General features: G+C 40.0%; 5 protein-coding genes and 1 long non-coding RNA gene across 11 annotated transcripts; 5 read left to right on the top strand and 1 right to left on the bottom strand.

Annotated features, from left to right (window-relative positions):
- Positions 1–8,256: 8,256 nt before the first annotated feature.
- On the top strand, positions 8,257–13,037 carry LOC146572202 (beta-1,3-galactosyltransferase 5-like). 2 transcript variants are annotated; one of them, XM_085278613.1, is made up of 2 exons: positions 8,257–8,476; positions 11,653–13,037. In XM_085278613.1, the coding sequence occupies exons 1-2, from the start codon at positions 8,433–8,435 to the stop codon at positions 12,752–12,754; spliced, it is 1,146 nt and encodes a 381-aa protein (XP_085134739.1). In that variant the 5' UTR covers positions 8,257–8,432; the 3' UTR covers positions 12,755–13,037. The 2 variants fall into 2 exon arrangements, 1 of the variants encoding a protein (XP_085134739.1); XR_014892908.1 differs by lacking the exon at positions 8,257–8,476 and adding an exon at positions 9,487–9,665 and having other exon boundaries at positions 11,653–11,768.
- Positions 13,038–19,894: 6,857 nt separating this feature from the next.
- LOC146572201 (beta-1,3-galactosyltransferase 2-like) lies at positions 19,895–33,397 on the top strand. Its single transcript, XM_085276205.1, has 2 exons — positions 19,895–20,034; positions 31,495–33,397. The coding sequence occupies exon 2, from the start codon at positions 31,500–31,502 to the stop codon at positions 32,481–32,483; it is 984 nt and encodes a 327-aa protein (XP_085132331.1). The 5' UTR covers positions 19,895–20,034; positions 31,495–31,499; the 3' UTR covers positions 32,484–33,397.
- LOC146572200 (beta-1,3-galactosyltransferase 2-like) lies at positions 19,896–36,474 on the top strand. Its single transcript, XM_085276206.1, has 2 exons — positions 19,896–20,034; positions 34,646–36,474. Exons 1-2 carry the CDS (start codon positions 20,018–20,020, stop codon positions 35,595–35,597), a joined length of 969 nt encoding a protein of 322 aa, XP_085132332.1. The 5' UTR covers positions 19,896–20,017; the 3' UTR covers positions 35,598–36,474.
- Positions 36,475–37,866: 1,392 nt separating this feature from the next.
- LOC146572199 (UDP-GalNAc:beta-1,3-N-acetylgalactosaminyltransferase 1-like) lies at positions 37,867–41,370 on the top strand. 4 transcript variants are annotated; one of them, XR_014892667.1, is made up of 3 exons: positions 37,867–38,370; positions 38,703–38,784; positions 39,990–41,370. XR_014892667.1 is itself a non-coding variant. In XM_085276207.1 (2 exons), exons 1-2 carry the CDS (start codon positions 38,352–38,354, stop codon positions 40,448–40,450), a joined length of 480 nt encoding a protein of 159 aa, XP_085132333.1. In that variant the 5' UTR covers positions 37,965–38,351; the 3' UTR covers positions 40,451–41,370. The 4 variants fall into 4 exon arrangements, 1 of the variants encoding a protein (XP_085132333.1); XR_014892666.1 differs by having other exon boundaries at positions 38,703–41,370; XR_014892665.1 differs by having other exon boundaries at positions 37,867–38,784.
- A 3,879-nt stretch (positions 41,371–45,249) lies between these two features.
- Positions 45,250–54,410, bottom strand: LOC146572198 (uncharacterized). The gene is made up of 2 exons (XR_014892907.1): positions 54,255–54,410; positions 45,250–46,300 (listed from the first exon to the last, which is right to left on the bottom strand). It is a non-coding gene; the product is annotated as an uncharacterized LOC146572198 (long non-coding RNA).
- A 4,868-nt stretch (positions 54,411–59,278) lies between these two features.
- Positions 59,279–94,842, top strand: LOC146572197 (vasorin-like). Of its 2 annotated transcripts, XM_085276203.1 has the most exons (3): positions 59,279–59,512; positions 62,640–62,716; positions 90,254–94,842. In XM_085276203.1, exon 3 carries the CDS (start codon positions 90,275–90,277, stop codon positions 92,363–92,365), a length of 2,091 nt encoding a protein of 696 aa, XP_085132329.1. In that variant the 5' UTR covers positions 59,279–59,512; positions 62,640–62,716; positions 90,254–90,274; the 3' UTR covers positions 92,366–94,842. The 2 variants fall into 2 exon arrangements, with proteins under 2 accessions (XP_085132329.1, XP_085132328.1); XM_085276202.1 differs by lacking the exon at positions 62,640–62,716.
- The last annotated feature ends 7,349 nt before the right edge of the window (positions 94,843–102,191 follow it).

Raw genomic sequence — 102,191 nt, 5'->3', positions numbered from 1 at the left:
TCGTAGGTGAGAAAGAAAATCAGTAAATATTTGACGTGTAAATACACCTTTGTAATGAAAGCCTTAGGTTTCAGCACTTGGAGAAGTAATACAGTTGTATAAGCATTGTAAACGTGTAATCTTTCTCTGGACTGAAGACAGTGGATTGGTTGCAACAAGTTTTATACCTCCAATCCAAAACCTCATGGGGTGATGACACTCAATCTGCAAATGCTCACTTAGACCCCTAGTCCCCACCCTAACCCTAATTCTAACCTTGATTGGACAGGCATGAACTGCCAGCCTGAGGAAATAGGACATTTAAATGCTGTGGCTGTGGTATATAACATTCACACACAAACACACAAAAAGAAAGAGGAGGGAATGGAGGGATGGGATTCCAACCAATTACTGGCTTATTGTGGTTAACCACAGAAGTGTCTGATAAAAATGTCATGGGAAAATCCCCCCAGCAGGGAAAAGTTAATTGTTGATTCTAAACGACCTGTAGGTGTTAATGTGAGTGTAAATCCTTGTCTGCGCCGAGTTAACCCTCCCCATTTCTTTAATTGAATCTATGAAAAATGCCAACAATAAAACAGTTTGATAGGCATAAAAATATTATTTCTGCACCAACAGGATGATCTCCAAAGAGCCATCACCTGAAAATCTAGTGGATCTCTGCATGATGTGGAACTGTGGAGGACAAAAGAAAAAGTGGTGTTGCTTAAAAACTACCTGCAATAGATGAATAGTATCTGAAATTAAGAAATTAAAGAAATCTACCAAATACCTGAAATGAGAAGCCTCATTAGAAATGGTCTCAGAAGGTTAGCTGTCAAGGAAGGTTAACATGGAGCAAAGGCTGAGGTTGCCAAATTACAATTGTTACGCCTCTTATCAAGGAGTGAAATCAGATTTCAGAATTTTGAGTCAAACGGTCATGAACTTATGAGGCGTACAACAGTGACTGCTGCATTTCAAGCCAGTGATGTTGGGGATTTTGGCGAAATTGGATGGAACTACGAACATATACAAACAATACAATCTTATTGGTGATGGCTTTTGCTTTGGCATGACAATTGCCCCAAACACAATGCCAATTCAGTAAACATGTAGCTGTATGGGAAAACACACAGTGGAATACTATCAGTCATGGACTGGCTTCTCCAGAGCATGGAGCTCAAACTTATTGAAGCAGTGTGGAATCATCTGGACAGAGAACAGAACAAAAGGCAGCCAACACCCAAAGAAGAGCTTGGAATGTCCTTCAAGAAGCCTGGAAACTACTTAAAGAAGTTAGAAGAAAGCTACCTCATAGAGGTAATTAAAAAAAAGGGAAATAAGTTGTAATGCTAGTGATGTTTAATGCTTTATTATAGCACGTTAGCATGCTAATATTGGTGAATTACTAACAATAACACTTACAACAGAGTAGTACCTTTTGTTTTGTTATATTTTTTTTCAATATTTGAATGTTAATGTTCATAGTATAACTGAATAAAATCTTGATATGTTACGATAAAGATACTTAGTAAAATATGAAATTTAGCCTCATCTCTGCACACTGTCAGGCAATTTGTCAAAATGTTAGACAGACAGAACTTTCTATGTAGTTATCACACAATATAAAAATCATATGAAAAAAAGTGTTAAGATGTGGATTGTATTAAAATAAATATTACAGATGTCATGTAATTAATTTATCCTCAGTGCTTATTTTCTTAATATATTGTTTTATGTACTTTAATAATGAAGGTTTGTAAAGCAAGGCCACTTTTGACTCATAAACTAAGTGCTCAGCCAGACTGAAAAACAGGAAGTTAGTGTAGAGCTATACAAGTACATTAATAAATACAGGAAGCCAGACAGAAAAGAGGAACTTGTACCATATAAGGAGTCTTTGTATCAAAACTGTGTGACGTGTAAAGCAGGGTTTTAATAGTTTTGCAATTTTCATTAGTTTTTATTTTTATTTAGTTTTGACTTCAGATTTTATATCAGTTTTAATTAGTTTTTACCAATTGTTTGCTAGTTTAGTTTAGTTTTTTTTTTTTTTTGAAAAACCTTAGTTTCAGTTTAGTTTTGATTAGTTTCAGTTATAGTTTTAGTTGTGTTTGCAATAATTAAGTGTAACAAAATCCCAGTTTCATCATATCAGTCATGCTCTTCTGCTTATCCTTGGGTATGTTGCTATTCCAGCTACCATATCCTGCACCCTGGACAGGTCAGCTGTCTGTCGCAGGGCTAACACGCAGAGACAGACAACTCACATTCCCACCTATAGGTTCTTTAAATAAATAAATAAATAAATAAATAAATTAATTAATTAATTAGGGCAGATGAACAACCATTGATACCAGGCAACTATAAAATGTATATCTTGGCCCCAATGAGACTATTAACTTTTGCAGCATCGGGTGTTCGTAATTTTGGTTCAAGTGAATTGATAAACTTTTTGAAGGCAATTGACTCACACAGTTGTGTAGATATCCCCGTCCTGTTGTCTCGGGATGCATCACGCTGCCTTGCCTGGGGTTAGCTTCTGTTTTCTGGGGATGAGGGTTGAGTGTGCTCCCTTACCTTCTCAAGGTAAGCTAGGTTAGCCTTCTTGTGTGAGCTTTTCAAGTGCACTTTAAGGTTTGTGGGATTTTTTTCCCTTTAGAAATGTCCCTCATAATTTGTCGCTTTCCACTACAATTATGCTTTATCCAAAACACAGTCATATTCAAAGTAATCCCAAATTGGACTTTGGCGCTTTCTCCCGACTTTTCCTGACATGAATCTGCGTGTGGACAGAGCAGCAACACAGACGACTTGACTAATGTACTGCCACCTGCTGGCATAATGAGACACAGCAAGAAAAAAACCTGGAAACTAAACTTCATTTTCACCCTTGACTATTGTATGACACACACACATCAACGAAAACTAAACACATTTTTGCTATAAATTCAGTTAATTTTAGTTAGTTTTGTGAACACTCATTACAGTTTTAGTTAGTTTTCCTTTTTTCGCAAAGTCTCGTTTTTATTTTTATTTCTGTTAACGAAAATGTTTTTTCACTTCTAGTTTTCGTTATTTCGTTAGTTTTCGTTAACGATAATAACCTTGGTGTAAAGTACCAAAATAACACCTATATGTGAGACGTTTTTAAATTCTAATGTTAGAGTTTCTGCAACTCGCTTTTGGGGCTCTCTCTTCCGGAAGATGATTGAATAAAAAGAAATATAAATGTTTTGACCACTATGAGTCGGTTTTTTCTGTTCTATCAAGGGGATAAAAGAATTGGGTTTTAATATTTGGTGTTTCCGCCTGGTTCCCTTTGCAACAGAGAGAACAAACGTGGCCGAAGGTTGGATCTGATATGAGGCGAACATGAGATTTAAAGATTTAAAGGTAGGCACAAACCTGTTCAAAGAAAAAGCAAATCTGTGCATATTGGATGAATTCAAAAAAATTTGGGTTAGCAAACCTGGGAAAGAGAAAACTGACTGCTTAAGTGGGAAAATTGTGAAAAGAAACATATACAGAAAATGTATTAACCTTACTAACACTTACAAATACAAGAGAGCTCATGAAGATTGGACAGCATCTTGAGCATGTGAGTCTGTTTATCATCTTGTCCAAGTCACTTAGTGTGAAAGGGAAAAAGCGATTAAAGCTTAAAGTAGTTTTTAGAATACTGAATTAGAAGTGCTCTTGTACAGATTGATCAAAACAAGTGATTACTGTAGAAATAAAATAAGATAATTCAATAATGTGGTAATGTTTAAATTAGAGATGACACGATACCACTTTTTTATGTCCGATACGATATCATAAATTTGGATATCTGCCGATACCGATATGAATCTGACACAGTGTTTTTTAATCAATAAAACAGTTTTTTAAATATCTTACTGCATTTTGTATAAATTCATACTCAAGTTTAAATAGACAACACTAAAGCTATTCTGTTATACCTGTGTGTAAAAAATACACTGCACCCAAAATATTTCATAGTTCAGCAATACTGATCAATCTAATAAACTTAAACCTACTCCATCCTTCCTATTCTGGTATTTTAAAGAGTACTTAGCAGAAATATTAAGCAACCTAACTAATAGGGTTGCAAACTCCCAGCAAAAAATAAAATAAAATAGGGAACCCCCCCCTCCACCTCATGATGCTTAATCGACGTAATCAACTTTAATTTGATGCAGTGTGAAAAAAAATGCACAGAAATCAATTATTTTTCAAGAATAATTAAATAGATTCAACATCTTTCTTCAACAGAACTGCAGACTGCACGGTTGGTATCTTCCCAGAGGAAAAAGTAATATAGCTTACTAGGGTATATTAGACTTAACAGCAGACAGTAATGAACTTCTATACATTTTACATCAGATTAAAACTTTGGGTGTAAGATTCAGATAATTATTTATTAAAAGCTAGACATTTTAAATGAGAATAAGAAAGAAAAGTATGTCTTTGTGCCCCTTTTCCCTGTTAATGACCTATCGGCCCCCCTGGCTAAACTTTGCTAGATCCGCCCCTGCACAGTTACCAGCGTCAGCTACGTAGAAAAAGATCCTGGAGTAGAAAGTAATATTAAATAAATTCTAACAACAGCTGATCAAGTTTAAACGTGCTGCTGTTGTTCAGCCGCTGGTTTCCTCTTTCTGGTGCGAAGTGGGCGAAAAACAAACAAGAGAGACGGACTCGTGACAGAAAAGCCGATCAGCTGATCGTTAAGCAGTTTCACGATTGAAGTAGCAGCAAGAAGAGGGAGGGGGAGAGAAGAGGCAGTCGCTCCATATATCGGTTGTTAAGCTTAACGTGGGAATGCTTTACAAACATTCAGAGATGAACTTACACACTTGCTTTACCTCTCTCTGGGATAACTTCCTCGGAGATGAAATGCTGGTTTGGTAGCGAGGCTACAAACCAGCATTTCATACAAATACACGCAGTGCTGTATGTGATGCATACTGCTCCCACGTGCTACTTGGGTTTCCTGTCTGACTGGATGAGTGAAGCTTGCACTGAAAGAGACACTGTGACTGTGTGAGAAGAAAGGCTTGGTAACATACAGGATAATTAAATAAAGTGGTCGGGTCTGTGACTAAGTGCAGTAGTCCAAATTTGGAAAAGAAATTTAGTATTTAGGGATGATAGATTGTTATAACGTCTTTAGAAAAGGCTTAATGAGAATATCAATAGTGTGCAAACTGTGTGGCGTTTAACAAGATTTTCTGTGTATTTAGGTGAAATTATGTCAGTTGACTATGTCCACTGTGAGCGACCATCTTTGAACAGAGGCGGGGTTTACGACACCAACTCTCTGCCATCTATAATCCAGTTTTGAAATCCCTTCCCAGACGCCTTAACGCCCACTCACATCCTGGGCCATCTGACCTCAGGAATTCGCATGATAAGGTGGGGCTAGGTTTCACAATGAACACACCCGAAACTCTGGCTGATTGGGACCCACACCCAGTTTCACACCTTGGCTCAGGCGATTAGAGGATCATCAGGGGGTCCTTTTGTCTCTCTGTGGGGGGTTACTCCCACTAGGTTTATATCTGGGACTCTCCACCATGGACATGTCTACACTGAACAAAAGGCCATGTTGAATTTACTTGATTCAATAGTGGACATTGGTTGCACACAAATTTCTTGCTTTGGCAAAAACTTAAACAATTGAGTTAAATCAACACAGCTTTTTCATATGTAATAACCATGTGCATTTTGTGTTCATAAAACACGATTGAAACATGTTCAGATGATGTAAGTTGAGCTCTTGGAATATTTTAATCCTTCACAATTTTGTCATTTTATTTTAACACTATTCAATAACTTTTACCCCAGTACTACTTGGTCACTTAAATACTACATGTTGTCTTCATATTACATAATGTTCAACAAAGTCTAGAGTCTGGTTACCATAAAAATTGAATGGATCTACAATAGCTACCATCCTCCTAACCTTATTCTGGTGCAGGGGGGCTGGGAAATAACCCTGAAGTGATAGGTTACAAGGCAGGACAGCTCACAAGTCTATCACAAACCACCATTTGCACTTACATTCACAGGTAATTTAGAATCACCAATTAACCTAATTCTAACAACTGCTTGACTTTTAACTCTGGGACAAAAAACAGAATACCCTAAGAGAACCCAGTGCAAACTAGCCAGATTGTGGATTTGAACCCAGGACCTTCTTAATGTGAAGCAACAGCACTAACCACCATGCCACCAATCCAGACTTAACAAAAGTAGGAAAGCTATGATTTCAAGGCTTGATGCAGAATTCTTTTGTACGTTTTTGTCCTTGACAGGTTAAACCACAATAAATAGCAATAGCATACATGTGGTGTGTGTGTAGTTGTCTGCCTCTTATAACTCCAGTGGTTTTCCTGCAGTTTGAAATCTCGTGCGATCTTGTGAATTTCATGAGTTCAGCAACTAACCACTCTTACTAGATTGTATCAGGTCGTCTCAACAAGAACAAATTAAGTTGTTGAATTTCGTACAGATTCTTCATGATTTAATTACATTCATAGAAACATGAAATTATTGTGTTTAAATTACAAGTTAGACTTTTTTAATGCAACAACCACCCAATTTACTTAGAGGCGGCTGCTCGATTTGACTGAGATGGATGCCTTCCTGAAACCACAATCCAAAGCGTGCGAGACTGAAATCCCGTGTGGTGTCGCAGTAAGTTATTGACTTACTTCACTCGAACATGATATGAACAATTTAATCTAGCCTCTCTGCATATCATGTAGTTTCTACACTATATAATTACACTTAACTTTAAAGCACGAGGCACTTATGTTAAATACACGCAAGATGCTTACGTAAATCCAAGAGTTGGCCAATCCCTTTTTTTCAGTGTATAACGGGGCCCTTTAACATTGTGACAGTGCACTTAGAGAAAACCTGGCAGGTGATTTTGTTTTGTGCTTGGATGAGCTACTAATCGGCTCTCTTTTTCTCATTTTTGTTCTAAGAAGGCCTGCAAGATTGAATTAACAGTGCTGTAAAAAATTTACGGGAGAACAAATAGAAGGTGACCTTTTCCAGATTACAACTAGTAGTCCATGTCTGTTGCTGTAACAGTAGTTCATGTTTAGAGTAAAACATCCCAGCTCACTGATTTGATCGGGGCAATAGTGTGCCTAAAATGTTGCATAATTTTGCTGAGAGATCTTTTACTTTGTGGTAATCTTAGACGAGTAGTTTTATGGACAAAAACCACCAGGTCATTCAGTGCGTTCCCTTAGTGCTAATGTATAAGAGATGTTGGTGTAGTATAACTGAAGTAATGTTGTTAAGTCCTTAAAGTCATATTCTTTTATTGTCATGACTGTATTTTAAGGTATTTTTATTTTTGTATGATATCTGATTTATATGGAATATGGTTGAAGTAAACTAAAGTATAAAATACTTAGTCAGTCATTTGTTTAATAGTAACTTAACATTATATAATTCCCATATAAAACTATGAATTGTAATTTTAAATGGTTTAAAAGCATGTAGAATAACATATGTAGGCAAGTATATTTCTCCTTTTTTTTATTAAGAAGCAAAGACGAAAAGAAAAAAAAAGAAACAGGGCAGGGTTCGGTGGTTGAATCATCCGTCCCCAACAATGCCAAAACCAAATCTACGCCCTTGTACTGAACAAACACTAGTGTTCAAACAAATAGAACATACAAAAGAATAGTTGTGCAATTCAAAGATGCTTTGAAGTCAATGTTTATTTAGGTATTCGCGACCCGATTTTAACCTTAAGTCTTCAACACAGCCCGAGCTGTCTTAGGCAAGCTTTCTTGAAATTTCTTTATGTAGTGTTAAAGAAATTACAAGAGAGTAGTTCTCCGGGCTTCTTGGTGGCTGGGGTTAGGGTAGGAACCACAGCACCTCAGCCGTTAAAAGGCAGTTGACAGTGCCGGTGTAGAGGGTTAGGGTGTAGAGTGCTGTGCGTAAAAGTTGTCAATACTCGGCTGACTCCTTCAATATTAAAAAGAATGCGTCTCCTCCCATGCGCACAATTTTTGTGGTTAAGACCCTTCCTACTCCCATAGACATCCATTTTAATACCATAAAAGACCACATGCAGTAAATTTTCAGATTACAGTTAACTTGAGTGGAAAGATGAGCTGGTTCTAATTAGGGGAAAATGACAAACTATAATTCCCCCCCGTGTCCCGTCTCTCTCCTCCCCCTTTTCTCCCTCCCCAGTCTCCTCCTGCGCCTCCCTCCTTCTCTCACTTATCCTATATCACACACAATGAAAGGAAAAAGACAAAAAGAAGTCGCTTCATTCATTTATCTGGAAACATTAATGGATAGAACACCTTAAGTGAGCCACTTAAATAAATAATCGCTGGATTTTGTGGCTGAAGCGAAGAAGAAAGAAAGAGAACAAGGAATCACGAAAAGAAGGATCGGGGCCGATCATGGGGGATTCCGACACTGGCTCAGGTGCAAATGGAACGAAGAGGTAAGAACTTATCAAACTGCTTCCAAACCAAAACTCAGCTTTGGTTTCCTGAAAAGCAGCAGCATGTAAAGGCTCTGAATTCATCATTCTGGGACGCATTAGTCGCTATTCTTTAGCTTTCATTCATATTTGATTCCATTTTTTGTGATGAAAAAAGTGACAAGATCAGTATTAAAAAGTTTAACTGATTAAACTTAAATGTTAGCGTTCGGGGAGAAGCTGACTTATGCGATAATATAAGCTATACATTTTCTCTACTTGAATACTGGATACCTGACAGACAAAACTCATTAATTGAAGTCACTTTCAACTTATTTAAAAGCAAGAAACAGTTTCGGTGTCAATGAATGATTAGAAAACAAAACTAACAAACAAACGAAAACTAACATTTTTAAAGATGTTATTTAACGTCTTTTGTGTGTTTTATTGTTGATGGTGTGTTAACGCTATTGTTCTTCCTGGTAAGTTAGACAAAGTTGACCGTCTTGTTCTGAGCAGGAAATGATTGATGATTAATGATTGGTGACTTGCATCTAACTGATTTTTCATGGCAAGTTTGTATACACATCAGTATAACAAAACTGGCTCAAGATGACTTTATGTCATCCATAAGGGATGCATTTGACATATGTTTAACATATTATAGCCCAACAAGTTACTTATAGCACTTTAAATATGAGCAATCGCTTTTTGGCAAATACCGGAAATCAGTTTTTGGCAGACAATCACTTTTTGGCACAACACCTGTTCCGGCACCGGTTCTGACATAAACGGTAGTAACCAGACCGAAAAGCAGCGCACATTTCGGTGCTTTTTTTCCCTGAGATGTCATACACTTTGGATTCTAGCCAATCATTTTACCTTTGCAAGCGTAGTAGGCGGGCAAACTGAGCAGCCTGCAACAAGTGGTATTATGTTGATACGGTGATACTGTGCAAAGGAGGTAACGCCTCGAATCTGATGAAACACCTGGTGACGTATAGCATTTTTTTAAAAGCCGAGAAATGCGCCGTATTTGATAGCTTGCTGCAGGACCTCACACCGAGCATATCTACTGCGGGTGTGGTGCCTGTTATCGGACCCGGAGTTAGCAACATGAACCCAAAGAGGAGAGTCCTGGCCCCTAGCCCTGTCAGTGTAGCAGAAATGATGACGGATGATGATGGCAGCAGCAGCCGTTCTTCTCTGGGTCAGTAGCTTAATGTTGTTCGTGTGTAATTTACATTGATTAGGCTAACCACGTTATTACATTAATGTATGTAAGGTGAACTAGCAAACACCGTTGTAGTTACATGTGGCTGTCTTCTTGTTTGATGGCAGATACTCCCTTCACCCTGGCCAAAAAGGCTAAAATGACCAAAGAAAATGTGGGAAACAGCTAAACATGAGAGGTTTTTGGATAAAGTTTGTGTTTTTTCCATTGTTTAAGCACTGCTTCCAGCCAAGAGTGATACCATAAATCCCCTATAGCTGCAGAAAAGGCTAACATTGTTATCTTTTTACAAAAAACAGCTAAACATGAGAGGTTTTGGACAAAGTTTGTGTTCTTGATTCTTTAAGCACCGGTTCGAGCACCGTTTAAGCACTGGCACCATTTCAAAAGTACCGGATTGGGACTGGTATCGGATAAAACCTAAACGATACCCATCCCTATGCTGCACTGTGCACCAATCCAACACAGTGCTTTACTGTGAATCCAACACACCAATTCAAATTAAGCTATATATTTATATACATAATATAACTACCCACTAACATGCAACATTTGAATAACAGCTAACAGGAGTTAGCACAGCTTAGCTTTATATATAAAACATGTGATAATATACGTAATTTATCAATGTGATTGATAATGATGACATCATATGTAAGCTTTAAATTTGCAGTTAATTTGCCCTTACCTTTAAATATAACCTCTCATCTTCCTCTCCTGTTCTTTCTGTTTTCCTACATCTTTCTCCATCTCTGAGTGAAGTTAGTGCTCTCTCTTTTCTTTCCCTGGAAATACAGCAGCTGAACCTTTACCTGGCAACACACTGTGTGACAAAATGCAGACAAACAGTTTGTGTGATTGTTGATGTTTGTTTAGCTGATAGAAACATTACATTTGAAATGACCTAACACTTAAAAAATGCCACTCCTTTCATGCTTCCCCCCTTCTGTAGCACTAGATTCTGATGTATCACAAACACAACATACTTAGACCTACACTCCTTTCCCCCACTTAAATTCCCGAAGTAACAAATCTGTTAGAAAATATAAGAAGTGGAAAGCATAAATATTTATGTAAAAATGTAGAGAGTAAAGAAAAAAGTTGTCAGAAATTAAAATACTCAAATAAAGTACAGAATCCTAAAATTTCTACTAAAGTAGAATAACGTAGGTATTTGTACTTTGTAACTTTCCACCTATGGTCACCATTAGATGTCACAAAGTGTGGAGTGCAGAGATGAGAACTCAAATGCAAATTTCACAACACACATTTGATAAACAAAATATGAAGCCCTACAGGTAATAACAAGTTCAATAGCTCAGAGAGAAAACCTCAGAAAAAGTTTCACACAAGGTGACAGAAAATAATCTAAACAGGCATCCGTGACTCAGTTTCAGTGCTATCATTACAAAAAAAAAATGTGGAAAATCTTTATAGACCCTTTGATAAAACCTGCGCAAACAATCGTTTTCCAACAAAGGTCAAAGTGACTTCTGATGAAACAAAGAAATGGCCTGTTTTTCAAGTGTTATCATGACTGTATTATCTGCCTCCAGGAATTTGTTGCCATTTGTGAGTCCTTATATTGATGCTATAAATATTGTTCCCTATACTGAGGTAATGATTGTTAATCTTTCACTGATAAATTCAAAAAAGTAGCTGGAAACATTCAACAGAAATTGGCAGTACTAAAGAGGCTGAACACAATAGCTGTGGGCTGTGTTCACCTGGATTGTACTTACATCATTAAGGAGGTGCATATCAAGTTGTTCCATAGGTTATAGCGCAGGATTTCAGAGGAGTGTTGATATGAGGCAGATTTCCCACTGAAGCATAAATCTTCAGTATCAGTGAGCTTAGAGATTTTCAGCTCTAACTCAAATGTTGTGAAGCTGTGCACTTTGTTAACAATGGCAAAGAAAGATGATATAACTCACCACTTTTATCTTTCTTGTCTTTTTAGGGAACTTGTCCAGAGCATCTTTCCACAGAAGAAGATCTTATTTCTTTCCTCGTTTCAGCTCCTGCTTCTATTTTGTGTTTTGGCCTTAGGCTTGTGTTACACCCTGTCCAGCCGCCCGCTGTCACTATGGCAGAGCTTCCCACTGCAGGAACAATACCAGTGGTTTTTAAACCAGAACAGTAGGGTTAATGCACCTGCTTACCGCATTCATCCCAAAAACAAAGTTATATTAAACAAAACCACTGAACCTTCGACTGTGCGATCTACCTCCCTCCAGTACCACCAAGCCTATCCACGCAACTACCATTTTCTTATGGATAACACAGAGGTTTGCAAGAACAAGATCCCATTCCTGGTTCTCATGGTTCCAGTGGAACCAAAAAATGTGGCAGCTCGGGACGCGATCCGCCAGACATGGGGCAAAGAAAACATAGTTCAGGGTGAGGTGGTACTCACTTTATTTATGTTGGGTGTCTCTAGAGAAGATGATGTTGAGAAGCTCAAACAGGAAAATTTGCAGCACCATGATCTGATCCAGAGTGACTTCACAGACAGTTATCTAAACCTAACAATCAAAACCATGGTGATCATGGACTGGCTAAGTACACACTGCCCTGCAGCAGCCTATGCCATGAAGATTGACTCTGACATGTTTCTGAATGTTGACAATCTAGTAATCATGCTAAAACAGCCGGGCATCCCCAAGACCAACTACCTGACAGGGATGCTTATGTGGAACAGACCAGTCATTCGTTCCAAGAACTCCAAGTGGTATGTGCCTGAGGAATTGTATCCAGAGCCTGAATACCCGACCTACACACTGGGTATGGGATATGTCTTTTCTAATGATCTTCCAGAGAAATATGTGGAAATGTCAAAGTCAGTCAAACCCTTTAACATTGAGGATGCTTATATTGGGATGTGCATGAAAAAGCTTGGACTTGCCCTCACAGCACCACCAACACCCTCCCAGTTCAAGGCCTATAACTATGCATATAATCGCTGTGAATTTTCCAAGGTCATTACATACATTCTTGGTTCTTCTAAACAGCTGCTGGATTATTGGACAGACCTGAAAAAGCCTGGGCCACCTTGTCCTTAACACCTTAGCTTTATGCTAGAGTTTGAATGTATTTATAGATTGTTATAAACTACCGAAGTTATTTATTTTTTTAAATGTGATTTAGAGTTACTTGTTTGGAAAGGTGAAGGTGAACAATTGCTTGAAGGTTTTATAGGTTTACCAGGTCTCATTGGGGTGCACTTTTACATGTGTGATTATTATGTGAGAATGCTGAAGTTACTTAAATGCGTTTACAAATAATACAGCTGGGGTTAAACATTAAATTGACTGCTAATGAAAGGTGTAAATATTTTAAAAGATTATAAGGTTTATTTTACATATTAAAGTACATTTAATTAAATGGACTGTTCTTATTCATTTGAATGTAATGAATATGTTTTTCCAAAACCTCAACCTTTCAGTGTTCTCTTGAATGTTGTGAGAAACGCCATTCACATACTAGAGTCTATGATAATACCACAGTAGAGCACTGTCCTGTTTTGTTTTCTATCACTGGCAAATCTGGGATCCTTAAAAGCCCTTAGAGGACAGTTTCTGACATACAGAAAGATACTAGTTACAGAATCCATATTTCTCTATAGTGCCTCAGATTGTTTTAATCTGCAAAGCAATTTCAATTCTTTTAGACTATTTCTTTATTTCAATTGTATTCATCTCTCATTGCATACATCTGTTATGTTCCCATTGTGTCCTTATCTCTCCCACCAGAAATAAGACACACAGACAGCAAAGACTCAAAACAGCCAAGGTTCACTGCACATCTTAACCTCCTAAGACCCAAACTCTTCCATGGCATGCATTTTTAATTTCTCTTTGGTATTTGGGCATATTGGGATCCGATGAATGTAAAAACAAAGAATTACCAGATTTTTTTTAAACTGAATTTTTGTTTCTGAGAAAAATGAGAGCCACATATGAGGATATTTGTTTTAAATTTTGATGAAACAGAGGCAGTATAATGTCCTCATAAGTTGATATCAGGCCCTTGTAGAGCAAAATTTAGTGATTTGGTCTAGACAACCAAAAATGTAATGTCCACATCATAGCTGGACTGGCCATCGGGCATACCGGTGGGCCGATGGCGATTTTTCGTTTTTAAAAATTTTTTTTTTATGGTATAAACAATGAAAGGTGGTGGATTGGCCAGATGCTGGCCGATACGTAAAAGTAACTCAGTAACCAAATTTTTGGTGGCTGTGGCGGAGCTGCCACAGAGGCCAGCAGGTGGATGAGGGAGAGTGGAGGCAGGAGGAGGAGAGACCCGAGGCAGCTGCCGGTCCGAGTATCAGGTGAACTGAACTTCAGGTAAGAAGTTATGACCTGCAGTCTATCTGGGTCAGATATAAACCAAGTTTAGGTGGAGTTTATTTTCGTTGTGCTGACTTTTTACAGTTACAATAAGTTGTACTGCGTACTATGGGAGCTATGATGTTGCTGACAGTGAACTTTATTTTATTCATAAAGTTAGTTAGTAGAGTTGCCAACTGTTCTGTAAAAAACAGAATCGCCCCGCATTCAGAGAAATTATTACGCACTTCGTACGGAGCTGAAAAAGAACACAGTTTGTCCTGGACGTCAGCTAGAATGAAAGAAGACACAAAGCTGGAGTTATTCTGCGTCTTTACGCTGTCAGCTGCCTCTTCTTCTCAAATTCTCTCACCCTCGCTCTCCTGTTACTACTTCAATCATGAAACTGATCAATGATCAGCTGGTCTTGATGCGTGCTTAATCATCCAGGTAAGTAAATCCCAAAAGGTTGATTCTGTTGGAGAAACGTTTCGTCACTCATCCAAGTGACTTCTTCAGTCTCAGCTGACTGCAGGTTTCCCCAACCTTATAAACACATGTGAGTGAAGTTGCCCCCCTACCTTCTTCAAATCGAACAAAATTGATGTCAAACATTTGTCCTGCAAATTATTTTGTTTGTGCAGGTTATGTTTCCCTAATTTTATAAACAGTACATGTACAGTGAGAGAGAGATGTTACATCTGTCTTCACTTGCATCCCAGTCATAGAAGCGTTGGAGGTAGTTCATAAGAGATTACAGGATCACCCCAACCTCAGCAACAGGACCACTCTCAGCACTGATCAGTTGTGTTTGCTTTTGGAACTGTGTCTTAATTCCACCTATTTTGCATAAGGGTCAGTACAGGCAGAAACCTAGGTGTGCCATGGGTTCCCACAGGCCCCTGGTCAAAGTCACCAAACCAGTTCGTAAGCAGGTACAGGTGTGGCCAGAAGGGTACTCAGAGGCACTGCAAGACTGCTTTTCCACCACAGGTTGCTACACACGACAACACCGCAGACTTTCAGGAATATACAGAAACTGTTACTGCCTACATCCCAAAATGCATCGATGATGTCACAGAGACCAGGTGTCACCGGTTGCTTAGAGGAACCACTTGCAGGACTCATGAGTAGCGTTTAAACAGAGATTGTTTATTACAGATCTTCACCAAGTGTATGTACAGACAGTGCGGGGTTAGTGCTATATACAAGACGTGAGGGGCAGGGGTCCAGGGGTCCAGGGAAAACGGGGAAATCACACACGCGCTCAGTTCAACCTCTCTCTTCTCCGCTAGCGACCAGTCACTCCTTCCACACTCCACACGGGGAAACACGGGGAATCTAGGAACAAAGAAACACTCGTTAAGTCTCTGAGACGGAGGCACAGGAAACTTGAGCTAGACGTGTACTGACTAGAGCCTTCACAGCAATCCAGCGTTGAACAGCTGATCTCCTCCTTCTAATATACCAGTTGGTCTGATGAGGCCCAGGTGTTCCCAATCCAGGAAGGTGTGGACCGAGGGCGTGAAGCCGCCATGAGTTCTGCCCCTGCAAAACAGGGCAGAGAAGGAGAGAGGGGGAGAGAGAGGAAAAAAGAGAAGAGAAGGAGGGCTAGGAGTGGAGAGATTCTGATCAGCACCTTGCCGATCCTGCAGGTCGTGACACCAGGACTATCACTGTCCGGGCCAATCAGAAACCATGGCTCACAGGTCAGGTTTAAATGCTGCTAAAGTTGAAAAATGCAAGCCTTCAGAGCCGGGAATTAGGTGAGCAAAAGAACAGCAAGGGCAAACCTGTCACGTGGCATCAGCTACAGCAAAGCTTCAGCGACAGCAGAGATACTTGGAGGCAGTGGCAAGGAATACAAACCATCACAGACTACAAGCCCACTCTGCAGACCGTGGTGACACAATCCCCAGACAGTGTGTGGAGATCCCTTGCCAAAATCAGTACCGCCGTTCCCACATGCCTCAAAGCCTCCACCATCATTACTGTACCCAAGAAGTCATCTACCTCCTGCTTTAAGGACTACCGTCCTGTCAAACTCACCTCCATCATTATGAAGTGCTTTGAACGGTTAGTCCTGCATCAAATCAAATGATCTCTTTCGTCAAAACGCTCAAGTGATGATGGAATTTCAACTGCCCCTCACTCAGCCCTCACACATCTCAACACTAGAGACTCATATGTCAGAGTGCTGTTCATAGACTTCAGTTCAGCATTCAACACCATCATTCCCCAGCAACTCATTCACAAACTGGATCTGCTGGGGATCAGCACCTTGCTGTATAACTGGCTGCTAGATTTCTTGACAGGAAGACAGCAGATAGTACGGGTCGACTGCAACAACTCCAGCCCAAGAACACTGAATACGGGGGCTCCCCAAGGATGTGTGTTGAGCACCCTTCTCTTTACTCTGCTGACCCACGACGAGATCTACTACAGGGGTGAAGTTAACCATCTGGCAGAGTGGTACAGCAACAACAACTTGTCCCTGAATGTGGAGAAGACCAACAGCGACTCTACTTCCTCTGCAAACTGAGAAGCACAAGAGATTCAACCCCCATTATGAGCACCTTTTACAGAGGCACAGTTGAGAGTATCCTCACCAGCTGCATCACTGTGTGGTATGACTCCTGCACTGGGTTCTGCAGGAAAAAATGACAATGCACCTGCCTCATTTGGAAGGTCGTCTCCATTACAGGTGACCCCACTCATCCCTTCAGCAGCGTCTTCAGTTTGCTGCCATCAGGAAGGATACTGAAGAGCCTCCGGGCCAGAACACACAGACTGAGAGACAGCTTTGTCCATCGGGCTGTCAGGATGCTGATCATCTCTGAATTGAGAAGGGGGGCCCAAGGGTACATCTTTCGCCATCCTACAATGCTATGATTGTAGCCATTCCCCACTTTCTGTGAATGGTACTCATGGCCATTCTTCAGTAGGCTTTGATTAGTTGTCATTGATCAATGCTCATAAGAATTTGCATACTAACAATCATGGAACTAACCCCCCAGCACTTTGTTCATTCAGTGGTGCTAGTTTCTTCCCTATGCAAATGTACTGTTTATAAGGTTGGGGAAACCTGCAGTCAGCTGAGACTGAAGAAGTCACTTGGATGAGTGACGAAACGTTTCTCCAACTGAAAATGTCCAGATAAACAGAATCAACCTTTTGGGATTTACTTACCTGGATGATTAAGCACGCATCAAGATGTTATTTTATTAAAAAGTTTAAAATGTTAGCAGAAAAAACAAACATTTTTGCAGCACAAACCAGCACAAACATTTGACATCAATTTTGTTTGATTCCATTAATGTGGGGGGGCTGGTTGACCTCTGTTGACCTCTAGAAATTTTTGTTAATTTCTTCAAAATGATAGCGGCACAAACAAAAATTTTTGCAGCACAAACCAGCAGAAACGTAGCAGAAACGCAGCACAAATGTAGCACAAACGTTTAACAACAATTTTGTTGGATTTGGGTAATGTGGGGGGGCTGGTTGACCTTTTGACCTTTACCTTTTCATTAATATATTTAAAACAGAAGCAGCACAAACGACAATTTTAGCAGCACAAACCAGCACAAACATAGCACAACTGATTGACACCCATTTTGTTTGATTTAATAAATGTGAGGGGGGGGGGGCTGGTTGACCTCTTATGACCTCTAGTAATTTTTATTAATATCTTTAAAATGATAGCAGCACAAACGAAAATTTTTGCAGCACAAACCAGCACAAACGTAGCACAAACGTTTGATACCACTTTTGATGGATTTGAAGAAGGTGGGGGGGGGGGGGGGGGGGGCAACTTCACTCACTGGAAGACTGCAATTGACTCACACTCTCTAACTACACAAACAGACTGCATGAATTCAGATACCACCATGTAGTATTTCATTTATTATGCTGTAGTAACAAGTGGTACACTTACTGGAAATGACATTTGCAATGGTTGACTGATATTTGCAACATGTCCTGCAAATTGTAAATATCATGTCAAAAATAGAAACATTTTAACTTAGACTAAACAAATGCCTAATGGCAGCTAACAAGCATCTGTTGGTGGCAAGCTTGTTAGCACTGACATCGTCATTGTGGCTGATGATATTTTGTACTTATGCAACAGCTTTTGGTGGATTTTTTTTCTCTACAGCTCTTATAGATAACCATTTCCCGGTAGTTCAATTCTGTTGAATTGTCTGTTTAGCTATCAGTTATGCTCATCAGTTCCAGTTGCCCTTATGGTGCAATCTGATGATATCAGTCCATGTACCTGAGGAGGAATATAGTAGCACAGTTTTCAGCGTGGATATGAAAACTACTTTTATTTTTCTTGTAGAAAAAGTTCTCTCTCACAAGTAACTTTGTAACATAGGCATGTGTGCATATATGGAGTATGAGCATCAGAATGATGCATACATAGCTGATAGTTGAATATGAGGTATTATTGTTGTGTTTTTCATGTGATGACTGCTAAGCAGGAGCATTCATGATGACTTATATGTTTCTTTTTATCTCAGTTCACATTAAAGGGACAAGCTGTGTGTCATTTTATTTGTTTATTTGCTGAAAACGTCTTCAATAAAGGAGCCCTCTCTCAACTTCAGATGCATTTTAGGAATGGACACATTCTTCAAGACGGCATGCTGACATCCATTTTGAGGTCCCAAAAAAGAAAAATGTGAATAAAAATATCATAAAAGTAAAAACAAAAAACAATATGGTAGGATTCAAATTTAGAATTTTTGAGTATTTTATCAAGTGTGCTATAAAGAATTAACTACTGAGTTAATAAATTGTAGTTGCATTTTATTAAATTTATGACAGCAGCCATGCCTGCCCTGTAAGCATCCTGACAGATTACTGCCTGCTGTTTCGTGTCAAAGCACTGTGCAGATATCATTTGGGGCCAGGGGAATTTTTCCAACCTCAGAAACGAGTGTCATATTTTGCAGTGAGTTTGCATTTCCAGGTAGGTCAGCCCTGGGCAACATTTACTTTGTATATTCATTTTGATTTCTTTGTTCTCTTTAGTCATGCAATAAAAATCAGATAAGGGCAGCCTGACGTCTACTTCGATCACACAAACATTACATAGAAGTAAGTCGTGGATAGGTACGGACTTTGAGCTTTACTTTACTTCATTACATATTTATATTTATTACATAAAATTATACTACAGTATATTTCAAAATAACTAACCAGTCAAATGTGACACGTTTGTGATCTTTAGAATCCCCGTACAGCGTACAAACAGAGGCAACCACATTTTAAGCACAACTTTAAAAATAAAAACATTTTATAAAAGTTTGGCCTTATTTGACCCGAAGAAGAGATCAGATGCCCATATTATTCCCTAAAGGTATACTGTATATACTGTGAATTTAAACAATGGCAGTAAGAAACCGTTTTCGATACCTCTGCACGAATGATCAGTTTCATCAAAACCTTCTAGGAAAGAATTGAGAAATAGCAGAATATTTTTTGACATATAGTCTTTGTTTAGGTTCCCCATACAAATATTTAGTACGGGTTTGTATATTTCATTTTTAAAACGTTAATTAAAACACTAAATACATACATTTAGGATACTTTGTTTCTAATTGTAGTGTTTGGAAAATCCTCACAAGCGAACAGTTGGAAGTGTTTGGAGTGAAAAATATCAATTGTTAGAAATTTGTTCTAAATATAATTTCAAGATGATTTCCTGCCGACTTATTGCGAATAAGCGGAAGAGACTGGATTGACGCGGGCTGTGCTCAGACTCGGCGTGACTTCAGGTAAACTCTGCACTGGGAGGTCCCCTGTCTGCGACCACACCGTTTAGGAACTCTTTGGAGTTTATCTGCGTAAAATCTGTTTATAAAGACAAAAGCGTAGAAGACCGCTTTTCACAAACAAGCGGATGGAAATCAAGGAACAACGCAACCTACGTGGGTTTCCCGTGTTGAATAAACTTTTCATCTACGCTTTACTTCGTGCTCCGATTTAATGCCCAACAAAAACAGGTGAGCACAGAATGATGTTATTACGTGAAAGGATTATTCTGGAATAAAGAAAAGTTCTCCTGATAAGACAAAGTCGGCTTGCATGCTTCGAGAAATTTCACCGAACGCGGAAATGATGGCTAAACGCCTACATTTATGGTGTCTGTAGTTTTTCCGTCTGCATAGCGGTTTCCGTTTGATCAGCAAACGTAGAGGGGGATTCACAAACGGCACACACTGCCGGTGTTCTGGAGAACAGGGCAATTCTAAATGTTAGCTGCACGAGGCTGGACACGGATGACCCATATGTAGGTCGAATGCTGATTGATTGATAAGTGGGCCGGAATAAGGAAGATCAACACAGATCTAAAAGTACAGCATGAAATGCACAGGGAGTGGTGGAGTGCATATTTTTTCATTGTTTTTGAACCCTCTTTTTCGCTTCTGTTTTTTGTTTGTTTGGACATCACTCATCTGTGCAGCTAGACTAACACTACACGTTGACTTCCTCATTGGAGTGTGGTGATCTCTAAAATGGGAAAAAGGCCAAGAGTTGCTCCTAGGCTTAATATTTTGTTATAAACAGCGAAAACAAGCAGAACTATTGTACACATCTGATTACCACAGTTTTCAAGTGTTATATTACAAGTGGAAGTGTTCTCTGCATTACACTCTATGAGTGTCTGTAGACTGCTTTCTGTCTACATCCGCTCCAGCATAAAACAAGTTATCAGGTTCAGTAGCCCATGTAAAACATTTCACTGAACCTAAAATACAGAATCTTTAACAGTGTACTCTGGACAGGGGCGTTTTTAGCGTTTTTAGCCCATTTCTGGCTAAAGCACCCCCAAAGATTTCTTACTTTTTTGACAATATTTGGTACAGGATATTGTCTTTTTTGTGTGTGTGATACACTACAAAAAATATAGAAAGCATGCAGTACTTGGTTGAGATGTAATATTTTAACAACAAAAGTATAGATACCCCCCTCCCAAAATGGTTTGTTCCAGCTCGCCTTGCCCCTGCTCTGGCTCTTGTGCCCTACGTGGTGTGCGATATTGCATATTTTGGTATCGATCCGATACCAAGTAAATACGGGCCAGTATCGCCGATACCATTACCGATACTTTTCAATAAATAAGGTGGATGCCTCATTGAATTGCTAAATCACAATTAATTTTCATGACCTTAAGTGTTTTTTGTGATTTTTTTCCTTTTGTATTATTAATTACTTAAAACCCAGGACATAATTAGGAGAAATCATTTATTTATAATTAAATAAAAAAATGCTTTATTATTGTGGCGGGCCATGGTCTGCGATGCTGCTGCAGAGGAGATGGACTCACCTTCACTGCATCTACAATGATGCCTCACCGGCTTAAAACCTGTGCGCTGCTTGTGCTGTTGTTGTTTTTGGTGTTGATGTGTACAGCTGGCAGCAGGATGGCTGCAGCCATTAAATGTAGGCTACAGTTACAGCAACCGGGTGATCACTGTAAGGGTGGACAGCGCGCGGCTTGGGGTGAGCCGGAGGCTGGCGCGCCAGCGGGACCTGCCAAGCTGGAGATGAAGGTCGAGGTGCGCGGGGGTCCTGCCTGGCCCTGAATGCTGTCCGCCCAGCTGCCTCTGAGCCCTGGCTCACTTCCACTGCTGCTGCGCCGCCGCTGCTTGCCACATGGGTGGCCATCAGGCCAGCTCCCGGGCTTCCGCTGGAGTCGCGGGCGACCACCAGAGTGAACACTTCCCTGTCGCTGGGCCGGGGCATGGGGCGCCGATGGTCCGGGCCGATTCCCTCGCCTGCTCGCGGGGTGGGGTGAAGCGGGCGATGGGGGTATGTGGCAGGGCGTGTTCTGTGATGCCGCTGCAGGTTTGGTGGTGGTGATGTGTACGGCTGCCAGCGGGAGAGCTGCAGCGGTTGAATGAACTGTTACAGCAACCGTGTGATTATTGAGCGCAACACCGAAATATAAGGGGGGAAGCAAAGTGTTTACTGCTGACACAGGAGCGGCGAGTCCAGCGACCTGGCTGTTTCGTTTTTGCCGAAAGCACAGCATAGCATAGCAAACAAGCAGAACTGTCAAACAAAACATAACATAAAAGAATCGATCTAACCAGGCTAGTATCGATCCGATACCGATCCCGACTTGGGATTGATACTATCGATATTTGGATCAATCCGCCCACCACTAGCCCTCACTGCCAGACCGATAGTCGCTGAGATGCAGAGGAGCGGAGGTGTAAGTGCCTGCCTTAAAACAGGACATATTAGCTGCATTTAACCTTCAGTTACTCTTTATATAGTTAGGTAGGAGTCAGACCATGTTTCTTTTTAGCTGAAAAACATTACACCCGAGTAACCTGCAGTGTTGAAAACGTGTTTTCCGATGATGTTTGCTACCCTACAATCCGTCCTGCTCTGTAGTAAAATAAGCGACAGTTGACGGTCCTGTTGCTCCCATTGAAATGTATAAAGCCTATTTAAAATCTAAAACTTAAAAGTGTCTGTAGCCTGCTGTTGTTACCACTGTCCTGTTTGAAAAGGAATGAGAGAAGCCGGTTATTTTGTCATATGTGCCGATATTAAACCCAAGGTACTTATCAGCTAACTGACTGCATTCCCATTAGCCTTAACTCCTGTTGTGTGTGTGTGTACAGAGAGACAGTCACGTTCATAATGGATATAAGGAAGTTTTTTCAAAAAAGTAGCCACATTTAGTTAAAAGTGTAAGATCAAATTATCCGTCAATAAAGGATAATGTTGGATCAGTGTTTCAGTATTTATATCTTTTATTAGATGTTCATGTGTTTGGTTATTTGCCTTTTGGTTGAAAGTACATTGAGAAGGGACTTTAATAGTGATTTCAATAGTATTTTTTTCATATTAATTTAACTTTTTTCATTCAATACAATCTATTTGTGTATGATTGTCAGTCCAAAGAGGGAGAGAGGAAAGAGGGGAACGTGAGGAGAAAGTACAAGGTCAGGAAGAACCAGGTAAGAAAACAGACAGGGAACAGTGACAGGCAAAACAGAAACTGTTAAACTGCTTGAGAGAGTTGACCACGAAACAGTGATAGATTTTCCAACCTCAAGGTGAGGCGACATAGGTTAAAATGATATAAAAAATCTGCAGAGCCATATTAGTAGTATCTGCAGTAAAGAGCTTTTCATACATTGTACCATAGGCACAGTTGTCTCCATTTTTATAATTTTTTTAATTAATATTTTGTACATTTCAAGGACTCTTCTATTTTTGGAGTGTATTTTTTATGTATCTGTATTATATTATACATACACTTTAAAAGTGAATCTCTGTCCAAAAAATGCATTCAGTTTACTTTTTACTCACTGTGAGCATCATTCATTATTCTCCCCCAGTAATTAAGGTTAGGATATGTATTTTTTTTTTATTCCAATTAGGGCTGGGCGATATGACCCAAAATTCATATCTCGATATTTTTTAGCTGGATGGCGATATAAGATATATATCTCGATTTTTTTTTTTAAGCCATAAAGTAAGAACAAAAAGAGAGTTCTTAGTCAAAGCTGTGTCCCAGATGTCACACAGGCACTTTTATTAACATACAGCACAGATGTACATGAAAAATTACTCAAAATTAAATTATGAGAATTCATTAAATAATAATGCTCCATAAATAAAAGAAAACAAGGTTGTTTTTGTGCTAAACAAAGAGCTCACAATTGTGCAGTCAAAATGTAAACTAAAAGACGCTGAGCGTAATAACAAAGACAGATTTCACAGCTGCTCTGTTCCCAAGTTTTACTGTGTGACTGATAGCCTGGAGTTTGAAATCCGCTTCATAACCACCTCTCTTACAGGTGCCATTTATGGTCCTTATACACACACAATACGGTAATATTACGTTGATGCACAGTACGTATCACTCCGCGAAGCTCCTCGGTAGCCGTAATGCGCCGACAATCTATCAAGCGGTGCAGCTCCGTAGCTTACCAAAGTCGTACTCAAACATTTTTGACAGATTGCTGAGCGCCGTGTACCACATAAAATCGGTTCGCGGCCATCAAGCACAACCAGAATTCATACATAAGGCGCGCTATCAACTTTTGAGAGAATGAAAGGATTTTAGGGTTAGCGCTGTTAGCTCGTTAGCATGTTTAGCTCGTTAGCACGTTGACGCCGTCCAGCCCCACGCATGGGGCGATGCGCAGTAACTCGTTAACGGAGATTTGCCGTGTCCGTCTTGTCGCTGCCTGCACGTGAAGCGATGGGGGAGGAGGGGGAGTTGTCTTCAGTGAAGGCGAGGCGGAGTAACGTTGCGTAGAGACAAAAGTGGACGAAAGAGAGGCAAACTTGCGGCTCCACAACTATAATTATAACGTAACATAGACTATATCGATATAAAGGATATTGTCACATCTTATATCTCGTATAAAAATATATCGATATGTTTTAAAAACTCGATATATCGCCCAGCTCTAATTCCAATCCATTTTTCTTTTGCAGCATTTAAATAACCTTTGTCGGATTTGATGGTTTTGATACAGACTTTTCAAAAAACTGTTTTGGTTTTCTTTCACAAATGTGGGGATTAGATTTTTTTTTAGAATTGAATATTGATTTATTGATTAGCATTCAAATATCTCAGTGAAAACAGAATAAAGATCTACCACAAAGCAAGAAACCAAGACAAGGCTAATGAAAAGGTATTGGCTGAAGCATATGCTTATTAAATTGTGTTAAAATGTACAAAACAGTGATCTCATGTTTTGAGACCTGATGAATTTAAGAATCTTATTATTTAATAAAGAAATTTGCAGACTTGCACAGAGATGGTAAAATTATGATGACTGATAACGAAGACGAAGACAACAGTCGATGAGGACAGGGAGGAACAGGGGTTTAAATGCACCAAGGAGACAATCAGAGAGAACTCGGGACAACTGGAGACATTTAGGGATACAGGGACTGACAGAGACAGGGAAGAAGTCTCATTGTGACAAGTAAAGTTTATCTTGCTTGGCTGGGCAGCTCTCCTGGTGCTCAGTGTTGTATGCTCACCTTATTACTAAATTAGGCAGAGCACTCTGAATTGAATCAGGACATAAAGCACGGTCTTTATGTTGCTTTATTGAACACTGTCCATCTTACAACTAGCCACTTAACGGGGCTTCCTTCGGACAACAACATCCGGTTCAAAGATCATCACCTTAAGACATAGCCATATCAATACATGACATCCCCCTTTTCCTTAGACTCAAACTTTAGTTGTAATAACTTTGATGTCTTTTTTTTTTTTTTTTTTTTTTTTTTCCAACACTGAACATTCTTCTTGTCTTACTTTCTAACAAGTATATAATCTAACTGTCTCACCACACATGTACCTTTCTTTTTTCAATATATACATGTCAAAATACACATATGAACTTGAAACTTGCCAAATGTAAGTTACCTCTTCACCTTAACATATTATAGTTCATTTCACCACAAAATCACGAAACCTCTCGGGTATCTTTTTAGCCCTCTGTGATCTACTTGGTCTCTCTGGCCCCTGGGAGCCCTCTTGTGGTGTTGGAGTGAAGGTGTCAGTCTTTGTGGGTGTTTCACCTTCCTCCCTTTCAGGTATTGTGTCATAGTGTCCTTCTCTGGTCTCATTCGTCTCGTATTTCTTCACATGTGTGGTATTCCGGTGATAGCGAGCTCCTGTTGGTGATTCAATAATGACTTGGTTTCCAGTTCTGCTTACAACTTTGTGTGGTGTTGCGTTGAATGGTGTTGTAAACTTGTCCACTTTGTCTTGTTGAACCAGCACTGTGTCTCCCGAGTCAACTTTTGAATACTCAGCTCCCCTTCGTTCATCAGCATAAAGCTTTGATTTTCCTTTCTGTTCAGCGTCTCTGTCACGCACGTCCAACTCCGTTGTTTTTGCCTCACTGATGTTCGGTAACTTTCCTCTCATTTTGCGGTTGAACAGTAGTTCTGCCGGACTTTTGCCCGTGGTTGGATGTTCAATGCTGCGATACACTGTTACATATTTTCTTAGCTCTCGCTTCCAGTCAAGTCCTTCGGCTTGTGCGATCCTGATTCTTTTCATCAATGATGCATTTTGCCGTTCCACTTCTCCATTTGCTTGAGCCCATTTTGGTGTAGTTCTTATATGTTTGATTCCATTAGTTTCACAATATTCTCTGAACAGCTCAGATTTGAACTGTGGGCCGTTATCAGATTTGATTGTAACTGGTAGCCCATGTCTGCTAAATATACAGTCAATAGAGTCGATGACTTTTTCAGCAGTTGTAGATGACATTACATCATACTCATAGTACCGACTGTAGTAATCTATCAGTACAAGTATTGAGTGGTTCGAAGGTAGTGGTCCCAGTAAGTCTACCGCCACATCTCGCCATGGTCCATCTGGTAAAAGTGTGTTTCTCAGTGGTTCAGGTGGATCTGGTCTGGCTACTATTTGACATCCATGACAAGCTTTACAAAACTTTTCTGCAGCTTTGTCCATCCCTGGCCACCAAACTTTTGTTCTGAGATGCTGTTTGGTTCCAACAATTCCTAAATGTCCTTCATGAGCTAGTGACAGTGCTTGAGCTCTGAGGTTTTCTGGCAATACAATGCGAGTTCCCCGCAAAACTATGTAGCCGATGACACACAGTTCATTTGCAATGGGTGCATATGTTTTGCATTTTTCAAAGTGTCCGTTTTCAATAGCTCTTCGCACTTCTGTTAATTCTGAGTCTGTAGCAGAGGCTTCTTCAACCTCTCTTGTCGTGAGTGCTTTTGGAGTAGCATTAACTGCAACAAATCTCACGTATTCTTCAGATTCATGCTTATGTATCTCTTTTGACGTGGTGTCAGCCAGCAGTCTTGACAGTGAATCCGCAATGTTTTGCTTTCCCGCAATGTGCACTACTTTAAAGTCATATGGTTGCAGTCTGAGAACCCATCTTTCTATGCGTGCACAAGGTTTAGATTTCTGGCTGTATATGACCTCTAATGGCTTGTGGTCTGTGATGAGGTCAAACTTCCTGCCATACACATATGGATGTAGTCTCTCACATGCCCATACCAGTGCTAGGGCTTCTCTTTCTGTTTGAGAATATCTTCGCTCACAGTCTGTTAAACTCCGACTTACGTAGCACACTGGTACCTCTTCTCCGTTCTGTATTTGTATTAGCACTGCGCCCAAGCCTACAGGGCTTGCATCTGCTATGACTCTGGTTGGGGCTTCTTTGTCAAAATAGGCTAGGGTACCTGCTCTGGCTAACTCAGTCTTTAGTCTTTCAAATGCTTGCTTTTGTTCTGGCCCGAATGTAAACATAGTTTCTTTTCGAGTTAAACGTCTTAGTGGTTCAGAGAGTGTAGCAAACTGTGGTATGAACCTGCTACTGAAGCCTACCAGTCCAAGAAAGCTTCTCACCTCAGTAGCATTCTTCGGTTCTCGGGCTTCCACCACAGCTCTCACTCTTTCTTCAGTCGGGCCGATGCCTTTCTGTGTCAGCAGTATTCCCATGAACACGAGTCTGTCCATGTTGAACTGACACTTCTCTGAGTTTAGTGTCAGGCCACAGTCAGAGAGTCTCTTCATCACAGCATGCAGGCGCTTATCATGTGTTTCTTGGTCTGGCGCGTGTATGATTACGTCATCTGAAATGTTCTCAACTCCTTCAATGCCAGTTAGTGCATTGGCAATCTCATGCTGATATTGCTCACTAGCTGATGAGACTCCAAATATTAGCCTTTTGTACCGGTATACTCCGTTGTGCACTGCAAATGTAGTTATCTCTCTTGACTCCGGGGTAAGCTCTAGTTGATGGTATCCCCACTTGAGATCGAGTTTGGTGAAGATTGCAGAGCCGTTTAGTCCTTGCAAGATTTCATCCACAGTGGGTATGGGGTATCTTTCCCTGATTATTGCCTCATTTGCTTTTCTCATGTCTAAGCACATTCTGATATCTTTGTCACATTTCTTTGGGAGTACCACTACAGGATTTACCCAAGGTGTAGGTCCTTCTACACGTTCTATAATGTCCATGTCAATTAGTTCATTGATCTTTTTCTCCACTGCATCCCTCAAATGATAAGGTATGCGCCTCAGTGGCTGTGCTACTGGTTTCACATTTGGATCAATGTACAGGCTGATCTGTTTGGTGTTTAGTTTTCCTACTCCTTTGAACACTTTTGGATACTTTTCTTTAAGAGTGTGCTTTAAATCTGTGACAGCCGCCACATTTTCACCTATTTTCAACACTCCTAACTTTATGGCAGTCTTTTTCCCCAGGAGTGGTTCACCATTACCTCTAATCACAATAAATTCAGCCTCTTCAGTCCTGTCACCAATCTTGATTTCACATCTGAATGCGCCTTTAACCGTGAGTGCCTGTGCTGAGGAATATGCATATAAATTCCTCTGCTCTTTGGGTACATATGAGTGACATTTTATCTTTTCAGCTTTTAGCTTTTCCCATATGTTTTCTCCCATCACATTACTTGTAGCTCCAGAGTCAACTAACATTTTCAACTCTATTCCCCCAACAGAAAAGGTAAGTTTCTCAGGTATATTATCATCATTTACAGTAAATGCATAATCATCTTGTTCAACAGCATTCACATTTTGTTTCTTTTGTCTTTTTGTACGACACATTTTTGAAAAGTGGTCCTTACCATTACACTTGTGACATGTTTGTCCTCGTGCTGGGCATTTGGGATCTTTGCCCATGTGGTCAGTATAACCACACCTGTAACACTGTCTTTCTGTTTTATTATCATCTTTCATTTTTCCTTTTGGTCTGTTGTTCTTCTCTTTCTTTGCTGTAAAAATCCGGCTGACCGTGTCCTCTCCTTTCTTTTCCCCGGTGACGCTCATCGCCGCCATCTGCTCCTCCACACGTTCACAGTGGGAAGCCACCTCTAACGTGCGATTTAGAGTTAAGCCTGGACCCTCCTCAAGCAGCTTTCTCCGTACATATTCAGAAGTGCATTTACTCAGGATAGCGTCCCGTATCTGGTTATCATTGTCAGCTCGAAAGTCACAGTCTTTTGCAGCTCGCCTCAAACGCGTACAAAATTGTTGCACAGTCTCACCTGGTGTTTGGGACAATTTGTGGAAAGTTTGGCGTGCGTATGCTGCATTCACTTGAGGAACAAAGTAAGTGTTGAGCGCAGTCACCGCAGCGCTGTAATCCTTTGCCTCTCCCGTCTGTGGTAGAGTGGAGAAGACGTCCTGCACGTCCTGTCCGGCCATGTGCAGTAGAAGAGCGCGTCTCCGCTGTCTGATCGCGTCTGTAGCATCATCCGTCAAAATAAGACCTTTCCCATCAGCAAACAACTCGAAGGATGTTAACCAGCGCGTCCATCTCGGTCCGAGCGTAGCTGGATCCGTGTAGCAGGCGAACGGTTGAATACCCGATTTTTCCATGTTAGCCCACAAGTTTGTTTTTTTTTTTTTGCTAACACCGTGCCGCCGCTGGGTCTACTCCTCACAAAAACAAATCCAGGTCCGTGTCGTCCTCGTCGCCATTGTTGTATGCTCACCTTATTACTAAATTAGGCAGAGCACTCTGAATTGAATCAGGACATAAAGCACGGTCTTTATGTTGCTTTATTGAACACTGTCCATCTTACAACTAGCCACTTAACGGGGCTTCCTTCGGACAACAACATCCGGTTCAAAGATCATCACCTTAAGACATAGCCATATCAATACATGACACTCAGCACCCCCAAAGCCCTGATCCTAGAATCGCCCCTGACTCTGGATGTTGCTTCTGTATTGACTGTTAAGATATTTGACTTCATAAATGAATGGCAAGGGTAGAGGGTTTTTAGAAATTGCCAAAGCTTTCTGAGTCATTATCTACCGCGTATGTTGCAAAAAAATTTTTCCGAATGTGACCCTGCCCTGTAACATAGAGATGTACTGAATGTGTTTTGGTTTTGTGAAAAATTAGTTTTCAAAAAAGAAACTGTGAAATACATGAAGTTGACATCAAGTGACGATGAGCTGGTCCTGATGTTTCTGAACCAGAAAAGGAAGAAAGAGATTCTGGCTATGTCTAGTTCTCACCAGAAGCAACCATCAAACCATGAGATTTTCATCTGAGGAGGCAAACAAATAGGTTCAGTGAGCCGATTGACCCCGAATTGCGTCTAGCTGTGTGTCTGAGTTAAAATAGAATTATTTCCGAATTGTATATTCAACACGATGAGCGCATTTGTTGCCAAGTGCAGTGGTCTGATTAGGTTAAAGCTGTTTATTCGTGTCCAAAAAAAAAAGATAAATGTCAAAACATTGTTCTGTGTGAATGGCTGCAAGAAAGAAAATAGGTGAGGCCCAAATAAATTTTTAACAAGAAATATTCACACAAATATTACACATCTGGTGTGTAAAGGCCTTTTGATAGCGAATTTGGATAGGTAACTGAGGATAGATCTGCACAGCAGTCCCACCTGACTGCTGTTTTGAGCTTTTCAAGGGCCAGCCACTCAGAAAGGTAAGCGTGTCCTTGAGAGCAATGGAAACAACTTCTTTCAGACATTAGATTAATTGGGTGACCACACTAAGGCCCAGTACGAAACAATTATTTGAACTGTGAATCATGCGGCGCTCCTTTATCACATTGAGAGTAGGGGCATGCATCGATCAGTAAATCAACAGCTTTGCTTCTATGAGCGGCCGTCTCGTGCCAAACGGGTGCAACGTCTGCATTGCTGTTGCTGTGGCACCAAAACTGTTTGTCAGGCTCCCACTTTCTTCACTTGTGAACAAGACCCAGAGATACTTGAACTCCTCCACTCCTGGGCAGTGACTCGTCCCTGACCCGGAGTGGGCAGTCTGGCCTTTTCCTACTGAGGACCATGTTCTCAGATGTGGAGGTGCTGATTGTCATTCACACTTAGCTGTGAACCCCTCATGAAGCCTGCAGAACCACATTCTCTGCAAAAAGCAGATATGAGAAATTGAGGGCTACAAAGCTAGAAGCCTTATGACTTTAGTCAAAGGAGCTTACAAAGAAAAGCGTCTGGACTTCTTTAAGTTACTTGAAGACGTTTCACCTCTCATCCGAGAAGCTTCTTCAGTTCTAAGGTCAAATGGTGGAGAGTCCCAGATATAAACCTAGTGGGAGTATCTCCCCCCACAGAGGGACAAAGGACCCCCTGATGATCCTCTAATCGCCTGAGACAAGGTGTGAAACTGGGTGTGGGTCCCAATCAGCCAGAGTTTCGGGTGTGTTCATTGTGCAACCTGGCCCCACCTTATCATGCGAATTCCTGAGATCAGATGGCCCAGGAAGTGAGTGGGCGTTAAGTAACTTAAAGAAGTCCAGACGCTTTTCTTTGCAAGCTCCTTTGACTACGATGACCTGGATGACTGAGAACCTTCACAGACCTTATGACTTTAATTCTGTTATTTATTAATTTGTGTATTGCTGTGTTATCAGAATACGTGCTGTACAAGTTCTCGCGATAAAATATGTTTCCTTTCTCTGTAGTTTTCATGGACAAGAAGAGGCACCTAAAAGGCATCTTCATTTGCATTGCAGCAGCAGTGATTTTCATCTTTTTCTATCTCAATTCCAACAAAGTGGTTAGGAACATTCCTTATCAACCAGCATCAGCAGAGCCACGTTGGGAGGATCCAGGACCATATCATGTGGCCTACCCACGAAACTACAAATTCATCATGGATGACACGCCTACATGTAGGACCACAACTCCTTTCCTTATTCTGATGGTTCCTGTTGCACCCGGTAATGTGGCAACTCGGGATGCCATCCGGCAGACGTGGGGAAATGAGAAGCTGATTCTGGGTCAGCAGGTAGAGACTGTCTTCATAGTGGGCCTCCCTGGTGGAAGTGATGCTAAACATCAGCAAGAGAAGCTTCAGCAGGAGAATCAGCTGTACCATGACCTGATTCAGAGCAACTTTCAGGACAGCTACTATAATCTGACTATCAAGACTATGGTCATGCTGGAGTGGCTGGCTGCACACTGTACTAAGGCTTCCTTTGTCATGAAGATCGACTCCGATGTTATACTCAATGTCCCGAATCTGGTGAAACTGTTGGTGGATCCTAGCACAGCTAAGCAAAACTATATGACTGGGCTGGTTTGGTGGCATAGTCCTGTTTTAAGGAACCCATTTATAAAGTTCTACATGCCTCGATCTGTGATTGCTGAATCAGAGTACCCCCCGTATCCGCTCGGCTTTGCCTACGTCATGTCACTAGACCTTCCTGGGAAGATCTTGGGAGTGTCACCTGAGATCAAACCGATCTACATTGAAGATGCTTACCTCGGCATGTGTCTGAAACGCCTGGGCGTATCTCCTACTGACCCTCCAGAAGAAACAATGTTTCTTGTCAATCCCAGCCATTCTCTGAGCAGCTGCAGTCTTTCAAAGCTGATCGCTTCGACAACAACAAGCATCTTGCAAATGAATGACTACTGGGAGAGGATCAAACGGGGAGTTCAGTGCTGAAGGTTTTCCAAAAAGAGTGAGAACCTGAATTTGGCTAATGGATAAAACAAAAATGAAATATTGCGTATTTATTATGTGGCAAAATGGAGATACTTTTGTTACATCTTGCCAAATCTGATGATTAGGCCAAGTTAACAGAATTATTTTTCTCTAAAAAAAAAAAGAAATAATAATAATAATTACAAGTTAGAACTTTGTGTTTGGTGATATTGTAATATTGCTAAATTGGCAAGAGATGAAATGATACTGTTCTCAACTTTTTATTGGAATCAATCAGGCCTTCTTTGTCCTCAGCTCAAGTAACAGATGTTTAATTTACTTTTATGTCCTCTTGTATTTACCTTCTCCACCTCTTTTGTGTTTCTGTACTTTTTACCCTCTGGCCTGTGTTCGTCTTTATATTTGTTTATATACTGTGCAGTTGCTTTAACAATAGCTAAACATCCAAATGACCACAATCCATAATTGTTAATGAAGTGTACTGTTTTGCTATGGTATTTTGTTATGATGTAGTCGACTACTTAAGTATATTGTAATAGCCCTGCGCTGTTTTGATGTTTGTTTTAATGTGTATATTTACTATAGATTGTGCATGTTGTTGATTCTTTTTTTTCTTTTCATTTGTTTGCTTGTTTTTTTTTTTTTGTTTGCATTGTAAACCAGCTTAGGATATAAAAGCTGTGGTGTGTTTCTTAGAGACAAGTTTTTTACATGGACTATGTCAAACTAAACTGATCTAAACTAAACTATGGGGCATGTATGATCCTGATGTGATGCAATATACGAAATGTACCATGACTGTAAAGAAAAAAAATTGGCCAGTACTGTGAATTCTACAGTTGTAGTTTGTCATAGTTCCACAAGATGGACGACTTTGATTCTATAAAATTTAAGCCACAAGTATGTTTAACGTGCTGCATATTTTTTAACCTCACTGCTTTAAATGTATGATCTAAGCTTCCTTCAAAACACAAAATACTAAAATATTATATTTAAAAAACAAAACAAAACAACAACCTCATGTAATACCTTCCAATAACAATCAGTCGCTGATAGGATTGGTGTGCTGGGCCGGGCGGACTGCTTGTCTAAACCCCAGAGTGAAGGAGAACATCTCCTGTGTCTGGGTGCTAATTGCCCCTATGGGGGTGTTGGTGCTTGACCTGGGAGTATAGAGTGTTTATGGGTAGTGTGAGTGTACAGTATTCATTTCTGCATGTCTTGATGTTGGGTGTGTGAGGAAGGGGAATGCATGTGTGTGGCTGTTTGTCTATGTCTGTGTCAGGTCTGGTCTTACACTCCACCTCTCTTAGAACATCTCAGGCTCCCCCAGGAGCTAAAAGCACAGGGTTGTCCCTGCGGTGGTCCTCCTGGAGCTTTCATGGTGTGGTGGGCTTCTCCATGCCTTCTTCAGGTGTTGGTGGGCGGGACTGTGGCTCCCCACATACACTGTTAGACAGTTACAGTGGGAAACCTTATGAACACAAGCACACTCCTGCATGGCAAGACATGTTCACACAGATGTACAAGCAGGTACTCACAGACACATGTCATCTTGGGCTGCTGCTGCCTCTAAAAATATCTTTTATTATTAGTACTTTGTTCAGTAACAACATCACTGTTATTTATGTTGGTAGTTGCTCTGGTTTCTCTGCTCCCCCCTGCCTCTTCTCAACAACTGGCATTTTTTCTCTCTCTCTCCCTCTCTGTTAACTTTCTTTCTTTTTGTCTTTTCCCGTCCAGGTCTCTTTACTATTATACCATAGAGGATGGTATCAAAGGCTTTAGTTAAGACTGAGAAATAAAAATTGCATTCACATTTGCAGTTTTGTCTTCAAAAACTGCAGCATAAAAGTAGCTGGAAACATGCAACAGAAATTGGCAGTACTAAAGAGGCTGAACACAATAGCTGTGGGCTGTGTTCACCTGGATTGTACTTACATCATTAAGGAGGTGCATATCAAGTTGTTCCATAGGTTATGGCACAGGATTTCAGAGGAGTGTTGATATGGTGCAGCTTTCCCACTGAAGCATAAATCTTCAGTATCAGTGAGCTTAGAGATTTTCAGCTCTAACTCAAATGTTGTGAAGCTGTGCACTTTGTTAACAATGGCAAAGAAAGATGATATAACTCACCACTTTTATCTTTCTTGTCTTTTTAGGGAACTTGTCCAGAGCATCTTTCCACAGAAGAAGATCTTATTTCTTTCCTGGTTTCAGCTCCTGCTTCTATTTTGTGTTTTGGCCTTAGGCTTGTGTTACACCCTGTCCAGCCGCCCGCTGTCACTATGGCAGAGCTTCCCACTGCAGGAACAATACCAGTGGTTTTTAAACCAGAACAGTAGGGTTAATGCACCTGCTTACCGCATTCATCCCAAAAACAAAGTTATATTAAACAAAACCACTGAACCTTCGACTGTGCGATCTACCTCCCTCCAGTACCACCAAGCCTATCCACGCAACTACCATTTTCTTATGGATAACACAGAGGTTTGCAAGAACAAGATCCCATTCCTGGTTCTCATGGTTCCAGTGGAACCAAAAAATGTGGCAGCTCGGGACGCGATCCGCCAGACATGGGGCAAAGAAAACATAGTTCAGGGTGAGGTGGTACTCACTTTATTTATGTTGGGTGTCTCTAGAGAAGATGATGTTGAGAAGCTCAAACAGGAAAATTTGCAGCACCATGATCTGATCCAGAGTGACTTCACAGACAGTTATCTAAACCTAACAATCAAAACCATGGTGATCATGGACTGGCTAAGTACACACTGCCCTGCAGCAGCCTATGCCATGAAGATTGACTCTGACATGTTTCTGAATGTTGACAATCTAGTAATCATGCTAAAACAGCCGGGCATCCCCAAGACCAACTACCTGACAGGGATGCTTATGTGGAACAGACCAGTCGTTCGTTCCAAGAACTCCAAGTGGTATGTGCCTGAGGAATTGTATCCAGAGCCTGAATACCCGACCTACACACTGGGTATGGGATATGTCTTTTCTAATGATCTTCCAGAGAAATATGTGGAAATTTATTTATTTGTATATTTTAAATGTGATTTAGGGTTACTGGGTTGTAAAGATGAAAGTGAGCTACTGCATTACATTTAAGGTTTTATCAAGAGCAATATGCAGGGAATTTACATTTGCATTGACCAATGGTACCTGGCTCCTCAGTTTCCTGTGGGACATTTTAATACTTGAAACATAAACTACTTGAAGGTATCCCAGGCAAGGTTTAATAAAAACTCTACAACTGATGCTTGTGTTTCAGCCATTTTGGCAGGGTTGACGGACGGGGTGGAGTTGTTTGTACAGCACAAGTTACCACATTACCTGGGGCTATCACCGTTGCCTGTGTGTTTGGTTTCCAGATACCATTAGGGTGCACTTAGGGGTGTGGTTATAATGTAGGCTAGAGGCACAACCTCACAAGCACACACAAAAAAGGGGTGAGAGGGGAGAAACAAACAGACAAATCCACTACAACTACTGATGCATTAGTGAAAGAATTCAGCACTTCACTTACTTCTTAAGGGTATGCGGAGCATTTTGAGAAAAAAAACTTGAAGTTACTTAAATGTGTTTAGAAATAATACAGCTGGGGTTAAGCTTTAAAGTGACTTCTAGTGAAAGGTGTGAATATTTTAAAAGATTATAAGGTTCATTTTACATATTAAATTATATTTAAATTAAATGGACTGTTCTTATTCATTTGAATGTAATTAATATGTTTTTCCAAAACCTGAACGTTTCTCCGGTGGTTGTGAGGAGTGTCATTCACATACTAGAGTCTATGATAATACCACAGTAGAGCACTGTCTTGTTTTTTTTTCTATCAGTGGGAAATCTGGGATCCTTAAAAGTCCTTAGAAGACAATTCAATGTGCTGAGCACTTTCAATGCTTTTAGACTATTCCTTTGTTTTAACTGTCTCATTGCATACATCTGTTAACTTCCTCTTGTGTCTTAGTCCGTCCCACCTGAAATAAGAGACACTGGCAGTAAAGAGTCATTAAGTCAAGGTTCACTGTACATCTTAAAGAAAAATGCACCTTAGTACGAGGGTTCTGATCTCAAAGATGGACAGCATTTAAAGGTTAAAATGGACTTGAAGACTGTAATTGATTCACGCTCTCTAATTACACAAACAGACTGCCAGAAACAGACTGCTTCCACCATGTATGTAGTACTTTATTTAGTATGCTGTAGTAATGAGGGATACATTTAGTGGAAATGACATTTGCAATGGTTGACTGGTTATTTGCAACATGTAATGCCTCTGATTATTCAAAAAAAAAAAAAAGGCAAAAACTAAGACTAAACACATGCCTATTTACATTTAACAAGATGTAGAATATCAAGTTTTATTCAAGGTCTGAAGTGTTGGGTTTGATGACGCTTGTACATCTTTGCCCACTGTGTAGTCTCATAGCTTTACTGGGCCATGATGGCGATCTTACATTATATAGTTGCAGGCAGATAAAAGAATTGATTTGTTGTTAAAGATAAAGAAAATGTTCTGCATGTAAAGAAAAGCATCTCACTCTCAGTTTGACATTTGTAGACTAATGTGGGCAAAATCTAAATGAAATTTTTTAATGTCATTTTTTTTTTGCCTGTCTTGTCTGGCAGCTTCTTTGATTTTCGTTAACTGGGACTATAAAAACTCTGCCATCCATGGATGTTACTTTGACATGTACCACCTACCTAAGCATTGTTGCAGACTATTTACACTCTTTAATGCAAAAAGTATTCTGTGATGACCGTGACCTCTTTCAGCAGGATAATGCCAAAAAGGAAAAACGGTATGGTTTGAAGGGAAAAACAAGTTGGAGGTGTTAACTTTGCTTTAATCAAACGCACGACTGTGAATTTGGCCAGTGAGTTTTCCTGTTTTATGTATGTGGGTTTTTTTTGTTTTCTTGTTTGTTTGTTTTTGTTTGTTTTTAAAAAAAAAACAAACAATTGCGCGGATGTCATTTGCTTCCAACGTCAGAAACGGTTATTAGTTTTACACTGACGTTTCCTTGTAGCTCAGAAAACCAGTATTTCAACTACCTGTCAGGTGGGCCACTTACTGCCCACGTCACCCCTACTTGCGACCCGTATATCGACGTGAAGAAATATAATACAATTTGGCACTTGAAGCTACTTTTCTTTTGTTTCTGGGTGTTGAGTGCGATGTCAAAATAAGTTCTTTAAAAAGCAAAAAAAGTATTTAGTATGAAGGCAATATGAGCAGAGAGTACAGACATGTTGAGCGGTTCGCTGTGTTAGTTCAGTGAGAGTTATTTGTAAATAAAGCAATTTTTACTGGCAGTAAAATACGTATGTGTACACTTATATCTTCATTTTTTATTTTTAATACGAACAAAATTATAGCAGAGGTGCTGCCACGTGTCTGGCCAGAACGAGAGCACTAATTTGTTTACTTGGTAGTTCAAAGAAACGCTTCAGTTAGTTAAGAGTGAGAAAAAAAATCTTGCTTTCACGTTTCTAGTTTTGCCTTGTTATACAATATTTGAAAATATTTGTGGGGTTTTTTTTTTTTTGTTGCTGTTTGTTGTACTAGTGCCAGCAGTAGCACAGAGCTCATTAAAGTTTGAGAATTCCAGAGTAAGTAAGGAAGTGACATGACTGGGCGGTGCTCAGACTCAGGGCGTGGAGTTTACCTGTTTGATCTCCCTGTGGTTACACGTTGTAGGAAGTTTATCTAAATTCAAATGAAAAGAGAAATAGAAGAGCGCTTTTCACAAACAAGCGGATGGAAATCAAGGAACAACACAACCTACGTCAGTTTGTATTCCCGTGCTGAATAAACTCTCCATGCACGCTTTACTTTGTGCTCCGATTTAATGCCGAATGCAGGGGACAAAAACAGGTGAGCGCTGATCGCTGTGACAAAGCATAACCGGATTCTGGAATAAAGAAAAGCTCTTCTCTTTAAGACATAGTCCACTGACATGCTCCGAGGAAGCTCACAAAAAGCGGAAATAGTTGCTAAAAACGTACATTTATGGTGTTTATAATTTTTCTTTAATTTTCTTTATTTTATTTTTCCGTTCGGTCGGTGAACAGACAGGATGGCTTCACAAAGAGTAAAAGCCGTGCAATTATTTTTTATTGTAATTTATTTTTTAAATGTATTTATTTATTTATTTATTTATTTATTTATTTATTTATTTATTTATTTATTTCCGTGCAAATCTAAAGGTCAACTACAGGTCGCTGGACGCAGATGACCCAAAAGCAGGTTAAATGCTGATTGGCTGCTAAGAGGTCCGGTTGTGCCAAGGTAGGTATCCCCGACATAATTTGTTCCCCCTGAGTCGGGAGCACGCGCTGGGCTGTCCAAGTCACAGATATCCCACGTACTTGATTTTTAATTCAAATACGCTTGTTATAAGGACTTTTTACTCCTTTGAAGACGTTAGCTCTTTATACATTAAGATTACAGTGGGATAAAAATAATATCATGCTGATCTTCCCACAATTTGCTTTTCCCGTCCAAATACGGACAAATTGTCCCACATATACTTGATTTTTATTTCACAAACACGTCTTATAATGACTTCTTACTCCTGAGATTTTGGAGGTTGTACCTCTTCATACAGTTAAGTTAGAGGGGGATACAAATAATTATGTGGCAAAATGTCCTCGTGATAGTAAATAATCTCTAACAGGTGAAAATCAATAAATATATCACTTTATATTGTAATTCACAAACTAAACAGTAATGTAATTTTCCACTTTTTCACTAAACTAAAACATCACGACTTCCGCGTCGAGTTAGTTTTAATGGAGGCGGAGTAAACTGGATCCTTGCTCCAGGTGCAGGGGAAACAGGTTCTATCGGGGATGTCTATCTGATCTCTCCGACGTCTATTCCTTATACAGAAAAACAAGCAGAACAGGTGTGCCTATGCGATTGCACAGTTTCTAAGTATTTTTAAGTTCATTAAAGTCCAAGAATTCCCGTAGACTGCTTTCATTGTACACTTGTTTGAGCATAAAACAAGGGAAGTTGCCAGGTTCAGTATGCAAAACATTTCACGGAACTTAAAATTCTGAATCTTTAACAATATACTCTAGATGTTGTTCCTATATTGACTATTAAGATAATTTGGCTTCACAAATGACTGGCAAGATTAGAAAGTTTTCTTTCCTTCTCTTTTTTCAGTGGGTTGTTAAAAAATGCCATTATGTATTGAGCACTTTCTATCTTTCTATCGCCCACAGCAAATGGGCGATAGAAAACCAGTCGGTGCCTACGACATTCCCGATATGCGCTGGCATGATGTCGGGGCAGCATGAGTACGAGTAATTTTTTATTTATTTATTTTGCCCCCACCATGATGCCGCCCCGGGCAACCGCCCGTGTCGCCCGTATCAAAAACCGCTGCTGCCCTCTAGAGTGAGCTGGAGGCCACCACTCAATGAAGTCTGCAGAATACGTGCTGTACAAGTTCTCGTGATAAAATATGTTTCCTTTCTCTGTAGTTTTCATGGACAAGAAGAGGCACCTAAAAGGCATCTTCATTTGCATTGCAGTAGCAGTGATTTTCATCTTTTTCTATCTCAATTCCAACAAAGTGGTTAGGAACATTCCTTATCAACCAGCATCAGCAGAGCCACGTTGGGAGGATCCAGGACCATATCATGTGGCCTACCCACGAAACTACAAATTCATCATGGATGACACGCCTACATGTAGGACCACAACTCCTTTCCTTATTCTGATGGTTCCTGTTGCACCCGGTAATGTGGCAACTCGGGATGCCATCCGGCAGACGTGGGGAAATGAGAAGCTGATTCTGGGTCAGCAGGTAGAGACTGTCTTCATAGTGGGCCTCCCTGGTGGAAGTGATGCTAAACATCAGCAAGAGAAGCTTCAGCAGGAGAATCTCCTACTGACCCTCCAGAAGAAACAATGTTTCTTGTCAATCCCAGCCATTCTCTGAGCAGCTGCAGTCTTTCAAAGCTGATCGCTTCGACAACAACAAGCATCTTGCAAATGAATGGCTACTGGGAGAGGATCAAACGGGGAGTTCAGTGCTGAAGGTTTTCCAAAAAAGGTATTGTTTATAGGATTTTGGATCAATGGAGTGGGAACCTGAATCTGGCCAATGGTTAAAACAAAAATAAAATATTGCATATTTATTATGTGGCAAAATGGAGACACCTTTGTTACGGTACATCTTGCAAAATCTGATCATTAGGCCAAGTTAATATAATTTTCTTTCCTTTGAAAAAGGTCAATATATTTAACTGAAGCACAGAGGTTGTGAGAGGCTTTTTGTCAGGGGTTAGTATTAAGAGTACATTTATATATTTACATGTTAGATCTTTGTGGTGATATTGGATTTTCAAATGATAAAATGATATTGTAATCACTTTTTATTGAAGTCAGCCAGGCCTCCTTTATCCTCAGCTCAAGTGTGAGATGTTTAAGTTACTTTTATATCCTCTTGTATTTAACTTTAGCTCTTTTGTCTTTCTGTACTTTTTACTCTCTGTGTTTGTCTTTTATATTTGGTGTTATGGTATGGATAACACCAAAGGATATACATATAAATAAAGGATATATAGGATTTAGGATATAAATGCTGTGGTGTTTTTCCTAGTTCATGTAACATACTTGTTTCTATGTCAAGTTAAACTGATGTTATCTAAACTATGTTGCATGTATGATCTTGATGCAATGCGATATAGGAAAAGTACCACGAGTTTAAACAAACTGGCCAGTACTGGGAATACAGTTGTAGTTTCTCATACTTCCACAAGATGGCAGACTTTGATTCGATAAAATTTAAGCCACAACACTCCTAACCACTTTAAACAACAACAACAACAATTTTTATTAATCTGCTGCATATTTATCAACCCCACTCATTTAAAAGTTTGATGTAAATTTCTTCAAAACACAATTAAAATATTTACATTAAATAAAAATCATTTTATGTCTGTTTAAGTCCAATTGAAGTTTTTCATTTTTAACCAAAAATCCAGCATCAAAGAAATGTACTATGTGGTGTTTGTTTTCCAAATGAATGGAAATTTTGAATTTTTAAGGTAAAATATATAATTGTTAAACTACTTTTAATTACATTTACCTAACATTATCTGGCCATATATTTGAGAACAGTGACATTCGTCTAAAACGAGACAATTTTAAAATACAACTTTTTAGCATTTAACAGACATCTAAAGAAAGGTTTAGCTCACACAGAAGGATTTAGGAATGCTGACTTGAACGCATCAGGAAGCTCGGGAGGAATGCCAGGAACCTCTTCCTCATCATTGTGTCAAGAGGAGCAACGATGCTGAGGTGAAAGGCAAGTCTGCCATTTATCCTGTCAGCCAGTGAGTTCGCTCATAAACTTCCAAAAAAACTTCCAGAACATGTTGATGAACATAACGAAGCACCAAAAACTCTGACCCATCAAGGTCAGAGTTTTAGGCAAGCACTCATGGGTACTGTGTATTAAGAACTGAATCTTTTTTGGCTCCAGTAGAAATCAACAGTGAGTACTGAAATCTTTGGTAGGTTCCAAACCTAAAAGGAGAGACGTGCATTTGATTGTCTGACACTTTTAAATATCACTTATGTGCAGTTTCATGCTTAGAATAAAGAAGTATTTCTTTCACACAGTCTGCACAACTGAGTGCTGTATTGTGCCTACAGCAGGAGCGTTAATGCTATTTGGGGAATGATGGTTTGACATCATGGATTTTCTTAAAATTTAAAGATGCTTAAAGAATATGAAAAGCATGCATGAAAGAATTACAGTCATTGTTGGCAATTTTAAAAGCAATTTTCATATTGATAAAAAGGGGGGGGAAACCGGCGAGTAACATGCTCAGAACTAATGGTCATACAATGGTTTGTCTCTGTTCCACGAGGGTAATGTGATAGGTTTGTGTTTTCATTTATCTCCAGCTCTCTGATCCATTAACTTTCTGTCAAGGCCCTGTTCTAGCTCCCGCTGACTGCAGCCTTAACCAAGAAAACAGCTAAAAATTTAAATAGCGACAATTTGTTTGTCATACTCTCTCTCCCTTCAGTATTTTATGCCTTTGGTGACACAATGAAGTGGGCACACACTGTTCCTCACAGATTTATTGATTACTTAGCACAATTACCCACCAATTTTGACTCCCAGTACCTTAAACTCTCGTTGAGGTTTTGAAGTACCAGGCTGTGGGAGCTGTTGGAGTTGATCGCACTACATGTGTTAGTGATGTCTGGCTCCAACTGATCCACACAGGGGGCCACCTGTGAGTCCTGTAAGACCAGGACCAGTAATCCCACTAGTCAAACAAACTTTAAATTTGAAGGTCACACACACATGGGTGTGCTAGTGTGAGTGTACCATACGTTTGTTGGTTTAGCACTGCTGTGCTTTTTGTCACTTTAAATGTTAAATGTTGCAACCATTTTTTTCTTCCTCCTTTTCAGACTACTTCCTGTCTCTGCCCACTAGACAGATTGTTTGAGCATGTGTCTGCGGTGTGTGCATTACTAGGCCATATATTGTGTTCCTGTTTCAGGTATAAACACAAACCCTCACAGAGACTATACAGACTTTTCAATTTGTACACTCACAACACAGGAAATTGCTCATCTTCTTCCTTCCTTTGATGCTATCAAAAAGGATTGAGTTGATGGAGCTCAGAATGATTTATTGTGTGCAGTCTTTCTCCTTCTCTCTCTGTAGCTTTGAGGAGAATTGGATATCATTTATGTTCCTAAGAAACCAAAGCCTTTCTCAGTAGTTTGGTGCGGGGTAATAGAAAGTGTGTTTTGAATTTACTGAAGCTGAGAAGAAGTTAAGCATACACAGATAAAAATAGACATACCAAATACCAATGAATGACACAATTGCTGTTTTTTCAAAGCATAAAAAGGTGACTTGCTTCACAGATAAAGGGAAACAGAGGGATTAGGATGATTTTGCTCCAGGCTAACGTGCAAACCCAATTTAAACTTCATGTCCATTTAAATCACAATGACAAGGCAAAATTGGACACTCTGAAAATATATTTTTACAATTGCTTCAATGACTTTGAAAGTACAAAATACATAAAATACTGTCCAACTGAGCTCCTCGCAGACCAGGTGTCCTTCAGACTAGCCTCCTATTCCCCCTGCAGATCGGCTGTCTGCTCTGTCACCCTGAGAAGAAAGACTGCACTGCAGGGTCATAAACTTGAGCTGGTCCTGTTTTGGCCGTAGACACACACACACACACACACACACACCAAAAACATCCATCAGTGCATGTATCTTTAAAGCAGGTACAGTGGTTTAAGTTGCACTGATGTGCAGAATATTATGGTTTTTTTATGGGAAGTAAACCACTGAACAGATAACTATATTGAAGAGTTTTAATTGCATATGTTAAAACAGCTCTGTGCTACATGAACATGCTCCTCTACATGAAAACCACAGTGACAGAGTTAAGCCAAGCTAGTAGTATAATGAATCCAATGACAATACGAAAAGAGCTCATTTTTTTTACCTGTACAGCCCTCAAATATTGACACACTTATTTGAAAAAAATCTGGAGACAAGCTGACAGTAGAGTGAATACTCACAAACAATGTCTTGAATAATCAGGCCCCATCTTATCTTAAAGACCTCATAGAGCAATATCACCCCAGCAGAGCATTTGGCTCTCAGACTGCTAGTTTGCAATTTTGGGAGGCAGAACCTTCAGCTTTCAAACCTCTCTTCTGTGGAACCAGCTCCCAGTTTTGATTGGATAGTTTCTATACTTTTGATATTAGGCTTTAAACTAAATAAACTTAAAACACCAGTCATTAAATGCATTTAATCATTAGTTATTAATAATCGTTGGATCTCTTCCACAGTGACCTGGCAGCCTCCTGGCCCTCCCCCAGCCTGGTTCTGCCAGAGGGTTCTTCCTGTTAAAAGAGAGTTTTTCCTTTTCACTGTCACTAAGTGGTTGTTCATAACTGAAGAAACTGAATTTTTTAAAATAAAATACTTGTTTTTGCAACAAGAAAACAGAAAACAAAGGCTATACGAGGCTTTTGGACAAACAACCAAGTAGTTTAAGGACAAAAGGCGGCTCTTTTGTTCTTTCTGTGCCTGGCTCTTTCTCTCACTCACACAAACACCATGGACAAACCATTAATGTGAAAGTAAGCCAGACTCTGTGGTGATTTAGGAGTAGCAGACAGTGTGAGGGTAAAGGCCAAGCTCTGGGTCTCATTCAATCTCTCTCCATTCACCAGCCCATAAATAATAACACAGGCACAAACTGACACAAGTAAGAGTTTGAGATGAAGGACATAGGGGGAAAAAACAGAGAGGACGTGGTGTCTTTTGATGACTAAGAGAAAGAAGAACAGCAGCAAAGAGCAAGAAGACAGGTGTGGGAACAGAAAGAAAATCAGATGTCCTGCTGCTTCCAGCTCAGTGTCAAAGAGCGATGAGGGACTTGAAGCAGTCATACAGAACAAAGTTGTTTGGAAAAATCACAGAAGAATGTAGTTACCTCCACCAAAGACTTTGCAGCTGTGATTATGAGCCTCTGACTGATTATAAATTTATTGTTATTTAAAAAACAACAACAAAAAAGAAACTTCTAAAATGGAAAAAAAAAATCAAAAGTAAAACAACAAACAAAAAAACATTTAAATTTACAAATTACAAATTACTTTCATCATAGACATATTAAATGTTGGAGCACTGTAAAGCATTTTAATTTACAAACAGTCAATTTACACTATCGCATTTTTCACATTGTTTATTTCACAATAATAATAACGATAATGACAATCAATTAAAAAATCAAATTCAGGGCTTGAGCAAACCATTTGAATTAAAATATACACTCACTAACCAATTCATTAGGTACACCTTGGTAGTACGGGGTTGGTCCCTTTTTCATCTTCAGAATTACCTTAATGTTTCATGACACAGATTCAACAACATTCCTCAGAGATTTTGTTGTTTGTCGTTACACTGTGGTCATAAAGGGATGGATACAGTCAGCAACAGAGCTTAGGTAGCCCGTGGTGCTTAAATGATGTACAATTAGTACCCAAAGCGTGCTGAAAAAATCATCCCTGATATCATTACCCCACCAGCAGCCTGAAACACTGATACAATGAAGAATGGATCCCTGATTTCATGTTGTTTATGCCAAATTATGAGCCTACCATTGAAAATTTTAGCTTGAATTGACACTTTCAGACAAGATTGGTTTTCCAATCTTTTATGGTCCAAATTTGGCCTCAGTTTCGACATGGCACAACGTGTGCTCCTCTGCTTCCTTAGCCCATCTGCTTCAATGATCCATGGCAATTCAGAGATGCTCTTCTCCATACCTCAGTTGTAATGAATGGGGAAAATCCCAGTAAATCAGCAGTCCCTGAAATACCCCACCTGGCACCAACAACCATGCCGGGTTCAGAGTCACTTGAATCAATTTTCTTTCATCTTTTGAGCTTTGGCAGGTCATGTCGACCACTTCTGCATGTTTAAAAACAATGAGTAATAATTTTTCATAATTATTATTTCTTTTAAAAAAAGAGGATGTTTCAGTGGCAAGGAGTATAATAGGAGAAAATCAAAGAGCGTCCTTGTTTCCCTGAGCAGAATTGCCAGATGCTCTGTGTACACTGCCTTTTCTCATTTCTTTACATTTAGTCAAGTTCCTCTTGACCACAAGGACCCCTGCCACTCAGGTTCTCACGATCCCTGTCAAGGAGTCACTCTGCAGGCTGTGAGAAGCACTGGTAGCCCCTGCTGCTGGAGGCCTCCCGCTGTGGTCAGTTCCCTAAAAACACACATGCAGACACAGACAAAAACACACACAAACATGTCACAGGCCCATGTATGTTGTATATACACAGAATTAAACAAGCGTACATAATAGTATACAGTCTCTTACTCCCGATTCTTCTCCAGCATCCTCTCTCCTCTTTCTCTCATAACAAACACAGCTGTTCAGACTGCCCTGCTACAGGAAAAAAGAAGCTCCAGCATAAGATCTATGCATGTTCTTGATTTATTACATATCTCTTATATAATCACAATTTGTGCTATTTTATTGATGGTTGAAAGACCTGAAAATTGGAATAATTTGTTCTTAACACACATACTTCTTGTAAACATAATTGTAAAAATAATGGTGATACCGTAGTTCTTGTAGCCACAGTAATGATAAAGTGAGACTGTCCCTATCAGGGAAAGTGTTTGGTTTTGTTTTGGTTATAATGAAGGTAGATTAACGCCTGTGTGTCATGGGAAATGCTTTCCATACCACTTGTGCTTTGACACTGTAAAATCTGACAAGTTGCCAGTACTTAAAAAGATTATGCAGACTCACTGCATTAGAAAACTTACAGTTTATTTAAGATATTTAAGTTAGGGCAACTTGTTCAAAATGAGTACTTAGAATAACTTCTTTTTACCGAGTGAGCAATACTAAATGAATTACTTCAGTTGACATATATGTTATATGTCAAGTTCTTTCAAGTACCATGCACTCACAATGAACATGTGCATTTTAGTCACTATGTCTCACTCTTTCCATATGCAGTCACTATATATAATGCATTTATGCATACATTACATATGAAATTCACAGATAACAGTGTATTTTTAACCAAACAACTTATCAAGATCTAAACATACCTTTAACTTGCTATTTCCTGGTCATGCCAGTACTCCTGGCTAAAGATGGGCAGATTGATCCAAATTTTGTTTGTATATGATATGATAGGACCGATACTTTGTTTTGGTCCTCTAAGATCAGTATGTAGATCTCTGAATTTTGTTAAATTATTATTATTATTATTATTATTATTATTATTATTATTATTATTATTATTATTATTATTATAAATATACTTTAACCTCATAAGACCTGAACTCTTTCATGGCATGAATTTTTAATTTCTCTTTGCTATTTGGGCTGATTGGGACCTGATGAATGTAAAAACAAAGAATCGTGGGATGCATTTTTTTTTAACCTGATTTTAGTTTCTGAGAAAAATGAGATCCACATTTGAGGACATTCGCTTTAAATTTCGATAGAACAGTGGCAGTATGATGTCTTCGTAAGTGCATATCAGGTCCTTGAAGAGCAAAATATTTTGGTCTAGACATCAGAAAATGTGATGTCCACATATGTGGACACCAGGTCCTAGGAGGTTAAATATGTCTTGATGCATGCTCAATCATCCAGCTAACGAAATCCCAAAAAGTTGATTCTGTTCTGTTCATCTGAAAATGTCACGTCTCGATCAACCAAATCAATGTTTTGGGTACCTCAAATATAAATAATAATAAAAAAAGCCTTTCTGTGTTCACTTTCATGTCTATGATTTTTATAGCCTATATAATATTTAAACAGCAGGAGCTGATCCAAAGTGCTTTAGAGACAGAAACATTTACAAGTCCTCTATAAAAAAAACCTCAATGTCAAAATAGATGTTTTGTTCTGTTCACCAGTTATCGTGAAAAGTAAAAATCACAATCATTTAGTGGTTTAACTAGTGACTAACCCATTTGGGAATTTGCAAAATGATGATTCATCTCACAAACCATGACACGCTGCTCTCCCCTACATAAGCTGCATTTAAGTCAAAAGTATCAGTATTGAGAATATTGTCAATACTGGCCCTGTACACTATCACATACAGTACAGTAGCAGTACTGGTGATGATTTTGCTGAAATTGACACACTTTGGAAAGCACTCCAGCAGGCTGGACCGGGCCTAATCTTTGACATTCCTGGATTATGATTTACAAAGGACAAATCTGGAAAATAAAAATAGGTCCATAAATATCTGGACAGAGAGAACATTTTTTTTCAAATTTTGGTTCTTTGCATTACCACAATGCATTCTAAATAAGACAACTCATTTCAGTTATTTAATTGGACAAATTTAATGACTGAATCTTCTATCTCTGGGCATGAGGTCACTGAGGCAGCTAAAGAACTCCTTGGTGGCAGAGCCCCTGGGGTAGATGAGGTTCACCCTGAGTTCCTGAAGGCTCTGGATGTTGTAGGGCTGTATTAGTTGACACGTTTCTACAATGTTGCGTGGAGATCCGGGATGGTACCTCTGGATTGGCAGACTGCGGTGGTAGTTCCCACTTTTAAGCAAGGGGACTAGAGCATGTGTTCCAACTATAGGGGGATCACACTGCTCAGCCTCCCTGTGAAAGTCTATGCAAGGGTGCTGGAAAGGAGAGTCTGTCCATTAGTCAAATCTCAGATGCAGGAGCAACAGAGCAGTTTTCATCCTGGTTGTGGGACACTGGACCAGCTCTTTATCCTCTCAAGGATTCTTGAGGGTGCATGGGAGTTTGCCCAACCAGTCTATATGTGCTTTGTGGTATTGGAGAAGGCATTCAACCATGTCCGTCAGAGTGTCCTGTGGAAGGTGCTTAGGGACTATGGGGTATTTGGCCCATTGCTACGAGCCATACAATCCTTATACAACCATTGCATGAACTTGGTCTGCATAGCTGGCAATAAGTTGGACTAGTGGGTGATGGGCTCCGCCAGGGCTGCCCTTTGTCACAGATTCTGTTCGTAATTTTTATAGACAAAATTTCTAGGTGTAGCCAAGTGGCAGAAGGCTTTCACTTCGGTGGTCTCAGAATCTCATCTCTGCTCTTTGCAGATGATGTGGTTCTGTTGGCTTTATCGGGTGATGACCCCCAGCTCACACTGGAATGGTTTGCAGCCAAGTGTGAAGCGGTGGGAATGAGATTCAGCACCTCCAAATCTGGCCATGGTCCCCAGCCAGAAAAGGGTGCAGTGTGCACTCCTGGTCAAAGACGAGTTCCTGCCCCAGGTGGAGGAGTATAAGTATCTCGGGGTCTTGGTTACGAGTGATGGGAGAAAGGAGCGGGAGATTGACAGACAGATGTTTTGGGTCATTGTCCATTTGTATTATGAAACGCCACCCAATCAATTTGACTGCATTTAGCTGGATTTAAGCAGACAGTATGTCTCTGAACACCTCAGAATTAATTCTGCTGCTTCTGTCCTGTGTCACATTATCAATAAAAACTAGTATCCCAGTTCTACTAGCAGCCATGCAGGCCCACGCCATTAGACTGCCTCCGCAGTGTTTTACAGATGATGGGGTATACTTTGGATCATGAGCTGTTCCACCCCTTCTCCATACTTTCTTCATACTGTCATTCTGTTAGAGGTTGTCTTGGTTTTTCCAGAGCTTTGCTGGATTTCTAGATGTTGTTTAGAAAAGTACAATTGAGCCTTGAGGCTCTCTTTATTTCTCTTTATTGTATACTTGGATATCATTATGTCTACTTCCTGGAGAGTGTTGTTAACTTGGCTGTTGCAAAGGGGTTTCTCATTACCATGTAAATGATTGTGCAATCATTCCCCACTGTTGTCTTCCATGGACATTCAGATCTTTTTGTGTTGCTGAGTTTACCAGTGCTTTCCTTCTTTCTCAGGATGTACCAAACTGTAGATTTTGTCACTTCTAATATTGTAGCAATTTCTCTGATGTTTTCACAGCTTAAGGATGGCTTGTTTCACCTGCATAGGAGCACCTTTGGCCACATATCGTCACAGCAAAATCCTCCAAATGCAAGCATCACACCTCAAATCAGCTCTAGGCCTTTTATCTGCTTAACTGATAATGACATAACAAAATTGCCCATAAAATAGCATTTGAGTCAACTGTCCATTGCTTTTGGTCACTTTACAAAGAGGCTGGCACATGTTAAGGAGTTGAATTTCCTAAACCCTTCATCCAATTTGAATGTGGATACTCTCAAATGAAAGCTGAGAGTCTACACATGGTGTCCATGTAAATTATATAACTATTCCAATATAATTGGAATATGTTTCAGTAAACAGGTAAAAAACAAAACTTGTGTCAGTGTCGATATATATGAACCTAACTGTATAAGTGAAGAAGCATAACAGACTACTTTTGGAAAACGTATTTTTGCTCTCTCCCTGAACTGCCATTGATTTACAGGATAATCCAGGCTTGCATTGCGGTTAGGCTGGCTCGGTGGGCTCCTTTTGTATTTTACTTTCAGCCACGCTTGAAAACAAACATTTAAATTGATTCACATTAAGATAATACCTTTTAAAATAAATGTTCAGCTGCACTGACGGGAAATCAAAGAGAATCAATGCTAATGAGCACTTCTGATAAACCAAGCTGTGGGAGTTTTGTGTAATTTGTCATTGATCTTTAATCATAATGTGGTGCATTGTTCTACTGTTGCTAATTATATGTTTTGTAAGAAACCTGTTACCACAGAAAGCCTGAATGGAATTCACCCCCAGCTGTAGCCACAAAGACTTGCACCACCGGCTTCTGTTTGCTGTGTGTTGACTGGAACTGCTGTAAACCCTTTAATATTGACATTTGTCAGGCCTCCACTCATCATCGTTGTAATGGTATAACTGTAAAGTAAGCAAATTGGGTTTTTGGCCAACATCGCCAAACAAATTTTTTTCACATGTTTTTGTTTCATGAGTGTTTCTGAGATTCTTTTTTCTTTTTTTTAACCTCTTTCTTGTTTGCTGGCGTCCATCCTCACAGGACGTCTCACCACAGCCCATTTGCAGCACTGATGACTTCGAGCACAAACTGCAGTGAGAAACGTCATTAACATCTGTTTGTGGTCCACACAGAGAGGTTTAAGGCCATGTGAAAACAAAACAACAACACTGACGAGGCCAACAACTGCAGAGTCTGGGGCAGGGACCGAGTGTGGTTTCCCATGACTGTGTCATCCCAGCTTCCCTCCCCTGTCCACCCTCCCTCGGCCTTGTTGTTTTTCTTGCTCTCTTCTTCCCACTCACTCTCCGCCATTAAATCTCGCCTAGTCTTCCTCTCTACGCTCTTCTCTCTTCTCTTTTACTATACCCTCCCAGTTCCTGTCAGATCATTTTTCTTTCCTGTTGTGCTGACATCTCACTGTCACCTCCTCTGCCTCTTCTTTCCTTCTTGTCCTCCCTGTTCTCCCCTCGACCAGCTCCAGCACTCATTTCATTAAGATATTGAGACATTCATCACATTGGATTATATTTATAACCACACTGAAACTAAACTGAGTCAATTCTATAATTGGGCCTACTGATTCCAAGGCTTCACATTTTCTTCCAATTATTTCAATCTTTTCCTTTTTGTGGCTCAACATATTACACATTTTCAAAGATTCTATCATGCTAAGAACAGGATCTGCCAAATCTCCTCATTGAATTGCAAATTTTAGTCTCTTGCAGAGCTGCTCTTAACGCGTGCATCATATTTGATATATAGTTTTTGTGAGTTTTTCAGACTTCTACTTCATTGGTGTGAACACCCCCCTCCAAAAAACCTAAAATAAATTGCATTAAACACATAAATTTTTAAGTAATAAAGTGGGGGAAAAGCAAGCAAGAAGGTCCTGAGTTTGAATCCATCATCTGCTCGGAGCCGTTCTTTGTGCAGTGTACATGTTCTCTGCATGTCTGTGTGGGTTCTCTAGTGGTACTGGTGACTTCCACTGATTTGCACATAATATGTAAGTGAAATTGAACAATCTAAACATAACTACATTACTCTTTCATATTAAAACTGTTCTGTTCAGAATGTGAATGCTTTTCAATTTTCTCTGTTTCTGTGCAAATTTGAAAAAAAAGAAAGAGATTTCTCAGAATCCCACAGAATCAGAATAATTGATGCTCATGAAGCTGAAAAAGGTAAAATAACTATTTTCTACAGTTTCAATTTAACTGATCTGTGATTGAACACATAGCATGGATTCTTTATTGTGCCATCATGTTTTTAAAGAAAATGTCAGGATGTTTTTCTGCAATATGAATATCAAGATAAAGTTATTCAATAAATGATGGAATTGCTAAACTAAAACACAAACACTCACAACTATATTTTAAGCATTGATATTAATTTGATTTTATTCAGTTTAATTTTATTTATATGTAGCAACCAAGGTGCTTTATATTGTAAGACCATACAGTATTAAGAAGAAAACTCCAACAGTCAGACAAACCCCATTGAGCAAGCACTTGGCGACAGTGGGAACGAAAAACTTACTTTTAACAGGAAGGAACCTCTGGTAGAACCAGAAAAAATAAACCTGGTTAGCTTTTTCAGTGCTCTGTGCGTGGGTGATCTTTCTGTTAGTCTGTGACATACAGACAGATATGACTGACAAGTTTTGGGGATAGTCCAATAATAGTGAAAAACAATTACCTGATTTGAATTTGGCTATATCTCCATTCGAAGGCATCTTCTTGGCCATATCCAGACAGCTTCTAGTGCAGCTACTATTTTTAGATCACTCACTAGACGTCCCATTCTGACCACTTGTGCTGTGCACTTGGCAGTTTCATCATGGACCTCAATCCTGGACAGAGAGCAACCCCATGTTTGTGCTAAAGGTTATCACAGCTCAATGATCAGGGCAAGGGGAGAGACCAAAACCATGCTTGTCTTTTTTTCTCTCCCTAAATTCATTTGGTTGTGCACCATGACTTGGCACCCAAAGGCAAAACCTTCCATGCTGATTTCTATTATAAAATCCTGAGGCTCATGGAGAGAACACTGAGCAAACACCGACAAATTGAAAAGCCAGGAGCTTTTTGGCCACACCAGTCTTACCAACTGCCTCCCTTCCTTACCAGGTATGTCTCCCTGCTTTCCTGCCCACGTTCCAAAAGTCAAACTGAAAGTTTGACATGTTGAACACTGCACACATTGTCTGAGACACAAGTGCAAGGGGACAGAGTGGGACTTTCACTGAGACATCTAAGAGAAGCTGGAGAAGATATTCTTGAACTGGATATCAGACAAATATATTTTCATTTGCATAGACCCCTTCCCTTTTTTTTTTATCAAATAAACTACTGCATATTCACTACCTTCTCTCATATGCATATTTTTTATTTGCTGTTAATTTCCTTGCAGTGATATTTCCTTACAACATACGTAGTGTCCTACATACATACATGTATACATATATTTGATATATATATATGTTGCCCCTCCCATACTGTAACCCCCCCCGCCCGCGCCACATGCGCGCACACACACACACACACACACACGCACAGCCAATGAGTGTGTGTGTGTGTGTGTGGGGTGGGACTGTGATAGGGCGCAGGTGGCAACCTAATCATCACTGCAAAGTGCTATTAATATACCAGAGTGAGAGGAGCACACTCTGACACAGGAAATATGAAACACAGATATACAGAAAGACAAGGAAAGAAGAAGAATCATATGGAAGCGCTTGTTCTGCATTAAGAGAACAAAAAAAACCCCCAAACAAGCACACACAAAAAAATCAAAAAGACGTTGTCACAACTTAAGAGAAAGAGAGAATAAGAAAAGTAGCATGGACACTGTTCTCATTTTCCTTCAGTGTTCCTGGCTCCAGACCAAACGCAGTCTGCCTGCCTCCCGTGGGGAGAGTAACTCCAGGCCTGAATTCCATTGTGTTATTTCATGTTTTCCTCTCTGCCACAACAATCTCTGCCCGAAGAACTTGTAAAACACACTGCACAGGCAGCTATGTGCACAATAGAAGCACATGCACCCTGGCTGGCACGTATACACATAAAAACACAAAAGCACAGTGGCTGATACACAGAATGCAAGCACAAGCAACGTAACACTCCCTCTGCTTTAGCTACTTTCCTGTCTTATTTACATTTCCTAAAGCTTCAAATTAGGACTTTGGGAGAGACTGAAACAGAGAAGCTGAAGTCTTACTTAGACAGAAGTCATTTCCGCTGTGCTGGGGAGGTCTTTGGAGGGTCAAGCCTTCCACAGCCTCGGCTGTGTGAATCACATAAACACTGAGTGAAACACTCCCGCTTTGTACCCGACTGCAGTCCTCCTACTCTGCTCACACAGCAAGAGCCACACTTAGCCTGTTACGGCACACACCACTTTGTGCTGTGGTATTAAGAGTGTTTCTGGAAGGGAGTGCTGTTGCATGTCTTCAGTGTCCATTCATGGTCTGACGGTGTTCAAAAATTTACTTCTTATACATACATACATACATACATACATGCATATATCTATCTATCTATCGATAGATAGATCGATAGATAGATCGATAGATAGATAGATAGACGCTCTACCAAAACAACAAAAGACATGATAGAATGATTTTCACAGGCTCAGTAATGTTACCAGATTTAATCTGGTAATCTATACGTGGAAAAACTAACACATTATTATGTGACATTTATTCTTATGCCCTAATTAATTACCCTGCTCATCCATACTAGCCATTACTAGGTTTCCTACCTTTAGGTTAGTCATTTTGCTGTATTGATTTCTTCCCCTGAGAACAACCCAGATTAGTGTTGTGCTGTAAAGCAGCAGATCAAACATAGCTGCAAAGGATCTGGCTTGCTGTGTTTGTTTTCTCGCGCTCCTGTCAAAATCTGTTCCTCTTTCTCAGCCTCGCATGTGCGCTCACACAAACACCCAAGCACAGGCTCACACGAGGCAAAGCAGCTCTGTGATGGGACCCATCAAACAAAAGCCAGCTGATGTTCGTGAGAGATTCGGGGCTACGGATTGATTCCATGTACAGCAGATGAAGAATGGAGGTTAAATGATTAATCGCATCTGATTTTGTTAGAGTACCACTAGATGATGTTGTATCACATGGGAGTCAAAGTAGAAAAACACAAAGGCGAAGTTATGATTTACAACGACAAGAAAACAAGAAGCACTCAGACCGTTTAAACTTCAACCGAGGCAGCTCACTATCTGAGCAGTATTTAATCTAAGTGGAATATTATTGCATTTTTTGTAAACTAATTTTTTCTTTGTTCTTTTTAAACCTACTTTAAAAGGTTTGTAGTGCAGTAAAACCACGTGCCAAGTGCAGGCATTGTTTGTTTTCCACACTGTTTAAACATTTTACTAAACACTGAAACATCATTGCAGTGTTTAGTAAAATACATTTCATTTTTTTGTGATAAATATCAAGTGAAACAAGTTTTTGATCACAATTTTATTTTGTTTACCAAAAAAAAAAAAATTCTTTTTCAGGAACATTGTACATGTATTTAAAATATTACTCATTTAAATGTTATGACCTGTTACTATAATGTACTTTACAATATCATAATAAAGTAAATTTAGAATAAGAATTTACAATACCCACATATCATTACCTATATATCTATACGTTGTCAGTACAAACAATGGCAGTATGCAACATAATTTTAAAATGCTCTACGTAGCATTGTTATGACCTTGGCCTTCTGTTGGCCTTGAATAAAAAGGTCAGAGGTCAAATGTGACATGATATTTTATATCTTTATACAATTCTTCCTATATGTTGACAATACACAGCACACTTGTAAGAATCATATTTTCTAAGTTACAAGGCATTTTGTCAGGTTTTACCAAGAAATCACTGAGTTGACCTTGAACCTTGATGTAAGCCAAATTGCAATGGATTATTAACATGAGCCACTCTACAAACCTCAGATATTCATTTAAAAAGCACTCACAGTAACGCTACATAAAACACAACCTCCTTGGTGGAGGTAAAAATGCCCAAAAAGAAAATATCATCATAAGAAGTAAAATATGAAATAAAAAAAAAAGGATGGCAAAGGTGTGCCTTTATTGCTAGTCTGGAGTAGGTTTCGCACAATAGGACCTTCAATTTTACCCTTCAAGGCTGCAGTGCAGATAATATAAGATGTACATGATGAGTAATTATCTATAGCTGCCAAAGAGAAGTAAAAAGCAATTATAAAACCAACTAAGTGTACTGTACCTGATGCCATCCCATGGTATGGCATGATCCACTCAGTGAAATGCGCCCCATGCTGTGGACTGCTAACAGGTGGTCATGGGTTACCTTGGGGAAGGCGTAAAGCTCGACAAACTGATTGTACAGAGAATTTAAAATGATCTTCTACACAATCAGCCGTGTCTCTGGCTAACTTTATATTTTTATTGTGCGTGTGTCACATAGATGGATTTCATCTGGACATTGCTCACACATGCCCCGGCTTGTCTGACTGACCGTCTCAGTTTAGACTGTCAGATCTCCCAGAATGTGTTAATGTGCGAGAGGCATGTGTGTGTGGGGAGCAGCTGTACATGTACCGAAGTTTTGTATTAAAAACATTTCTTTTTCCTCTGTCTTCTCTTTGGTGGATTATTAATTTTTTCCTTGCTGCATACCCTAGTGACACCAGTGAGCATGGTTCACTATCAACGATGTTGTTAAACACATTTTACCAGGTTGAGAGTTGGTGACCATGACGACAGTTTCAGGTTTCAGTGGGTTCCCGTCCACACAGTGCAGCTCTGCACTTGAATATAGTTTCTCCATCCAACAGCTCATTTACAGCTTAAGTGACAGGCGGAAGTATTTGGTTAGCGGTGCACCTGCAGCAGCTTTCCCAAGACCGTGTATAAATATACAGGCCTAATATGGAAATGCAAACTTGGAAAGACAGAGGAATGCGATAGGTGGCTGAGGTTCTGCAATGCAGTTGTCATGGAAATGTCTACAAGAGTAAAGCAGATTTATTGTACTTCCCTCTTTTAATGATAATAATAATAATAATAATAATAATAATAACAATAATAATAATAATAATAATAATAATAATACATTTTGAGGGCGCCTTTCTAAAATCCAAGATCACCTTACAAAGAGAAAAAGATATCAATAAAACAGTAGATTAAATTATTAGATTTTAATAAATTAAAATACCAAAAACAACAAAATACAAAAAACAACAAATAAAAACCCAAACCCCCCAAATAAACCAGGTGTGACAGCAAGTAAAATCTGCATTAAAGCTAGTAAGCTAGTTTAAACAAATAGGTTTTGAGTTGTGACTTAAATAAGGGAAGGGAATCTATAGTTCTTAAGGCTGAAGGAAGTGAGTTCAAGAGCCGAGGAGCAGAGCGACTGAGAGCTCTGTGCCCCATAGTGATAAGACGAGCAGAAGGAACAACAAGATGAGTGGCAGATGAAGCTCTGAGAGAGCGGGAAGCAATGGTGATATGAAGCAGTTCACAGAGATAAGGAGGCGCAATGTTATGAATACACTTAAACGTGAGAACTAAGATTTTAAAATTTATCCTGGCTTCTGGGCAACAAGTGAAGCTGTTGAAGAATTGGGGTAATATGGTCTCTTAAGGGAGTCCAAGTTATGACCCGAGCGGCAGAATTCTGAAGAAGTTGAAGTTTATGGAGAGACTTATTGGGGAGACCAAACTTTTATCATGAATGGCGCATATATGTTTGAATGATTTCAGAGCAGCTAATTATGACTTAGCAGGTTACCTACATAATGTTTATGAGATCACTTCAACAGGAAATGTGGACTCTGCATGAGGATTCAAGCTTTTCATCACTGTAGAAGGGACAGAAATAAGCATTTATAAAGGTATCGCTGACCTTACAGCATTTGTGTTAACTAACTAAAAATTAAGGCAAAATGCCTAGCCAATAAAAAAGAGGTTTACATTATGTATGTGTTCATTAGCTGTAACTGTGGCAAACGGGGGCTTGTGGAAAAACACTGAGAGAAAGCTGGGAGAACCATCAAAAGTGACCTGTAACTCATTCTAAACATGACAGACATATTTGTTATGTGTTGTAAATGCCCTTCATTTGTCTTCTATCTGGGTGAAACTAAAGGAAACAACAGAGAAATCTAAGGACAGATTACACTGGTTGATTTCAGATGTCAACAACCCGATTCTTGTAAGCCTGTAAGCTCTCCTGTTATAAGATCATTTCCTGTAGCTGATTAGAGATTAAATTCTCACTTCTGTCAAATCTCCCTGCAGTTAGCTTGGAGGGGTGAAGAGAAGACATGGTATCTCACTTGAGTCTGCGTTTCAGCTTCATTGCTTTTTCTTGAGGATGCAGGATTTGGAATCTAAAAGCTACAAATTTTCCTATGGAAAAAGAGGGATGAATAAAAAATTCAAAGACACAACTTTAAAAATAAATAAATAAATATAAAATAGTATGACCCATGACTAAAGGTGTCATTACCCTGTAATTAAATGGAATTTTAATTAACTTTATTTGAAATGACAATATAACCATATTCAGATGCAAATATTTAAACACTTAAACGTAGGTACATATAGGGGGTAAAAAGTCCCCCCCCCCCCCCCCCCCACACACACACAGACAATCCCCAAAAACAACTTTTAATACATTGAAGTAGTGCGTGAGTAATTTTAAGTACTGCCTTTTCCTGGTAATTTAGCAGAAAAACAAACACCATTTTCCCATCTGACTTAGTACGACGCCGTACTCAGGGTGCGGGTTGCTTTGCTTAACTTACCGAAAAGGAGACACGCAAGTAAACAAGGACAACTGAATAATAGAAAATCCATCACTGACATAATCACATTGATCTATATAACGAATATTAAGTAACAATGTAAAAAAAATGACGCTGTGAAAAAGTCAAGTCACACCAAAATATTGTTTTTCTTTAAAATGACCAGAAATGACGCAGCACTGAAAATGACCTATAGGGTAAAATAATTTCTTTGTTTCCTGGTGTTTATTATATTTGTATGTAAATATAATTTATTTTCAAAATAAAATAGGCCGTATTATAAAGTGAGGTGGAGAGTAATGGATGGCGCTCGCAGGTGCAGCCTGCCTCGAGGTCGCGCACGGCAGCGCGCTCCGGCTCTGCACCGTACCTCCCACTTCCCCAGCTTGTTTAAGTGCTCGCCTCCTTTACTTCAATGAGCAATATTGTTGAAAAGTCAGTGCGCCGCTGAACGCCAGCGGACCACAGTCTTCAAGCACAGCCTGCGCGCTGCAGTGCCATGAGACACCTTCTGGTCTGAACTCCGTGCACACGCCGACCACGCTGCGCTGCAAGAGGAGGTTTCTGAACTTTTCTTGGAGGGTTTTGCATTTGATAGGAACAAAGTGGATAAAACGTCCGGGTAGAAGCTGCTCCAGCGTATTCCTGCGGACTTTGGGTTTCTTTGCCAAGGTAAGGCTTTTTGATAGCCACACTGAAAGTTGTGTGCACAGTGAACTGTGTTGTGGTTCCTTTAATTCTTTGGATTGAAGCGATTTGTATTAAAGAAAATCTGCTCATGCGTTTGGGTGCTGTGATATCGATTAGATGTGCAGAGTTAATCCGTTCTTCTGCAAACTTGGACGCTCCGAAGCACACTCGTAATTAATCCGGCATCGGCTCCTTCTAGTACCTTTTACTCAGCCAGCTCCGGACGTGAAAGCTTCCTTTGTGGTTGTGATTTTGTCAGCATATCCTCGCATTCCTCTCCGCATATACGGGTCAGTATCTCGGGTCAGGATCTGTTGGACAGACGCGCTCAGAGGAGACGCACTTAACAGAAGAGACGCTGAGAGGACCGTTTCCTACAGAGATACATGGAAAACAGGATTAGCTCTTATCTTGGTCGTTGCTTCAGACCGTGTTGGAGTCGCATGTATCGGATTAGAACTCGTTATCTGCCCCTTCACCGTTTCTGTCTCTCCCACCTCTGGCTGCTTGAGACTTTAATCTCCGCAATTAGCTGTTGATTCCCCAGAGACAAATCAAGGTATCACCTCTGGAACATACCGCCAGTCAGTTCAGAGTGATGATTTCATTTTGTTTTCTTTGTGATGTTATCCTGTCAAGCCTGGATATATATATATATATATATGCACATTTTATTTAGTGGCTGTTTTAAAGAGTTTGCCTTCACTTATATTTTAAATATAAAAGTATGATGATGATCAAAAACACAGATTCCAACTCAAGTTTAAGGACTATTTTATTTTTTTGCGCTTGTCTTTGGTTGATGTTTCTGTAAACTGAACACTTAAAAAAAACTTTTGATATCAATGAAAAACTTTGTAAGTTGAACAAGGTGCTGTCATTTTTGGGATCATGTGGTGTGGATTTCTCACTTTCCCCCCTGACATTTTATAGAATAAGCAACAGAACACAAATGCATAAACCTCTGAACTTGATAATAGAAGGCAAGGAGTCAAAGATTCCTCTAGGGGTTTTGGAAAGCTGTGCTGGGCATTTTACTGTTTTCCAGTCATCCACTTCAGGGTAGCCTGTCATAGGACAAGAGGCAGGGTACAAAGGTTTTTTCTAACTTTTGAAAAATAAACAGTTATTCTAAACAATATTTATATCTTATCCATCCTTATCCTTCTATCTTTTCGATTCATCCATCCAAAAGAGCACTTTTAGTCATCAATATTCATGTCTAAACTCTCTGATACTGCAGTGGTAATATGTAGAAGGAATGCCTGCAATGCATGGCTGACTTGTTGATCTAATAAATCTAGACAGCAATATGCTGAATCTGACCTCCCGTCTTCTCCTTATATTGCAATTCGCTGCCTTCACTGTCTGCTCCGTGATGAGTTTGGGGTAGTATAACAAACCCAGCGTGGAGTATGACTATGGGAAAAGCAAAGAAAGGTGGAGACAGATGGGATGGACAGAAGTGAATACAGGAGAGTAAAGCAAACATTCCTGACGCGGTGTCTCAGCAATTTAATTAAGGTTTCTGGTGAGATGCTGCAGCGAGCACCTCGAGGTGAAGGCTTAACCTCAACTCTCCTCATCTCAAGCTTGGACTAATCCCAGGGGTCAGCTAATAAGTGTTCAGGTCGAGCCACCATGACAACTAAATAAGGGGGAACATGAAGGAAAGTTCCTCCATCAGGGAGTTAATAAGCTCATGAATGAAGTAAAGAGGTACAAGGTGAAGAGGGTTGGTTGGATGGATGTGTGTGTGAGGTTTCACTTGTTATCAGCCACACCAGCTAACACCCCCCCCCCCCCCCCCCCCCCCCCCCCTTAGTGGAGTTTAAATGAGCCCTGTGGTCCTCAGATGTTTCACAGCTAAAAGTAACCATTTATACAGAAGACATTACATTTATTTGCATTTCCACGAGTCTTCCTCTAAGCTCAACATTATTGACTTCTTTCCTAGCCTTAACATCTTGACTCTTTACTAAAGGAGTGAACATAGCCTGTGGATCCAAAAAGTGACTGATCCTTTCTTACTAATGGCCAACAGGTGGCGACCCACCAGCCACGTTCTACAGTAGTGAGCCCACTTCTCCCTTTTTTTCTGACCTCAGTAAACCCGTTCTTAACGAGTTCATGGTTTCAGGTGCTAGTTTAAAAATCTTAGTCAATGCAGTCTGATGTTCATTTTGTAAATTATGATTTTGAGCGATAGAGCAGGGTTATGCCTTAGGGTGTGGCTGTCTTGTGATTTTGACTGGCAGTTCGTTACTGTCCCACTCCTGATCGTCTGCTTTCAAAAATCCAAGATGACAACACCCAAAACGCCAGGCCCACAAAATGATGGGTGAAGTCATAGTCGGTACATTCATTTTTATATATTCTAGGTATATAACACTAGGTAGACTTTCCATAATGTGACTTTGCAAATGCATTCACATCCACATAAGTTGAATAACACCTAGCTCTTACACACAAACACACACACACCCCTCCTTTGAGGTTAGAATTTGGTCACTGTACCAAACTTGAGTAGGCTTTTTATTGGTAAACAACATTAGTGACACAAAAAGCGGTACTTATTTTCTAGCCCTTGTAATGAAGTGAACTTCCCTCCAACACCGTGCTATTTATATTTCCGTAGATTTGTAAGCCTCGATGAGCTGGCGGCACTGTTTTTCTTGGCTTTCCTGAATGAAAAGTTTCTCCCTCCCTACTTCATCCTGACACTTTTACCATCCTGTCATTCCTTTCTTGTTTTCTCTGCGTCCGCTGCGTTTTACATGTGCAGATGTGACATTTTTACATTGCAGAGAGACTCCCGTCAAGCCTCACCCTCCTGCTCCCTTGTTCTGGTTTCTTCTTCTCTGTTATCCAGCTTTGTTTTTTTCTGTAAGACTAATGCTTTTTTGTGGCTTTCTCTTTTATGTGGAACAGAAAGTCCCAATTAATCCAAGGTAAATTGTGATAACCACCCTCCCTGTATCATAATCAGTAACAGAATTTGTTTACATTCAGTGACACTTTTTAAAGTTTTGGAGCGTTTTCACACCTTTTTTTACACTCTGTTCTAAATCAATTGACGAGTTTGTAAACTTGTATGTTTTTCCAACAGAGAAAACTCCAAGTGAACTGAAATGCGTCACTACAAAACCATGTGAGGAGGTTTGAGAAACCAGGAAGTAGTGTGAGGTCAGTGCATCGAAGCTGAAAAAATAATGGAAATATTAATAGCACAGTGTTGGAGGAAACTTTACCTTATTACAGGCACCAGACAGTACATACTCTCAATTATATTAATTATACTATATTGCCTATAAAAACTTTAGTCAGCTATTGACCAAATTCAGGCCTGAAGGTCAGATTGTGTCTGAGGTGGGAGCATCAAAGTCAGTATAGGAAGAAAGTGCTGTAGCCTGAACTAGTGGATAATTTTTACTCTTGACATTTGTATTTATCTGGGTGACTTTAATCATTTTACTTCTGGTTGTTACAGTTTGTGTACTTTGCATATCTGCGGTACTGCTGCATCCCAGAATGCACAGCGTTTAGCTCAAATTTGCAGCGTGCACATGGTGTTTGGCTTGGCGCGAGCTCACATTCAGATCATATTCTCAACATAAACGAACCACTCTGGAGTTCGCCTGATACTGGACTGAGACCACCTCCTATCAGGGGTGGTCATTTTGGTCCACACCCAAGTGCCATTACCATGTTCACATCTGCACAAGTGAACCGCACCAAGGGTGGAAATGAAACAGAGTTCGAGTTTAACTGACTCAACAGCGAATGTGCGAAAACACCCTCAGTCTGTTTAGAACTCCAAAAAGCTTTCAACAGAAGCCTTGCAATGGAAAAAATTAATGTAAGAGACCTCATTTGAAACTGACTTTCATCTGCTACCTTGTTTATTTAGTGCTGTTCTGGTGTTTAGCCTTAAATTTGTTTCAGTATACACTAATAACATAGAAATACGTGTCTGAATCTCAAATAAAGTCCAATACTGAGTTTATGTGTGTTTAATTTGTTGTTCATAGTTGTAAGAAATTTTAAAGCATATCTCCTCTCTCGGAAAAATACATTCCTGGAATCGTTACATTTTCTACAAAAAAACATATCAGTTGAACAGTTGAATATTTACATAGATATGTCTTCACATTGTATCTTTAAACCAAACGCTTTATCAGTATCATCAGCTGTTATTCTGCTGTTATTCAGTTGCAACTGTCATTTCCATCACATTGGTATTTGAGCACAAAGTGTAAAGATAGAGGGAAGAATTCGCTCTTGCTGTTGTTGCAGATGTGCGGTGGGTTGAGCTGCTTGTCAGCTCAATTGAGAACATTTAAGGAAGTGAGGGCTACGCTGATGGAGCAGACGTCCAACATCAAGCCTCCGACTGCTAATAAATCATTCTGCCGAGTTGGGTCATTACGCTGCTCTGGATTTGCTCCCTTTTGTTATTTTAGCAGTTGATGAATGCATTTCTTTCTAACTTAACTAGTGTGATAAATTTAAACAATTTAAGTGTCAGAAAGAGGAACTTGTATCATGTTATTATCTCAATGACTGAAGTATCCTAATTTCCACAGTCACAAAAAACATCTTTGAATTGTTTTGTGCAAAACCTTTAAGACAGCAAATTTGCAACGTCATGAAACACACAACCACTTAAAAAATACGCTTATACTCAATTTACTTTAAAAAAAAACCCCAAAAATCGAGACAAAGATTGTTTCAGTTACTGGAAGTGGATGCCTCTTTTTTTCTTGCAGCCTGTTATGCATCTAATTTTTGCCTAAATCCACTAAAACATTCATTTGAATGACAGGATTTGGGCTATATTGCTAAATTTGGTCTCTGTTTTCAGCAACATTAAAAAAAAAGGCTCACGTTACATCTTTACAAGCCTCCTTGACAGCCGAGGAATTCAAGACTCAAACAACACATAACAACGTGAGGCTTAACACGCTCACCAGAGGGGAACCTCCTTGAGTTTAAACCCTGCCTACTCCCCTTCCACCACCAAGGATGGTTTAGGAGTTGTTACTCCTTTTACTAACCCGTGAAGCATGCCCCCCCCCCGAACACCCACCCTCACAGTGTGTTGTATAAACACTGGCGGCTCAATAGTCAATAGGAAGGTAAAGAGCGTGACACATGCATGCTCCTTGTAACATTCCTGCGTGGTACCAGGAGACACCAGGAGATGTAAGATGCCTCCAGTAGAACAACTGTGTTGCTTTATGCAGAATGCAGGACAGTCAACCTTCTGATGACTTGAAAATACCTATTTTTCCACTCGGTCATAGCACTTAATGTGTGACGAGTTTAAGAACAAAATCTTAGTATTCAACAAAAGTTCCCCTTGGGGTTGAGACCTTAATAAAACTGCAAAATCAGCTTCTAAAAATGACAATGACCATTAAGCAAGTAAGCATTTTCCTTGCCAATTGAGAGCTGAGAGAATCAGTCTCTGTTCCATATAAAGAAAGCTTTCAAATTCAGACTTGCTCCTTAATCTGCCTTTAAGATAACACTTCACCACCCTGTCCTTCAGTGGGAGATATACCTGAGGGCAAGTGTGTATCTATGTATATGTGTGTGTGTGTGTCTTTGGATGGGGGTAGTGTAGTAGATTAGAGAAAGCCCAGCTTCCAGCCCCCTCTTTCTGAGCCCCTTTCCATCTTTTTTTTTCCTCCTGGGGGCACATAGTCTTGCTTTGCACGCATACACACCCTTTCATTCCCATTCACAGCACAAGTCAACACACACACAAACACACATGGCCTGGGGACTGCAGGGCCTCACAAAGCATTTCAAAGATCAGAGGTCTGGACCTGTGATATTTTCAACAAGTCAGACAGACAACAGGTGAGGACAGAGGCCGTTTGACAAACCGGCATTGTTGCTCAATACAGCCGCGTGCACTAAAGTTGACGTGTGTGCCTAACTAGTTGTACGCATCAGGACTTTTGAAAGATCGCTGAGCCATTGTTAGGTGAGGTGTTACTTTAGGGGACCTCTATAAGTCTGCATAGAGGTGCATGTGTAGTATCGTGTTTACTCTCAGACAGGTAAGACCTGATTTTGTCTGTTTTCAAATCTCCGTTTGCCTATTTGCACAATTCATGAGTGAGGTTTTTTTTTAAATAGAGAATATAATGCACATTAACATAAACAGTTATTCGGTTACATTAAACACCCTCTAAATTTCAGCTCTGTGAGACTGCACAGAGCTGACTACAGATGATTAAGTAGCTTGTAGAAGCACCTTTAGCAGCAATACCTCGACTTGCTGTTGCCTTTCCTGCTCTACATTGTCTTATAAAACAACAGAATTCTGCAAACGACAGAAACTTTTGCTTTTAGACGTATAGTGAGAAATAATGAGAGGATGTGAGGTAAATCTTCTATTATATGTTTCCTAAAATGTTAATGCTGGTCTGTCACAATATTACGCTGCTTAATGCTTGCCTTAGAAGTCAGATATCGGTGCTGGGAGTGACATCACTCCTGTGTTGAGCGCATTTTAGTAGTCAAGTTGGAAAAGCAAGGAAAAACAGGACCTGTTTAGCCCCTTAGGAAGGTACAGGCATCCATGCATCACTAGCAATGCAATGTAATGGTTATTATTTTGGCTTAAAAGCACAGCTGCAGCACATTGAAAGGCAGATCCTGGTCAATGCCCTGATATCACTTATTTAGCCAATCACAAATACACAACAGTGACTTTAAAGATTGCAAGTTGTACAGTTTTACTAATGTTAACATGCATTACGTGCGTTGGTCGTGCGGGTGTTGGTGTAAGGCTGGAAGTCTGACCTGAGGGGACGTTCCAGTTGAAAATTCTATCTTGGACCTTAGACATTTCGACTTCAAATGGAGTGCACCAATGGCTCTCAAAGCATGCATTATCTTGGTAGCATTCTGCAGTCTTCTTTGGTGTTGTGTTGTCAGGATTGCACATTTAACTCAGTGAAGAGTTACTGAAAGCTTGCTATGGCAGAATGAAGTCAAGAGTATTCTTAGGACCGATTGCTAGCAAGTTTAGTACCTAATTTCTAGAGCTGGGCTCAGGCCATTGTTTTTCGGTAGGAATCTGGTTTTAAATTTTGTATTTTTAAATTACTAACTTGGAGACTGATATCTTAACTCTAAATAAGACCTTAGAGTTTCCCTGTGATAGCAACAGAACAGTCAGTTGGTACATGAGAGTACTGGAAGGATAATCTCTAGGCGGTTGATCAGGCTTTGGTGTAAGTTAAGGGAGTACCAACAAAAAACCCACAAACCAACTAATTAATGGTTGTTAGTTTCAGGATTCCTCTTTTTAAAATGCTAGGTGAAACTAAACTGGGTATTCCAGCTTCCTCCCACAAACGGAAGAAAAACATAGTCTTTGGTTAACTGGACGTTGGTGTGAATGTGAGTAAAAATGGTTGCTGATGGACTGGGGTGGGCTGGATAGTCCAGGTTGTACCCTGCCTCTAGTCATATGTCAGCTGGGATGGCCTCCAATAGATAGACGGAGTGTAACAGTGACTAATGAATGAAGAGGCATAATTGATCCCTTTGGGGGTAAAAGGAGTTGTGCAACAGTGAAAAGATATCAACAAAAGTTACTGTAAAGTCGGCTGAATCACATCCATGACTGCAGGTGTGATGCTACACTTGTTACCCAAGAAATTCAACAGTCAGACACTTAGTGTCTGTGAATAACATAAATCACTGCTTCGCTGTTCAATAACAGCCTCGGGTGGATTAGTAGCAACTTTATGGGCTCTTTGTATGAATGTTGAGTCTTGCCAGTTATGTTGTAACTGGCAAGTTACCATAACTGGCAAGACTACTGTTATCAATTAACAGAAATTCTTTCATGTAAGAGGATAAATGTCATGCACATGTCAATCCACAATGATGATGTGTAAAGAAAAAAGCTTTTAGACAGTGCTAATCAGTACAGAAGTGCATGCTAGTGCTCATTCATATCTTGCATAGAACTTTTGTTGCCTCTCTCACATACATACTGATAGAAACACACAGGCACGCACAGTCACAGGTCTTCCTTGGGGGCCTCGCTGCAGCTGGCAGGGGATTAAGGGGTCAGGAGTTAAAGGGGGACTCAGTCAACCAGAAGACTGGGACAAGAAACTGACCAAGCAGAAGAAGGACAGGCAAAAAAAAAGAAAGAAAAAAAAAGTGTTGAGTCTGAGTCAAAATTGCAATAGAGGTGATCCAAATAGGAAGAAACTCACTCGACTGGTTTCCGTTTCGCCAGGAGCCTGTGGTGATACTTGGAACACCAAAGCAAGACAAAAGAGTTTGAAGAGGCTTGTGCAACTGTTACTTGCTTGCTTATTAGTATGAGAGCAGGTTAGGGTCACGATGTTCCAAGGTGTGCGGCATTCTGAAAGGTGAAACTGACTGCAGTTAAGTCTGGAATATAAAACCTAGAAATTATTATATAAAGGAAAAGATAAGTAAGCTTTTCACAAGATGATAATATATCTTTCAGATTTTTCTGGCTTCACTGCTTTACAATGCCCAATGCATCTTGGGGTTTTGAACGAAAAAAAGATCAAAGTATTTACATATGTAAATGTTTATGTCTCACACTGCAGTGACAAAAAAAATCAAAGGCCAAAGCGTGTTTTATCGACTCAGCACTGTGTTTGCTGTAAAACGGAAATTCGGATTTTAAATTGAGCAGAAAGCTGAGAAGAATTACGCCAAGTAATTATTGTTCATGAGAAACGTCTGTGCACGTCACCACTTTAAAGCTGTTCTTTTTATCTGTAACATGGATAAGATCATGAGGAGGATTATTTCCTGGTCAAGAATGACTCAGCTTTGCTTTTATTTTCAAGACAAACAATGTTTACCTGGGTACAACAACATTTTGGGTAAAAAGTGGCAATCACATTTTATTTAGACTCCCCCGGTGTCTGACAGCAGCTGTGTGTCTGAGTTACTGTAGTCTAACATGCATCTGACTTGGCACTTTACACACATTGCCGTCTCGCTAAATCCTGCATAGCAGAATGTGGCTGTGGGCAAGCCTGTGGTATTTTTAATTTGGACATCTTGTTCACAGATGAATTCCACTTCAAAGAGCGCAGAGGTGGATCAAGAGTTAGCTTTTAGCAGCTTAAACAACAATGGCAAGCAGAGGGGTTCATAGTGGAAATGTAGCCTGTGTATTCAAGTGTATTCATATCGATGCCAAACACGGATGGTATAAGATATGAAAATTCAATTTTGAAGTTTAGAGTGTATGCTTAAGATGGGACTCTTTTGATAATTTTATCCCCTAAAATTAAAATTATCCACACTTTTTGCTGCTTTGGGGTCTGTTAGTGAATTGTTAGCAGCAAATTAGCAGCTGTTCCATCAATTATTCCGTGGAATTGGAGATGGGTTGCAAAGCAGCCTGCAGATGTGCCGCAACTGTAGGCAGGATTAGCCGTGCCTTACGTCTTTGCATCCAAATGGATTGCATTAAGTATCAGCTGAGCCATGAGTAAAGGTGAGCTGATCTGTTGGGACTGCTGCAACTAATGCTGTGCTTGATTTTGAGACAGCAAATAACGACACGTTTTATTAATCTTTAGGATGCACTAACTAAAATTTGCTCTCAGATACGTGGCAGACTCTGTTTTAAGTTTGTAGATAGGAGCCAGTGTTGATTTACTAGTGTCCGTCAAGTGTGCTCTACATTAGCTGTGACTGCTGGATAAGACACTCCATAAACATAGACAGACCAATGCAAAGTCCAAAACAAGCAGTCAGCAGGTCAGGCAACTGCAGAAACCTTATTCCATACCACGGATGAGGCCAAGACACACCAGACTCCCTTCCCCAGAACAGATGGGATATATTAGACAGACTGAGGTTGCAAGGATTGATGGAGCAGTTTCACAGGCTCAATTGCAGCAGTTTGGTCTTAATATATCTGTGCTGAGTCTTGATTGGGTTGCTGTTCAGTTCACAGACTTCTGGCGTTCACTAAACCCCCTCCTTAGTTAAATTTGATGGCTGCCATTATTCAAAGGGATAGAAAAAGTGTGCATATGGTGGGGTTCAGGATGGGATGTGTACTGCTAAACCCAGAGTTTGCCAGTAAATGAAGGTGATAGATAACCTCACGCACCATTAACGTTAGCTGTTGTTCTTTAGTCTTCATATATGGTACTCTGCAAAAGTCTTGGTCCACCCCTTTATTTCTTTATATTTTGTGTCCAAGGAGCCAGACGTAATTGCTTTTTAATCATGGTCTTGAGCAATAGTTCTCCAGGTTTTCTGAAGGCCTTTCTTTTCACTCATTTTCAGTCGAGTCCTTGAAAACGAATATTTTCAGAGGAATGTTTTTTTTGTTTGTTAAGGCACTCAACACTGACCTATGAATCATTCAAACTTAAAAAAGGCGCCTGTCTCAAGGAATAAGCTAGTATTTTGTCATAAATTAGATTTTTAGGCACCTTGTTACTTGTACCCTGTTGCACAAACACAGTTTGTCCCCATTTATTTGTCAAATTGTGAACATAACACAGTTTGACAAATATAAATTGTTCCAAAGATTAGGAGCCACCACTGAAAAGACTGTCGCCTTTTTCTGTAGAACATTTCCTGAAAAACTTCCAAGCTTACTGGAATTGTACAAACTGTGTTTTTTACAACTCTACAAAAAAACGTTTTTAAGGCCAAAGACTAAATCCCTGCACCCATTTTCCAAGCAAAATATTAAAAAATGAGGAATAAGAAAGAGCAAAAGATCTTTAGGTGTTCTTTGTTCCTTCATTATTCTGCTTCAGTGAGTTTAGTTGTGAGAAAACACTAAGAAACTAAAGCTTAATCTATAAGGGTTGCTAAACGTTGCTAGATTTTTCAAAATAATTTGCACATTCTTGATGTTGTAACATAAATTGTTCTCATTAAAACAGTCGACTTTCGCCATTTTTTTTTAATGCGGGGTTCTTTAAAGAGGCCTCAGAAGTTGCCAGATCTAGAGGGAACGTCACTATGTTTGCAACACTATAAAGAGCTGCCAGTTCTAATTTAGAAGTTGTTAAACTGAGATTAAACTGATTGTAGCATGGAGTGATTTCATGTTTTTCAAACTGAGCTTTTACCCCCTCTAACCAGTAAGAAGATCAGAGACAAACCAAATAAACTTACTACAGATTTTCTTTGCATGCCTTGCATGTAAAATGACTTGTAGATAGAAATCTAAGAGTTCATACAGGATCCAAAGGACTTTAAACTCCGTGTAGTCTGTCAGCTGGAGATAGCAACACAGGACAGCTGAATAAGCAGACACCAGAGCACATTAAAGTAAAAAGTGCACATTGACTCAGCCTTGTTCCTCTAGTTGAAACAAACAATTTTTTTTATAAATGGAAGCTTTACATGTTGTATTTTAGGAACTTTTGTCTTGTCTTGTTGTCGTACTTTCTACAAACTGATGCTTTCCTAACTAAAATAGTGTTATTTTAAATAACCTGAGCATTAGAGTATTACGCTTGATTGCTGTCACTGGCCTCTTTCAGCTTCTGTGAAACAGAGATGTGAAGCAGATACCATCAGCTGCTTTGCAAAAGTTAACACTCTGCAAATTAACTGTTATAGGTACCTACAATATATATCAAGTCTAGCTATTAAATGGAGCTGGCATACATAAAAAGCCAGCCTTATTTATCCCATCAGTGCAAAATCAAAGGAGGTTACTTGTGGCTTCAGTGGGAGTCTGTGTGTATGTGTTGCAATTGTGCATTCACACTCCATCCATCTACATAAACACGACACCATTTTTTCTTCCTGTTCCTTTTCCAAACATCCCTCCGAGCCTCGAGGCTTTTCTGAGTCGTGTGTCAACGCCTGGCCTGCAGTGAAGCGTGTCAGCACTGCTCCTTCACATTTGTCTTCCCAGGAGTCTGATTCCAGCACGCTGTGCATTTTACTGCAGACATGCAGAATGGCATGTCTGTTATTTAAAACAAAAAAGAAGCACTGGATTTGTCGCAGATAGGGCAGCATATGTGGAATTTAAATGTAATAAAAGTTTTCATGTCTTGTTCACCATTCTCCAGCAGCTACAGTGTTCTTTGCTATTGCACAGCAGTGTGACATGTGACCCTCCAGCATTCATATTTTTAGCTTCAACTAATAACTTTGTAGCATTTTCCACTTTTTTGCTTTCATGGATCTTTTTGTGTAACTGCTGTTAAATCAACATGCTGTCATTCTGCACCACAAGTTAAATTAAACCAGTTTGATTTGATTCTGTAGCACACTCCTTAAAAACAGTTTGTTACAAAAACAGTTTGTTACAAAAACATACGGCTACTGCTATTAACAGTACAGTACAGCCAAAAGAGGTGATGATAATCAGCCAGTCACAATTTTTGTAATGTCTAATAAGCTTCCTTTTCCACACACCAGTGGCTGTAGCAATTACCTGTTGATACGCTGAGTGAAGTGCTAAAACTATGTAGTTTTGTCTGACTGCTTCACAGCTACAGCTGCTCAGTGGCATGGGTATTAGAAGTCGTTCCTCCAAGCTAAATTCTTTATTGACTCTCTTATTGTTTGGAAATCAATTTTCTTGGACTCTGTTTGACATCAAGTGACATAGTGTCAGGATCAGCTGGTCGATGGTTAGGTCAGTCTGCTCTCATCCGATCTATTTTCACTGGACAGACAACCATGAGCATTACTTTATAAGGGAGAACATAAAAAGCCTGTCAGATTAATAATTTTTGGCAGCGGGAGGAACAAACAACCTTTGAAACCACCCTTTACTTTGAGTTCTGTGGAAGTGCCAAAACCTGTTAGCACCTGCAAACTTTATGTTTGTGTTTACTGAACTTTTGCTGATTGTCACCAATCTAAGTAACACCTTGTTAAAAACGAATGGGCCAAATGTGAGGTTAAACTTTGCAAACATTTGCATATTAAAATGACGTTAACGCCATAACTGCATTAACGCGGCAAATCTCTGTTAGCGAGTTAATGCGGATCACCCCGTGCGTGGGGCTGCACGGTGCTAAAGCGTTAACGAGCTAACCGTGCTAACGCTGAAAGCACTATTATATATTCTAAAGCATAAAGGAATAAAGAAAACACTTGGAATGATTACCATTTATTTTAGAAGGGTGTTATATGTAAACAAAGGCATTTCTTTTCCTTTTTCCTCCACATTCCAAAGATATGACATCACAACGTGATTGGTCTGTTGTAATATTGATCCTGGACAAACATTATTATGATGATGAAGAAACAACACCAACACTGAGCGCACTATATATGCTGTAGCAAATTAAGGTAACTTACAGTACATCCTCCTCTACTTCAAGCAGTCGATTGGTTAAAGAGACGATACAGCTTTACTCATCACTGAAATCAACATATTTTTGGTTAGCTATAATACTAAAGTCATAGTTTTGCAATGTGGGGCCATCAAAAAAAAGCATGCTAGCAGCGATAACAGAAATGAATCGGTTGCACACAGAGGCAAATTTCTGATTTAACCTATTCCTTTTTCTGTATAGTTTGCTGTTTAACATCCATCACATTCCTTCTTGAATGAAAACAAACCTAAGAAGTAAGACAGACTGTTAACATGACCTTTGACCTCGTGCCACTACATCATTCGTTGGACGACTTAAGTGGTTCGACTCGCAATCTTACACTCTGCGGTGCACCACAGTAAGTTATAGTCACTTTACTGCAGACTGACTGGAAGGCAGTTACCGGTTATTCGAGGTATGTGATGATGAGTTTGATTATCTGTGAGCGCTGATAGTGAGGCAAGCACAAACAGATAGAAAACCTGGTTCCTGCCATTATAAATGGTGTGCTGGGAAGATGAGTAATTTAGAGAGTGTGTTTGTTTGTGTGTATGTTTCATACGCATATATTTCCCGTCTCTCACCGACACAAAGGCTTCTCAGCAAAGTCGCCCTCCCAGGACACATTTTATGTGTCTGTAGCTGCGTTCACACTGTGGAAATGCTGGCAGGGAACAGGTCTGGTCTTGTAAAGCTGATAGAACAGACGGCCTGGTTTAGCTCTGAACAGCACTGCAAAGAGTTAAAAATCTGTTCCTGTGTAAAATGCAGCCTTTGTTTCTGGGTCATGAACCAGTCAAGGTCAGTGGCTTTAACTGAGCCAAACAAACATACACACACACACGCAGTTCAGTTTGCACTAATTGATTCCCCTTCCAGCAGGGACAAGGATGGGCTTGTGTGTGTGTGTGTATGTGTATGTGTGCGTGTGTTTATTTTAAAGCATCTGTCAGGAGGTAAAGTAAATAGATAAGTGACAAAGTAAACACTCATCCCACATCGATGCCAAAATCGTTCTTGATGCACGTCTACATACAAACATGAACCGCTTGTGCCTCATATTAATGGGTTTTTCAGAAGGTGAAATTTGATCTTTAGATGTGTGACTGTAAACAACAACACTGCTTCTGATTTTCCACCACCCCAGTGAAATTTCCGCACAAATTACAGAGTACATTTTGGTCAAGCGAGAACTCCCATGACAGTTGCGCAAGCGGTGCTCTAGCATCCGAAGCTTGTGGTGAAAATAAGTTCCGGCATGTTCACAGAACAAATTTGGTTCTATGTAATATTTTGAACACTAAAACATAAAGAAATATAACATAATATAAAGAAATGTCTGAATAAATATAGTGTAACATGCTGGAAAAAGAGAAGCTGGTTGCATATCACCTATATGCAGGTAAACGAAAGTATATAGTAAGAACATTTCTTTGCTTTTCTGTAATTATTTCAGCCCTTTTGTATATGTATAAAAGATTATTAACTAGAATATTAGTTGGATAAGCTAACATAATCAGCGTGAGCCAAAAATAAATAAATTCCCAGCGTTTGCACGTTTGCAGAAACCGGGGTCTGACTTAAAGTCAGGTGAAAAAACCTGAATACACGTTTTTAATACACTTTCTCCAGTAAGCTAAAAATGTTGTGGAAATGAGACCTCCAGTTTCTTCTAAATTAGACTGAATAAGTATTACGTTAACTTCCTCAAACTAACTTCACATCCTCAAATTTATGAAATGTGAGGCTACAACAAAAAAGAGGTCAACACAACCCTAAATTAGATAAGTGGTTGAGGAAATCGTTGGATGAATTAATTTTATAACTGCTTATCCAACTAAACTCTTTCTAAGCATACTAGGAGTAACTATTGTTTCTTTTTTCTGAATTGAGCAGTTTTTGTCTTATATTAGGCCTGATTCCAGGACAAAATAACTGGGTTTGCATCAGAAGTTAGTGAGGGCGATTGGCTTACTAGACCTAGCCTTAGAAAAAACGAAAATCAAGTTGTCATTTATTGATGTATATTGAGTTGTCAAAATTCATCAGGGTACAGGTGAGGTTAAATGTAGTTTTCATGGGGGGGAAGATTTAAAGTTATGGACTTGTGCGTACCCCAGCTGAAATAGGCTAAAAGGCAGCTGTACACCCTGGACAGGTCACTAGTTCAATACAATCAAACACAAAAGTGATTATAACCCCTAAAATCAATAATTATCCAAGATAATTTTATTGTTGGGTTCTGGTAACTCAAAGTTAGTTGAGTGCATATGAATGGGATACTCTGTACACATGGTTACAGATGGTTCATGTGGACCAGTAAACGGCCAATTAAGATAAGCTTCAGTTCGAGTTTCTGCTTTCTTAACATTCTGTCTCTGTGTATGTTTGCGGTGATGAACCAAGCAAATGAAATTAGTCTGAACCAAACCTGAGCTTGATGTCTCAAAGTGCAGATAAGCTGTGAAGATGCTATCTGTCTTAAACTTGCACAAACCGGAGAACAGGCCTCTACCATCCGACTTTTCCCTCACAGTCATGCCTAACAGGGACCCTGCCAGAGGGCTGAACACACATGAGGGCGCCCTGTTGGCAAACAGGCAAACATCAGTCAGTAACTGGGGTGGAGGTAAGGGAGAAAGATGAAGGAGGAACAGTTACATCACACGTGTGTTTAACATTAAAGACGTAATTTGTCATATAAAATAATGATTGTAGGATGCAATAGAAATGAAGATGGGGCGGGCTTACTTAATTGAGAAAAATGACAGTAAAAATCTCAGAGAACCTTGGCTCTTTTTCAAAAGTTTTCATTGCTGTTGTGACTTCTGTCACTGTCTTTGCTGCAGAGATTCTGTTTACAGTGAACAGTGCTTTAAAGTGAGCGACAAGTGACTGAAGGCCAAGAAGTGATAGATCCAAGGAAGGTGAATGAGGAGGCTCACTGCTTCGGGGTGACTCTACAAACATTTCAAAAAGACAATAGCAAGTTACGTGTGCGTTACTTATATCAGACTTGTTTTTATGCACTTACTCTTGCTATAAGGAAAATACCCACAAAAGGAGCATCTGGAGGATTACATACCTCACTGGGACGGTTTAGAAATTTTTTTACAAATAGTAAGAAGAGAAGGTGGGTGAAAGAATAGGCATGCTTGTATGGGTTGTGCCTGTTGCCCTTTGCCTGCTGGCACACCTGTGTGAAGCTGACTCCAGGTGACAGGCTTATTTACAACTGTTGATTGACAAAACAGATTTGGAAGCACTTGAGCGTGAAGACATGCACACAACCTTCGATTTTGTGACTTGTTTGCTGCTCCAATTGTTACATCAGAATACCCAACTGTGCTTGTGGTGCCTCATTGCTGATGTTGAGGCTTCAACTCTGTGGAAAACCCGGTGTCACCAACATTCACCCTGAATGCAGGCATGTGGCCAGTGTACCACAAGTAAACACATCAAGAAGAAACAAAAGCATATCAAGATACACAACCTTTGCTAAGCTTCTAGAAAAGGTTGTGGCTAAGCAACTTTTGGCAGCTCTAGATAAACATGGCATTTACAATAAGTTTCAGTCAGGTTTTCGTCGATTTCACTCCACGGAGACAGCTCTTCTTAGGGTCTCTAGTGAAAGCCTGGTGAATAATGATGCAGGAAAATGCTCTGTTCTACTCATGTTGGACCTAACATCAGCTTTCGACACAGTTGACCACCACATCCTCATTGAAAGGCTGAAAAATCTTTCAGCACTTTGTGATTCCGTCTTGAAAGGTGCTATATAAATAAAAATGTATTTATTTATTTATTTACACAGACATATTCTTCTAGTTAGCAAAATGAATGAAAGTTCAGTTTGTGTTCTGTTAGTGTGGTGTAGAGCTGTTTGATGAGTTAATAGCAGCAAGGCACAATAAATGTGTTTTCTGCCCTAGATTTTCTTATATAGCGCTTTTCTACTTCAACTGAGCAATCAAGGTATTTTTTACTATAAGCCTCATTCACACAGTTACACACACATTCACAGAAGTGAACTCAGTTGTACTCTGACAACTTGGGGTTCAGTGTCTTGCTTTACTTCAAACATGCAGTCTGGAGGAGCTGGGATGTGAATCACTCTGAGCCACAGCTGACCCCAAGTTTGAAGAGTTTACATCCCTGGGGTGAACCGTGAATGTTAAGGGTGATTTGTGACAGGAGTAGTGAAACGGAAGGTTTATAAGTTGATAGTGAGATCTGCTGGAGGCAGTGACACAGATAAAAAGACAGGAGGAGATGGAGGTGACAAAATTGAAAATGTTAAATTTTTCACTGGAAGTGACCAGAGTGGATAGGATTAGAAATTAGTACAGCTCAGGTTGATCAGGTTGGAGATACACTTAGTGAAGCAAGGCTGAAATGGTTTGGACATTTGCAGAGGGATAGTGGATTTACTGGACCAAGGATCTTGAGGATTTAGCTGGCAGAAAAGAAGAAGAAAAGAAGAAGACCACAAAAGAGGTTCATGGAGGAGGGGAGGACATGCTAGGGATCGGGTGGAATGAAGGCAGATTATCTGCTTTGGTGAACCCTAAAGGGAGCAGCAAATAGCTCCATAGCACCTTCTTGTTATGCTGGTGGATCAGACACAAAAACAACATAATTGCTTTTAACTTCACTTGGTAAACACCTTATCACCTTGGTAAACACCTTTCATCACGTTACCTTATAACGTGATGAAAAAAATGACTCTTTAAGGTTTGCCAGAAACCCTGGCACAGAGAGACCAAAATGCAGTTCAGCAATTATCATTGTTGAAAGGTACATCTGGGGCATAACAGATGTGCTTGTTAGAAATTGTGTCCTAGTAAGTCCTGGTAATGGCTAAGATTCTGATTTTAAAAAGTAGATAGCAATGAAGAGTAATAAAGCCAACCAATTCTTAAGAATCATTCAGTCCCTGTAAGATTAGCCAAAGTATCTGCACCTATTTAAAAACAAAGTCCAATCAAATACAAAACGACAACAACACTAACACTGTTCTACTGTCAAGTACTTGTCAGTACAGCTCTGTTTGGATTTACTTCAGGAGGAAATCTAAATCTGTTCAGATATTCTTCTGTATACATTTGCCCATGAATACCTCAAGCTAAGCTTACCTTCTAGTATTCTACTGGGAAGGGGACTGGATTTCCTTACGGAAATGTTCCTTAAACCCACAGATAGGACTCAAGGTCTAACAGGCAGCCGCAGCACACTGCTCTGCATTTTCAGCATAGCAGGAGCATAACTGGAACACTTCCACACCTTAAAACACCACACCAAGGCATTGGTGAAACCGCCAGAGGCCAAAACCATCCACAAAGCTGACTGAGGTTACTTTGTTCAGTGCTTCTATAATGGCTTCTCCTGGTAATTACACATCCTCTGCACGAATCTCATATCTACAAGGCAATAACCAGGTCAATTGTCATTATGTGCTGGCAGACTTAAAGTCATAATACTTTCACTGATAGATTTTTGTTTACAGGATACTGCAACTCACCCATTGTAAGTTACTAGAGGGCAGATACTGGATCCCTACTCTGGCTTTTCAGCTCAAATTGCCATTTATCTGATATTTCAAACCTCATAATATATCTGAAGCTACCCTTACCAGTGTCAGAAAGGTTGTCCTATCATACAATTTAGCTGGTATGTAACTGCTTCTATTAACAGTACAAAAGCAGGTACGGTTAATGAGAGACAGAGGGGAACATAGTAAGAGGAGTCACAGATACGTCTCTAAGTGTGGAGCTGCTACTTTGCCAAAAACAATGGTTCTATTAAGAGTACACAGAAGAACAAGTCAAGGAGTAAATGCAGTTGAAGAGAATGACAAAGAAATATAAATTGTATTTGTACCTAAGCTTTTAATGTAATTTATTTATCGTGGCTTTCATGTGGCTCATTGTGCATGCGATTCTTCTTCATCCTAATATAGATTGTCAGCACATGTGATGCCAAAAACCTCACAGGCAATGACTAACTTTGTGGGAATGTTTCTTTTATAGTTTCGATCATTAAAATGTATTATTTCACATTAAAGGACTGCACGAGACTCAATACTTCAACAGATTGCTGCACTGTGCCAGCTCACAGCTGCTGTGCAAAGTAAAAAATCCTAGCTACAGTACAAGACTACTCCATATGGAGAATGAGAGGCTCATCGGAGACAGCTGATTATCTTTCTCTGTTATTTTTTCACACAGAAGACTTTTTAATTAATTATATTTGTAGAGGAAAACTACTACTAAAGTACTACTCCCATGAGTAAAAATCAAATCAATGGGAAAACAATACAATATATAAACATTTCCTTTGCGTTTTGTAATTTTTGGATTGTCATTTATAGTTTTTGGATGATTTGTATTTACAGTCATTGTATTGGTAATCTCAGACCATAAAGCCCTGATTATATATTCATTTAATCTCACCCAATGGTATATATTAATCTAATCTTCTGTTAATTTTTTTTACTATACTGATACTTGGGTTATGAGAATAGGTGATGCAACATAAATCCAGCTTGTTGACACTCTATCCAGATAAGACTGATGCAACTCTCCGTTATATGTTCCTAAGGCAAGAAAGAAAAGACGTCACGTCAGGCTCAGATTAACAAACTAATCCTAGAAGTCATCATAACTTTTGAGGTCATGGTAAAATAAAGAGACTTGCTCAACCACAAAATCCTTTACACAACTGAACTTTCATGCAGCACGCCCATCAGAATAACATTTCTATTTACTTTGTGTGTGTTAAGCCTTAATCTGTTTTATTTATAATATCCTTACACATGTTTGTCCATGTGCTTTCACATTCCTGTGCAACCCCAGTACAGTACAGATACAGTGCATGGCTATAATTGATCTTCTTACAAAACAGTTGTGGGGTAAGAGTTTTAGAAAGAAAGACCTTGTTAAACTGATTTTACTGGTAAGCTTTTCAAGCATGAGGTAACACGATATTCCTCTTTGGAAGATTTGGCACCACTAAATCAAGACTCCTTTATTTTCTAAAAGAAAATGAAGTAACCTCCCTGCAGAACAACTTTTTAACACAAATTTATGATCGCCACTTTACTTCTTTGTGCCCTCACCACTGATGTTTTTTCTTTCACATCTGCCAGTCTCTCCATCATCCAATTTAGTGTCAGGAGAAAAACAAATGTGAATAATTTGCTACCAAAAGCATTTGTGTTCTACATAATTTATCTAAATGACTGCTCAATTATTTGCACTTTTACACAGCCGTTGTAGTTGGTTCTTTTTTTTTTTTTTAGCAGTTTCTGTTTACCAATCCTCATAATGCTGGTACACAGCAAAATCTCCAGTGTTAAATTAACACTGGAGATTTTGCTGTGTATGAAGTGTAATTAATACCAGTGTTTTAGGTAGCCTTCACCACCTAGCTGTCCTACTTTCTTTGACATGTAAGTACTTAAACTGGATAGGAATAAAGAGTAAAGACAATAATTATTCAATAATTAAACAACAATGTTCTAAATTTATTCTGCCCTTTTGCATTGGTCATTTATCTGGATATTCTAGCCAAGAGGGAAACGCAGCACAGCCTTTGGTAGCAGTAAGAACAATGCAAATTTCCGTAATTTGCATATTAGCTTTCAACACGAGCAATCTTTAACCTTCAACATACTATAAAATTTGCCATTATAAAGTTTCACAACTCCACAAATAATAAGATCAAATACAAAAGTTGTTTGACATTTGGATGATCTCCCCTTCATGGTTGTTTCCTTGTGCGTCTCTGGAATATTTCTAGTGCAGTTGCTATTTGTAAAGTTTCTGATATGACTATCATCTCAAGGGTCATCATGATAATCATTGATAAGAGCAGCATCTACCTCTACAATCTAGTGACCGAATGATAGTTTTCAGTGGGAGAAATGGCAGTGCAAACCCCCTAAGGTCATGCGTCAGATAACAAGCTTTCTGCAAAGAGTGTTGTTTCCATTGTTGATCTTCTTATGATCCTATTCTTGACAACTAACAGTGGTATACTTCTCTTTTGTACAATACAGTACAGCCAGCCATAGCAAGGGGGAGAAAGAGGGCAAGAGAGAGAGCGAGAGCATATATTCTTTTTGAGGTAAATTATAATTCATAGCAAGTACCAATTTGAGGTTTATTTTTCATTAATTTCATTGCTGACATTTGGGAAAATAGTGACATCAGTCCAATAAAGTTTGATGGACCAGAAGTCATAGCAACAAACCAAAAGCAGAGCAGAATGTTTTGTACAAGCCTGCTCAGGTTTCTTGAGGTTGTTGTTATGACTTTTTTAAGCCATGTAACTGTTCTGCGGATTTTCAAAATAAGGTTCAACTTATCATAATGCTGCGGAATTTCTTTCTTATGTCGTCAAGTCACCATAGTTGTGCTTCTACAGGACCAAGACTCCTTGCACCTTGCTTTGAGAGAATACACAACACAATCATGTTTGGGTTTTGCCATGCACTTTAAGTTTAGATGAGTGAGTCTTTGTATACAGCAAATTGTGGATGAACTGTGGCAGGCGTCAACGAACCAGCTATTTAAACATCTTGCCTCTCACACTCGTTCTCTGCAATTCCCCATCTCCATTTATTCTTGCTGCCCACTTCTTATCACAGGGGAGGAGTAAAGTTTATGTGGGCCTTTCATTCTGTCTCACAGTGAGAGATGGCTGCAGTGTATTGTGGGTAACAAAATCCAGCTGTGTTGTAGACTCTGTGTTTGTGTGTGTCTCCTGGCGTGAACATGTGCAAGAATGTGTGCGTGCCTGTGTGAATACATTCAGAGGCCTGTGAGTTGCTGTTCTGCAGGTCGGGTGTGTGCCGAACTGTTTAATTTTCATCTTCTGATGAGCACGTTCCCCTTTCAACACACAGCCTCCATGGCTAAGGATATGCTGTGTGCCATTAAGTCCTACTGTGACAACAAAAAGCAGTGACATTTAATTATACACGTACGAAAGAATAAAGAGAACTGGTTTTGCAACAAGTTCTGTGACTGCAGCGTAATGCAGGATTACTTGCGTGCACTGTGTATGTCCATTTTTTTGGAGTGCTGTGCTTGGCAGATTCTTGGCTTTATGATGTTGGCACCCGGTTAATATCAGACAGCAGAAGAAACAGAGGAACTTAAAGTGCTTATGTTGAGATTGAGCTTTAAGCTTTCCTTATTTCCCCTCCTACTTATCCTGTCATTCCTTTGAAATTTCAAAATAGATGAGGTGTTTGTGAAGCAGAAAGTTAAGAATAAATGTGCTTTCCTGTAAGCTCTTTGAAAATATTATGTTTAAGGCATTTCATTTGGCCTGCCACAGTGGTGTTTAACACTTATCTAAAAGCCTTGCCAACTTATTTTCCTTTTACTTGACTGAAATTAACAATGGTCAAGATTAAACAAAGATGTAGAAAGTAAAGCATACACAAGTTTTAATAATTTACATTGCTGCTGTCTGACATCAGGTAAGTTTTATAAGTCTTGGAAAAATATTTCTGGTCAAAAAGGTCAAAAGACATAATGAGACAAGGTTTTGATAGATGACTGAAAATTATTTACACCAACTGATATTGATAATGGATTGGATTTATATAGCGCTTTTCAAGGCACCCAAAGCGCTTTACAATGCCACTATTCATTCACTCTCACATTCACACACTGGTGGAGGCAAGCTACGGTTGTAGCCACAGCTGCCCTGGGGCAGACTGACAGAAGCGAGGGTGCCATATCGCGCCATCGGCCTCTCTGGCCAACACTAGTAGGCGGTAGGTGAAGTGTCTTGCCCAAGGACACAAAGACCAGGACAGAGAGCCCAGGGATCGAACCGGCGACCTTCCGGTTACAGATACGCTTCCCAACCTCCTGTGTGTTGATATCAAACACACAGCTACAGTATTGTAGCTACAGCTTGTGACAACATTATTAAAAGATATTTTGAAAGTTATTTAGTAAATAGGGACAAAGAGGCAGTTTATTTTATATTGTACTTTTTCTTTTTGTGAAACATGAAGAATAAAAACAGCTCATGAAATACTTATATGGGCAACTAAAAGTCACATTTAATTATACATGTACGCATGTTACTGTTACTGCTGATAAGTCATGTATGCCTTTGGATTACATGTTGGAATCAGCACATGGACAGTTCTGTGCACCATCTAAGATAAATATCACATGTGACATGGTTCTTTCCATTACTGTTGGGATGTCTGAATAAGGGCGTGAGTAACTTAAAGCAGCTTGTTAGGTTCAGCTCATATATATATATATATATATATATATATATATATATATATATATATATATATATATATATTTATTAGGGGTGCAACGATACACAAAATTCACGGTTCGGTTCGATACTTTGGTGTCACGGTTCGATATTTTTTCGATACAAAAAAAGATGTTCATGCCTTTTTAATTTGTCATTTATTAAAATTATAAATATATATTTTAACTCAAAAGTACAGTTTTTAAATTTAACCCTAACCCTAACCCTTGTGCGTGTTTTTTATTTTGACAGCGAATGTGCACCTGCGGACCACTTATGTGCAGCCCTGGTTATTTAGCTCATCATATTGCAGCCACGGAAATTCTTTTGTCCATGAAACCATAAAGCTGCACTTTCTTTTTGCCTTATAGTCTGATTTGTCATAACTTTTCCGTTTTGTGGTAAGCTTTTCTTTGGCTGTCACTTCTTCACCCTGACCTGTCTTATTTGGCTCAGCAGAACTGAAATGCTTTTACACACGCACTCACATAAGCTCAGCGATTCTCTGCGTGATCAACCTCTCACATGTTTAAGCTTGCTGCGGGAGATTTCACTTGTCATGTTTGCATAGTAAGCTAACGATTAATAAGACGATGTCAGAGGAATTGGTGCACAAATTATCATCACTCACAGATCAGTGCTGTCGCTCTCTATACACAGTTCGCACGATTGCAAAGTGAAAGCAAAAAACAAGCGCAAATTCAAACGCGACTTCAATATGTCACATATTGACAGTGGCTCACCGATGCCAATGACATAATTACCCAGCTACATTTCCGAAAGAATGCAAAAGCATTGACATATATTTTTCCTACAATAGCCCGACGGGCAGGGAAGAGATAGATTTTGGTAGCCCGACTGAAAAAAAGCTTAACTTCTGTCTCGCTAGCTTGCCCTGTGCTCTTCCTTCTGACTATGCTGTCTGTGTTGAGCGCTCAGTGGATCTGCGCTCGACAGTGCAGCCTAGGCGGAGTAGTCGAACACAGATTCACTGAGCGCTCCACACAGACAGCATCGTCAGAAGGAAAATTGATAAAATAAATTACAAATGTTGTATTGTTCGATACATATGCGTACCGAACCGAAAGTACTGTATCGAATGGTTCAATATCGATACGAATATCGTTGCACCCCTAATATATATATATATATATATATATATATATATATATATATATATATATATATATGTATATCCCCACTGCTGTTCTGCATAGGCCTGAACCCCCTCAGTGAGATCATTAACAAGACTGGCTACGGATACCGACTACGGAACGGAGCAGTTGTCAGCCACCTCCTGTACATGGATGACATCAAGCTGTATGCCAAGAGTGAACGAGACATCGATTCACTGATCCACACTACCAGGCTATACAGCAATGACATTGGAATGTCGTTCGGACTGGAGAAGTGTAGTCGGATGGTAACAAAGAGAGGGAAGGTAGTCAGAACTGAGGGGATTGAACTACCAGAAGGCAACATTGCAGACATAGAGGACAGTTACAAGTACCTGGGGATCCCGCAGGCGAATGGGAACCATGAAGAGGCCGCTAGAAAAGCTGCAACCACCAAGTACCTGCAGAGGGTCAGGCAAGTCCTGAGGAGTCAGCTGAATGGTAAGAACAAGATCCGGGCCATCAACACGTACGCCCTGCCCGTGATCAGGTACCCTGCTGGGGTAATAGGCTGGCCAAAGGAGGAGATAGAAGCCACTGACATAAAGACAAGAAAGCTCCTTACCATGCATGGAGGGTTTCACCCCAAGTCCAGCACCCTGAGGCTATACGCTAAGCGGAAGGAAGGGGGCCGGGGACTGGTGAGTGTCAGCACCACAGTCCAGGATGAGACAACGAACATCCAAGAATACATTGGGAAGATGGCCCCAACTGACCGAGTGCTCAGTGAATACCTCAGGCAGCAGAAACCCAAGAAAGAGGAGGTAGACGAGGAACCATCATGGAAGGACAGGGCCCTGCATGGTATGTACCACCGGCAGATAGAGGAGGTGGCTGATATCCAGAAATCCTACCAGTGGCTGGACAAAGCTGGACTGAGAGACAGCACAGAGGCACTAATCATGGCAGCACAAGAACAAGCTCTGAGTACAAGATCCATATAGGCTGGGGTCTATCACACCAGGCAAGACCCCAGGTGCAGGCTGTGTAAAGATGCCCCAGAGACAATCCAGCACATAACAGCAGGGTGCAAGATGCTAGCAGGCAAGGCATACATGGAACGCCATAACCAAGTGGCCGGCATAGTGTACAGGAACATCTGTGCCGAGTATAACCTGGAAGTCCCGAGGTCAAAATGGGAGATGCCCCCAAGGGTGGTGGAGAATGACCGAGCTAAGATCCTGTGGGACTTCCAGATACAGACGGACAAAATGGTGGTGGCTAACCAACCGGACATAGTGGTGGTAGACAAAGAGAAGAAGACGGCCGTAGTGATCGATGTAGCAGTTCCGAATGACAGCAATATCAGGAAGAAGGAACACGAGAAGCTGGAGAAATACCAAGGGCTCAGAGAAGAGCTCGAGAGGATGTGGAGGGTGAAGGTAACGGTGGTCCCCGTGGTAATCGGAGCACTAGGTGCGGTGACTCCCAAGCTAGGCGAGTGGCTCCAGCAGATCCCGGGAATAACATCGGAGATCTCTGTCCAGAAGAGCACAGTCCTGGGAACAGCTAAGATACTGCGCAGGACCCTCAAGCTCCCAGGCCTCTGGTAGAGGACCCGAGCTTGAAGGATAAACCGCCCGCAGGGGCGTGCTGGGTGTTTTTATATATATATATATGTGTATATCGTGTATATATATATATGTGTATATCGTGTATATATATATGTGTATATCGTGTGTATATATATATATGTGTATATCTGTATGTATGCAGGTGTATGAATAAGTTGTACATATCTGTCTTTATGGGTGTATCTGTATGTATGCAGGTGTAAGAATAAGTTGTACATATCTGTCTTGTGTAAATGTAAATCTGTCTGTGTTATTATGTAAATACTTGCTTACGCTATTGTGTATTTCACACGGAGAGATACCAAACTGCCTTTCATTGTTCTTGTAACAGTCACAATCCGGTTGTTCAGTGATGACGCGATGAATCCTACTTCCGGGCCTAAAGTAGTCTGCGTTTAATATGGCTTTTGTGTTGTTAACATGTTTAATGTTTTGTATTTTCTTCTATTTGATCTCAAAAAGCTCCTAAAACAGTCAGTGATCACTGTTGACCTCCCTCGGCTTTTATTACCGCTAATCATTTATTTAAGCTCAGTTTTTAAAACCTTAGGATGTAGCTACAGCCCAGCCCATGCAGCAGTATATGAATGACTAACCTCGTATTGTGGATGGATTATCTCAGTTGTTCTCCTGGCTGAAGTTTGGTCCTTTTACAGCATCCTGCCATGCGATTACATTTGTTCCTGACCACCGAGAACACTCACGTTAACGTTTATCGAGTGGGAAAAAAAAGTTAGCTTGTTTATATTATGCTAACATAGCTGTGTCGCTAGTGGTCACGTAGCACATCATTATATACCAGCTAGCCAAACTTCAGTAACCCTACAAACATCACTGCTGTTTAGTTTTCTGTCTTCATTTATGTTGGAAGTGATAACAGAGCTGTACGTTTTAATTTGTTTCCAAAACCCCGCAGTCAGGACATGCTATATTGTATTTAGATAGAAGCTAGCGAGCTAACTCCCTGCTAACTTCTAACTCCGTTAAATGTCCTAAATTCCGTTTTCATGGATGCCTGGATGTTAAACTCAATTGTTACACCTGGTAGAGCAGAACGCTGATCATTTTATTAAAGATGAAAGACTTTAGACAGTTTTTCAACTCTCAGTAATGGCATAGTGATCATTTGATATATGGACCTGCAGCGGAGTTTAGGTCCAGACACGGCTAGTGACGTCAGACTGAACAATCGGATAAAGAGCTATTCTATTCTATTCTAGAACATTCACAGAGGCTGTAAACGTGCATGTCCTGACAGTGGTTAGTTGGCAAGCGCAAGGCCTCAAGATTACCTACACACTTGGATTTGCAAACATATTCTATAAAAGCCTATAAAGGCTAGCTTTAAGAGTGTAATACTCCAACCATTCATATTCCAGTCGTTCCTCTCCTTTCATCACACTATTCACTTAGCAAGTGTGTCAGAGGTAGCACCCTAAAGAACTGAAAGGCAGCTATAATGTTCTGTAAACAACAACTGACTTCACACGAAGAAAGCTCCAGACTCTGGAGTGCAGTGGCTTTAAATAAAGACATTCTCCTGAACAAAAGCCCGTCATAGCAGGAATAGTTCAGTGGAGCACGCTGTCATCTTAGATCTTTTAATTGTATGCATTAGGGTGTGCATTGTAGTTTGTGTCTGTAGCTTTTGTTTGTTTTGTTTGTTTTTTCCCCACTAGTACTGGTTTGGTGACTAAAGCAAAGTAATGCCAGGCAAAGTTAGCCCTGCAGCAGACTGGTGACCTTTCTGGACAAGCAGAAAAAAACTGAATGATGGATGGATATATTGCTTTGATAAATGGCCACAAAATGTTACTCACACCAGTAACTTTGGGTCTGAAAACATGTCTTTGCATTGCTGTTTTGTTTTTTTACCTAAAAGTTCAAACACCAGTTAAAATTACTAGTATATGCAGACTTGCAGGTTTGTAAAGCTGTTCAATTTAGTGTCCGTGTTTATTTCTTATTGGACATGAAGTGTAACAGTGTTGTTCTCTTTGGCAAAAACTAGCAAAGTGACCAGTTTCCCACATAGATACAGTATGGCATCAAGAGACAAAAATCAGAGATAAGATTCTAATTCCCAGACAGTGTGCTGTGATCTGTATAAAACAGCATTAGAAACATTCTAACTGGTCCTGGAAGATCAGTTAAATAAAAGTGTGTCTTTAGGTTAACAGAGAATCAAGAGAGCAGCAGGTCAGAGCACCGTCCATATTAATTCATCTAAAAAAAATCTTGTGTTGTGTTCAAAACACTTGTCAGCACCACTTTTTTCCATTCCTGTCACTACATAAAGAATTTCCCAGAATATTGCAAATTCCTACTTTCATGTTATGAGGTGAAGGGAATGAATGGCGGAGAAATAGGGCAGGGAGGGAATAGAGGTATGGCCCTATGTGTGCACGCCTGACTTTAATAAAACATCTTAGGTTTCTCCTTGACTTCCGCCTCAGGAGTCCTGGAAAGGGCAATAGTGTGAGAGTTTAACAAATAGAAACCAGGCCAAGGGAGTGGAGGGGAGAGAGAGGAAGATGAAAGACAAAGAGCTGATGTAATGTTAAGGATGGTGACTGAAATGCACATTGATAAATGGTGTACCATAATAGGAACATTTAAACATGTGATTATAAAAAAACAGCAACATATTTGTAAGTTAATTGTTTTTTACATTTTTCATTATTCCACAGCAGAACAGTTTGTTACTGTTTTTATGCTCAATCCAGACACATTATTAAAACTTCTTTACTCACTACACAGCAGTTATACATTTAAGTGCATTTTTTGTGTTTTTTCTTTCTTTTTGGGTGAGCTGCATACATGGGGCTTATTTTTATTCTTCCTATAAGACATGTGACTATAAACAATAAAAGTGGGCAAAGTAAAGACGCTTGATGACACAATTATCTCTTTGTAGAGCACTGTTTGTACACTACCTTGTAAAATCTTGTGCTGATTAAGAGGGAAGCGGGATGAGATTTAAAAAACATTCACACATCCACTGGAAAATTAGTTGGAAATTTTCAATGCAATGCTTGAATTTTCCACAGTTTTCTACTGTCCTGTGTTTTTTGGCACTATAAAACAATAGTGTAATGTGTCTGTCAGCAAACCATATTCGCCTCAGATATGTTTGTATATGGGAGACTTGCGGCTGTGCATGTCATGCTTCACTGCAGCAGACTGGGTTTCACGGGCTAAAAACGATGCCATAAACACAAAGAAGTGGCTGAACTGACTTCTTATCTACTCAGAAATAGTCACCCTGGGTGGCCTGTGCTAACCTCTCACTTAACCTATGGGCCTTTATCCCTGGGGAGGATGATCATTACAGACATGAAAAGCAAAGGCACTATAATGAGGCTCTAGGCATTATATTTTGCATACATATTTGTGTTTATGGAAATAAAGTTTTGTTTTTTTTAGCATAAGTTAGGGCTGTTCAATTATGGCAAAAATGATAATCACGATTATTTTCACTGAAATTGAGATCTTGATTATTTGACGATATTTATTTAACAATAACAATGTATTGAATAATGACTTTAAAAAGATTGTCAAAAAATAATATAAAATAGTGTGCAAATACTGATAACAGTGCGAATGTTTGCAATATAAAAAAAAAAAATGTAAACATCTATGTTTAATGATCTTTGCAGTGTTGCTCTGTGGTGCAGCTACGACACCGTAGCAAAGTTTACACACTATGTCTACTTGATCCACGTCTGACTCCGCGAACCCATAATGTTTCTGCACCACTGAAGTTTTTTACCTCTCTTTTCAACCAACAGCAGTCACTCTCCTCTCCAAATAACTTCTGCTTAGCTTTCCGAGCTTCCCTCGGGTCCTCTTAATTGTTGTGACGCGTGTTCGAAATGCAGAGAGGTGCGCTCGATTTGCCACACAGCGCGAGAGTAAAGCACGAGGGAGGGGCTAATAATCGGCTCAGTCATTTTTACTAATCCTTGAAAGCCCAGATCGTAATTTAGATTTAAATTCGATTAATTGAGCAGCCCTAGCATAAGTATGTGTGTATCCACCTCATTGTACTTTTCTATATTTCTGTGTTCTTTGATACTTGAATTTCTTCCTTTGGACATGTTTTATGGAACTGTTGCATTTGTTATTAGACAAAACGAATCTAAGTTTGAGTACGAGGCTGACAAAATTCTTAAATAATATTCATTTATTTCATAGAGTAGTTAATTATATTACCTGTAGAGCTATTTATAAATTACCAGGGTTTATGTTTCAATTTGTCTTGTAAATATGGGCACCTTAGCAAGCAACTAATGATTGACACTAACCATTTTCTATTCCACTTATGTCTTTCAGATTTGCAAGCCTTTCATCGCCATGATACAATACTTCCTGCTCTTTGTCCTGTCTTCTGGGCTGGTGTTATCATCTGACTGCCCAGCAAGCTGTGACTGCCCAATGCAGGGGTCTATATTCTGCATTAATCTTCCTGCCCCCATTGTGCCTCGTCTCCCAACAACGACACAAAATCTCTACATCTTCCAAAATGCCATCATTACTTTGGCTCAAGAAGACTTCAAAGGTCTAATGGAGTTGGAGCTTTTAGATCTGAGCCAGAATGAGCTTACAGAGATTCCAGATGGTGTATTTGAGATGTTGTCAAAACTGAAGAACTTAGACTTGTCCACTAACCAGATTACCCATATATCCAAAGGCAGTTTTTCTGGCTTGGTACAGCTGGAGAGGCTGTATCTTCATTCAAATCGCATACAGAGCATTCATTTGGAAGCTTTTGAAGGTTTAGAAAAGTTGCTAGAACTAAAACTGCAAGGGAATCAGCTAACCTCGCTCCCATCACTTCAGTTCCCCAGTCTTCTCCTTTTAGACCTCAGCAACAACAATATTCCAACTTTGAGTCCCTCAGACCTACAGACTCCCCACCTGGAGACACTTAAGGTGGCCTCTCTAAAGCTTACTACTTTACATGAGGATCTCGTAGCCTCCCTGAAGAATCTTCATGAGCTAGACATTTCATCAAACCAGTTAGCTGAGGTGCCCAGGGCCCTAAAACATGATTTCCTAAAAGGGCTGACCAAGCTGAGCTTGGCTGGCAACCCATTGGGGGATCTGAGGGTGGAGGACTTTGATAAATTATCTGGGCTTCAAGAACTGGATCTCAGTAGTCTAAATCTCCAGGGATTCCCACCACATTTTTTTCACACTTTCCCCAAGTTGAGAACCCTGACAGCAGCTAAGAATCCATTTGACTGTTTGTGCCCATTAGCCTGGTTCCCTGTCTGGCTAAAAGAGAAGAAAGTGATTCTTGAGAGACATGAAGAGACCAGATGCCACTTTCCTCTAGTTAATGCTGGGAAGATGCTTTCAGAACTGGATCACAAAGATTTTGGATGTCCATCAACCACAACATTGCAAATGGGCTCTCCCATTGGAAGTACTTCTGTTCCACAGTTGCCATACACATCTCCAAGAACAACCCATACCAATGCTATTCCTCCTCCTCCACCACCTAGTGAAGAAACTATCTCTCCAAAAACAGAACCTCCAGTCTTCCCAAGCTCCACCAGTGGGCAATATGAGCACTTTTGTCCACCAAACATCTGCCTTAATGGTGGCACTTGTTATTTTGACCCAGTGGGAGAACTCGGCTGTTTGTGTCTGTCAGGGACATTTGGCCTCTACTGTGAAAATATGGATGATGTTCCTCAACCACCAGCAACTGAAGATTCTATAGTTACCACCGAGATGCCTGATAAACTTGATGCCATCAGTTCACGTCAGGTGACCTCCACATCAATCCTTCTTGACTTGCATCGGTTTATCAAGTCACAGCCGCATATTCGTGGCATCAAGTTGACCTACCGTAACCTCTCAGGGCCTGATCGCCGATCCATTACACTGAATGTTCCACCCAACTATCCTGAATACACTTTACGTGGTCTGAGACCAAACTGTACCTATTCAGTCTGTGCTAGTCCTTTGGGAGAGAAAATCAGCTCTCGGGCCAACAACTCTGCTGAAATGGGGTCATGTACAGAGGCTCGTACCGAAGGGATTCCAGTGACATCCTCAGAGCCCTGGGTGGAGACACAGCCATCTATGACATATACTCTCATACCTGCTTTAGCTGCTCTTGCACTGGTGCTGGGATTTGCTGTGGTGGCTGGGACAATCATCTGTCTAAGGAAAAGGAAGCAGGCCAATTCTGGATTGGAGCCTGAACTGGGCCCCACTGATCCTGATCCCATGGAACTGGAGGGGAAACCTTGTCTGGAGAATGGAGGAAACGGTACAACACCCCTCAAACAGCCGGAGATCGATCATTGTTTTACTCCTCAGCCACTTCCATACATGCAACAAAACGGGGGGTTGGACTATGTAGCACTCTTAGTGCAAGGCCACTGCCCTTCAAATAACAATGTTACGTCACTAAAACCATCTTATTTCTAACTGTTGGGAAGATTTTGTAAAGACTCCCCTTCCATAGTTTCTGATCCTGATATCGCTCACTTAGTGATTGAAATCGAATTTTCAGTCCAAACATCCAAAATTCAAAAAGTGGCACTTACTATCCTTTCAAGGTCAAAAGGTGGCACAACAAAGTGGATGATTTATTTCAGAGTCAGTGAATGGTAAAATTACGATGACATCATATTGGAAATTTGCAAAATGAATGGTAAGTGGTTTAAAAGTCATCAAGCAGGATTAGATGGTGGTGAAACCTAACTGAGTGCAATTTACTAGAAAGGTCTTAGCGAACTGAAAACGGAAGTGCCTTTTGCATTGACGCAGCTGTAACTGACAGTTCTTTTTTAAAATGTTTTTGTTTATAAAACAGAAACAATGTGACTGAGTTGTAATCCTGTTGCTGGATTTAGTAGATATGGTATGGGGAAAGTGCCTGAGTGTTTGAGCTACAGAACTGGATCACGTCACTGGTGTATATGAAAACATCTGGACCACACGTCCCAATACAAACTGGAGTTTCAACCAACTCTGACCGCACCATAAGGATTATAAAAAGATCTTGCACTGAAAAAAACATTTGGATTTTCCTTTCAAATGTTCCACTTATAGACTGTCACAAGGTTAATGCTCAAAAGGAAGTGGAATTAATAAAAATATTTTGAAAATCAGCATTAAGCTGAAGACCATATGAGCTGTGTGAACTCTATATTATGTTGTGGACAGTATCTGAAACAAAAACATGCAAGTGTCTTGTGCAGATTTGGATTCTTCTGACCCATCAACCATAATTCTGCCACATCATTTGTTTTTTGTGGGAAATATATTTGCTGTGAAAGGTAAATGGGAACGGACTTTGCCTGCATTGTTCTGTGCCATCAGAGGCAGATTATTAGTGTTTAGTTGATATTATGGTATTCCATTTTTGTCATGTATTTTTGTATTTTTAGCATGTCTTTTGTTTTTTTTGTTTTTTTTTTGCAGTATTGCTAACATGAGTTTAAACAGTAATTGTCCCTGCCTATAAACCCATGCATAAATGGTGGATTTTTGACTGTCCTGAGTGGAGAAGTAAATGGAGAAGTAAATCAAAGCTAAAGTTCTCCAAAGATGAGATCCAAAAGCAGCGAGGAGTAATTAAATATCTACTAAAAGCTGATTCATAAAACTACTTTAATTAAAACTCAGCCATTCTTACATAAAATACAGACTGCTTTTTGTTTTTTCCAAAATTTAAACTGAATGTAAAAGTTCAGTGTCAGATACTTTAGTCTCTCTGCCAGGTCTGCCTCCACTCCACAAAGACATAGTTAAACAAGGCTCAGACTGTTTTTGAACAGTAAAGATCCCTAAACTGTTCAAAGGCCTTCAGCCTCAGAGCTCACTCCTATAAAGCAGCACACACGTGCCAAGAAAGGAAGTTCAAAGATTTAGAGTTTTAGGCACTAGTTTTCTCCTGGGGCTGCTGACTGTATCGTTCCAGTGATATCGTCTAGACAGTGGCCCCTTTAGCTTTTTGTTTGCTATTACCCTCTTACTTGTCTGCCACTTGACTTTAATCATCATCATTGTGTGTTTTTGGTCAGTGACTATTATTGGTTTGTGTAGTTTTGCTTGTTTACTGCCAACCAGACTGTGAAATGTAAATGCTAAAAGCAATGAAATGTATCTGTTTTATTTTTTTTTCTCCTGTCTGGGGTAGAGATTAAATAATTTTTTGCAGTTTTTTATATCTTCTTCCTTAAAAAAAAGGATTCATACTCTATCACTGAGTATAATAGGTTTACAGAGAAATGCCTAAGCAACATTGCTCCCGAGCCTTACCGACATCTTTTAGTGTCATATTACATGCTGATGTGGATTTCGAGAACAATAGAGCCTTTATTTTGTCTCACAACATATGGCATTGCATCAAATTACAAACTAAAAATGAAGCACCATGCAATCAATTTTTGTGAGGATTTTGACAAAAAAAAGGCCTTATTTGATTCATAGTTATCTAACAGCAGTAACTTACATGAGTTTGATTGTTCAGATGTGTATGTGTGTGTGTTTTCACGGCTGTTTTTGTGTCCCCTTTTTTATGCTTCCAACCCCATATTGTCCTTATATAATACTCCCAAAGTGTCCAAAATCAAGCACCCATTTTCAGTTTTCACTGTTTTATTTTGTCAATTCTCCAGTCCAAACAAAGCCACAGATGTTCATGTTTTCCCCTTATCCCAACATATCAGCTGAAACACTCGCTGTGTTGCTTTGGACAGTCGTAGGAGAAGGAAATGTTTGAAATATTTTCAACATGCTTGTTACACTACTTTCCCTGTTTATTTAGGGAAACTTGTATTTTTGTCATTGTTGTATGTTTTTCTTCTGTCTGTCAATAGCATTTCTGTGTACATTTTTTTTTGCCATAAAAGCAATGCTGAGAAAACGAACAGTATTAAAATGCTCTGATGATAACACGACTGTGGTTTTGTGTTTGATCAAGAGGTGTTGGCTGAGGCCTGAAGATACTTTTATATGATCTTTCACTGCAGTGTATCCTGCCAGTGTGGTTTAGAAGAATTCGAGCTCATTTTGAGGCTTTATGTTAGTTTTAAATGAACGCGAGTGTCGTCATAGAAATATGGTAAACAACTGGGAAAAGGGTTTCCATTAACAACAGGAGCTGATTACACGCAGCCTGTAACTCCTTATTACCTCATTACACACATGCACACGCTTAAGCTAACCTAAACCACAACATGATTACTTTGTGACGTTGTGTTGGTTTGTGGATGGAAGTCTTTTTAAGTATTTTTCCCCTAATAGCGAAGAACAGATGCCAGTGGAAAATTTTACACACTAACAAACAGGTTTCGAATCAGATGTTAAGTGACTCTGCTACTTCATAGATATTGGAGCAGACATTCAAGTTTATCAGCTAACACTAGCAGGCTTTGTTAGCAAACCTCAGCTATACTATGTATGGGTGTCTCACACAGACTCCACAGAGGCTAATTTGCGGTCCCACACAAGTAAATGACCATTTTGTTCACCAAATCTCGAGCATTCGAACATGCTACAGAAAGCACAAAATGACAAACATGACGACAAAGTGCCATTGACTGACCTTGTCTTGTCAGCATCTCTCAAACACTCACACTGGCTTTAAGTTATGAAAATATCACCCCTGTTCACTTCTCTCAGACAGCTGGAAATGTGTTTTCTTTCAGCTGCAGAGTTGAATATTTTAAAATAGGAGTGTATGGCAGCTCAAGGAACGTCCATGGCTCTTAACTCTGTAGGAGGCATGTTAATGCCCATTTTCATGTGTAAGAGCCCCGACTTCAGTTCAGGAGAAGAGGAGGAAGAGATTTTATCCAGATGAGGGTCACATTATTGCTTTTCTTCACATTTTTTTTCCACTTTGTTGTACTATGTACTGTGGACTGTTTCTATCCATATACATAAACTGCAATTGGGCAAGAGGGCATTGTTCATCTCGGCCAAAGTATTGATGGAGAGGCAACATGGCAGCGTGTGCAATCCGGCGTCCCATTCCTATGTATTTTTAATGGATTAATTACATTTACAAAAATGCAGTAATTTGTTGGAAGACAGTTAAAAACGAAACAATGTATGTTTATATGTACAATTAAAAAAAAACTGCACCTTTGAGGACTTGCTATTCATGGACAATTTAGTATCCCGGTTGTCCAAGCAACTGACGAAAATCCAGGTAGCCAAGGTATTAATAATAACCATGTGGAAGTTTAGATTATTAGGTCAGGTAAACAAAAAGCCTGCTGATCCAAGCAAACAGCAACAATCTTGACCTCACTCTTCAGGTATGTTCTTCATGAAACATGAGTTATCTTTCAGATGTCTCATGCAAAAATGCCATGGTCTTGGAACAAAATGCCGAAATGCTATTAATTAGACTTATTCTGCTATTTTTAGCTTTGTGATATCACTGACTGGATCTTTCCTACTCTGCTTATCCAATTTTTGTGGGATAAGTTACACATTTACAAACTGCTCTGTTTGGATACAGTTTAAAAGAGAAGAACTAAAAGCAAGACTGAAACTAAATACACTTTCACTGCGTGAAAGTTTTGCATGAAGGGTTGACCCGCTGAACATAAAGGCAGGGAGTCTCTATAAAAATGCAAATACCTAATTATATATTCATGGTAAAGATTATAGCCTTTTGGAATCTAAAACATGGAAGAGATTAACATTAAGGAGATTTCTTTGAAAGAGCTGGAGAACTGACAGAAGCCACTGTGGCTTGGGGAGCAGGCTTTTATAGATTATCATTCTAAATTCCACAGAAAATTACTAGGAGGGTAAACTTTTTTGTTTGGGTGTTTAGTGTGTTTGCTGCAACTACTTTTGATGGTTGAACCCTTCTATGGCATTCTATAGCTGTGGTAAGAAAAGATGGGTTGCTTTTTTAGAAGTCACTCAATTAACCTAATAAAAAGAGCAACATGAGCTGGAAGACCAAAATAAGCTGTGGGAAGGGAGTTTGGGAATGTCTGATCAACAGTAAAACCTGTAAAATTCAGCGATGAACTTACAAAGAAGGCAAATTTTCGAGGGCATTTTCTAACAGACTCTGACAGAGGAGAGTCAGTGGAAGCTAAGAAACAACAAACACCTTTATTCTCAGTTTGTTTTAGCCTGACAAATATGGTGTTATTTTTGTGCCACTATTCTGAGCGCACGTAAAAAAAAACATTTGCAGGTGCAAGTGTTGCATTTTGAGAAGAAATTTATTTTGAGTGAAGAAAAACTAAATTTGAGTGAACAAAATTCATTGCTGTGTGCAAAAAATGTATTTCAGTGTTTGCTATTATCCATACACACACACAATAGCAGCCCCTCTCGCTCAGTTTTTGCACTTGTGCTTGCTCGCAATGTGTTGCTTGCGCTCTCAACATTTCTGCCCGTGCGTTCAACTCTTTGTGTACACCGTTATATATCTGGCGCAAAGTGGGCGATAAACAAACAAGAGAGGAAAGCCGATCAGCTGATCATTGATCAGTTTCATGATTGAAGTAGCAACAGGAGAGGGAGGGAGAGAGAATGAGAGAAGAACAGCCAGTTGCGCAGCAAAAACACAGAATAACGTCAGCTTTGTGTCTTTTTTTCATTCTAGCTGAAGTACGAGACGAATCGTGTTCCTTTTCACCTCAATATGGCTGTATTGTAATTGGTCCAGCCCAGAGTTGATCATGACCAAGTGGCTAATCCACCACCTTTCACTGTTTATACCGTTAAAACAAGCAAGAATAAAAATGTTGTGCGGTCATCTTGTGGGCAACAGGCATCTCCGAAAACGTTAGAGCACTTTTGCAAATATGTGATGTCTTGATGCAGTGGCGGTCCTAGCCTGTTTGGCGCCCTGGGCGAAGACTCCCTCTGGTGCCCCCCTCTCCCTCCCCTTTCCACGGGTTGTGTGTGAGACTTTAAATCATCAAAATATAAAATATAAATTTTAAATTGTTATTGATCCCTTTACCCCGAGTCCTAAAGTGCATATTTATTTTCTTACTCTTCTTATATTTATTGTTTGTTTACTTGCACTGCTGTAACTGGAGCCTCATCGTCTCGTCTCTCTATGTACTGGACTGTATGTAGCGGAGATGACAATAAAGTTTACTTTCACTTCAGCAGCGAGCAGGGACTCAGGCGCAGGCCAGTTGTTTCCTATATGCGAAAGACAGTGCGTTTATTTACAGTGAACACAACACCAAGTGGCTATATACAATGTGCAGGGGAAAGGGGGTCCAGGTAGCCAGGGTCCGTGGGGAAACAGGGATCAGGGAAAAGGTACACTCTCTGTACAAAAGCTCCAAGTCCTCCTCCTCCTCTGCCACTCCTCTCGTAATCGGGTTCCAGAAACAATCTACACACAAAAAGGTCAGGTTAGCGGGATAGTTACAAAAGCTTACAGATTCAGATTTGCAGATGCACAGGTTGACTGACGCTGATAGCTCAACGATCCAGCGAAGATTAACGTAGATTCGCCATCTTCAGTAGTACTGCAATCAGTTGGGATCAGCGGCCGGTGTGGTGATGAGAGCAGGTGTGTGGGCCAGCAGCGGGAGCCCGCAATGAGCATCGCCGCAGCGACAGAGAGAGAGCGAGAGGGGGAGAGGGAGGAGGGAGAGAGCGAAAACCAAAACAAACATGTTGCCAGCGAGGCACAGGGACCATGAAAACACCTAGTCTTACTTTTTTATGTCTGGTGTTAGGACTGGGCGATATATCGAGTCTTTAAATATATATCGATATATTGTTATACGAGATATGAGATGTGACAATATTGTTTATTGTGACTTTCTCACCCTCTTTTGTCCACTTTTGTCTCTACGCAACTGTAGGAGCCATATGAGTTGATTGTTTTCTAACAAAAAACAGTGTGAAACTTAAGTTAGACTTGTGTTTTTAAATGAACCGCCCTGTGTTGTGTAGCTTTCTGGATTTTATACTTATTGGGCTAAATATTTATTTATTATACAGGCTATACAGTACATACATAAAACATGTGTTTTGATTCTAACTAAAGTGTGTAATTATGTGGGCTACAGAGAATAATTAAGTTATAGAAAATATTTATATGAAAAACGTGTATACTTACCGCATTTGAATCATTTTAACCATATGTAACCACCTGCATATGTGTTTTTTTTTTTTTTTTTTGGGGGGGGGGGGGGGGGGGGGGTGCTTTGATTTTGCCACCCCATTTGATTTCTTTGCCACCCTAAGAAAATTTCTCTAGATCCGCCCCGCATTTGAGCATTCCTGGATTGCTTACCTGTGATCTCCTTTTTGGTCACCTGACTTCCCTTGGTATTGCAGAGATCATCTGCGGGTCACTCTTCTGAAGCCTCCATCGCAGCTGGTAGGTGTTTACTCAGTGTAGTGCGTACATTACCTTACTTGGTGGTAAACAGATATTATTTTTAAGTTGTAGCTGTGGAAGCCTCCAATGAGCCACTGTCCTCATGATTCGTGACGCTGTTTACTCGGTACGTAATTCAGTTTGTTACGATCTCTGCCTTTTATTGTTCTTTTATCGTAAATGCTTATTATACTTTGCAGGAAGTGTGGGCCTTTGCTTTTACCGTCTGTTCCTGTTGCAAGGTTTCTTTTCCTGCTGCTGCCAGCCTTTTAAAGTGGACATCGGCGTGGACAGCAGCCATATGCATGCTGGCTACGGAAGTCGGCTGGCGTGCACATTGATTGACTGGATGATTAACTTATAGTCGGGCAGACGGAAAGTTGGAATAATACGGCGATTCCGTCTGCTCCAGATTTTAAAGTTTTATTTAGATTGTATGTTGTTTTCTGTTGTTTTGATTTGTAGTTTTGATTTTTGTTACCACTGGTGGGAGGCCCTTTTTCTAGCTGCAGATCACCAGTGTGGTCCTGCAGTTGGGTTACCCCCCCCCCCAGCACTGCATGTAAGTTTTGTTGTAATATATTATAATTTTCTTTTTTCTTTTATTCAGATGCGGAGAGCTGACGTGGAGGAGACTGGGGGCGCCTTGGTGGTGGGAACTTTTGAGTGTTACACACCTGTCTTCTTTTTGTTTATTAGTGTGAGTGTGTGATAGTGTGCTGCACTTGTGTATTAGTGTGTTTTCTTTTCTCTTTTTTTGAGTTTGTGCGTTGCATCCCTGCCCCTCCACTGCTAAGCCTCGGCTCTGAATACCCTTTTTTTTTTTTTTTAGCATATTTGTACATTGATATTTATGATTGTGCTTTTATATGTTGTTTTAAATAAGTGATGCTGAAAAACTACTTCATGCACTTATTACTTCCAGGCTGGACTACTGTAATTCATTGTTATCAGGAAGTCCTAAAAACTCCCTGAAAAGCCTTCAATTAATCCAAAATGCTGCAGCAAGAGTCCTGACAGGGACTAGAAAGAGAGAGCAGACTTCTCCTGTATTGGCTTCCCTTCATTGGCTCCCTGTTAAATCTTCGCTCTCGCTCTGCAGGCCTACTTGTTGTTCCTAGAGTATTTAAAAGTAGGATGGGAGAGAGAGCCTTCAGTTTTCTGAAACTGCCCCACGCACGGGCCGTCCTGCCCCGTGCGTGGGGCAGGACGGCGTCAACGTGTTAACGAGCTAACCGGGCTAACGCATTGTTACAGGCATGGCCCTTTAAGGGTGAAGCCTGATGGGAAATGTATTCGGGATGTGTGTAGTGGGACTGCCCTGGTGTGTGTGTGTAGAGAGAGAGCGGGGAAGGGGAAAAGTAACGGTTAGCTACAGAAGTGACGGAAACAGAATAAATAAAAGGAATATAATAACTCCCTCGACAGCCAGAGTTGTGTCGGCGATGCTCGCTGTGAGTAAACTGTTTCAGCCCACTGTACGCGGTGTTCGTGCCTTGGAGAAGAAATAAAGTTCGGTAAAGCAGTTTCCTACGCCTCCTTCGATCTTTTTGCTAGCGGAGTTGACCTGTATAGTAAGCTGGTTGCCGGCTACGAGCCAGTTACAGAACCTTCAAGTAACTGCCAGAGGTTTCCTTACTACAACAGCATTGACACTAGGGGTGGGTTTTGATTATCGATTTATCGATTAAAATCTTCAAGCTACTTAAAGAAGTCCAGACGCTTTTCTTTGCAAGCTCCTTTGACTACGATGACCTGGATGACTGAGAACCTTCACAGACATCGATTAAAATCGATTCTCATTTGGATAACGTGATATCAATTCATTAAAATCCTGAATCAATTTTTCAATATAAATTTATTTTGACCGAAATGCCAGAATCTCAGGTTAAACCTCACAAAATTTCAACAACCACCAAACAGCTAAAACAGTAAAAAACTGAACACGGATTCTGCACAAAGACGTGAACACAAAGCACGGACCCGCCGACGCATCAGAATCAGTGAGATGTGACTTTCTCACCCGACGACACGGACACGGTCGGGGCTGAAAGCCGACAGCTCACTGATTCTGAAGTTTTGGCGGGTCCGTGCTTTGTGTTTACGTCCTTTTTGCGATGATTCTGAAGCTGCAGATTTTATCTCTCTCCAAACAATATTTAGTAAACCAGCAGCAAAAGAAGCAGCAAACTACGCTTCACATAAACATTGTGTCATGATACGGCTGTGTGGCAGGCAGGATGAGGACCCAATCGCAAAAACTCACAGACTCAAGGGATGAACTCAAAAGGCAGCTTTATTGCTTAACAGAAGATGATAGGCGATACAAAACTAGACTGGGAAAAACGAACATAAAGCTCACCAAGGAACACGGGGAAATCCACGCAGCATGAGGGAGAACGCGACACAGAACTGAGGGAGACGCAGACATAAATACACCAAGGGTTAACGAGCGGAGTGGGAGCACATGGGGAACACAGGTGACACTGATAATAATCACGAGACATGGCAGGAGTGAACACAACACTGACGGGAGATGGGTGAGGTGAAACAGGAAGTACAGAGGTTCAGACAGGAGGAGAGAGAGCACGAGTAGAACACCAACATAATGGGCAGGGGAGACACGGAATAAACACGAAAGGGGACGAGGGCTCATGAATACACAGAGGGGCACACAGGGGGTGAGAGTCACAAAGGGAAAGCACTCAGGGAACACCACAACAGGGCAACTCAGGAAACAGAGCCTAAACAGGACACATGAGAACTAAGAATACTGGGCCAACATGGCCCAGGATCATGACACATTGTCATGAATTCACTCTTACTTTTGCTGTTTTGCTTCCACTACGATAAAATCGCACTTCACGCACAGCTCTCTCTCTCTCTCTTGCTCTCTCTGTATACTTCAAGAACAGT

This window comes from Mchenga conophoros, linkage group LG6, assembly GCF_057382185.1.
Source record: "Mchenga conophoros isolate Kocher_MC1m ecotype Shallow Benthic linkage group LG6, M_conophoros_male_GT1.1, whole genome shotgun sequence".
In the NCBI taxonomy this organism is placed as follows: Eukaryota; Metazoa; Chordata; class Actinopteri; order Cichliformes; family Cichlidae; genus Mchenga; species Mchenga conophoros.
The sequence above is the reverse complement of the archived record's forward strand: the minus strand, read 5'-3'. Positions and strand labels throughout refer to the sequence as shown.

Coding starts and splice junctions, on each gene's coding strand:
- LOC146572202 (XM_085278613.1), top strand. CDS start 8,433: ATGGGGGATTCCGACACTGGCTCAGGTGCAAATGGAACGAAGAG. Junction 8,477..11,652: donor GGTGCAAATGGAACGAAGAG/GTAAGAACTTAT, acceptor TTGTCTTTTTAG/GGAACTTGTCCAGAGCATCT.
- LOC146572201 (XM_085276205.1), top strand. CDS start 31,500: ATGGACAAGAAGAGGCACCTAAAAGGCATCTTCATTTGCATTGCAGCA.
- LOC146572197 (XM_085276202.1), top strand. CDS start 90,275: ATGATACAATACTTCCTGCTCTTTGTCCTGTCTTCTGGGCTGGTGTTA.